Below are 135658 nucleotides of genomic sequence, written 5' to 3'. Positions count from 1 at the left end.
CCACCCTCACTGTCTACAGGGACCATGGCCCAAGGTTGAAGCACCTCCCTCTGGCCAAAAGCTTCAGGTCACCCTCTAGTGACGCCTTCTAATAATAATGATGACAATAGCAGCTACCACGCAGAAAAACTTCCTGGTACTCCGAGCTCCTGGGGTGCCTTTGTACACCATGTATGAATGGACAGTTTTCAAAAAGATGTCCCTTCCTCTAGCTCAGAGGATCCCAGCCTGGACCAGTTTCACGGAAGACAGGTTTTCCGTGGAAAGGATGGGGGTGGTGGGTAGAGATGGTTTCGGGGTGACTCAAGCACATTGCGTTTATTGTGCACAGTATTTCTATTATTATTATTACATCAGTTCCACATCAGATCATCAGGCATTAGATCCTGGGGAGTGAGGACTCCTGCTCCAGCCGACCGAAGCAGGGCTCAGGATGGATTTCAATGCCACCCACCCCATCCGTCCCTCAGCTGTGTGCTTTTGTTCAGGACACAACCTGCACAATTGTCTCCAACAGCCTCTGCTTCCTTCACACCAAACCACACCCTTCTCGTTGCTTTACCTGAACTTGTGTTTAATCATCACCACAATTTCATAAGGGAGACTCTGTTAGTAGCCCCATTGTGCTGTACTTAGTCGCTCAGTCGTGTCCGACTTTTTCCAACCCCATGGACTATAGCCTGCCAGGCTCCTCTGTCCATGGGGATTCTCAGGCAAGAATACGGCAATGGGTTGCCATGCCCTCCTCCAGGGGATCTTCCCAGCCCAGGGATTGAACCCAGGTCTCCCGCATTGCAGGTGGATTTTTAACCAACTGAGCCACCAGGGAAGCCCAAGAATACTGGAGTGAGTAGCCTATCCCTTCTCCAGGGGACCTTCCCAACCCAGGAATCCAACTGGGGTCTCCTGCATTGCAGGCAGATTCTTTACCAGCTGAGCTACCAGAAACCCAGGAGCCCCGTTGAGATTTCAGAAGATCAGTCACACAACAGAAGAGACTGGGAGCCAGGCCTCCGTGAATCCAGGGCCCAGGCCCCCTAAGACCAACCCAAGCACCATCCCTTACCGCCTGCAGCTCCCTGTCCTGGAAGAGCCGGGGCAGAAGGCAACGCCTCAGAGGCACTGTGAGCAGCAGCACGAAGGGAAAGGCGAGTGAGGCCGCCGTGGACTTGACCACCCAGAGCAGTGCGATGCAGCCCAGCTGAATGCACGTAAAGAGGTGCATCCGCCAGGTCTTCACCTGGGGAACAGGTGTCGGGTCTCATCACATCCTCAGGGACTCAGCTCCGCAGGTCCCAACTTATCCTCCAGAGTCATCAAGTCCATCTCCAGCACTGGGTCCCTCGGAGTCCCCCCATCACCCCGTCTCCCCATCTCCATGCTTCCCAGCCCTACCTTGGTCACGTAGGGCTGTTCGGGATGGTGTTTTGCCGGCATGAGGATGAGCAATAGACGCTGGGACAGCTGGATACCAGACAGCGATGTGACCCCCATGTACAAGAAAATCCCAAAGAGCACGGCCAGTGGGATCCGACGTAGCACAGCCCCCATGACAATGGACAGACCTGGAGAAGGAGATAAACACCCCCATGATGATGGACAAGCCTGGAGGAGGAGACAGACACCCACAGGACCCCTCCAACAGCCCCTGTGGGGACAGATGAGCCTGTGCAGTCACTGTGATCAAGAGAAGATGGAGCCGGAAAGAGAACCAAGGAAAAAGGCACGTGGAGTCAAGGAACAGGTCTGTGGTCAGAGCTGGGGCTATTCATGATGCGTTTGGAAACTCAGAAGAGATCTGGGTCAAGTCAGGGCTGGAGAAAGGATTTTAGGTTCCAGACGACAAGTCTGTGGGGTGGGGGCTGGAGCTTTACAAGGTGGGCGCTCTCACCTACAAGGCTGGCGATGAGCACTCCAGTGACCCGCTGCTCCCGAACTTCCTGGATCTGGGGCTTGTCGCCAGGCGCAATGGCAGTGCGCATAACGGTCAGCGCATTCACGTGGGTCACCGAGCGGACGGTGGCAGCCGTGAGCCAGGGCAACCCAAACAAGCCACAGAGCCCACCCAGGGAGCCGATCAGAAGCAGGTCCAGGTGGAAGCCAGAGCCTTTGAGCAGCCTCCGCGCCTTCTGGCTAACGATGAGCCTGGGGGAGAGCAGGAGTGAGGGGCAGGTGGGCACACCCAGCGGGGACCAGAAGTGGACGGAGGACATGCAGAGCAGAGGCTGTCCGCCAGGACCTGCCAGCTTTCTCTCCCAAGCTCTCAAACTGAAGTTCTCACATTTAAGCAAGTTTGAGGCAAATTCCCAATACTGTGGATATTCAAATACCACAAAAGCCAAATGCCAGCTCTCACCACGTCATTGTGGTTTAACCAAAATGAGACGCGTGTGAGGATCGCAGACTGAGAGAGCATGCTGCTGCCAGGGTGTTCTGAGGACTGTCAAGTGCCACCCTGCAAGCGGTGGTGGTGACAGACAGATATCCTCTCAGAGCACCTCGGGGACACCGTGCCCGGGTCCAGGGACCCCCCGGGGGCTGCCAGTCCCCCAACCCCACTCCTCCCCAACCTCCTCCGCCTGGGGCCCGCCCCGTCCCCTCACGCAGTGATCTGTGTCTCCATGAAGATCAGGATGAGGACCAGGAGTGCAGGCACAGCGGCCGCCACCATCATCCAGGGCGGGAAAGGACGCGCACTGCCCAGAGGTGGGATGAACCACGTGCGCTTGCTGGGGGAGGTCACTGAGAGCCCCGTGGGCACCGTCAGCTTCTGCACGGCCAGAAGGAAGACCGGGTTCGGGGATGCCAGCGACTCCACAGGGCAGCTGTTCCCGCCCGGCTCTGTGTCCCCAGCACCAGGGCTCCAGGGAATTGGGGTGTGAACAGCTTTGGGGAAAATTAGTTCTGTAACCCTCCAAAGTCATTGTCCCTCCAAGGGTCTGGCAGTGAATGAGGAAATGATCCACCTTCTCCGTGAGCCACAGAGGAGCTGTCAGTAGACCTGCTCTGGGGGCACCTGTCTTTCTGCCCCTAATCCCATACCAGTTCCTCCAAGAGTCTTGACTAGGGGTCCGCAGACAGCCCCAGACCCCCTGCTGGCCTCCACAGCTGGTCCACATGGCTGCTTCTGAAACCGCGCACCCGCCCACCCCTGTGTGGCACCAGCATGTAGCCACTCCACTAGGAAAGCTGGGTTCTAGCCCTGACTGGCTGCTGGGACAGTGGGGACCTGTTATGGCCAGCCTCTCAAGGCCTTGGGGTCTTGCCAGACAGCATCGGGGCTCACTCACCTGTGTGTAGGTGTCTGTGATGGAGTAATCCACCAGGACCATCACCAGAATGGAAATGGGGATGCCAAAGTCCCCGATGATGCGGCGAGCCTTGAGAAGGACCAGTCAGGGGAAGGGAGCCAGAGGGGGATAAGAGGAGGGTCAGGAGACTGACATGGGGGCTTATTGCCCAGACCCTTCTTGAGCCTGCAGTAGTAGCAGCATTATTCACTCTGTCATGTCTGACTCTTTGAGACCCCATGGACTGTAGCCCAGCAGGCTCCTCTGTCCATGGGATTCTCCAGGTAAGAATACTGGAGTGGGTTGCCATTCCCTTCTCCAGAGGATCCTCCCAACCCAGGGATCAAACTCAGGTCTCCTGCACTGGAGGCGGATTTTTTACCAGCTGAGCTATCAGGGAAGCCTGAACAGGAGCCAGAAGTCCACTGACCTGTCCCTTTAAACCCCACAGGTGCCCAGCCAGCCCAGGAGGGCATTCCTCTCCTGGTCACACTTTGAGGGCTTCAGACAGGGGCGGAGGGCTGCATGGACTTGGCTGGGTTCTCCCATGACCAGGAGAAGGGAGGAGCCCCTCCTCTCCAGAGCAGAGCCCGATGATGCCAGCAGGAATGGAGGGACGCCCACAGGGACCCTACAGGCCCTACTCCTGCCAACCACACACCTTGCCGCCCAGGAAGCGGCTGTTTCTGAACTTGCGCAGGAAGAAGGCGATGAGGAAGGTCCCCAGCATGAGGATGAGGGACAGCAGAGCCGTGTTGGGCTGGTTCCTGGGGCCTGGCGGCCCCTCGGTGGGGGGCAGGGCACTCGCGTTCAGGTCCAGCTCCGCCTCCAGGGCTCCCTCAGGGGGGTAGAATGGCAGCAGTGGGTGCTCCGTGAACACCTGGGTGGGTTACAAGGTTGCCCCAGTGCTCACCTGGGTAGGTGAGCCTGACTTCACAGCATCAGTACACACCTGTGAGAGAGAGGGCGGGCCCCTCCCCTCCCACACCTGACCAGGCAACATAACACAGGACATCCAGCTCCATCTCACACACATACCCATGCCGCTCCTCTACACACAGTGACCCAAGGACCCCCAGCCCAGAAGCACTACAGGGCCCCCCTTTCTTCCCATACCGGTGCAGGCAAATCCCAGACTTTAAACCTCTGGCTTTGACTCCCGCGCTTCAGCTCAAATCTTGCTGAGAGCATCCTCACCCTGCCAACGCCCACAGCCTTCCTCCTTGTCCCCTCCCCCTCTGGTACTCCACACCCCATCCAGGGCGCTGCCCAGCCCCCACATAAACCCACCCCCAAGACCTCCGGGGGCTGCCACCTTGTAGAGCTTGTGGAAGGTCTCATAGATGAAAATGAGCGAGATGAGGAAGGCGAAGATCTCCTGGGTGAAAGGTGAGATGTAGCGGACCAGGAAGCTGCCTTCCGCAGCCACTAGGGCGAGGACGAAGACCACCAGCCAGAGGCCAACCCACACACGGCCCGTGAGATACTCCAAGTCCTGGGCCCGGCAGAACTAGAGATCAGCAGAGAGAGGCACTTACCCACGGCCATCTGCCCTGGCCTTCAGGGCCCCACGGGACAGGGGGGACAGGTGAGCCCCGAGGGAGTGGAGGGAGCCACCCCGGAGGCCCATCACCTGGGCCAGGGGGACAAGGCAGAGCGGGTGACCCCTGGGGAGGGACTGGGTGGCAGTCACCTTGAAGAAGGCTTCTTCAAAGACGAGCAGTGGCCCCGAGAAGCCGACCACGAGCAGCGGCTGGGCCCCCAGCAGAGAAAAGAGGACGCCAAGCACAGCCGTGGACACGATCAGCTCAGACACACCCATCAGCCCCTCTGTCTTCTCCCCTGGAGAGAGCGAGGGTCAGTGGGATAGCTGTTGCCCGGCTCCTTCCACCTGGCCCCCCTTTCTCATCTAGTTTCCCCTAACCTGTCCTGTGTTATGCTGAGTCGCTCAGTCATGCCTGACTCTTTGCAACCGCATGAACTGTAGCCCGCCAGCCTCCTCTGTCCGTGGGGATTTTTCCAGGCAAGAATACTAAAGTGGGCTGCCATGCTCTCCTCCAGGGGAATCTTCCTAACCCAGGGATCGAACCCAGGTCTCCCCCACTGCAGGCGGATTCTTTACCATCTGAGCCACCAGGGAAGCCCGCCCCTAACCTGAGGACCCAGGAAATACAGAGCAGTGCCCCCTCACCACCATCAGCACCAGCCCCCCAGGTGGTCACCAGATGCCCCACTCCCTCTCACATTACAGGCATCCCGGAAGTGACCACGGGAACCCCTGGCCCAGGAACGCTGCAGGTGACACTGAGTCCCCTCACCTCTCCTCCTGCCCCTCACCTAGCAGCCCCCCGAAGGTGATGGCGGGGCTGAGGGCAGCGAAGTAGATGAAGAGCACGGCGGCCACACACTGGGAGTGCAGGGCGTCCCGCAGGTCACTGGGGTAGTGCGGGTACCGGCGCTTCACGTCCCGGACAAGCCCCCCAAACACCGAGCCAGTCCGTAGCAGGGGGTCATCATCAGGGGCGGCCTCAGAGCTCCCAAGTTCCATCGACAGTTCTGGGGGAACACAGGGGCTGCTGGAACCTTGTGCTGGGAGCAGGCCCTGGGCTGCATCCTTCCCAGCCCAGGTCCCAGGGCAGAGACGTGGGTCAGGGATTGGAAGCTGGAGTGCAGGACTCAGGAGTTAGACGGGGCCAGGGAGACATGCGTGCAGGGGGCCCCGGGCTCCATAGGGTCAGACCTTTCCCGGGGGCCACGTAGCCACCCTGGGTGGTCAGCTCGGCTTTGGTCTGCTCACGCTCCCGGCGCTTTCTGAGCAGCTCGCGCTGGAAGGCAGCCACGGAGCGCAGCAGGTCTCGGCCTTCCACCTCGGACGGGGGAATCACGATGCTGCCATCTAGGAACTCGCTGATGGCGCTCAGGAGGTCCTGCCGGTCGTCCGCCTGGTAGGCAGCCTCGTGGAACAGCTGGAGGCAGGAGAGGCAGGGGCTGAGCCCACGGCCCAGGGAGGGGGGCCTTCAGGGAGGAGGTGTTGGGCCATCACAGAGCCAGAGGCAAAGGGGATGTTCAGCCACACACACAGGTCCAGGATGCTGGTCAGAGCTCTGACCCAGGTCCCTTCTGGCAGGGAGCCACGGCCCTGAACACCACCCCTCACCCTGGGGAGCGTTCTCTATCCTCCTGGGAGAGTCTCCAGACTTTTCCACAATGCAACAGTGATGCCCAGCATGGTCTTAACAATCCAACCTCCATTTTGATTGGAGAGTGCCCACAGCCTGCTGGTCAGTAAGTATTTTGAACACCATCCCTGGCTAGAGGGCCCTCCTGTCCAAGCCCTGGAGAATCCTGCCTCCCTTTCAAGCCTCCTATCACATCCGAAGCTTCGGAGTCTGGGCTTCTCTCCTGCATCCACCTCCCTGTCCCCCCGCCCAAGGCTCCCTTTTCTGTCTTACCTCACAGCTGCCACCACCACTCCAGAGTACTGCCTCCATCCAGGGGACGCATAGCACCCCTGCATCCGTGGGTACCACTGGGGGGGCAGTGAAAGGGATGGGGAACAAACAGGGCTCCGGGGAACAAGACCCACCTTGTCAGACATGAGGGTGGCAATGGAGCGCCCAAGCTCATGATAGTCAGTGCTGGTGTGGCTTGGCCCCAGCATCACGAAGAGGAAGCGAACTGGCACGGGGACCTCAAGCACAGACTCCAAGAGTACGGCCTCATTCAGGCGCACAAAGGCGGCCGCTGGCTGCTCCAAGAAAGGCACACAGCCTGGAGGGAGAGCAAGGCGCAGGGTGCTGGGCAAAGGGGAACGGTCAAGGCAGGCCCTGCAGGGGATATCTGGGGCCATCATGTACCAGTTGAGCAGGTTGCATACTGCATAAAGGAACCCCAATCTAAAGAAGCCCTATGTTTGTATATTTATTATAATTTACCAACAGGTGGAAATCAAGGGTATTAAGGAAGAGGTGCCTTTGTCTGATTCTCACAAAGGTGCTAGATGGACTAGCAGCAGGCCAAGATAGCAGAAAACTGAACAGGAAGCAGACAGAGGATTAGGGAAGAAAAGGCTGGGGCAAGATGGGCTGAGAGGAAGAGAAGGGGCAGGTTGAGGGTCTGGCCAAAGTCAAGACAAGCAGACTGCAGTGGAGGCATCCACGCCCCATAACCCCTATCCCCAGTGCCCAGCCCTCCTTACCCACGAGCACAACAGTAGCCTCAGCATCTTCAGGGATCTTCTCCAGCAGCTTCAGGCTTTTCCCCCGGTGACCATCTCCCCCAGGCATGTGCAGGGGCTTCTGAGGACGCAGAACTGGAATAGGGCTGGGACCCAGACCGGAGGCCATGGCAGGCCCTCCCATCCCTTGCTCCAGGCCTGGACTCTGCCTCCAACCCCTGGATCTGGGCCTTGCTTTCTCCCCTCACTGCCCCCAACCCAGCCAAGGTGGGGGCTCCTGGTGATGTGCCCCACAGCAGGAGGGGACCAGCCCAGGATCTGGACCCCTCCTCCAAGCCCCACCACCACCGCAGCTTTATCTTATTTAACTGGCTCCCCTGGCCCTGCCCCATGATCCCACTTAAACCTCCTGTTACTCCATGCCTAGCTTGGCACCAAGCATCCAACCTTCCTGATCCACTCAATGAAAGCCTTGCTGTCCCCCAGCCCAGGTCAGAGCAAAGCAACTGACCTCCTTGGCCTCAGGGTCGTGAGGCCAGAGTGGGGCTGGCTCCCCCAGGTCATCAGCCATGGTGGGCACTGCACCGTCAGGGCCGTGGCTGGGGGTTGGGTGGTGATTCCCTAGGACCGAGTTCACACTGGAGCTGGACGCATTTCGGGGAAAGAAGCCACTGTCCTTGTCATCATTGGGATGGCTGGAGAGAGGACAGAGGGGGCAGGCAGGTGAGCAGGAGAGGTCCTTGGTGGCCTGAGGTCATGGGAAAATGACATATGGAGGGTCGGGGCTTCCATTCTCTCTACCTCAGTGTAAGAAGGAACTTTCTAATAGCTGATACTTTCTAATGGGTGAAGGAATGAGCTCTCCGTCGCTTAAGGTATTCAAGCAGACTGGAAACAGCCACTCGAGAGAGTCTGTGTTCCTGGAAGGCAGCTGAACCTGAAGGCCATCCCCCCTCCCGGGCGCTCCAGCCTGGCACCTGTGTTTCAGCAGCAGAGTGCGAAGGACACTGGCCCTGTCCTCCGGCCGGATCTGGTCAGACACAATCATAGTCTCCACCACGAGGTGCGCGATGCCTGGCAGAGTGGTCTGCTCCAGGTCGAGAAGGGCAGCCCCTGAGGGAACAGACGGGGAAGGGATCTCATTCCCATTAGACATAGAAACATAGCGGCAGGCAAGTATGCTGGGTGAGCATAGCATCCCATGTGCCCAGGCAGATACACAGTTCCACATGGCCACAGCCCAGCCCGAAAGGGATGGAAAAAGAGGGCACGGGGTGAGGGCACGGCCCCTCCTTGCCCAGAGAGAGGTCATCTGTCGGCTTACTGCCTGGACAGATACCTACCGTGCCGCAGGTATAGAGCCAGGTCCCCAGGCACAGCCCCGCCCCTCAGAGTACGGCTGTGCAGACCCCACATTCCCGAGGGGCAGCCAGGCCTTGCCTGGCCCCAGGGCATCATCCCAGGAACTGGGCAGCCTGGCACCGGACGAGCTCTGCAGCGCTCCTACCGTGGGCTATGGTCCTCCTGAGTTCCAGCAGGCTTCGGAAGGAGAGCGAGGCCACGTGGGGCTTCCCCCAGCGCTCCGTCTCTTCCTCCACATCCTCCTCAAACTTGATCCAGCGGGCCGTCTCCCGCCAGTGGGGCTCCTGGCTGCGATCCAGCATCAGCTCGTTCAGCTCCACAAACACCTGGGGTGAGGTGTCCGGGTGAGGTGCCCAGGGTGAGGGCCTGGGGGGCCGCAAGTGGGCCCGGCTGTCCTGGGGATGTGGGTGATGGGCCAGGCAGGCAGGGAGGGAGGGAGAAGGTGGGAAGAGAGGCGAGAGGAACCGAAAGGCCCATCCCTGCAGGGTCTGGTACCTCATGGGGCCGCCGGTCCAGCTGCTGCTGCTTCTTCTTCCTGCGCAGGACGGGGGCCAGGCCACTGGCGCTGCCCCTCCCACTCTGCGTCCGAGATGGCTTCTTGACCAGGTGCCGCCGCACGCCAGGGTTGTCCTCCAGCCGGTGACCTGCGGAGAAGGTGGGCTCAGCCGTCCCAGGGCACCAGCTCAGGGCCCCCCGGGGTCATGGCCAGTCTACTTTGGGGGGGAGCACCACAGTCACCCAGGGGCTACGCCAACAAAACCACATTTTCCGGGGTGGGGGGCCACATTTCATACATGAGGAGACTGAGGCCCAGAAAGGGGACAGGACTAGTCCAAAGTCACACAGGGGATGCTGCCTAAGCCACAGGGAAAAGGCGGACCCCCACCCAACCCAGGCCATGGCCACTGCCTCTCAATCTGTAGAACCAGGACCCACAGTACGTCCCCAGGCTCTGCACTCTCAGCCTTTGCCTGTGCCCCCTGGCACCCATGTCCCCCACGTGCGTACAAGCAAGCAGAGCTTCCATCCCTCTCTCCCCACGCACCCCTTCCAGGCCCAGAGCTGGGACAAGGCCAGCAGCCCAGTTACTCACAAGCTAGTCCCCCCGCCATGGGGCTCAGCTGGCCCCTGATGGATTCCCACAGGTCATAGTCCTCAAAGTCCAGCACAAACATCTCTAAGTCCTCTGAGGTCAGCGAGTCTCGAGGGCTGGGGGCTGGAGCCCTCCCAGGGACCTGGCCCTCAGCGCCCCCGGGCCCAGGGCTCGATGCCCCCTTGGGCTCTGTGATCTCCTCCAGTGGGCTCGTCATCCCCTAGATGGCCGAGACTGCAGCCCCTGCTCCTTCCCAGAGCCCTGGCTCTCCAGAGAGATAGGAGCTTGGACAGCGGTGGTCTTGGTCCAACCAGAGCTGCAAGTGGCCGGCCTCCCGACCCCGACTCCCCAGGTCCCCAAGCCTGCTTCCTGCTGCTTCCAGCCCCCACGCTGGGTCTGTAAACACGCGCTCCCCTGGCCCCCCCATCCCGCTGCCGCCGCTGCTCCTGCGCTGCCATCGGATTGTTCCCGTCCCTGTCCTCAGGCCCTGGCAACTTTCCATGACGTATTGAGCTCAAAGCCCTCCCTCCAACTCCTCCCCCCACCCCGACACACTGTGGTTCCAAGGGGGAGGAGGGTGGGGTCGGTGATGCCCCTGGCCTGGGCACAGCGCCCCATGGGTGATGACAGGTGGCACAGAAACCAGGGCACTGATAAGATGGAAGGAATGTGCCGAGATCACAGCCAGGCCCAGTCGAGGGTGGTATGGTGGGAGCAAGGGGGCCCGACACAGGGAGTGGTAGGGCCAAGATGAGTGGCCCAGCCTCAGGGGTCTGGTTCGGGGTGGGGGGGTTAACAAGAGTTTTCCCCAAGGAGAGGAGCCTCGGGAGAGGGGGTAAAGGGATGTCTCTAAATGTCATGTGGGGGCTGCCTCATTCCAGGGGTGACTCAGAGGACACAACCAGGACGGAAGGGTAGAGGTGTCGCCAGGGGAAATCTCAGCTCTGGCACCCGAGGCATAGTCTGGTGAGGTAGTGAGCTCCCTGTCACTGGCCACATTCCAGCAGGCAGGGATACCGCAGAGGGGGCTCAGCCCTGGGTAGGGGAGTGCACTGAGCTTCTCCAAGGTCTCTCACAGGCTGGGCACCCCTGGGAGTGGGTGTCACTCACTCTTCATATCATCCAGGTCTGCAGAGCCCAGCATCTGGGCCTCCGCCTCGTCAGTGGGCACCTGCTGCTCCGGGCCGCCCGGGCCGCCCAGGGCACTGCCTGGGCACAGCCGCTCCCTCAGGTCATAGCTGGCTGACGGGCTCCACGGTCGGCCCTTCTCTCCGGTGACTCGGGAGACGCGGGCCCGGGGACTAGGAGAGCTGAGGAGGCAACACGGCAGCCTTGAACTTGCCAGGGAAGCGCGACAGTGATGGGCCAGGTGAGGGGGTTCCTCTGCCCTCCCCCAGCTTGGGACTGGGCTGGATTCCCCCCCCCTGGGGACTAAACACAGGCTTCTCTTGGGCAGAGAAAAAGCTTATCTCCACCTTCCTGAGCCCATCATGCCGGTCCCCAGGTCCTCTTTGTCCCATTCTCCTCTCCACCTAGACACCCTCTCTCTCCTGGAAGACTGTCCCTGTCAACCCTCTCGTCCTCTCCTACTGGTCCTTCGTGCAGAGAAGGGGCACGCCCTGCCTGCTTCCTCTGCCCCCTTCTCTCGTCTCCTCCCAGCTTCTTCTCGGGGGTTCAGGAAGGAGCCTGGGACCTGCGCTGGACTAGGCCAGAGGCCAGTACCTGACGGAGTGCTGGGGGCTCTTGTCCGAGCTTGGGCCCACCGAGGGCAGGGGCTTGGTGAAGGCAGCCCTCCCGGAGAGGCCAGGACTGTCATCCTCGTCACTTCCAATGGAGAACTGTGGATAAACCGCGTGTGCCCTGGGTCCGTGCCCCAACTCAGCCCCAAGCCCCCACTGCCAAGCCTCCCCTCCTCTCTGCACCCCTCCCTGAGCAGCCAGCCCCATTTCAGGGGTCCCTACCTTTGCTTTCGGTGGGGACCCTGAGGGTGGGGGCTCCGCAGGTTCAGCCTCAGATTCCCCCTCTTCTTCCTCTTCCTCCTCCTCCTCATCCACTCCGGCTCCCCCCTCCTCCTGGATGGGAGGGGTCCCCTCAGAGGGGGGAGCAGAGGTTTTCTCTTTCTTCCTCTTCCTCCTGGTCTGCCGAGCAGAGGTGGGGGGCAGTCGCCGCAGCTTGTGGGGTGGAGGCAGGCGCGCCGAGAGCGGGTGGTGGGTGTGGTGGGATGTGTGTCGGTGAACTGGGGGTGCAGGAGAGCTGGTTGGGGCCCCCACAACAGAAGAGGGCCCCTCACCACCCTAGGGGCACACACCTTATTATTCTAGCTCAAGGCCGCAAAGAAGGGCACCCTGGTCCTTTCTCCAGAGTCAGGCTCCCCCCAGCACCTGTATCCACAGCCTATCATGGGTAAGGCCTGGTAGAGTGGGGGATGGAGTGATGGAGAGGGGAAGATGGGGGTATGAGAGGCCAGGATACAGCAAAGAAAGTAAAGGTGGAGTCAGCTGAGACAAGGAGGGGAGGAGAGGTGGCCTAGAGGAAAGGGCAGGGCCAGAGAAAGGACAGAGCCTTGAGGAAGATGAAGGTCACCAAGAGCGGCCTCGGGCCCATCTCCCTACATCTCCCCTCGGTCTGGGGCCCAGCTCCCCTGGCAGGCAGACAGGTGATGGGTGAGTGAGGCAGGATGACTTAACACGGCGTGGTGGCCCAGCACAGCGTCCAGCATAAGATGGCCCTGGGTGACCCAGCCAGTGGTGAGCACGGTGATGGTGGCAAATGAAGGTGATGGCGGTGAGGGCGGCCACACTAGGGGTCCCCGGGCTACCCACACTCAAAGTCCCGCTCGCTGTAGCTGCGGCTGGGCTTCTCGGGGTCCCAGGCCGGGGGCTTGCTGATGAGGTCCCCAAACCTGCTCACAGCCAAGGTCTTGCCCAAGTCATCGTCCTCCTCCATGTCTGGACTCAGAGGTGGCTCCTCCAAGGGCACCCGGACCTGCAGACCCAGCAGCCTCTCCTAAGGACCCTCGACCCATGAACTTGACACATCTACCCCAACTCCAAGCCCCAGGAGGAGGTGGGGGAGACCAGTAGACCCCATCTTCTACTCCCTGAGGCCCAGACTGGGGTCAACCTCCCAGGCTCTCAGGGCTTGGGACCAGAGGGGTCAACAGATCAGAAAAATACCAAAAGACCCTCCCTCCTTCTCCATATCCCTGCCCAGCTCCATCCCTGGATCTTGAGTGGGGTGGTCCCAGAATCGACCAGAGGACACCCCCACCTCCTCCTGCGGTCCCTCCCCCTCCTCTCCTCTTCTCCCACCCCCGCAAGCGTCAGTCACCTGGGGTAGGGGGGAGGCGCCCCCGGGTGGCGGGATCACTCCGTTGGCCATGTCCGGAGAAGCAGCTTGGGAGGCTCGGACTCACTGAGGGACCCGTGACCCAGGTGAGAAGAAGGGGGCGCTGCGCGAACCTAATGGGGAGCCCTGGGGAAGGAGGGCGGGGTCAGGAGTCTCACGCCGCCGCCCCCTCCCTCTCTCCGGAGCTGGATCCCCCCGGCCTCCCCAGCGCCCATCCAGGCCCCGCCGCACCCGGGACGCCCCCGGGCCGGGCGCGCCGCGCCCCGCCCCGCCCTGCGGTACCTCGGGGCTCCGGAGAGTGCGAGGCCTGGGCCGGCCGCCGCGCCCCATCTCCCTCTGGCGCGGGCTTCGGGGCCTGTCGCCACGCAGGGTTGGACGGCCGGGGGGCGCCCGCGGCCGCGGGGAGTCGGGCGGACGCAGGCGCCGGAGCCCGCAGCCCGCGGCTCCACCTCCTCCCGCTTGGCTCCGCAGCTCCGCCGCCGCCGCTGGGCCGCACAATGGGAGCGGGCGGGCGGTGACTCACCCCGCCCTGGCCAGCCCGGCTCCCACGCGCCGGCCCCCGCAGGACCCCACCTTTCCACCAGCCCCTTCTCCCGTGCCCCACGCGTTGCCCCGGGCGGGTGCGCCGCCCTCCACTCCCACAATCCCCAGATTCACGCCTCAACCTTGCTTTTAGCCTCCCCTCCCCGCAAGAGTTCTGGAGGCGACCCCTCCTCAGACGCCAGCCCCTCCGACCGTGAGAACTGGGCTCCCAGACCTGGGGGAGCTCCCACCACCTGTCCCTTCGGTCCGACATGGCCGCAGATGCCTGCCGGGCACCGCCCAACATTTGACCTTGGCAATTACCTCCCCTCCCTGGGCCTTGGTTTCTCCATCGTAGCCAGAGGGGCCTGGAATCAGGGTGTTCCAAAGTTCCTCCAGCTCTAAGATTCTCTGGCTCAGTTTCCTCAACCTCCCCCTCCACCACTCCCTGAAGTAGTCACTTCTTTCCCAAGGGCAAAGTCTCTGGAAGGCGACACTGGATCCCAATTTGACCCTCTGGGGTCTGGATGAAATGGCACTTAGCACATTGCCAAGTCCCTAACTGCCCCTCACTTTACAGCTGATGAAGACACATCCCTGAATCCTTAGGAGAACTTAGGTGGATGTGGCAAAGAGAACCCAGGATGGAGCTGATGGGCAGGGGAGAGTGGCACTGGCCAGACCCAGGAGAGGGAAACCAACATCGCAGGTGGGGTACAAGGTACTAGGCATGATGGGCTCAGGGTGGGAGAAGAGGTTTAACCCTGTGACCTTGGATTCATAATTTACCCTCTCCCAGCCCTGCCCTCTGACTCAGATGGTAAAGAATCTACCTGCAATGCAGGTGACCCGGGTTCAATCCCTGGTGGGGAAGATCCCCTGGAGAAGGGAATGACTATCCACTCCAGTATTCTTGCCTGGAGAATCCCATGGACAGAGGAGCCTGGTGGGCTACAGTCCATGGGGTCGCAAAAGAGTGGGACACAACTGAGCGACTGACACACCCACACAGCCCTGCCCTCAGCTGGGTCTCACTCAACCTGAAGGAAGATTTTCTACATTCAGAGGCGACAGCAAGGAGAGGGGAAGGCAGCTAGAATCAGCTGAGCACTTTGTCCAGTCTGGGCCCTCTCCATCCTCCTCTTGGCCTCATCACAGCTGAGAGTCAGGGAGGCTGTGACCCTGCCATGGTCGCAGCTGGGAAGTAGGCTGCTGACAGAGCATCTTCAGTGTATGTCCCGGCCACCGCCTGTTACTGCTCCCAACCTCTTTCAGCAAAGGAGAGGTGGTCAACCTTCCAGGCTCATAGGGTGTGGAGAGAGCGAACCAAGACGCCCATATTAGAGGCAGCTGGGTTTAAGTAGAGTGTGTGAACTGTGCCCCGAAACTCAGGGTGTGAGACCCATCTGTTACAGGTTGAATTGCGCACCCTCCCCCACCCATCACACACACACACACACACACACACACACACGCGCGCGCGCGCCACCAATTCATAGGTTGAAATCTTAATCCCCAGTACCTCCAGTTCAGTTCAGTTCAGTAGCTCAGTTGTGTCCAACTCTTTGTGACCCCATGAATCGCAGCACACCAGGCTTCCCTGTCCATCACCAACTCCCAGAGTTTACTCAAACTCATGTCCATCGAGTCGGTGATGGCATTCAACCATCTCATCCTCTGTCATCCCCTTCTCCTCTTGCCCCCAATCCCTCCCAGCATCAGAGTCTTCTCCAATGAGTCAACTCTTCGCATGAGGTGGCCAAAGTATTGGAGTTTCAGCCTCAGCATCAGTCCTTCCAATGAACACCCAAGACTGATCTCCTTTAGAATGGACTGGTTGGATCTCCTTGCAGTCCAAGGGATTCTCAAGAGTCTTCTCCAACACCACAGTTCAAAAGCATCAATTCTTCGGTGCTCAGCTTTCTTCACAGTCCAACCCTCACATCCATACATGACTACTGGAAAAACCATAGCCTTGACTAGACGGACCTTTGTTGGCAAAGTAATGTCTCTGCTTTTGAATATGCTATCTCGGTTGGTCATAACTTTCCTTCCAAGGAGTAAAAGATGACCTTATTTGGAAATGAAGTTATACTGGGAGAGGGTGGGCTCCTTTTCTAATACGAAAGTTGTTGTTCCGTTGCTGAGTCGTGTCTGACTCTGTGACCATGTGGACTGCAGCACGTCAGGCTTCCCTGTACTTCACCATCTCCCGGAGCCTGCTCAAACTCATGTCCATCGAGTCAGTGATGCTATTCAACCATCTCATCCTATACCACACCCTTCTCCTGCCTTCAATCTTTCCCAGCACCAGGTTTTTTTCCAATGCGTCAGCTCTGGGGATCAGGTGACCAGAGTATTGAATGGTGTCCTTATAAAAAGGTGAAATGTGGACACACACACACTCGGGAGAATGCCGTGTGAAGTTTGGAGCTGAGCTGCCACCAGCCCAGGAATGACCAGAAGCTGGGAACAGATCCTTCCCTTGGGCCTTCAGAGGGAACACAGCCCTGCTGGTGTCTTGATCTCAGACTTTCAGCCTCCAGAGCTGTGAGACAACAGACTTCTGTTGTTTAAGCCATTTTGTTCATGAAACTGTTGGGGCAGCCCCAGCATGCTAATACATGACCCAGTCCCTTATCGCTCTGAGTCAGGTAACTCGGTTCCAAGTCTCTACCTTGTGTGCTTTGGTGGAGCCTACCCTTGCTCAGAGGTACAAAGGAACCTGGGAGTCCCCCACCTTGGGAACATTTCCCAGGACCCTCTGACACCTGGTTCTGTCCGGGGCCTCAGGCTCCATTTTCTAGCCTGTAAAGTCAGATGGCAGTACTTTAATACTGAGACAGCTTGGGGAGGGTCTTGCCAACCTGGTCCCTGGATATTGATGCCTTAAGGGCACTGCACAACTCGTCCCTCTGAGGCTCCACCCTCCCAAGGGATTAGCATTGAGCACAGGTCTCGTTTTCCTAGGGCCCTCAGACTCCCATCCTCTTCCCAGTTGGGGAGTTCCCCACTCTGCCGCCAGTCAGAAGCTTTGGTCTCTTGCAAGCCCTTTCTTCTATCCCCTGGGGAGTGAGATGGAGTGAAATCTCTCCTTAGAGGGTCTTTGGACACCTATGCTCATCGCTCCTTCTGGGGTGGAGAGAGAAATGCCGATGGCCCCAGCTGTTTCAGACCAATTTTTTTTTAATAAAAAAAATTTTTTTAAGATAGTGGGAATTCCTGGTTGGCACAGTGGTTAAGATTCTGGGCTTTCATTGCTGTGGCCCAGCTTCAGTCCCTAGTCAGGGAAATGAGACCCTGCGGGCCCCACAGTGCAGCCAACAACAACCACCCAAAAAAAAGGTAAAGGTAGCAACCATGATCATTTCATCACCCTAAATTTAGGTACAAACCACTTTAATATTCATATTCTCATGCGCTCACAACAGCCCTCTAAGGTAGAGCATCTTAATCCATTTGACAGTTGAGAAAAGTGAGGCTCATGAAATGTGAGTGACTTGCCTAAGGTCAAAGGCTCCTAACCAGCATGGCCAGGAATTGAACCCGAGGGCTTGTGGCTCCATGTCTAATGTTTATCCCCATGCACTACAGTGCCCCCTGCCCTCACCACCACACCTTGGTGCTTTTCCATAGCTGTTAAAGACCCAGTGGAGACAAACAAATACATTTTTTATATTTATAAATAAATATATAAATAAATTTATATACAAATATACAGATTTATTTTGCATACAAAACAAATTTGTATACAATAATTTTGTATATAAAACATATTTTGTAAAAATATACAAATATACAAGTTTATATAGCAAAAATACACAAATAAATAAATAAACCTTCCATGCCCGGAGAACAGACTGAAATATACCACTCACTTCTGAGACGAGTTTTTTAAGGAGACCGCATCTTTGCTACCAGAAGCCATACAGGGGAAGGATCAAGCAGCGCCAGTTCGGAGACCAGTCACTGGTAATTGCATGACCTGGAGCAAGTTATTTACCCTCTATGGGCCTCAGATTTCTCATCTGCAAAACGGCAATTAGAACAGGATTGATGGGCTTCCCTGGTGGCTCAGTGGTAAAGAATCTGCCTGCCAGTGCAGGAGAGACAGGTTTGATCCCTGGCACAGGAAGATCCCACAGGCCATGGAGCAACTAAGCCCGTGCGCCACAACTCATGAGCCTGTGCTCTGGAGCCCAAGAGCCACAACTCCTGAGCCCACATGCTGCAGCTAGTGAAGCCTGAGCACCGTAGAGCCCGTGCTCTGCAACAAGAGAAGCCTGCACGCGGCAGCTAGAGAATGGCCCCCATGCACTGCAAACTAGAGAAAAGCCTGTGCACCAACAAAGACTCAGCACAGCCGAAGACAATTTTTTTTTTAAGTTAAAAAGAAAAAGAACAGGGTTGTTAAGAGGATGACATGAACTCCTCTGTGTGAAGCTCTTAGACCAGTACCTGACACATAGGGTTCGATAAACATTAAACTAGCCTCAACACTACTACAAACCAGAGACACAAAAGCCCTCAGGGAACTTGCAGTTTGAAAAATGATGAAATGTACACACATGAAATGAGTGAAAATTGGCTGACATCTCAAAGGGCAATGTGTCTTGCAGCCAAACTGAAGCTACCAACCACACCAGCTCAGAGAAGACAAAGATGTGATGCAAAATCCACCTCCACCAGGCAGGTTCTGACACTCCTTGGCCAGTGGACCAATCTTTGCATTTATAACCCTAACTTGGCAGGATGAAGTTTCTGGAAGACAGTGAAGTGTAGGTTCAGGTTGCTCCACGCTGTCACTGAGACTGGCCTGGAATTCCCTCTTGCCAATAGCATCTCCTCCTTGCTCCCCAGAACAGACCACCCAGTGCTGAATGCTGTTGACTGGCCTCAGAGTGTGTGTGTGTGTGTGTGTGTGTGTGTGTGTGTGCTGAACGCTGTTGACTGGCCTCAGAGTGTGTGTGTGTGTGTGTGTGTGTGTGTGTGTGCGTGCTGAACGCTGTTGACTGGCCTCAGAGTGTGTGTGTGTGTGTGTGTGTGTGCTGAACGCTGTTGACTGGCCTCCTAGTGTGTGTGTGTGTGTGTGTGTGTGTGTGTGTGTGTGCTGAACGCTGTTGACTGGCCTCTGTGTGTGTGTGTGCTGAACGCTGTTGACTGGCCTCGGTGTGTGTGTGTGTGTGTGTGTGTGTGACTCAGTCATGTCCGACTCTTTGGGACCCCATGGACTATAGCCTGCCAGGCTCCTCTGTCCATGGAATTCTCCAGGCAAGAATATTGAAGTGGGTAACCATTCCTTTCAGGGGATCTTCCCAACCCAGGGATCGAAACCAGCTCTCCTGCATTGCAGGCAGATTCTTTACCGCCTCAGCCACCAGGGAAACCCCAGCCTCATGGTGAACAAGACCTTTTTTTTACTAGAGAAGCAACATGGCTTTGATAAAAAGACCAGACTCTGGAGTTAAGAGATGCTATATATGCCAGTTCAATGCTTGGCACAGAATGGGTGCATGATAAATGTGTTCGGCAGGTGAGTTCTTAACTCCTGGATCACCAGGGAAGTCCCAATCAGATCAATTATGAGACAGAGACAGAGAGACAGAGAGAGAGAAGCCCTAGTCATTGCACAGAAATGCTGTAATGTAAAAGTAGTCTCTTGACCATTTGAGAAAAACCAAGATAAAAATTATGTTGCTTTTTATTCTTCAAAGGATATATATATTATTCTACCAAAGGTGGCACCTTTGTGATATCTCACATTTAAAATTCATTTGTAAATAAAATTTTTAGTACTGGCCCATGTTGACAAAGATCAGACATTTTATACTATAAGAGGCCTGGCGTGCTGCGATTCGTGGGGTTGCAAAGAGTTGGACACAACTGAGCGACTGAACTGAATTGAACTGATTGTTACTCTGCAGGGGTTTATCCTGTAGTAGTCCATGTGCCCCTCAGTAAACCTGACCCAGCTTTGAAACAAACCCCTCCCAGGGCTCTCACCCTACGGAGTCCACCTTTCAGCTCCAGAGGTGCGGAGGCATTTGCGCTGGGGTGCTGTTTTGACATGAGTCTAGGTCCTTTCGTTCTCCTTTCCCAGACAACCAGCCTGCTTTAGATTTCATTATTTGGGGGAAATGGGTGACACAGAAAGCCAGCGAGCCTTTCTGCCTTTTGTTCATTCAGAGCCAAAGTCTTGGGAAACCTAGGAAAGTTTGAAGAGGAAGAAAAAGAAAAGGTTGGCAAGACCTGAAGTGTCTAGGCCAGGAGCTGGGGGCGAGGAGGGAGGCAGAGGAGCTACTCTTTGCCTTCCCCCATCAGCAAAGAAGGAGGTTCCCCCACACCCCAAGGTGGGGGCCAGGAGGAGGCGGTCAGTGAGTCCTGCCAACCCCACGGGATGAGGACTTGAAATAAAAGCTTGTGTTGAAAATGTAATGTTTCCTGCACCCCAAGTGTGTAAACTGAGACCCCCACACTCACTCTACGCTCTACACCAGGTGCTGGGTACACATCAGTGAAGAAAACCTGACGTGGCCGCTGCCCTTAGGCACCTTACAGACAATAAACAAGCAAATGCATAAATTTATAATTATCAAATGGGACAAGCGCCATGGGGGGAAAAGCATATTTACAGGGAACATAGTTACAAACATGCTCTGTGAGGAGGAGACAGTTATGCAAAGACCTGAATGGTGAGAATCAGTCATGCAATGAGGGGTGGGGTGGGGAAGCAGGAGAAGCACTCACAGCAGAAGGAAGAGCTCTGGAAAAGCCCTGTGGTGGGAAAGAACAGCATCGCTGTGGGGCTTTGCGTGCTGAGGATCTGTCTGGTGGTGGGCTGTGGCAGCCCGGGAACCTGGTGCCACAAGGAGACAGATTTAAAAGGACTAGAGGGTGGGGTATCCTGGAAGGGCTATAAGCATATACGGTTTCATGGAAAGAGAAAGAGCATGGGTTTGGGATCCAGCATCCCCTTGGTGAGAATCACCTTTCTTAACCTGAGTCTCAGCTTTCTCCCCTGGAAACTAGAGATCATACGTTTCCTTCAGGAACTGTACCGAATGCAACAATGTTAATGAAATTATTTGAACAAAGTGCTGGTCTAGAGCTTAGTCACTTCAGTCTTGCCCAACTCTATGACCCCATGGACTCCTCTGTCCATTTGACTTCCCAGGCAAGAATACTGGAGTAGGTTGCCATTTCCTTCTCCAAGTAGAACAAAGTAGATGGCCATTACGATGACATTCTCCTATAATCTTTCCCATCCTCATGACCCAGCTGCAAGGTGCCCTTCCCCAGTCCCTTCCTGGGAGGTAAACCCCTTGAGAGCCAGAGCCTCATATCCCACCCTCTTCTCAGAGAACCTAGCACAATTCTAAGAGTTCAATGATGTCATGGCATTGAAGGCCAGTGCACAAGTAATTTATAGTAACTAATAAACTGAAGAATGTTTCTGTGGAGGGCATAGAAGTCACTAGTTTCAAGATGATCAAGTGACCAACTATGGGCCAAGAGAAATATGTCATGGCCTACTCATGTCTCGGGCTGTGTCTGAGGTTCCCTTTGAAGCACCCTGGAGAAATAGCCACTCATAAACACCCAGGCAGAAGATGCAGTCTTTCCTCTCTGCTTACGAAGGGCTTTTCAAGGCAACAAAGCACGTGTATTAACTAACAGGCAGGGTTTTTTAAAACCAGCACTATTTACTGCCTCATGGTTCACCTAGTGCTTCCAAGTGTATCCCACACTCGACAGTGTTGTGACCTGGGTAAGTTATTGATTAGTCTCATCCCCTCACTGTAGATGAAGGAGCCACAGAGCAGTAAGAGCAAGTTGCCTTACTATGGTTAAATAGTGAGATGCAAGACTAAGACATAACCCTGGATCTTTCGGATCTAAATCCCCTGTGCCTTTTCATACATGACCATCACACACGCTGACTCTTGAGTAGGTGGGTGCAAAGTACTGCACACACCCAGAGATGGGCAAAGTAACCACACAGAACAGCAGTTAAGGTTCCAGCCACGGCTAACCAATCTGGACAGGGTCGTCTTAGAAGCCACTGCAGCGTCTTGGCAAAGGAGGACACCACCCTTCACTCCACATGATGTGACCCGTCAGCAAAGACAATACCTCTCCCATTAAGAGGGAGAGGTTTTCAAGTTGACCTGCTCCTCTTCTTCCAAAGTCTTCACAATCGAAGTTTACATCACTCAGTCTGGCCATTGATCCCCATCCCAGAGCCTCATAAAAATGTTTAATATAATTTTTGAATCATAAGAGAGTTCTAAAATATTTTTCAATAAAAAAGTTAAAAAAAAACCCTCAATACCACTCCTCTCCTCCATCTACCTTGTCCCATCTTCACCCACCTTTTACTTAATAAAATATTTCATGTGTGTGTGTGCTAAGTCGCTTCAGTTGTGTCCAACTCTGTGTGACCCCATGGACTGCAGCCTGCCAGGCTCCTCTGTCCACGGGATTCTCCAGGCAAGAATGCTGGAGTGAGCTACTGTGCCCTCCTCCAGGGGATCTTCTGGACCCAGGGATCGAACCTGTGTCTCTTACATCTAACCTGCCTTGGCAGGTGGGTTCTTTACCATTAGCACCACCTGGGAAGCCCCCAAATCCTTTTATTCCCTCCATAATCTATTTAATACAAATAGAAGCAAACATGAATGTCTGTTTCACCCTCTCTCACCTTGTTTCTACAGAAAATGTGACATAGTGTCATTATGTACAATTTCAGGGACTGAATCCTTTCTCTCCACCACCTCAGGCCTCCTCTGCCGGCAAGCCCAAGGCCAAACAGGCAATCGACAAGCACTCGTTGAAAGGGAAAGGCCAGGCTGAGTGGCCAAATCGATCTCTGGGGTCAGTTCAGGGTGTAGAAGTTAAGTCCTGATGACTAACATCTATGCATGCGTGACAGGTGGCAAAGCTGTGGTCCATCAGAGGAGTAATGTCCCGGCGCCTCCTCCAGGTGAAGTGCAGGGCTAAAGGTCAGACACTCCCAGGAATGTGATGGCCTCGGGGGACACCACCAGCACCTCTGTCCTCTAACTCACCAAACAGCATCCACAGGACAAAGTGCAGAGGACTTGTTAAATTGTTACAGAAAACAAAGACAAGCCCAGAGATTTTAAGCAGGAGGAAATGGATGAAGCTTTTCTTTCAGGTCCCCCAGCCTCACACCGCTTTCCAGGTCACCCTGAGATGACTGGAGATTATTCTACCCCATCTGGACCATGACCCAGTGGGGCTTCTGGGAATGTGCTTGTCCACGGACCCGGCCTCCCTGACAGGCGGCTCTGGGCCAGCAGCTGGGGAAGGCCTTCGGCGGGACCAGCACGGACTCGTTTGCAGATGGTGCCAAATCACTAATGGGGAAAGGGGTGTGCTCACTGCCAAGAAAGTGGACTAATATTTTTGGGAAGTTTTAATTTGCATCAATTAAAAATTCAGGCCAGCTCTGAGCAAAACAGAAGTAGGTGAACTTATTTCCTGAACCTCTGCACTGTCTTCCCTGGGCCCCTCCAGCCTCTGCAGGCCTATCAGTGAGGGATCCTCCACTGGCCAGCATTTCCCAACCGGCCAGTTCTCAGATTCACACAGTTTTACCCCCACTCTCCTGCCAGACCACACTAGGGCCCTGCAGGGAAGGGGAGAGAAACCATCTGGCTCCAAGAAACAGGAAAAACCCGTCTCTGGAGCCTCAGCACCAGCCTTCAGGTCTGGGTAATGTCTATACACTGAAGGCTCTTTTCTTGAGCTTATCAGCTTTGTATCTTTTGACCAAGGAATATGAGAAACGCTTGGGAAGATTAGATGCTTTAAGTAATGCATGGAACACAGTAAGGGCTCACTAAGCCATGGCATCTTGTTACAGGTGAGAATTGTTTAGGGGTGTTCCTCTGTAAATCTCCGAACCTTAAGTCCTGGCCCCACCACGCCCACTCTGCCGTCCTGGCCCAGAGAGCAGTTGTTTCATGGGAGTCATTTATGAGTACTGGAGAACCTCTCTTGCCCTGAGTTATGCTCTAATGGGCTCTGCGGTAGAACCTGTGTCCTTTTAACCCCTGCTGAGTGAAGGGATGAATGAATGCATCCCATCAGTGGATTTATGAATGAGTATGTAATGCACTTGCTTCAGGAGACAGACAATGCTGACCCACACAGAGGTCAGGAAAGGCAGAGCTGCCAAGAGTGACCCTAACTACCCTAAATGCCTTCTCCCCGCTGGGGCCCAGCAGTTCTTCTCCCTCCTCAAAATCCAAGGATCTGGAGACAGGACCTTCAGCCATTCATGAGGGCCTGAGGCTGAGTGACCGTCCCTGGCAGTACTGATTCTTTCTCACACAGTTCCATTCTCCCAGGACCCAGAGTTTGCAGAGGGCTGGCTGGGGCAAGGATGGGTCCAGATCGTAGAAGAATTTGTCTGCTCCCTTCCCCAAGCCCTAGGAGCACCCGGGGGTGCTTTTTCCTCCATAACTCAACTTATCTGGGTAATGAGTCCCCACTTCTAACCAACAGAAAAGTTAGCCTAACATTCCAGTGAACTCAGTCCAGTGATTTAAACACAATCGGTTCGACTTAAACTTGGTCGCTTCCCCACATGGGGGCCAGGCCTATCCCGTTCTCCTGCAGTGGCCCCTGCACACTCTCCAGCACCCTCTCAGCTGGCCTCTGGGCCCCACTACGGGCCCACAGGATCTTCTGGGCCAGCTTCCTTCTCCAGTCGAGGAATATCTGAGCAACTGTCATCAGCCCTATTCTCTTTTCATTTTTATTGTTTAGTTGATTTACAGTATTGCATTAGCTCCAGGTGTAAAGTGCATCAGTTACATACATATACATCTCCATTATTTTTCAGATTCTTTTCCCATATAGGCCATTACAGTTTGAGTTCCCTCTGCTATACAGTAGATCCTTATTATCTATTTTGTATATAGGAGTGTGTGTATCCATCTCAATCTTCCAATTTATCCCTCCCACTGCTTTCCCCCAGTCACTGAACATTTGTTTTCTACATCTGTGACTCTATTTCTGTTTTGGAAGTAAGCTCATTTGTCACTTTTTTTAGATTCCACATAAAATATTATACAGTATTTATCTCTTCACGATGACAATCTCTAGGTCCATCCATGTTGTTGCAAGTATTGTTATTTCATCCTTTATATGGCTGAGTAATATCCCATTGGATATATGTACCATATCTTCTTTACCCATTCCTCTGTTAAAGGACATTCACGCTGCTTTGCTGACAGCCCAGGTTTGAAGTCATATGAGCCTGGACCTGATCAGGTGTCCTCTACTTACTGAAGGGATCACGGCCAGTCATTCACCTCCTCTCAGCCTCAGTTTCCTCACCTGTAACAAGATGCCACTGTCTCCCAGGACCTCTGCATGGAGCAGACTATCAGCACGGAACTCAGTGCCTGGCATGTACATGCTCCCGAAATGAAACCCATCTGTTAGTTCTCAAAACCACATACGCACTCAGCCCGAGCCGGGCTCAGGAGTTCAAAGGGAGTCCCCAACACTCCCTTCTCAAGTTCTCTCACAGGACTCGTGTACACAAATATATGGGCACCACTACTCCCCTTGGGTTATTCTTGCATGCAGGAAACAGATCCCTACTCAGGCTGCCTCAAGTCACAGTAGGGGTGTATGCAGTGAAGACCCTTTCAGTGCCTCATATCTGGCTCAAATTAGCTAAAGCCAAAAAGAAACGAACAGGTCTCCTTTGGCTCACATAACCTAAAATTCCAGGGGTATCTGCTTCGGGGCACAACTGGAGCCCAGGACTCCATGGACACCACCCATACTTGGCCTCATTCGCCCCACCTACCTCTCGGCTCTGACTCCCTCTCGGCTGGGTTACCCGCCTTTCCCAATCCGCAGCTGCGGGTTTATTCTCTCAGCAGCCCTCCTGGGAAAACCTGCCTCTTTCTTGGTTGGTCTGGCAAAAAGCCAGGCCTGAGGCTTGGTAGGCCAAACCATGGGCATTCCTGAACCACTCACCATGGCTGTGGAGACACAGATAAAGCAGTGGGGTCAACCCACCCAGGCCCTGAGCTGAACGAAGCAGTGTGGGAAAGAAGAAGGCAGGGACGAAAACCCCCAGATGCCTGCCCGCCTGCCCTCCCTCCACAGCCCAGCTCTACACACTCGCTCCCCAGTCACACTCCTTTCTAGCTCGCACCACCAGTGGCCTGAGATGCTCATTAGTCCCCAGCTGAAACTCGAGAGAGTGGGAACCTAACTGGCCCAGCTGTTGGTTGGGCAGGGATTTCCTCGCCAGGTCACATGACAGGAGCTGCTGGCTGAGGACAAGTGCCCGTGGGTAGGAGTCCAACTTGATCCCATCAGTGGCGCCAAAGCAGGGTTGGAAGATGGTTGGTATCGCAGTTCAAATGAGGTTGCCTGGCTGGTCCATTATGGGAAAGCCACAGGCAGAGCAGTTTCTATAAGAAGGGGGGGGGGGGGGCAGAAGGCCTCACGAGTGACACAGCCAGATGCCCCTATGGCATCTGAAATGCAAACAGCTTTATTGATACCTGAGGAAAGCGCAGGAGAAACACTCCTTCTGACCACTCGGCCCATTCCCTGGGGCCAGGTCAACGAGAAGCCAGACTAGTCCTCTCACCCTGCCCGCGCGCCGGGGGTCATCCAGGGCCTTGTTGGCCAGTGCCCAGAGGCCAGACAAGTCAGCAGCCAGAGTATGGAGAGAGGACATCTGTAGCCGTGGCTTCCATGGCAGGGGCGGGGCCAGCCCGGCAGCCTCACTGGTCAAGGTCCAGAGCCTCCTGGGTCACAGTTCGGAGTCCAATGGAAAACAGTTCCTCCCAGGGCTTCCGGATCCAGGCCAGCAGGGCCGTCAGCTGCTCTGGACACACAACTCGGAGTGCCCAGAAGCTCTCCAGCCGGGACACCTGGCATACAAGCAGCAGTGAGGTGAGACACACGAGGGCCGTGCCCAAGCATGGGGGCAGCGGAGCGGGTCTCAGGAGGACCCACTGCCCCTCCCGGTTCAAGGCCTCTTCTCGCCCCTAGGCCTGTCTCTCTCCAGAAAAGATCCTGACTCTGAGCTTTTAAAACAGAACCCAATTGGCACCGATGGATGACCCACCAAAAGGGCTTTCTCATTTACCACTTTGTGTCTTTAATCCTCCCTGCTTTCAGACTGTCAGTTCTGGGGTCCACTCCAAGGAGTTGCTGGGACTTAGTCCCTGGCTCTGTCATTTATGACCTGGGCCCACTGGTTAACACCCCCCGCCAGCCTCAGAGTCCTCAACTGTAAGTGAGCTAAAAACCATACTGCCTCCTCACATAGAGGCTGGCGCACAGGCCCAAAGAGACACGAACTCCAAGTGGCGCCTGCTTCATCAGGGCCTCCGAGCTCACACAAGGCTGGGCTTCAAGTCCACAGTGTCCCCACTGCCCGTAACTGCCTCCTCGCTACTGTTCACACCCCGCGACAGCCTCCCAGGTCCCAGCACCCTGTTCTCTGCGTCCCATCATCATGACTGCCTGTGGTTAGGTTCCCTAGAGCCCAGATCCTAGTCTTCCTAGACCCACTTGCCGCACTGCCCCCCACCGCCGCCTCCCCACCCCACCCCTCTCTCGTTGGCTCCACACCTCGTCATAGAAGACCAGCCGCAGGGCCTCCGGGGCCACTCGATACAGCAGCACAGAGCTCAGGCTGCTGAGGGGCTGCTGCTCCCTGACGCTCACTGAGGGGCCTGGCCCAGGGGGTGGGGCCTTCTCAGATGCTTCGCCAGATGCTGCTGGAGAAGGGGGCTCTGCCTGGGACCCTGCAGGGTCCTCATCTAACAGGTACAGGGTGGACAGAGTCAGCAACAGGGACACAGGGCAGGCAACGGGTCCTAGGGTATAAGAGACAGAGTGAGGCCCAGAGAAGAAAGCCGTGGAACAGCCCAGATCCCCAGGCTGGTGTCCCAGTGCTGCTTCGGAGAGGAGGAGTGACCACACTGAGGCGGCCACAGCACGGCCTGTGCCTCTGGGGCCACAGTCCTCCCTTCCCCAAACTCCAAGGATCTCTAGCCTCCAAAACCTCTGAGGCCAAGTCAGAGGGAACTTGACCCACTCCCACCCCTACATCAGAAAGATGCACCCGCTCTCCCCTTCACCAAAAGCGTAGGACGGGGCAGACTGAGATGATCTGCTCCACTTCCCACAAAGCCTGGGCCCCGAAGCAAAGGTCCCTGAGCAATAAGACACCCCATGTCACACCCTGGACCCTCCAGAGAGGCCGGGACACTGAGACTGTTACTGGGTGGAAGTCCACATCCCGGCACTGTGAATTACTACAAAGGCACGAAGAGGTGCCAGGGGGCTGGAGGGCTGGAAGGCCGGGGCCAAATCTTACCTTCAACCAGGAACGCTCGAAGGTAGAAGAACCCGGGAGGCTCTGAGGAAGAGTCTGTCTTCAGTAGTGGCCTAGGGAGAAGGCAGCAGGCCCAGGAAGGAGCAGTCAGCCACGGGATAGGAAGAGCCACAGTGGGGGTGGAGTGAGGAGAAGGCGGCAGGCCCAGGTCAGGAGGCTCGGGCGCTCAGGACTCCACCCGGGGCTTGTGAGGGGAGGGGCTGCGCTCCACGAGCAGCCATCTGGGCCTAGCCTGGCCTCAGCCCCCTCAACTCACCAGAGCCTGTGCTTCGGGGTCACCTCCTCCTCCGTGGCGCTGAAATTGCTCCTCCGCGTAGGGGGCAGGGACTGTAAGACATCTGGACAGAGCCAGCCGGGGACAGGGAGCCCTCAACGACTCCGGCTCTTCCATCCCAACCTCTCCACACCTTCCCATCCTCCGCGCTGTGGAACCTCCAAGAGGGATGGGTCCTGTTACCGCCTGTCTTCACTGCGGGCGCCACACCCAGAGCTGCAGTCCACAGCCCCCCCCCCCCCCACCCGGCCTCCCTCCTCCCCCTGCCCCTGCTCACCGGTGAGCTCCTCCAGGAAGGCCCGGCAGCACTTGGCTTCTCGGGGCAGCAGGACACAGGGCCCCGCCCCAGCTGCCCACTCCAGCCGCAGGCTCTGTCCCGCCAGGCCCAGCTCTATGTGCCGCAGGTCCTGCAGGGGAACGGCCAGGGCCAGCTGCAGCCAGCTAGCTGGGGGCCCGCTGTGGAGACGGAGAGGGCAGAGTAGCAAGAAAGAGTGAGAGCAGGGTCAGAGCGTGGGGGCCCGGGCCCTTCCCTGGCAGCGGCCCCACCCACTCACCAGATCTCCCCTGTCACCTTCAACACGTAGAACCTTTGGTCAGATACAACCACGAGACACAGAAATTCCCCGGGGTGGCCTGCCAACGCCAGCGGCACCTAAGGGGAAGAGGAGGTTGGCAAGAAACAGAGAGGGCTAGGGAGGCGGCCGGCAGACTGAGGGCTGAGCTCCTGGTGACACTGCTCACCCATCCGGCCTCTCCGTCGGCCTCGCTCTCTAGCCCACAGCCCCGCCTGCACTCGGACCCACATCAGGCTCTGAGCAGGTCTCCCTGACCACCATCTCGCCCCCTCCAGCCCACCCTCTGAGAGGACTGCCACCCCCAAATACAAAACCCACCGCCACTCCCCAGCTCCCCAGACTTCAGAGGCTCCACAGGCCTTGGGATCAAGTCCAAGCTACGGCAGCAGACACCAGATGATGCTTCCAGGCTCCTCTCAGGACACCTGCCTTGCCCACACCCTGGCTGCGCCGCTCAGTCACTTCTCCCCACCAGCTCCTCTCAGGCCTCAGAGCAGTTGCTGCCTCCTTTCCCTAAAACACTCTTTTTCTCCCTCCCGTCACTCATCCTGCAGGAAGGAGAGGCTTCCCAGGCCCACACAGGCTGGATCAGATGCCTGTCAAGGACCTGAGCCTGATTCTGGCACAGGCACACCTCATCGTGGCTGCCTGTTCCTCATCCCAGGATGGACGATGGAGAGCAAGACTGCGGACTCTAGGCCCTCGGTGTCCCGCAAGTGCTCACAGATCCAGACAGGGATCTGTGGCAACAATGGCCAGAGGCTGCGCCCGACAGCCCGCAGACACCAGCTACAGGGTGAGCAGCATCCTCCCCATGGGACAGGGGAGACTTCGAAGGCTCAAATACCAAGGAGCAGGTCCAGAGCCACACTGAGAGTCACTGCCGGCATTCAAACTGGAAGCCGGGCCTGGTGGCTCCAGAGTGACTGACCAGTTTGCTGTGCTGCAAACAGGCAGGGGGGCACAGGGCAGGGCCGGGCTGGCACAGACCTTGAGGCAACACTGGAACTCCTCCTGGGCATCAGTGAATACCTCGACGTCCAGGAAGAGCCGGAGTCGGTGGTCCACGGAGCGGAGGCCGCAGCGCTCAGGGGCTGGGGGTGAGTGGTGGGCCGTCAGCCCGCCCGGGCCACCCCAGCACCCCTCCCCCAACACCACCTGTCTCTGTTTGCCTAGACTCACGTGGGCTGAGGCTCCAACTGTGGTGGTCATGGGAGGCCAGGGCCTGGGATGGGGCACTGCCAGCCCCATTGCTGGGGTCACTGTGGCCACGAGGGTCGTGGACAGCACTCAGGGACTGCGAAAGGGCCGGGGATTGCTCTTCTTGTCTCCGCTCCCCACTGGGGGTTCCCGGGGACACAGCCAGAAGAACCACGTGATCACTACCACAGTACGGACACACAGCAGATGATTCTGAAGGGCAGATGTACACAGCTCATCAACCACACACACACACACACACACACACACACACACACACACACACAGATATACACACTCATAACATCCCTCCCCCCGACCCCACCCCCCTGTGCTCACAATACTCCCTCCCCACTCTGGGACTCGCCTGGGCCCCATCTCCAGCTTCACACGCTCCCCATGCTCCCACCTAACCTGATGCCCTCAGCAAGCCAAACTGCTGACCAATCACTCCCCATCCTAGTGACAGATGAGCAGGCCCCCAAGCTCCTCAATATACCTGCCTTCTCATTTTAGGAGGCCCTTTCAGAGAGGGCCACACCCACCCAGGCCCTGCTGTGGGCCCCTTCCACAGCCCTGGGCTGCGCATGTACTTGAAGTCTAAGAGCCCAGAAACAACAGATAAGGGTCCAATTCCAGGTTCTCTGTGCTTGGTTCCCCATCTGTGAGACGGGGATGATGACAATCCTAGAGGGTTGTCAGGACAACTGAATGGAATTGGGTAAAGAAACCAGGACACAGATCAGCGGTGAGACAAGAAACACTCTTTGAGCAGCTATGACGTGCTGGAACATGCTAGACCCTTTGACAGCTATATCCAAACTCTCTGCAGACACTGGAGTGAGGAAAGCAAGTGAGGAAAGCAAAGATGGAGTCACTGATGCGCCCTGCCAAGGCCACGTAGCTGGGGTCAAGGCAGCAGCTACTGTGTGTGGAAGACCTCGGTTCTAGCCAGGCATGGTTCCTGGTGCTGTTCTGTCACACTGAAATCTCCTCATGTCACGGGGCAAGTCCATCCTCTTCTTTGCTCAGACGAGGTGACTGAGGCTCAGATCAAAAGAGACCGGAGCACATAGGAATGTACAAGACTAACACCACCACCGAAGGGACGCCAGGACCACATGACCCTTAGAGTACAGACAGGGTCTGGGACAGGGCAGAGCTGTTTCTGTTATACACACTGTACTGCTGGGCTTGCAGCTGCCCAGGCAAGTTCAGGTTGGAGAATGAATGAAGAGGGCTCAATTTCTGAATAAAATTTAAACCCCAGTTCCACTACTGCCAGGGGAAAAAAAACAACGTGATTAATAAAAATCAAACATTTCAGTGCAGGTGTTACCAAAAATACTTTTTTCCTCTTCAATGTCTTCAAAGACACGGCTTTTTGACTGGTCTGCAATGGAAAAATCTGTCATCTTAACAAACAGGATGTGAAGAAATGCCATGAAGTGTTACTCAAGTGACTCACAGGGTCGGTCAGGGAAGGACAACCTAAGCCCCCTCACACAGCATCCCACTACAGCTGCCAGACAGCCCAGCGCTGCAGGGAGTGCTCGTATGTTTTACGTGGCTTCTGAAATAGTAGCCCAAAAAAAGGAGGGAAATGCTCCAAGTTATGGAAAAATAATGGGTACGTTTAAGCAGTTAGAGACTGTACTTCCTGACTTAAGAGAAAAAGAGGATGTAGTTTTTGTTTTTTTTTTGCAGGCAGACAATTTTAATTTTTCCTCCAGGCTGAAAAGTTGCCCCTCCACCACCCCCCCGCCCCCCGCCGCCCCGCTCCTTTCTTCCCTAGGGCTCCCCCTCCACACTCTCAGCTCAAAGCCATTTTCCCTGAAGCAGCAGGAGGCGCATGGACACTGAGGTCAAGGGCAGGGCTGGTACCTGTCTTTCGGAACAGCGGCCTCCAGCCTTCCTCACTGTCCAGCCCCAACCTGGGCTCCTCTGGCTTGAACTCACGGCCACAGCGCAGACACTGGAGTCTGTCCCCTGGCAGGGCCCCCACTTCCTCAAGCTGATGCTGAGAGGTGGCTGCTGGGGTCAGCACAGCTAGCAGCTCCTGAAACACGGTGACCGGACACAGCCGTGAGCAGGACCCGAGTCCTCAGGTTTCCAGCCTCCCCCAGCTGCCTGGGCCCTGCGCTAGGTTCCGTCACCTGGACAGCTGCCTGGGCATCCGGCTCCAGCACCACGTAGCGACGCAGCTGCCGGTCGGGGCAAATGTAGGAGAAGCGGAGAACAAGGATGGGGCCCTGGGGTCGTGGATCTGAGCCCTGCACAGGAAGAGGCGGTCAGCAAGATTAGGGTTATGCTGAGAGCATGACGGAAACGATAGCTCTGGACTCCGCAAAAATGCTTTTGCTGACAGCCACGCTGCAGCCCAGGAGCTCTGCCCCTCAGCCAAGCCTCCAATCCGCCTGGGGCCTGCCTCTGCCCACTTAGTGCCCCTTCCTGGCTCCAAGCGCAGTGACAGAGCATGGGAAACACCCGGCCCATTGCCTGACCAGGTTGTCAAGAGTCAGTTCCAGAAAAAAAAGCCTAGCACCCCCTCTAGAAGCCCTGCTCCTTACGACTCACCTCAGGCACCTGCTCACTCTGGGTCTGGGTCTCTGCCTCTATCTCAGCTGCCTCCAGACTCCGGAGCTCAAGCCGTTGCAGGGTTCGAGCTGCTTGTAGTTCCACCTCAAACAGGTGGCCTGTAGTGACCCAGAGAAAGCACTCCCTGCCCCGCACGCCCTCAGGCCCCTCCAGGGGACACACCAACATGGGCCGGCAGAGCTCCACTGAGGAGAGACAGAGAGTGGGACACCGTGAGGAGGGAGAGGCAGCCAAGACTTGGCCCCCGCTATGGGATGGCCGTCCATCCCCACACTTGGGCCTTCCTGACTTCTGGACACACGACCACCACCTGGCTCCGGGCTCCCTCACGGCCAGCGAGTGCTCACCCTCCACTTCACTTTGCTCCTCTCCTCCCTCCTCTTCTCCTTGCTTCTCCAGCTCCTCTTCTCCCTGCTTCTCCAGCTCCTCTTCCTCCTGAGGCTCTGGCTCCGGCCAGACCTCCTCTGCCACTTCCTGTGGAGACTCCTTCTCAGGGGGTGGAGGGCTGGGCACAGGCCCTGGGCTCAGGGCGTCCGGGGACAGCGTGTTGAGGGCAGAGGCCTCCAGGTGATTCCGATACTGCAGCCAGTCGCAGCCAAACCGCTCCCGAAAGCTGCTCATGAGTTCCAGCTCCCGATGCTGCTGCACAAACCACCCTGGGCAGGTGCGGGAGCACACGGCTTAGCAAGCCCGGCCCCACCACAACCCCCAGCCACCCCATCTTCTGGGCGTGCTCCTCAGGGTGAGGTAAAAAAGAGGGTATGGTGGCAGGGGACGGCCAGTTCAGAGGGAAGCCGAAGTCTGCCCTTTCAGCAGCAGGTGCCGAAGCGAGTTCTATGTGACACTGAGGTCACATGCAACTCAGAAGCACAAAATGCCTGCCGCTTAGAGAGATTCAAGAGACAGGGCAGCGCATTTAAGGTCCGGAAACGTCCTCTAGTTTAACCCAGCTTTTCCCAAATTGATGGGGCCACAGGATCCTCTCATTATCTGACCCGCTGACATCCAACAAAGATAACGTTCCCTGAAAAACCCTTTGGAAAGTGCTGCCCAGGAGCAGTCTCTTCTCCTTTCCCTAGACTGAAACAGGAAGGACAACGAGGTCCCCGCAATGCTCCACTCCACCAAAAAGAGAAGTCCTCTCGACTAGGAGAGGAGTGCGTGGGACTGAGGCCTGGGTGCTGGGGGTGGGCTGACTCACCAGCCGGGGAGGGGTCCAGCGTCCGGGGCTCTGGGTCGGTGTCACTGGGTTCCGAGATACTCGCCCGCCTCACGCGGACTCGGCTCTGAGGTTGGGAGAGGGATCCCAGGTTCTATGAAAGCCAGTGGCCTCCCACCCAACCCACCCGGAACACCCACCTGCAGGCAAAGACATGCCCTGACCACTCCCAGGACCTCTGTAGCCCAAAGCCCCCATAAACACACCCCGGCTCAGGCATGAGGCAGCCTAGGACCCCATTTACCTTCACCTTGCGGAGCCGGGGCTGGGCCACAACACCCCCCGACGAGGGGCTGTCACTCAAGTCAGGGCCACCAGAAGTTTCGATTGTACTCCCCACTGGCCAAGGCGGAGGTGGTACCAAGGTGCTGAGCCCAGAGGACGTGGAGGTCTGGTATGGGAGAACAGGAAGGAGACAGAGGTTGGAGCCAGGGCGCACCCCTCTTCCGCCCACGCTCACCAACGGGGGCCTACCTTCCAGCTGATCGGACAGACCCTTCCTGGACACCCCTCTGTTTCCCTCAGCTAGCACCCTCCCTTCACCTCCACCCCGTCACTCCCGCCACACGAACCTGTAAATCAGTCAGTGACAAGGCCTTTCCATCGAGAAGGAACTGAGCAGAGATAAAAGGGGAGGGCGGAGTCGGTGGGAGCACACACTCTGGGGAGCCCCTAGCCAGGGTTGGGAGCCCTCCTTGTCCTGTAAGGACCAGCAGCTTCAGTGAGGGGAAAAGGCATAACAAGGCAGCAGTGTGAGGCCTCGGTCCCTCACCAAGGGATGTGGGGAAAGGCAAGAGCACGCAGGGGTGAGGGAGGCCTAGGCAAGAAAGGGAACGCAGAGCGGACGTGGGCAGACCACTCACCCCAGCAGCAGTATCCCTGGCACGGGGCGACAAGTACCGGGCGGTGGCCACTCGGTGCTCAGGGTGGAACCACAAAGGGTTCCCCTCCAGGTAGAGCTGGGCACAGGAAGAGGAGACTGAGGTGGGCCTGGGGCCTCCTTATATGAGGAAGAGGGCTGACCCACTCAGCATGCGGGGAGGGGGGGCACGAAGCCGGCTTCCCGGTCCTCACCTTGCGCAGCTCCGTCAGCAGCCACAGTGGCGCCAGCTCCCTGTGTCTCTCCAGCAGGTTGTAGGCCACATCCAGGTGCCGCAGGTTCCGCAGCTGTTCCAGGCCTGGGGCAGAGATGAGAGGGGAGGTGTGAGCAAGGCTGTGGGTGAGCAAGGGTGGAGGGGCGTGGGGAGGGGTGGAGTGGAGTGGAGTGGAGGGGGCGTGCTGGGGGAAGGCATGGCAGAAAGGCCAGCCTGGGCACCCCACACCTGTCTGAGGGCCGCAGGAGGCTCTGGTAGGCACACGCATCCCAGGCCACCCTGAATCTCATACTGCCCCCATTCCCTTCCATGCTAGACTGCTCCCCTACCCTAGCACAGTCCCCCACTCACCATGCAGGCTCTGGAGCTCATTGCCCCGCAGAATCAGGGTTCCCAGAGCAGCCCCTGAGGGTCCCATTTTCGGCACCAAACGCAGGTGGTTATAAGAGATGTCCAGGTGACAGAGCTCAGACAAATCCTGGGAGGGGATGGAGGGGCAGTAACGAAGAGTCTCTCCTTGACCACTCTCTAGCCAGGCTTCTCTGAATCCTCTTCCTGACTAAGCCTCAAACTTGGCCTACAAAGACTACAGATTCTCAACACAAATGATTTCACCTGTCCCTCTATCAACCCCCACATTAAGGCGAATAAATCTACCAGTTTCTCACAGCTCTAGAATGATCACCCAGCCCCCTGACATCACTGCCCAGGAAAACTCAAGGTGGCAGAAGGATTTAGTTTGCTTCAGACAACAGCAGAAACATCGGGCCCGGCTCTCTGCCTCCGTGGGGCTTTGACAAGAGCCAATTAGCAAACCAGACAGGTCCACATGGACGAACACCCTTTCCTGTTTTTCGTACACATCCACTTTCCCAACTTCAGAGGAACCCAACTAGGGTTTGGTCAAAGAGAGAATCTGCCCAAGCCCCCACTGTCCCACTTCCCACTGCCTCATACTCCCTTGAAAATGCTCACCTCTGCACAAATCAAACTGGAGTTTAGTTCACACTGAAAAGCTTATGACGGATTAAAATAGTTTTACTACTAATTAAATATCACCAATAGTTTTTTGCCATTTTAACCAGAATCCAGCTTTATCTCTGACAGGGAGACATGGGAAAAAGGTTCTTCAAGTTCACCATGAAAGCCTTTACTGAGCTAGACCCTGAGCTAAGTAACATCAGATACTCTTCACAATCATTTTCATACTATAAAAGTACTCCTATGATATGTACTTTACAGATAAAAAAATTGAGAGATTAACTAATTTGTCCCACAGAGATTAGGAGTTGAGGTTTGAACACTGGTTTGTCTTATGCCAGAGTCTGTGCCTCCAAAGAGTACTGCCTCCCAGGATGCGACTCCATGGGGAGTAGGGGTGGGGAAGCAGGGGGGTGGCAGGTGGGAGGTAAGAGCAAGGTGGGAGCAAAAGGAGTCTGGAAGGGAAGGTCTCAGCAGAACAAGTGGAGGCCCAGGTGGCACCCACCCCGCCAGGCTGTTCATACTCACCATCAGGAAGCCCTTGCAGTCTTGGACTTGATTGTGGCTCAGGTTCAAGAAGCGAAGAGCTGACAAGAGACGCTTAGGGGAGATAGGGACAGGAAGCAGAAAATCAGACGTCCCCAGGCAGCCAACTGGCTCTCCACCCTAAGGGCCCATCCCTGTCATTCCCCAGTTTCCCAAAGCCCCTCCTGAGGCTCGCTCACCAGGGAGCTGTCTAAGGCAGTCAGGGAATTGTAGCTGAAGTCAGCAGACAGCAGAGCCAGCCAGGGCAGGGCAGAGCAGAAGTCACCGCCGCAGGCTGACAGCAGCTCCTGCACAGACAGGTGGGTGCTATTACCTCCACTCTCTGCCCCTTACCACGCCAAGGCCACGCTCTGTTACCTGGCCATGCATTCACGCTATATACCAGGCTCTGTCTGGAGATGCAGACTTAAAGAAAGCCCAAGACCCCCTTCCTAAGGAATGTGAGCAGACAGAGCAGTGGGGGAGGCAGACGTGAGAATGTCAAACACAATATGCTCGGTGTGACTGTAAACTAGACGGGCACAGAGTGCTGTGGGAACACAGCAGAGGGAGTGAAGACACTGTACAGCAGGAGGCAGGAGGCAGGGCAGGCTGCAGAGAAGCGGGAACATCAGAGCTTGGTCCTCCATGTCCCTCAGGACAAGGCTGCCGGGCTTGCCCCTGACCTTCCTTACCTCTAATGCCTGGAGGCTCCTGCTGCAGATCAGGGTCTCCAGCTGGGAATAGATGCCACGGAGGCCACAGAGGCAGTGGAGGGGGACACCTCGGAGCTGGAACAAGCGAAGGGAAGGAGGGAGGGAGGGAAGGAGACTGAGCTTCACAGAGGACAGATGTCTCATCCCCACCTCCCAATGGGGAGGAGGGGAATGATGACAAAGCCACCTATGGTTCAGGGCAGCCTTAAATGGAAGAGTAGGTGGTGCATCACTGCAGAGCAACAAGCCCACCTCGGTCTGCCCCCGACACCCCACCAAGAGGCCACCTCCCTATCCCTGCCCCAAATGTCTGCTCAAGCCAGGTTTTGTGCACCAACATCCCCCAGTGCCCCATACCTCCAGCTGCCGAAGGGACTTGAAGGGAAAAATTTTGATGGGCCCTGAGAGGCCAAGACCTGGGACATGGACCAGCTAAAAAAAAAAAAAAACTACTCAGGTCACTGAGGCCCACCACACGTCCCTTTCCTTGGCCTCCCTTCCCTAGCACTGCCAAGCACAGCTCTCTCCTCGCCTGGGTCTGGGCCCTACAGGTTTTGTGCACGCATGCCACACCCTCAGCCCCACCTCCACTCTTCTCTTGTGCTCTCAGTACCCCCAACCCCATCCCCATCCCAGAACCTTGAGTGAAAGCGTTTTCTGCAGCACGTCAAAGAGGAACTGAAGCTGGAGGATGATGGGCGAGTCAGCAGGGTGGGAGGGCAGAGCCACAAAGCCTGTCTGGCCAGGGCCCCATGGCCCCAGATGCAGCTCAAATACGTGGTTCAGGTGCTGCAATGTGGCAGTCAGCAGGGTCAGGGTGCTATGGCCAGACAGCACCACATCCCCTACAGGGAAAGGGGCAGACAAGAGGAGGACATAAGAAAAGGCTCTTTCCATTTATTCTAAGACTTACGACCCCAGGAAACAACCACTCCCATCCATAGACCCGATCGAATTCTCCACAACAGGATCAAACTTCCCCACTCTTCCTCGCTCAAGAATTCAGTGGCTCTCCGCTATCTTTCAAAACGTCCTAAGTTTTCCGCCTGATAGATTGCTTCACTACAAGACTCCAGCTTTTCTGAATTTCCCTTACGCCTTCTGCTCAAAGACCCTGGCATACTCACAGTACTGGCAACAGCGCTCGTTCCTAGCTTCCTCATTTTCTGACACACCCCCTTCCACTCTGCCCAGCTCAAGACCCACCTTCTCCAGGAAGCTTTCTCAGCAAGCACCGCTGCAGAACTTTTCACCATAATTACTAATTTTATGTGAGAGCCAACAAGAAGTTTTATCTGTATTTCTTTGTCTCGTTGTACAAGGAACATGTGCACTTCCAGAAACTTCCAAACAACACTAAAATGCATGCCAAAAAAGTAACCACTCATTTAAGCACTAAGGTATTGCTACTGCTCTCCACGTTAAAACTGCCTTCTCTCGTCCTTGAGGGCATCTTCTGGTATTCATTACTGCATCTAAAAAAATACAGCTGCAAGGCCCTACTGTATAGAGCAGGGAGCTATATTCAATACCTTGTGACAAACCACAGTGGAAAAGAATAGAACGTATATGTGTGTATAACTGAGTCACTTTGCTATACAGCAGAGCTTGGCATAACACTGTAAATAAATTATACTTCAATAAAAATAAATAAACTACAAGGTAGGTATTGAGATTTTTAAGTTTCTTGGAAAAAAATAAAGATTGACTAGAACGATTTTGCAGAAATAATACAGAGAGATCCCCATACCCTTATATGTAACCACCAATGGTTTTATTTTATATGGAGTACAATAACAAAATCAGGAAATTAGCATTGTGGACAAGGTGTACATATAGTTCTATGCCATTTTGTTACATATAGGTTCCTGTAACTACTACCACAATCAAGATATAAAACTATTCCATCACTGCAACACTCTCCCTCCTGCTACACCTCTAGTCACTTGTGTGCCTGTGCACATGGACTCACACACACACACCCCATCAGCCCTAACCTCTGGAACGAAGTCAGATTCTTGCTAAATAAGTTATCAAATCCTACAACCTTGTATGAAGGATTTTCTATGTACTAGACAGTAAGGATAGATACAGACAAGGTTCAAGGACTCTCCCTACCCTGAAAGAGCCTCCCAGTCTAGAAGAGGAGATAAGACATGTGCACAGTTAATACTACAAGCCAGAAAGTAAAAATGCTATATGGATACCATCAACAGGAGTGCAGAGAGATGGAAAGGGAGCTAACATTGAATACTATGTGCCAGACATACGTTATTCCATTTAAACTTCACCAAAATCTCCTAAAAAGCACTGTTAATACCTTCTTACAAATATGGAAACTGGAGCACAGAAAAGTTAAGAATCTCAATTGAGATCATAAATCTGATAGGAAGTTGTTATTTCCATCTGTTCTCAAAGCCAACCAGAATTTCTACAACTAAGGCCAACCATTACTGAACAACTCCAATGGCTCCACTGTGCCTAGGCTTGGAAGAAAGAAACTATAATAATTACTACCAATTTTGAGTGCTTACTATATACGCAATCACTGTTCTAAATGCTTTATATGAATTGAAATGAATCCCCACAGCAATCTTTCAGTTAAGTACAATCAGTATCCCATTTTGCTGATGAGGAAGAACTAAGGCTCAGAAAACTTGAACAATTTGGTCATGTTTGAAAGAGCTGGGATTCCAACCCAGGGGCTTTTAATTATCCTATACGTCATGCTTTGCCACTGTCAACTACAAATTGGCATTTGCCATTGGCACTTGTCATCCACCTCTACAAGGATTAAATCATGTGCTACTGCAGCTGCTGATTCTCAACATCCCCTGAAAAGAGTTTATGGTGGAGAGCAGAAATGAGGAGCTCAGTGCTCTGGAACAACAACAAAAAAAAACCTAGCATCACAGGTCTTCAGATAGTTAGATATTTTCAGGAGCCAATTTTATTATGAACCCAATTCTTGTATCTCTTCACATCTAGCACTCCTCATAAAAACAGTAAAATCCTTCGAGGTGACAACTGCTCCTCAACACTAGCAGAAACGGTCTGCAAAAAAATATGTGCTTGATAGCATTTACTCTCCCTCCACCAAAATCACATATATACTGACCTTACTCCCTACCTCTTTAGAGCAGCTTCTCAGAGCCATCTGAGATGCTAGTTCATGGGCTATAGTCCTCATTTTGCCCAAATAACACTTTTTTTAAGTTAGCACCACAGATCAACGATTATGACTAGTCCTTGGTCTAGAAGGACTTACGGCCAAGTAACGAGCACTCCCCTCTATGAGTATCAGAGAACGCATGAAGACAAGTGGCACCCAAAGTTTGGCCTAGAAGGATGGCTAAGGTTTAGACAGTCAAAGACAAAGAGCGACAGAGCTAACAAACTCTGGGAGGAGTAGAGAATTTAATTCTTTGACACCTAAACCCTCGTGACCCTAAACAGCTGTAACCTCATGACTCCTAACTAGCCAAGTCTGTAGAACGTAGGAAGTTGCCCCTCTCGCCCAGCCTCAGCCCAACCGGAAGTTCACTCACCGGACTCGCGCAGAAGCCCCGCGAGCCTCCACACCAGAGAGTCCCGCGGGGCGGTCGTCATGGCCACAGGACGCTGGGGGCGGAGCCAGAGAAAAGAGGAAGCGGAAGAGCTTCAGGTGGTAGCAGTGCCAAAACGCCAGGACGTCCGCGCAAACCGAAGCCTCGCGGAGAACAAAAAAAAGCAAACCAGAGGGCGAGAAAGAGCTCCTCTTTGGTTCCCTTTCAAAGAGCATAAGGCCTGACCAGCCAGGCTGACCTTCCTGTGTGATCCTCCCACCAGCTCTACCGCCGGGCGCCTATCAATAATAGACAGGAAGTCCCGCCCCGGAAGAGAGGCGCTCGGAAGGGACGGCCGAAAAGTAAGCCTTGCGCTTCCGGAAACCATGCCGTAAGTGGTGCGAACGTGTCGAATGGGGGCGGTGCCCGCTGGTTCGGGTGAAGGCGCTCCGTTCCGCGTCTCAGCTGCCTGAGCCCAGACTCCAATCCCAAGCTGGGCCTCCGCCGTCCCTGCCCCTCTGTGGGCCCCGCAAGGCCTGAGACAGCCACTGAGCTCGGCTGGGGCCGCTCTGGGTCAGTGAGGAAAATCTGACTCCTTGTTTGCAGACTGGGCGGGGAAGCAAAGTTGAGAGAAAAGGAGTTTTCTGTTACTGAGGAAAAGACTTATTCAAACACTCATCCGAACATTCCTTTTTCAGTTAAAGGAGAGCGTGTCCGCCATGGGAGGCAGTTTTTTCACATCTGTATGAAAGAGCTGGGGCTGGCGGAGGCGCCATTTCTGGGGTCCCTTCGACCGTTTTTCCTTCATCTTCACCCAGACTCGCTTTTCTTTTTCCTTCGTGAATATCATCCTCTCATATTAGCTTCGTAACGCTCCGCGTGCACCACGTCCTTTATTTTTCCTTTGTTTTCGACTCCTAACACTTGAATTTAAAAGTTATTGTTTCGAGTTTGAAAATGTGAAAGTAGATTCACAAAAGCCTATGTTACTTGGGAAGGTCATTCAATTAGTAACCGATAGCTCCGAGACTGCCGAGTTCCCATTGCTGCTTTCACCTGGTCCTGGTCAAATACAGACGTCGACTACAGAATTAACGAGTAATGCTTCTTAACAGAATTTCTTGTTTTTAGGGAGGGCTTTGTTTTTTGTTTTTTGTTTTTTGTTTTTTGATGTAATGCCCAATCTTCTGATTTAGTTTTAAAATTAGTGGTAGGCCAGTTGAGAGTAGGAATAAGGTCATAGTCATTTTTATTCCGAGTTACAAAATTTGAAAGATCTTTTCTGAAGACAAAATATTTGAAATGGCAACTTATGCCTCTAAAGCACACAACTTTGCGACTATGGCATACTATATGTGACTTGAACCCAGAGCCTAAAAGAAGTGAAACAGACTAAGAGGAAGCACATCATGAACAGCAAAGCAGTATACAAATATAAAGTAACAGTGGGACCTTAGTATATTTTTGTTGATTATTAATCCCATAAAGGTGATGATTGTCAGTCCCCGTTTATCAAGGGCCTGGAACTAGGGAGTGGCTGGAACTAGGGAGTGGGTTCTCCCATAGGGCTACTGCTAATTTTAACCTTTTCAGACAAGGAGAGACAGATTGTTTTGATGTTTCTGACATTGCAGTGCTTTGAAATCACTTTCAGTGGTGCCTCTCCAGCCCACAGAGTTTTTCACCATTCATATGGGTAGCCACCACCCTGCCCCCAAGTTCCCTAGCCCCCCACCCCACCCCCCACCAGATTTGTTTTCCATCCTTTTGAATGTAAAAGTGGGAGCAAAGAGCAGCAAAGAAAGCTTAACTGGAAGAAGAAAATAGCTCCTGAGAGAAGTAGCAACAAGAGACTATGCAGCTTTTTTTTTTTTCCCAGCCCTCTGTGAGGCCCATTCCCCTTTCTGCCCTTGCCTGGAGGGGAGGCCTTGGCCACCTTCCAATGAATTCTCCCCACCCCACCCGACTCCCTTTTTTCCCTCTAAGTTAGAGTGTAAAGTGCTGCCATAAGGACCTGGACTAAGACAAAACCTTTGCAAAACTTAAAAGTCTTAAAGGGAAAAAAACTACCCTTTTACCATAACAGAAAAAAAAAGACAGCATACACCTATATTTTGAGAAATATGCAATATCTATATGAAGAAAACCAAAGAATTTTAAGGACATTAGAAATGACCTAAGTAATTGAAAAGATAACATGTTCTAATGAAAAGATTCAATATTATACTGATGTCAATTTAATTGGAACTCGACAAGTTGATTCTAAAATTCCTCTGGAAGACTAAACAAATGAGCACTGCCAAGAAACTCTGAGGAGAAAATAGAACAAGAGGCACTTAGAGGGGCCATGCCCTACCAGATAGCAGAGTGACCTATGAAGCCACAGTAACCAAAGCAGCATGATACTGACAAAGAGATAGACAAATATCAACAGAAACAACTAAGATTACATGGCAATTTTTTTTTTTTTTACTCCCTTTTTAGTCACTAAGTCATTACCAACTTGCCACCCCATGGACTGTAGCCTGACAGGCTCCTCTGTCCATGGGATTCTCCAGGCATGAATCCTGGAGTGGGTTGCCATTTCCTCTCCAGTTGACTTTAACGGTATAAAAAAGTGAATTGTTCCATAGTTTTGGAACAACTAGCTTTCCATCTGAAAAAAACTTAAGTTCCTAACCTTATATCACACAAATTAAATTCCAGGAGGATCAAAAAGCTAAACATTGTTTTAAAAGTTAACTCTAAGGACTCTTTAAAGTTTGAAGTTCAAATTCACCTCTTAAAGAATTATCTTAATTTTAAAAACATGCAATGTCATTTCAAAAAAATTATCCTTAGAAAATAATATACAGGCCTTGCTACTGCATAATTGCATATTGTTCAGTTGATAAGTCATGTCTGACTCTTTGCACCCCCAAAAGCTGCAGCATACCAGGCTTCCCTGTACTTCATTACCTTCCTGAGTTTCCATTGAGTCAGTGATGCCTTCTAACCATCTCATCTTCTGTGGCCCCATTCTTTGCTCTCAATCTTTCCCAGCATCAGGGACTTTTCCATATTATCATGAATGAAATTATGTTTCTCAAAGAAGTGCTATGACATGCTCTTAATTTACAAACACCCTTCTGAGTTTTATGCCACAGGAATCACACTCCACCTAAAATCAGAAATGTGCATCAGGTTTCATCTCCATATTATTGTGTGAGGAGGAAAGTGAGCTATAAGCAGCTTTCACTGCTAGCCTCCCTGATACCTCAAGTTCCCTGGGGTAGCATCCGCAAAATGCTTGTTACTAAAGGGGTAAAGGAAGTTGTGCTGGTGACTAGCTTAGGCAGCAAGGAAGGAGAGAAGGAAGGAAAGGTATCTTCATACAAGAATGACAAAATCAGTCACCAGAGAATGTAAACCTCAGCATCCTGGTCCAGTGCTTGTTTGTTTCTGCAGCCTTGGAGCATGCAATCCCCTGGACTGTTGCCCATGGGGGAACAGAAGTAATAGTTCATCTTTAGGACGTGAGCCTCATCGTCTCTGACCTGGACCTCACCACTCTGATGCAACAGCCTCCTGCAGCAGATCAGATGACCGAAACCTAAGGATTCCTTCGTAATGAAAATTTCACACTTGAAATTGCATTGTGGGTAGAAAGGGTGAAATTGGATGCTTTCTTTTGTCAACTAGGTATCTTCGTGGAGTGGAAAGGCGAGGGTTGGGGGAATATGGAAGGGAATGAAGAGGTGCAAATATTAATCTCCAAAAGTAGATTTTGGTAAAAGAGTTTGTACTAGTTAGTCTGTGTGCCTGGCACCCACAGCCCCAGAATTCAGTGGTCAGAGGCAGTCTATGTTAGAACCACATATCATGTCTCTTGGCTCTGCTCCCAGACTGAGCCACAAAAGATTGGTCCAGAAACTGACCGAGTCACCACAGTCAAACATATGGGACAAATCAGCAGTATTGGAGGAGATCTGGCTTGAGAACTCTGTGTTGGACTGCAACTAAGCAAGCCCATCCTGCCTGGTTACAGGAGAGACTGAATGTTAGGTGCACAGAGGGAAAGCTGGAAAGGCAGAAGCCAAGTTCAATGCAAAATCAGCAAAAGCCTGAGAACGAACAGCTGGCTGAGAAGCTGCAAAATAATGTTTCAGTGACCCAGCAGCAGCCATGCTCACCCAGCCCAGGAGGAATTGCAGTTCTGCACAAAGTACACTGAGGGATTCCCTGAGTGGCTTTATAGTAAACCTGAGGTCACCTGATAGTGCCTTTAATTATTTTCATTATCTATACAGCAGCCCACGGAATCATCTGAAAAGAGGGCTAAGAAGGACTATAAAAAGATTGACCTTGGATTTTATTCAGAACACAAAAAGGAAAAGATGGTATGAGAACTACATTCACTGTTCAAGCTCATGGGAAAACAGCAAAAGCCTGATAGGAGATGAGAGTAGTGGCAGCTATGGAGAAGAGAAGAAAGCAGACAAAAAGTCACTGTTTCAGGCATAACCCATACAAGACCTGTTGACAAAGACAGGTACATATGTGACAAGTGTCTGCCATCTCAGTTCTGCCTACATGCAAGGCTGGAGAGAGGAAAGAAATGGTACACAGCAAGGAAAGAAGCTGCAAATAGAATAGCAATAAAAACCTGCAAAGTGAAACAAAGACAAGTGAGATCAGAGAGCTTAGGGTCTCCAGGACCGAGGGAAAGGGAAAGGCAGAGCCTGCTTTGGAATCTCAGAGCTTTTGTAGAACCTCAAGCTTAGAGCACTCTTTCATTCGTTCGATCAGTATTTACTGAGCCCTGACTATGTGCCAGATTTTGTGCTGCATTGCGGGTAGATATAGATGACAACAATGCGGCTCTTGTTCTCAAGAGCCGGCAGTGTCTTGGAAGACAGAATCCAGCAATCACATCTCAACATTGTATGTGCTTCCTATCATTTCTGTAATAAATGACACCAAACAGTTGCTTGAAGCAACACATGTTTATTAGCTTATAACTGTGAAGATCAGGAGTCCAAAATGGATCTCACTGGGCTAAAAATTAAAGTGTCCTCGGGGCTTTGTTACTTTCTGGAGGTTCCAGGGGAAAATCTGTTTTCTCATCTTTTCCAGTTGCCTGCATCCCTGGCAGGCAGCCCCCTTCCATCTTCGCAGCCAGCAATGACTGAGTCTTTTTCACATCACATCACTCTTGACACTGACCCTTCTGATTCCCTCTTCTCCATTTAAAAAGGATCATTGTGATTGCATTGGACTCACATGGGTGCTCCAAAATAATCTTATTCTGTGGTCAGTTGATTTACAACTTCAGTGCCATCTACAATCTTTTAATTCTCCCTTGCCATATAATGTAACATTTTTAATTTAATAAATTTGACATATAACATTGTGTAAATTTATTAGTGTGTACATGTAACATTTGCCCAGATTCTGGGAATTAAGACATAGACTTCTTTGGGGGGGGCGCATTATGTTGCCTATCACAGGCGTGATGCATGTTATAGTAGAGATAATGATATGGGAAATAGTGATATGGGAAACTGAATTCCTGCTGCAGTCTCTCCCTCTCATCCCAGATAGTTAGAAATAACAGAAAACATATACAAATAGGTAAATAAATTCATAATCACCCTGGATAACAAGGAGAGCCCTTAGTGGGCCAGAAACCATGAGGAGTCCCTGAAAGAAGGATGGCAAATGGAAACTGGACAGACAAGATCACAGTCCCAAATGTGCATAACAGTTGACTGCCGCAGGAGCTGAAAACAGCGGCAAGAGCATGCCATGCCCAGAGAGGGCAGATCCTGGGAGCTCCCGGCCTCAGGAGTCATCAACAGAGCACTGATTATTCAGCATGCTGCAGCCTGTCAGCCACTCCACACATGCTCTCCCTTCTTGTCTCCTGGAGCCATGAAATTCCAGCAGGAGTATATGCCTTCAGGCGGGAGCAGTGGATGGATATAAGATCATCAGATGGAGAAAAAGGACAATGTTCTTGGTGGCTGCTGACATAAAGGAGGAAAAGGGAGCACCTGATTGTGGAAGATGAGCTGCCAAAACATCCTCCTGCTGCTGCTGCTGCTAAGTCGCTTCGGTCGTGTCCGACTCTGTGCGACCCCAGAGACGGCAGCCCACTAGGCTCCCCCATCCCTGGGATTCTCCAGGCAAGAACACTGGAGTGGGTTACCATTTCCTTCTCCAATGCATGAAAGTGAAAAGTCAAAGTGAAGTCACTCAGTCGTGTCCGACTCTTAGCGACCCCATGGACTGCAGCCTACCAGGCTCCTCCATCCATGGGATTCTCCAGGCAAGAGTACTGGAGTGGGGTGCCATTGCCTTCTGCCCAAACAATCCTACCTCTGAGTATATCCCCCTGCCCACAGTAACTGACAAGATGATGATGTATACCATGACATTATCTCATACCCCTTTTGCTAAAGAGTGTACAGTCATACAGGAATCTGAGGTAAAGGAGGAGCCTCCAACTAATAATTACCAAACATTGGGAGAAAGCATCTTAAAAGAGACAGCAGTGCATAGAGGAACGTTCATGCAGTGAAATAAATCATAGAGCAAAAACAAGAGTTTTAGAAGAATTATAACATTCTTGGGTGGAAAAAGATATCACACTGACTTTTTCTTATCAACTGAAAAATTGAACATGATTATGAAGCAACAAAAATCCTCAAAAGAGTGATCAGAGTAAGCCCAGGTAAAGGATACATGTGTGACCAGAATTGAGCAAATATGTGTTTTTTCAGCACATAGCTCAAACCAAATATACAAAGTATTTTATTTTTTTTTTAAGTAAGATACCCAGAGGATTGATCTAACACTTTCAACATCAGCTAATAATAAGGCTCTGAAGGAGAAAATAGAATATGAAAACAAATTATACACAGAGGAACAAAATATCCTAGAAATGAAGAAAAAAAAAAAAACATGAATCTTCAGTTTGAAAGGTCCCATCAAATGCCAGTTAGGATCCCTTTTACAAATTCACATGAGATTTAGTGTGACACAATTTCAGATGCGTGGTAAGGAGGAAATCTTGAAAATTTCCGATGGGGGGAGGAAAATAAATGAAGTACAAAAGTATGAGAATCATATGAGCATTAAGTCTCATTGAAAACCAGGATACAAGAAGCAGAGAGAATTTTTCAAAATTCAGAGGAAAAAATCTTTGAGTCTAGAGTTATACCCACAGCCCAACCGTCACCATTCAAGTGCAAAAATAAAAAGAATTTTTCTGTTGCAAAGGACTCAGAAGGTTTATCACCTACAGACTTACTCTGAAATAAATAATAAAAGAAGGTAGGTCAATACTAAGAAAAATGAGCCCAAGAAAAGGCAAAAAGCAATGGTCAGCAAAGACTTCAGTAAATTTATTCAAACTAAAGAACTTCCCAACCCAGGAATCAAACCAGGGTCTCCTGCATTCCAGGTGGATTCTGTACCAACTGAGCTGTCAGGGAAGCCCTCTCAAACTAAAGAGTAGGACAAAATGGGGGTGGGGGGAAGGGTGTGGGGAGAAACATTAAAAGGATAAGAAGCCAGGAGCTGGTGGCAGATGGTGAAGGCAGCACCTTGCCAAAGAGTAGGAAAGGAAGTCTTCAGAGCTGTGGCCCGCACAAGCACAGGATTTGCAGAATTTAATAAAAGTATGAAGATCTTGCCAGGAAACCTGAAAACAACCAAAGCGATGATTTATCAAGAAATAAATTAGCAGAACAGTATAAAGACAAAGGGAAATGCAAATCTTCCAAACCTGATAGACCTAAAGTTAGTCTTTAAGAGCCCACAGACTTTTCCCCGCTACTGGGGAAAACATTCACTTAAGGAGCTGACGACCACGTCATTCCGTCACCACATCATTTCATCATTAAGGTTCTATTCAAGTGAACATGGATACAGGGGGTTACATATAATTCAACTTCCTACTGCGAAAATTGTGAATAAGCTAAAGAGGCAAGGGAACATGGGACTGCCCCGCTGAGTGAAGCCTCAGGAGCTTTGGGTCATGAGAAATCTAAGTCATCTATAGGTGGAGGATAGAGATTGGGTCATTCTTTTGTAAGTGATCTGAATACATCAATGGAGAAAATCAGCAGCCAGATGTTAGATTCTGCTTAAACTGTGAAGCAGCAGCTTCAGTTTATTTGATGGAGAATTGAGTCCTTACAATGACCCAACAAATGTTCGATTTCTGAAGTCAGTTACGAGAAGGTAACTGTCTTTGCATGTATGCCTGAAATTCAGCAACTAATATTATAAATCCTTTAAACTGGCATTATTTCATTCATTTATTTTTAATTGACTGATAATTGCTTTACAATATTGTGTTGGTTTCTGTTGTACATCAGCATATATCCCCTCCCTCTTGAACCTCCTTCCCGCCTCCAACCCCATCCCACCCCTCTAGATTGTCTCAGAGCACCAGATTTGAGCTCCTTGTGTCATACAGCAAATTTCCACTGGGTATATAATAATTTTTCATATGGTAATGTACATGTTTCGATGCTACTCTCTCTGTTCGTCCCACCCTCTCCTTCCCACAATGTGCCCTCAAGCCTGTTCTCTATGTCTGCATCTCCATTGCTGCCCTGCAAATAGGTTAATCATTACCATCTTTCTAGATTCCGTGTATATGCTTTAATATATGATATTTGTATTTTTCTTTCTGACTTGCTTCACTCTGAATAATGGGCTCTATGTTCATCCACCTCATTAGAACTGACTCAACTGTGTTCCTTTTTATGACTGAGTAATATTCCATTGTATATATGTACCACAACTTCTTATCCCTTCATCTGTTGTTGGGCATCTAGGCAGCTTACCCGTCCTCAGTTCAGTTCAGTCACTCAGTCGTGTCTGACTCTTTGCAACCCCATGAATCGCAGCACGCCAGGCCTCCCTGTCCATCACCAACTCCCGGAGTTCACTCAGACCCATCTCCATCGAGTCAGTGATTCCAGCCATCTCATCCTCTATCATTCCCTTTTCCTCCTGCCCCCAATCCCTCCCAGCATCAGAGTGTTTTCCAATGAGTCAACTCTTCGCATGAGGTGGCCAAACTACTGGAGTTTCAGCTTTAGCATCATTCCTTCCAATGAACACCCAGGACTGATCTCCTTTAGAATGGACTGGTTGGATGTCCTTGCAGTCCAAGGGACTCTCAAGAGTCTTCTCTAACACCACAGTTCAAAACATCAGTTCTTCAGCGGTCAGCTTTCTTCACAGTCCAACTCTCACATCCATACATGAATACTGGAAAAACCATAGCCTTGACTACAAAGTAATGTCTTTGCTTTTGAATATGCTATCTAGGTTGGTCATAACTTTTCTTCCAAGGAGTAAGTGTCTTTTAATTTCATGGCTGCAATCACCATCTGCAGTGATTTTGGAGCCCAAAAAAATTAAGTCTGACACTGTTTCCACTGTTTCTCCATCTATTTCCCATGAAGTGATGGGACCAGATGCCATGATCTTCATTTTCTGAATGTTGAGCTTTAAGCCAACTTTTTCACTCTCCTCTTTCACTTTCATCAAGAGGCTCTTTAGCTCCTCTTCAGTTTCTGCCATAAGGGCGGTGTCATCTGCATATCTGAGGTGATTGATATTTCTCCCGGCAATCTTGATTCCAGCTTGTGCTTCTTCAAGCCCAGCGTTTCTCATGATGTACTCTGCATATAAGTTAAATAAGCAGGGTGACAATATACAGCCTTGATGTTCTCCTTTTCCTATTTGGAACCAGTCTGATGTTCCATGTCCAGTTCTAACTGTTGCTTCCTGACTTGCATACAGATTTCTCAAGAGGCAGGTCAGGTGGTCTGGTATTCCCATCTCTTTCAGAATTTTCCACAGTGTATTGTGATCCACACAGTCAAAGGCTTTGGCATAGTCAATAAAGCCGAAATAGATGTTTTTCTAGAACTCTCTTGCTTTTTCCATGATCCAGCGGATGTTGGCAATTTGATCTCTGGTTCCTTTGCCTTTTCTAAAACCAGCTTGAACATCTGGAAGTTCACGGTTCACATATTGCTAGAGCTTGGCTTGGAGAATTGTGAGCATTATTTTACTAGCGTGTGAGATGAGTGCAATTGTGTGGTACCTGTCCTAGATGTTGTAAATAGTGCTGCGATGAACATTGGGATACCTGTGTCTTTTTCGATTATGGTTTTCTCATTGTATATGCCAAATAATGGGATTGCAGGGTCATCTGGTAGTTTTATTCCTAGTTTTTTTTAGAAATCTCCATATTATACTCCAAAGGGCTGTATCAATTTACATTCCCACCAACAGTACAGGAGGATTCCCTTTTCTCCATACCCTCTCCAGCGTTTATTGTTTGTAGATTTTTTGATGATGGCATTCTGACCCATGTAAGGGAGGGTGATACCTCATTGTGGTTTTGATTTGCATTTCTCTAATAATGAGTGATGTTTAACATCTTTTTGTGTGTTTATTAGCCATCTGTAAAAACTGGCATTGCTGCCAGAAGATTTCAAAAGAAATTCCTCTGGAACTTCTGCACCTGGTTCAGAGTGGCCCGGTGAACTTGGGTATAGAGGAGTATCAAGATCAGTAATACATATAATCTAGAATAAGATTCAAGGCTTTTAGGAGATAAAGCAAAAACTTGGAAGCCTTACTCCTGAAATCATTAATACCCCTTCCCCCCAGAAAAGAAGTCAATACTTAATGCAGTTGTTCCTCTTAAAAATTCAGTGCCAATGACAAAAATTCCAATCAAGTTAGCCAATGAGAGTCATTTGATACAAAGATTCAACATTACACCGGATGTTCCAGACTTTATTGTACACTCTGTCCTGAATTTGCAACTTTTTACTTATTCTTGGCCTTCATTTCCAGAGAGTCAACAAGAAACAGATAATTCTTCATGCCTTTGTACTCCAGCAACTAAAATAATATTATTCCTATCCAAGTAGTAGCAGATCAGAACGATGGTGTGCTGTATTAATAAGAAAAATACTTCCAGCATAAAAGCAATCAAATTATTTTTATTACTTTCCAGATGCATTCTGGTTTTATTGTTATTCTATCTTCCAGCCTTAGTATAGATACATTTGGACCAGGAAGAGGTCTTGAGATAAATATGTTCCAGTTTGCAGGGCTGGTTTATGTTGAAACTTTTAAACATCCAGGCAAACCAGTTTGTTACAAGCTCAGTGTTAATGTAACAATATTTGTTTGCAGGGGCAAAAACTGAACAAAACCCCTTTTGATAAATCATTTGGTAGAATTTGCATTGAAGTCTCTCTATAATGTTTTGACCAATAGCCATTAAGAAATCTTTTTGTCAAAACAAGTTTTTTGTGATATATACTAAAAAGTATTTATATTCTGATTTGAACTAGTTTGATCATTCAATAAGTATTTCTCCTATTAAGATATTATGCATCCTTTAACTTATTGATTTAACTATATATTACCAAGATCAAAAAAATACAGCTTGGCATTGTTACGTGTAAAGCCACGACCATCATAAACTAGAAACACAAAGATATTAAGGTCAGTAATCCTTGGAAAGATGTGTTAAGCAACATTCTATTTAGTTATTTATGGCTGTGCAGGGTTTTGTTGTGGCTCATGGGCTCTTCGTGGTGTGCGGGCTCTCTAGTTACAGCACACAGGCTTTGTTGCCCCGCACAATGTGGGATCTTAGTTCCCCAACTAAGGATCGAACCCACATCCCCTACATTAGAAGGCAATTCTTTACCACTGGACCACCAAGAAAGTCCCTAAACAGCCCTTGAAAAATGAGTAATTACAGTCCCTTTCAGAGCCTGTCTTGATCACACTCATTTATTCATTGAACACATTTTTCTAGGGGACACACATATATATTGGGCTTCCCTGGTGGCTGAGCAGGTAAAGAATCCACTTGCAATGTAAGAGACCTGGGTTCGATCCCTGGGTTGGGAAGATCCCTGAAGAAGGGAAAGGCTACCCACTCCAGTATTCTGACCTGGAGAACTCCACGGACTGTATAGTCCATGGGGTTGCAAAGAGTCGGACATGACTGAGCAACTTTAACTTCTTTACTTTCGTTCTAACTTTTCAACCCAGAATATATTCTACTCCAAGACAAAACTAGTGTAGAAATTCAGGAATGTATTATTCATCAAACATACTGAATCTAAAGAATGATCCACATAAATATTCAAAATTCTGCTGGAGCCAAGTATTTCCTGGATGAGACAGACTACATCAGGAAGCAGAGAAAAGCTTTTTCTTCTTCCCAGACGCCACTTCATCTTTGGTCACTATTTCTGGTTAGTCTTCTGTTAGCTGCCATAACAGAGCATCACAAGTTTGGTGCCTTAAAAGAACACAGATTAATCACCCTACAATTCCTTAGGTTAGAAGTCTGATATGGGTCTCCCTGAGCTAAAATCAAGGTGACAGCAGTGCTGCTTTCCTTTCAGGAGGCTTGAAGGAAAAAATCAGTTCCTGGCCTTTCCAGCTTCTTAGAAGCTATCTCTGCTCCTTGACGTTTGGCCCCCTTCTTCTACCTTAAAAGCTAGCAACGTTGCATATCTCTGACTCTATCCTGTCATCACATCTCTCTGACAACAGCCAGAAAAGAGTCTCTGTTTTTAAGGACTCATGTGATTAGATTGGGCTCACAGGATAATCCACAGTTATCTTCCCCATCTTAGGGTCTGTAGTAGCCTTAATCACATCTGCAAAGGCCACTTTGCTAGGTAAAGTAACACATCACAGGCTCTCTCGGAGGCTTCGGAAGAGAATCTATTCTCAGCTTCTCCCAACCTGTGGCACCTGCTGGCATCCCTTAGCTCATGGCTGTGTCACTCCAAGGCTGCAGTGACAGGTATAAGATCTATTGGAAAGGGCTATTACACCACACGAAGCAGGTTGAACTTTGTATAGACAAGTTTTTAAGTCACCTAAGGGATAAAATCATCAAAGAAGTTACCCCTGGGCACCAGGTGGGACATGGACTGGAAAGGTAGAGAGTGACTGCTTAGAGTAAGGAGGCTGCTGAGCTGCCCAATCAAGAATGGCCCTTTAGAATGTAAACTGGTGCAGCCACTGTGGAAAACGCTATGGGCAGTCCTTTTAAAACTAAAAATAGAGTTATCATATGGTCCAGCAATCTCACTCCTGTGCATATGTCCAGAAAAGACAAAAACTCTAATTCTAAAAGATTGCAGGCAGATGCTTTACCATCTGAGCCACCAGGGAAGCCCCTATTCTAAAAGATACATCTACCCAATGTTCATAGCAGCACTATTTACAATAGCCAAGACATGGAAACAACCCAAGTGCCCATCAACAGGTGATTGGTTTAAGATGTATTGTGTGCTAAGTTGCTTCATTCATGTCTGACTCTTTGTGATCACATGGACTGTAGCCTTCCAGGCTCCTCTGTCCATGGGATTTTCCAACAAGAATACTGGAGCAGGTTGCCATGCCCTCCTCCAGAAAATAAGGATTGAACCCAAGTCTCTTTCGTCTCCTGCATTAGCTGGCAGGTTCTTCTGCCACTGAACCACCTGGGAAGCCCTTAAGATGTAGTGTGTATATATAAATATATAAAATGGAATATTAGTGATAAAAAAGAATGAAATATGCCATTTGCTGCAGCATGGTTGGACTTAGAGAATATCATACTAAATAAAGTAAGTCAGAGAAAAATGAATATTATATCACTTATATGTGAAATCTAAAAAAAAAAACAGTGCAAATTAATCTACATACAAAGCAGACACAGACTCATAGACACAGAAAACAAACTTATGGTTACCAGAGGGAAAAGTAGGAGATAAATTAGGAGTATGGGATTAACAGATATAAACTACTATATACATAAATTAGATAAGCAATAAGGATTTACTACATAACACAGGGAGCTATATTTGATACCTTGAAATAACATATAATGAAAAATTATCTGAAAAAAATATAATACATACATAACTGAATCACTTTGCTATACGCCTGAAACTAACACAATACTGTAAATCACTTATACTTCAATTAAAAAAAAAGAACTGCCCCTTAAATGGCAAAATGGTGTTCATGTAGAGAGAGGAAAAGGGCTAGATTTGAGAATTGGAAAGGAAAACCAACAGTGCTTTCTCTCAGCATCTGCCCCCTCCGCCTTGTGTGGTAACTGCACCCTGCTGAGGGGAAGCAGGGAATAGCTTCACCTCATGCTTCAGGCTCTGGACTCCAGGGGTGGGCCTCATGCTCTGAATCTATAACTTGTTCTGTTCCTGCTTTTCTTGGAGGAGCACATGACCCTAATCAAGACAGTCAGGCCACCAAGACCCAACCCGGGACTTCGGTAAGCAGACTCGCTCCTGCAAGACCAAGTGGTGTCACTTGCACATCTGGGTCTGCCCCAGACTGCCATGGACCTGAGATGGAGCCCACCCAGGGTATTTGGAGCCTATAGCTGAATCCTGGGAGCATCTTTGAGCCCCAAATCGAGCTATAATTTAGTCAACTGTGCTTGTGGACTTGTCATAGGCTGCTAGGTTTTTAAAATTTTATTTCTTTGGTCTAAGCCAGTTTGAGTTGAATTTTCTGTTCAAATGGACTCTGAATGAAGATTATTCAGTGTCTCTAATGATTACCACTGGGAACAGGGAAAATCTCTGAAGTGTCCTGCTCTTGGTCTCATGGCCAGAAGTGGATACAGATTTTCTTAGTCACTGTTGGCCCCTCTTAGGTAGGGGTGGACATTTCTTCCTCACTTACTAAGCTAGTGGAATCAAAGGCCTTGGAGACTCTGGAAGGGGAGGCCTAGATCAGTGACTCCCAAACTTTAGGATTTCACAGATTTCAGCAGTAAAACTACAAAGAAAAATCTTAGGATACAAATTCAAATTGCAAAGTTTTAATTTTGTTAAGTAAAAATCTGAAAACAAACACATTAAAAAAAAAACACTGCTATCTATCGTCACCATAATATCATAAAAGATATGACACTTTGACACACACACCTGAAGGATAACATAGAATACAGGGCAGTCATTTAAAAAGAATACCCTTAGCTTTGTGAAAGTTACTCTGTGCCACTCACTTTTCTCTGTCTCAGATATGTGACACTTCCCTAGCAACACCGATCTGCTAACTGGCCTAGAAGAGAACCCTGTACCCCTCAGTAAAGTGTCCCCAGCATCCCTGGGGGATGTCACCCACATCCCTGGCACAGGAAACACCTGGACAGCTCTGAACATCTGTCTCAGTGGGGCCCCCAAAGCCGTGATCTCTGGCCATTCTGTAAATCACCTGACCTTGAGCTAGGTGTCCATCAGCTAGGGCAGAGTAGGGGTGGTTATGACACTTGGGCGTAGGCACTATGATGTGTGCATGGCAGACCACCCAGTCGACACATCAGGGCCAACTTGTACAAGGGCCAGTTCTGGCTCCTGAGCTGACAGCACCTATTTGTCCTCCCCAAGCATGGTAACTTCCCACCAGATACACATCCAATTACCACTGGCAAACCCCCATCTCCTATATCAAGTGAGGCTAAGTGACATGAGACCCCACAATCCCATGCTCCCAGGGCCTAGACCTCACCCTGACAAAAACACTTATCAGAGAAGCTTGAGAAGACACGCCAAGTCATATGCACTATGTCATTTATTGTCACGTTCCTCATGAAACAGGGGCAGGAATGGGGAGAGGGGAGCCTCTGGGCAGAGAGGAGGAAGGGAGCGGGCAGCCTGCCCTTCCTCCAGGCTGGTGACCATGGGGGCTCGGGCATCAGTGGGATTCCCTTAGATGCAAGCACAGTGCTGGGTGAGAAGGTTGGGCACCATCTCATACTTAAAAGAGTAACCTCCATCCGAGGTGGTGCGGACAGGTAGGGGCCTCATGGTCCCCGGGAGGGCAGCGCAACAGGCCTGGGCCCCTGGCACCAGAGAGAGGGGCTGGAAAGGGGTAGGGGGCACCCCGGGGACCGGCAGGGGCAGGTCCTGTAGGGTGGGCAGCCCACACCCCCCGTGACAGTAGTAGAAGATGAAACTAGGAGGGTGCACGATCCACCGGTCCCAGCCCAGCTCCTGGAAAGAGATATTGAGGGCGGCTCTGTGGCAGTCGGCATGGGCGGCGGGCTCCTCTGGAGGCCTCTGCAGCAGGCGCAGCGCAGCAGGAGACCAAGGCCAGGGCAGGGGGGGCGTGGAGCGCCGGGCCCTCTCCCCTCCACTGGGCGGCTTGGCCCGTGTGTGGGCCACCAGGAAGGGGGTGGCTTCGGGCCGGGCGGAGCAGGAACAGAGAGGACAACGCAGCAGGAGCGCCAGGACAGGATGGGTCAGCAGAGGGAAGGCGGAGGTGGCCAGGTGCAGGACAGCCCAGCGAGGGGGTGCCTGGCCCAGCGACATGGGCACAGGCGTGGGACCCCTGGATGTCAGTACCAGCAGGCCGAGCAGGGGCTCAGAGCTATTGGTGGCAGTGGTCTCCTGTCTGTCCAGTCCTGTATGGAACCACAGCTGGGCCGAAGTCACCTGGCGGCTGCGTGTGTGCTGGGATGGCCGGAACACATACGTGAAGAGGCCCTCCTCAGCCTCTCCAGCATCTGGCTCATCCCCACAGCTGGCACCTGCAGAGGGCAGAGGGAAGGGAAAGGGCAGCCCCCACCGGCAAAACCTGGAACCCCTCTCCCTCAGCAGGAGGGATCTGGCTGCCACTCATGAGCCTGCTAGGTGCCACACGAAGTCTTCAGGGAACTGACGGAGGCCCCCCATGTGTTCAGTTCCATTCAGTTCAGTCGTTCAGTCGCTCATTTGTGTCCGACTGTTTACGACCCCATGGACTGCAGCACACCAGGCCTCCCTGTCCATCACCAACTTCTGGAGTTTACTCAAACTCATGTCCATTGGATCAGTGATGCCCTCCAACCATCTCATCCTCTGTCGTCCCCTTCTCCTCCCACCTTCAGTCTTTCCCAGCATCAGGGTCTTTTCAAATGAGTCAGCTCTTCACATCAGGTAGCCAAAGTATTGGAGTTTCAGCTTCAGCATCAGTCCTTCCAATGAATATTCAGGACTGATTTCCTTTAGGAAAATCCCCATGTGTTACTTCAGTATTAAAAGACTTCAAAAATGCCAGCCACTGCCAACTTCTCTCTGAAGTGGTTTTACCAATTAATATTCCCATCAGTGATGTGTAAGATGCCGTGCACTCTCTCCCTTCACCATTGCTTAGAATTGTTTGTTTCTACTTAAATTTTTATCTGATACTATGAAATGGTACCTTGAACGCTGTGTACACAGGCATTTGTTATATTACTCATGTCAGAAATACTGCATGAGAAATTCTTTAATTCACTTTAAAAAGGTTAACACCAAGAAGGAAGAGGAAGGGGGTGGGGAGGAGGAGAAAGGATTCAGCTCAGAATCAAGGACAGTGCTTTCTAAGAAAATGCAGTTGGCATCCTTACCCTGACAAGTATATAAACTGCATCAAACAGTCACAAACAGCACAAGTTAAAGAACTAGCAATTGGGGCTGTACTGTTATGTGGAACATCTCATTATAAACCTCACAACAACTGATCCATTTTGCAGATGAGAAGTGTTAGTCGCTCAGTCATGTCTGACTCTTTGTGACCCCATCTACCAGGCTCTTCTGTCCATGGGATTCTCCAGGCAAGAATACTGGAGTGGGTTGCTATTCCCTTCTGCAGGGGATCTTCCCGACCCAAGGATCAAACCTGGGTCTCCCACACTGCAGACAAATGTTTAACCATCTGAGCCACCAGGGCAAACTGAACGTTAGAAAGATGAAAAGACATTAAACTAAGTGTCCAGGCTGGGATTCTGCCTGATCCTAAAGCCACACTCACTGTGCTGCCTGGGGCCTGAAGCACAGGGAGCCAGAGCATCCTCTCTGAGAGAAAAGTAAGCCAGGTTACAAAAAGGTCCAGCCAGAGGAGGGCTTTACTCACTGAGTGAGTGCAACTGACTCGGGAGATGAGAAGAGAATTCAAGAGAAGGTAGGTTAGTTTCCCAACTAACTGTTCTCCCGCATCCCTGATATCTTCTCAAGTCTCAGCTGTCTGAGGCTAAAGAAACAATGTTTGGAGCAGGGAGCAAAAAAGCAAAGGGAGGAGGAAAAATGGCAGGAAGGGGTACCCCAGATATCTCTGTCCCTAAACACCGCTGGCCTCCCAGATGACTATCTCACAAATGGCTCCTATGAACCGGGCACTCTGGATACACCATCTCACTCAATCCTGAAAGGTAGGCATTATGGCGCTTTTCACAGATGAGGAGACAAGAGGCTCAGGAAGGTTTAGTAACTGGTCCACTGTTGCAAAGTCAGTTGAGTGTCAGGTCTGGGATTCAACCCCAGACCTGCCTAGCTCCCGAATCCAGGCTACACCACACTCTTTGTCAGAGTCAAGGCGCCAGTACCCCACCCTCATTACCTGCAGCTGGAAAAAGGATGGCCTGGGAGACATCTTGGTCCTCGGGCTCAGAGCCCATGCGCATGAAGCCCCCCACGGCATGCCTTCGAGGCAGACGCCTGACTCCAGGATCTCCACCTTCCCCAGTCACCGGCGGGGGCCCCAAGGCATCCAGGAACAGGGCCCTCACCTTGGCCAGGACAAGTTCCCGGTCCAGCTCCGGCCCATGACAGCCACGCCCGCCCTGAGGGGCCAGCAGGAAGAGGAGCAGCTGAAGCCACATAGCTCACCTGGCCCTGCCCACCAGGAACCCACACCCTGCCCTGTGCCCCTTCTGCCAGGGTCTGCCCAGGGCCTCCCCGCTCCACCCTCCCCATCCCACCACCGCCCTCTTCTACCCTTCTCACCCCAGTCTTCCCCAGCCCTTCCCACGCCCCGCAGTCGAGTTGCCCCTGCCCATGGCATTGAGACCTCCTATCTCTGACGCAGATGTCTGTGGCCCTGAGCCTTATCTCCCACTCCCGCCAGGAATGTGGGGGAGGGGCTGGAGAGGGCTTTCACCCCAAGTGACCTAAACCACACATACAACCCCTCGCCCTCCACACACACAGAATCACACAGAGTCACAACCCAGCACCCAGCACAGAGGTGACACCAGATGGTACAGGAGCCTGTTAACTGGGGGTCTGCCAGGTCTAAAAAGCGTTATTTGTCAGGGAGACAGAGCAAGCCAGCCCCTCGCAGCTTCTGGGGCCCTTTTCAACCCAGCAGCTGCTGGGCCAGTCCTCTCGGGGGAAGCGCCGGGGCGGGGGCTAAAACTGGGGTTAAGGCGGGGGGCAGGGGTCCCGCCTGCTCTAAACTTAGACTGGAGGAGCCGGTCTGGCCTCTTGTCCTCCAGCTGTGTCATCAGAGAATATTTTTGGGATTGGCAGCTGCAGGCTTCTCTGTCACTCAGGCCCGATTTTGGCGGACTGCTGGGGACCTGGCGGCTGGAGGTGGGAGGGAGGAGGGGAGAGAGGCCCTGGCTGTGGGAGGGGGCTGGGAAGGCCGGCTCTCGGGAGCAGGAAGCCAGGCCGCAGGCAGGGGAGGCTGCGGGGCCCCTCGCTGGAGAGGCAAACAGGAAGGACTCCCCCCCTGAGCCCCGGGAATCGCCGCCGCTGCCGCCGCCTCAGAGCCGCAACTCCCGGCGGAGGGTAAGGAGGCGAGCCGGGAGCGGGCGGCCAGCAGAGAGCCCCGCGGGTCCCGGCGCCTAGTCCCCGGCCGCGCCCCGCCTCCCGGGCTCCCGCCGCCGCTCCCGACCTGCCCTTGCGCCGCCGCGATGAAGGCGGGCTCGGGGGATCAGGGGAGCCCCCCGTGCTTCCTGCGCTTCCCGCGGCCCGTGCGGGTGGTAAGTGGCGCGGAGGCCGAGCTCAAGTGCGTGGTGCTGGGCGAGCCGCCGCCCATTGTCGTGTGGGAGAAGGGCGGGCAGCAGCTGGCGGCCTCCGATCGCCTGAGCTTCCCGGTGGACGGCGCCGAGCACTGCCTGCTGCTGAGCGGCGCGCTGCCCACCGACGCTGGGGTCTACGTGTGCCGCGCCCGCAACTCGGCCGGAGAGGCCTACGCGGCGGCCGCCGTCACCGTGCTGGAGCCGCCGGCCCCCGAGCCTGAGCCCCAGCTCGCCGAGCGCCCGCTGCCGCCGCCCGGAGCCGGGGAGGGCGCCCCGGTGTTCCTGACGGGGCCCCGGTCCCAGTGGGTGCTGCGGGGGGCGGAGGTGGTGCTGGAGTGCCAGGTGGGGGGCCTCCCCGCGCCCACGCTCTACTGGGAGAAGGATGGGATGGCGCTGGACGAAGTGTGGGACAGCAGCCACTTCTCCCTCGAGCCGGGCCGCGCGGGCGCGGGCGCGAGCCTGGCGCTTCGCATCCTGGCGGCTCGGCTGCCCGACTCGGGCGTCTACGTGTGCCACGCCCGCAACGCGCACGGCCACGCGCGGGCCGGGGCGCTGCTGCAAGTGCAGCAGCCCCCCGAGAGCCCGCCCGAGGACCCCGACGAGGCCCCCACGCCCGTGGTGGAGCCGCTCAAGTGCGCGCCCAAGACCTTCTGGGTGAACGAGGGCAAGCACGCAAAGTTCCGCTGCTACGTGATGGGCAAGCCGGAGCCTGAGATCGAATGGCACTGGGAGGGCCGCCCGCTGCTCCCCGATCGCCGCCGCCTCATGTACCGCGACCGAGACGGCGGCTTTGTGCTCAAGGTGCTGTACTGCCAGGCCAAGGACCGCGGGCTCTACGTGTGCGCCGCGCGCAACTCGGCGGGCCAGACGCTCAGTGCCGTGCAGTTGCACGTGAAAGGTACCACGGCGCCCCCGGGCGGCCAGGGCCTGGGGAGGGGCCTCCAGCGCCCTCTCTGACCCCCCTTACTCCAGCCCCACTCAGTGCCTAGAAGACAGCAAGGAGTAAGGGAGGCTGAATATTAAAATGCCATTTCCCACCTCCCTCCCTCCCATCCCCCAGGGATTCGGGTTTAGTACGTCTCCAAGGTACCTGCTCCAGGAACTTCTTAGCAAGCTCTCCAAATGATTCTGAGGCAGATGGCGGAAAACCACTCTTCCATAAAGGGCTTTAGGGAAGGATTGAATGATTGACCCAGAGGGACCTACAACTCTTGTAGTTCAGTGTTTCTCAGCCTCTTTGTTATTTCACCACCCATTCCCCAGTGGAAACCCCATCGGGGCCCCAGTGTATTATATAAAAGGATCATTTTATGGGTGTAAATTTTTAAATCCAAATTTGTAACATATATTTATAAAGTCAGTCAATGAGAACAAGGGAGCTGTCTTATTAAGCACACACATTTTAACCATTCATAACTGGGTCTAGCTTTTGAGCCCCATGGGGAAATCGTAGCTTCAGGTGTTACCCTGACAAACTCCCGATTCACACCAAAGAGAGAAAACTTGAGGGCAAAAAAATGCCCCCCAATTTTTGACTATTCTGTCATTAGACTGCTTTCCAGGTTTGCAAGAAGAAGGTGAAGGAGAGGAAATTTATATTTCAAAGTTGAGCCCCCAGCGGTGTTTAATAAATGCTTAAATTGCTCATAACTAGAAAAGTCAGGGGTGAAAAACAGGCCAAATTCACATTGGAAGTTAAAGCTTCCCATAATAGGAGTTCATTGCAACTCACGGCATACCTTCACTAGTTATTACCCAACTCTTTCCCTCAGAGAAAAATAGTTGGCAAATCTCCCGAGTCCATCCTGGCACGCAGTCAAGCATGTGGCACCTGTACCACGGGTGGTGGCCTCTTGGGTACAGTTTGATGTGCAGAAACCGGCCAGGCAGAGCTGAACTCTCACCCCCTAAGGACAGAAAAGCCCAGGATGAAGGCCAAGATTCCCAGAGCCAAGTGATAAGACAGACGTGTTCCCCTAGCAGTCCAAGTGACCCCACTGGCCGTTTCTGTTATCATGCTTTCTTTTTGTAAAATGCAGTTTTAAAAGTGGTTGAAGTACTTTCAAAATGAAGTTCAACTCAAACCCTTGCAGAATTGTGTGTGGTGCCCATGAGGGTCCCCGCCAAACATTTTGAAAATCCCTGATAATGGCCCAAGCCCCTCCATCCCTTTCTCTGCTTTACAAATAAACTGCGGCCCAGCATCATGAAAATGGCCTCGGTCAAGGTGATGTGTTAGGCTCAACGAGAATTCGGGTCATCTGACTTCCCTTCTGAGGGTTTCTCTGAGTATACAACGACACTAGCTCTGGGAGAAGAGCAAATGGCCCGAGCTACCCTGGGTTTAGGCAGTGGGTGACAGAGGAGGGTCTTTCTCCCGGTCGGTCGGGGCCTTCTCCAGAGCCGTCTCTGGTCTCGCCCTTCTCCACAGAGCCCCGCCTCCGCTTCTCCAGGCCGCTGCAGGACGTGGAGGGCCGGGAGCATGGAATTGCGGTGCTGGAGTGTAAAGTGCCCAACTCACGCATTCCCACCGCCTGGTTCCGCGAGGACCAGCGGCTGCTGCCCTGCCGCAAGTACGAGCAGATCGAGGAGGGCACGGTCCGCCGCCTCATCATCCACAGGCTGAAGGCGGACGACGACGGCGTCTACCTGTGCGAGATGCGCGGCCGTGTGCGCACCGTGGCCAACGTGACGGTCAAAGGTCGGCTGGCCAGTGGCGGGGGCTGGGGGAGACCGAGACAGAGGCCCGCCGGTGCCCAGTCCACGGGCTCATAATCTCCCACCCGTGTCTCAGGGCCCATCCTGAAGCGGCTGCCTCGGAAGCTCGACGTTTTTGAGGGCGAAAACGCGGTGCTGCTGGTGGAGACTCGCGAGGCTGGGATGGAGGGACGCTGGAGTCGCGACGGAGAGGACCTGCCGGCCACCTGCCAGAGCAGCTCAGGCCACATGCACGCCCTGGTCCTTCCAGGGGTCACCCGAGAAGATGCCGGGGAGGTCACCTTCAGTCTGGGCAACTCCCGGACCACCACTCTGCTTAGAGTCAAATGTGAGGGCCCCAAAGCCTCTAGGCAGCCTCCTCAAGGGCTGGACAGAACGGTCAGGACAGAAGGGTGACCAGATGACAGAGTCTGGGTTGGCAAAGTTGACTTTAGGTTGCAGGGCTGTGGGAGGCTGGAACAGGGCTCAGATGCAAACCCTGCCTCTGTCTCAGGCATCAAGCACAGTCCCCCGGGACCCCCAGTGTTGGCCGAGATGTTCAAGGGCCACAGGAACACGGTCCTGCTCACCTGGAAGCCTCCGGACCCCACCCCCGAGACCCCCTTCATCTACCGGCTGGAGCGGCAGGAGGTGGGCTCGGAAGACTGGGTACAGTGCTTCAGCATTGAGAAAGCCGGGGCCGTGGAGGTTCCCGGGGACTGCGTGCCTACCGAAGGCGACTACCGCTTCCGAGTCTGCACTGTCAGCGAACACGGCCGCAGCCCCCACGTGGTGTTCCACGGGTCTGCTCACCTGGGTGAGTCAGTCCTGTCAGCCCAGGCTATCAGTGGCTATACCTGAAGTCGTGCCCTCCCCATCACCCTTCCTCCCTTCCCCTGGGCTCCCCGCTCTCTCTTGCTATATGCCATCTAGCTGCCAGTCTCTGCCCTCTGCCAGCCGCCTGGTTCTGATGGCCATGCTCTGTCCCCCTCTCAGTGCCCACAGCTCGCCTGGTGGCTGGTCTGGAGGAGGTACAGGTGTATGATGGGGAAGACGCCGTCTTCTCCCTGGATCTCTCCACCGTCATCCAGGGCACCTGGTTCCTTAACGGGGAGGAGCTCAAGAGTAACGAGCCAGAGGGCCAGGTGGGGCCCGGGCCCCTGCGGTACCGGGTGGAACAGCGTGGCCTGCAGCACAGGCTCATCCTGCAGGCCGTCCGGCATCAGGACAGCGGGGCCCTGATCGGCTTCAGCTGCCCAGGTGTGCAGGACTCAGCCGCACTCACCATCCAAGGTTAGTACTGGTGGGGACCACGGTGGGCAGATAGGGTCAAGACGTAGAAATCCCATTAGCAAAATGAGGCACACGCTGTTCATGCTTCTCACATCTGAGCCAGGAGTCAGGAGCATCCTAGGTGAGCTCAGATAGAGCACTCAGGGATCCAGAAGTCCAATTTCAACCCGTGCTTAGTCGCTCAGTCATGTCCGACTCTGCAACCCTGCCAGGCTTCTCTGTCCATGGGATTCTCCAGGCAAGAATACTGGAGTGGGCTGCCATGCCTTCCTCCAGGAGATCTTCCCAACCCAGGGATCAAACCCAGGTCTCCTGCATTGCAGGCGGCTTCTTTACCGTCTGAGCCACCAGAGAAGCCCGTATAGGGGACTCCTTGTTATTTTCACCAGCATCATATCCAAATTCTCTAGGGGTACTTTGTGGTTTGCAGAATTCTGTCATGTTTGTCATCTTAAAGACACAGACCGTGGCCCCTAGTCCCTGACCACTTCCTGCCCTACTGTGTGATGGCTAACACTATCTGAGTCACTTCCTGTGTGCCAGGCACAATCCTAATTGCTTTACATATATTAATTAGCACAGACCTCTCAACAGCCCTAAATCTTCCCTAGTGGCTCAGATGGTAAAGCGTCTGCCTGCAATGAGGGAGACCCGGGTTCAATCCCTGGGTCGGGAAGATCTCCTGGAGAAGGAAATGGCAACCCACTCCAGTATTCTTGCCTGGAAAATCCCATGGACAAAGGAGCCTGGTGGACTACAGCCCATGGGGTCGCAAAGAGTTGGACATGACTAAGCGACTTCACTTTCACTTCTTTCACTTTCTCAACAGCTCTACAGGATGTGTTCTTTTGTCATCCCATTTTACAGATGGGGAAACAGACACAGGTTCAGTGACTTGCCCAAAGTCACAAAACTGATAAGTGCTAGTGCTGGATTGTGAACGCAGGTGGTCTGGCTGCAGTATCGCACTCTGCCGCTCTGAAGAAAGAGGAGAAGAGAGGGAATGAGGCCTCCCTGAGGATGACAGTTCTTGGCAGGAGTCTGAAAGTTCAGGGAACGCACTGGCATTTGCTATTGCACCATTGCTGGAATTTGTAAGGCCAGTCACAGAATTCCTCAGTGTCCACGCACAGGGCCTGGAGGCAGTTAGCCAGCGGCAGCCCAGGAGGAGGACAAAGTAAGAAATAACCACAAAGAGAGCAGCATTTCTAAAATACAACCCAGGTTCAGACGGTAAAGAATCTATCTGCAATGCAGGAGCCCTGGGTTCAATCCCTAGGTTGGGAAGAACCCCTGGAGAAAGAAATGGCAACCCACTCCTTCTTGCCTGGAGAATTCCATGGACAGATTAGCCTGGCAAGCTACAGTCCATGGGGGTCTCAAAGAGTCAGACACACAACTGAGCGACTAATACTTTCACTTTCTTTCACTAACATTGGGCTTCCCTGGTGATTTAGGCTGTAAAGAATCTGCCCCCAATGCTGGAGACCTGGATTCCATCAGGTCAGGAAGAGTCAGGAAGCTCCCTTGGAGAAGGGGATGGCAACCCACTCCAGCATTCTTTCCTGGAGAAGTCCATGGGGTTGCAAAGAATCAGACAAAGCTGAGTGACTAACACTTTCACCAACGTCAGAGTCATGCTGAGGGCTAGTTTATAATGCAGATTCTTTGACCCTTGCATGCTGGGGCGGGGGGAGGGGCAAAGCCTAGGAATCTGCATTTTCGGTAGGCTCTCTGGGAATTCTTATGCACACTAAAACCACTGGTCTTGAGAGTTGGTGTGTAAGTGCAAAATGAATTTTTAAAACCAACAAATGCATCACGACAGTCGTCTGGCCTGATGTGCCCAGCCCCCTCCCCCAGCACATGCCCTGCAGTGGGGTGCTCACTGGGTAAGTAGAGCACAACCAGGGCACTACCCATGACCACACCTCTCCCCACACAGAGAGTCCTGTGCACATCCTGAGCCCCCAGGACAAGGTGTCGCTGACCTTCACGACCTCCGATCGGGTAGTACTGACCTGTGAGCTCTCCCGGGTGGACTTCCCAGCGAGCTGGTACAAGGATGGGCAGCAGGTGGACGAGAGCGAGTCACTGGTGGTGAAGATGGACGGGCGCAAACACCGCCTGATCCTGCCCGAGGCCCAGGTCCAGGACAGTGGCGAGTTCGAGTGCAGGACAGAAGGTGTCTCAGCCTTCTTCAGCGTCACCGTCCAAGGTCAGGGAACGAGGCAGCCTAGGCTCCCCCAGCCGAGGCTGACCCAGGGAGCTGTACCCAACCTACCCCACCCCCTGCTCTGCCCGCTTTGACGAGCCCTTCCAGGGAGGGCCTCACGGGCCAGGGGACATGTTGCGGATCACGCTGCCCCCACACCACCCTCCAGCACATTGGCCCTCATGTACCCTCTGCCGGGAGGGATGTGAGGGGGCCTCAAATCAGTGAAGGGCAGGGGAGGTGGGAGCTAACATTTGTTAGGCACCTGCTAGCCAAGGCCTGTGCTGGATACTTGAAATGTACCCTTTCATTCAACATTCAAGGCTACACAAGAGCCAGTATATCTCCACTCATGGATGAAGTAGCAGAGACTCAGAGAGGTTATGCAAGTTCCTCATAATCACACAGCCAGCAACTACGCTAGCTGGGTTCACACCCAGGACTGTTTATCCCATGCCGCAGGAGGTCAGAGTCAAAGGAAATCTTTAGGTGCAGTGGTACAGAGGTTCTTGGAAACCAGTCCATGTTCTGGCTGCTTCAGAGACTAATAACAGGAAACCTGTTATTAGTGCATAGCCCCTCCTCACCCCCCACCCCCGCCCCAGGCCTCCAGAGCCCGAATACCCAGGACAGAGCTTTGAGGTCCTCTCTAGGAGGACAACTCTGGAACCATTGAACCAGCTCAGTTTTCTCACTTTGAGTGGAAATCCTGTTACAGCCCCATTGCCAAAAGGTCCTCTGCCCCTGCATGAATGTACCCTGTGATAGGGAACTCACTACCTGTAGGGGGTGTTGCCCCAGGGTGACAGCACTGAGTAGTTCCCACCTCCCACCTCCTCCCTGTCCTGGGGCCAACCCACTGGGGGCTTCCTGGTAAAAGCAGCAGCAAGCAATGACCTCCTCTCAGCCTAGACAAAGGCCCTCTGTGTCCCCACCCAGCACCCTCGGATCCTCTGGGGACTAACAGGCCTGTGCACAGGATCGGCGATACTGATCTGTGACACCTCACCCACCACACCCTTAGTACTTAGTTCTGGGTCATTGCCCCAGAACGCCACCATGGACTCGGGTGTTCTGTGTGAGTGTCGGTGTGACCCCATCTCTGCTCCCCCAGACCCCCCAGTGCACATCGTGGCCCCCCGGGAGCATGTGTTTGTGCACGCCATAACCTCTGAGTGTGTCATGCTGACCTGTGAGGTGGACCGGGAGGACGCCCCCGTGCACTGGTTCAAGGACGGGCAGGAGGTGGAGGAGAGCGACTTTGTGCTGCTGGAGAGTGAAGGGCCCCACCACCGCCTCGTGCTGCCTTCCGCCCAACCTTCCATCGGGGGCGAGTTCCAGTGCGTCGCTGGCGATGAGCGCGCCTACTTCACTGTGACCATCACAGGTGGGGCTCCAGGCAGGCCATGGGATGGGGCAGCTGTGCCTTGCTTGGACAGCCGGCACACTCCTGGGCCACCATTCCCAGCCCCCTCAGCCGATCACACCCCACCCCTTCCCCCCAACCCATGGTCTGCACACTGAGGTTCAGCCACTGCAGAACATGCATTGTCCTTAGTGCACTAGTCACAGCTACATGGCAGAGGGAAGCCCACCTTCTCTGTTCTCCTGAAGGCCCTCCGAGAGGAGCCTTAGGGATGGTAGTGTGGGGTGAGGAGACCCAAGCACTAGAGGGGTTAAAGGTCTCCTGTGGGAGACCTCAGCTCCATCTGGGCACCAAACCCTCCTCTCCCCAACCTCACCCTTTGTATAGCCCTGCCCCCATCCGGAGAATAGGGAGAGTTTCCACAGGCGAGGCTGACACCATGGTCCCACCCCTGCTGTGCTTTGTGGTCATGTCACAAGTTAGCTGTGAGTAACCATCTGAGCCGCTGTGAGCCCTGGTCCAAGGGAAGACCCTCTTCTTCAACATGCAGCCCACTTTCTGGGAGTAGGGAACAGGCGTGAACCGGGCAAGGTGGCTGGGCACCTCAGCCCCAGCCCCAGATGCCCAGCCATGGCTGTCGTGTCCTGCAGACGTCTCCTCGTGGATCGTGTACCCCAGTGGCAAGGTGTACGTGGCGGCCGTGCGCCTGGAGCGCGTGGTGCTGACCTGCGAGCTGTGCCGGCCCTGGGCCGAGGTACGCTGGACCAAGGACGGTGAGGAGGTGGTGGAGAGTCCCACGCTGCTCCTACAGAAGGAGGACGCGGTGCGCCGCCTGGTGCTGCCCGCTGTTCAGCTGGAGGACTCGGGCGAGTACTTGTGTGAGATCGATGACGAATCCGCCTCATTCACAGTCACCGTCACAGGTGTGGGCCCATCCCCCGTCCCCGGGGTCACCAGAGGACTGCCCTGAGCCCTTGGGGAGCTGGCCACATAGCCCCTAGCTAGCACATGGGGGAGGGAGGCTGTAGGTGCATGAACTGGTGGTGAGGGGGGTGGTCCCTGCCCAGAAGACCCCGGGGTCACTGTTGGAGGAAGCAGGCTCCTCCCCAGCACCCAAGCCAGGAATAGCTGTGCTCCACCAGCTCACTTACTGAGCAGTTTATATGTGTCAGGCGCTGGGCCAGGTGCTGTGGGTCACTGATGCTTATTGCATATAAGGTCCCTGCTCTCAGACAGCTGCCGGTCTAGCTGGGGGCGAGGTGGGTGCAGCCGTTAACCAGGGGTCGCAAACCGGCAGTCCCTCAGGCCCCATACAGCCCACAGGTGTGTTGTGTTTGGCCTGCAGAGTCATACCAAAGTCAGGACAGTTCCAATAACAACCCGGAGTTATGCATCCTCTTGAAAAAGCCGAAGACCCGGCGCCTCTGGTCCCGCTTCCCCCCTTGGCGACGAACAGCTGGCGCTGAGTAGCAGCTGCCCCCATAATTTGGGGCCCACATTCCTCTGTCTCACACCCACCCCATCCCCCACTGTTCTTTTTTGCTCCCCTTCCTAAACTGCTTCAGCCTGGCCCCCACGGGCACTTGAGTTTGCGACCCCTGTGTTTAACCAATAAACACGCAAATAAATGTACGGTGACACTTCGTGACAAGTGCTGTGAAGGAAAGAGGGCTCAAGAGAGCCGGACAGGAGGTCAGGGAGGGCCTTGGGGAGAGTCACCATGCCAAGCCAGTCCTGGTCCAGGCTCTGGACACTCAGCAGTTCACAGACACATGTGCGTCCCTGCAGGAGTGGATGGCCTGGCAGGAAAGCCAGACACCTGAAGTCTTAGAGGGAGTGTTGCAGTAAGGCGCAGTGAGAGCTCAGGGCTGGGGCTGCTGACCTGGTTGGCTAGCAGGCAGGAAGTGGCTTCAGAACGGATATTTGGAGCAAGGGCTGAGTTAGCTGAGTGGGGGTCTGGGTTTGGACTGAAGGTCAGGGTTGAAGGTTAAAAGCGGGAAGGCACAGGATGATTACGGAAGTGATGGTTCATTGCTGGAAACTTTGGGGCTGCAGCTCATAGCGCCAATCTCAGTGTGTACCTGAGCAGGGCGGGGAGTGTAAAACCCAGGTGGCTCTGGGTGGCACTGAAGAACCCACTGGCTGCACTGGAGCGACCATCCCGATGCCAGCACCTTCTGGTTGCCCTCCCCACTGACCTGCTCCAGAAACAAGGCTTCAGCCTAGATTTGAGCTACTTAGGGCCCCCCAACTCCCTGCACCCCAGATAGGACAGCTTGAAACACACAAGCCACTACATATTCTGTCCTGTAGTGGCTCCCTTCAACCTCTCCTGCCTCAAGCCCTGGCCAGACATCATGGCTGCAGACACACACATTCCAGCCCATAATTGGCCTCCCCACAAAACACCAGATTCTTCCTAGGAAGTTCGCACAACACACCACCTTGGCTGTGGACCAGGAGAATCAGGTCCGATGCCAAGCTGAGGTCCCATAGCCTTGCAGGCTCCCCAGTCTCATGGCTGCACGCCATCTACACTCCACTGCCTCTATCACCTCCCCCACCACTCAGGGAGCCACACTCCAACATCTCATGGCGCTGCTAGGCCCAGAGAACCAACCTGCATCCCATAGACTGTTAGAACAAGCCCGGTTAGGGAGGCAGAGGCAAGAGCTGGATGTGCACTGGTGGGCATGTCTGTCCATACTCCCCAGTGCAAAGACCTAGACTGGGAAGCTAGCAGTTCCCCAGCCAGCCACAAGGGGGCCGAATGCTGAAGGAGCACTTCCGCGTCTGGGAGACGATTACGGGAGACCTCCAAGGTGCGTAGATGCCTGGGCAGGCCAGCGCTCAGAGCCCTGGTCACCTCCCACATTGACATCGCTCCTTTCTGTGAAAGGCTGACCACTCCAGAGCAGTTAGAGATGAACTTGAATCAGCATTTAACATCCCCAGGGAACTCAGGCTCAGATGCAAATTCATTACTGAGTTTCCTACAAGCCTTAGCTTGGAATCCCTACCACTGCTGGCAGAGTCTGTCAGTTCAGTTCAGTAGCTCAGTTGTGTCCGACTCTTTGTGACCCCATGGACTGCAGCACGCCAGGCTTCCTGGTCCATCACCAACGGCCGGAGCTTGCTCAAACTCATGTCCATCCAGTCGGTGATGCCATCCAACCATCTCATCGTCTGTCATCCCCTTCTCCTCCTGCCTTCAATCTTGCCCAGCATCAGGGTCTTTTCAAATGAGTCCGTTCTTCTTATCAGGTGGCCAAAGTATTAGAGTTTCAGCTTCAACATCAGTCCTTCCAATGAATATTCAGGACTGATTTCCTTTAGGACTGACTGGTTGGGTCTCCTTGCTGTCCAAGGGATTCTCAAAAGTCTTCTCCAACAACACAATTCAAAAGCATCGATTCTTTGGCGCTCAGCTTTCTTTATAGACCAACTCTCACATCCATACATGACTACTGGAAAAACCATAGCCTTGACTAGACGGACCTTTGTTGACAAAGTAATGTCTCTGCCTTAATATGCTGTCTAGGTTGGTCATAACTTTTCTTCCAAGGAGCAACGTCTTTTAATTTCATGGCTGCAGTCACCATCTGCGGTGATTTTGGAGCCCAAGAAAATAAAATCTCTCACTGTTTCCCCTGTTTCCCCATCTATTTCCCATGAAGTGACGGAACTGGATGCCATTACCTTACTTTTCTGAATGTTGAGCTTTAAGCCAACTGTTTCACTCTCCACTTTCACTTTCATCAAGAGGCTCTTTAGTTCTTCGGTTCCTGCCATAAGGGTGGTGTCATCTGCATATATAAGGTTATTAATATTTCTCCCAGCAATCTTGATTCCAGCTTGTGCTTTATCCAGCCTGGAATTTCGCATAATGTATTCTGCATATAAGTTAAATAAGCAGGGTGACAATATACAGCCTTGACGTACTCCTTTCCCAATATGGAACCAGTCTGTTGTTTCATGTCCATTTTTAACTATTGCTGCTTGACCTGCATACAGATTTCTCAGGAAGCAGGTAAGGTGGTCTGGTATTCCCATCTCTTTAAGAATTTTCCACAGTTTGTTGTGATCCACACAGTCAAAGGCTTTGGTGTAGTCAATAAAGCAGAAGTATATGTTTTCTGGAACTCTCTTGCTTTTTCCATGATCCAACAGATTTTGGCAATTTGATCTCTAGTTCCTCTGTCTTTGCAAAATCCAGCTTGAACATCTGGAAGTTCATATTTCATGTACTGTTGAAGCCTGGCTTAGAGAATTTTGAGCATTACTTTACTGGCATGTGAGATGAGTGCAATTGTGCAGTAGTTTGAGCATTCTTTGGCATTGCCTTTCTTTGGGATTGGAATGAAAACTGACCTTTTCCAGTCCTGTGGCCACTGCTGAGTTTTCCAAATTTACTGGCATATGGAGTGCAGCACTTTCATAGCATCATCTTTTAGAATTTGAAATAGCTCAACTGGAATTCCATCACCTTCGCTAGCTTTGTTCATAGTGGTGCTTCCTAAGGCCCACTTGACTTCGCATTCCAGAATGTCTAGCTCTAGGTAAGTGATCACACCATCATGGTTATCTGAGTCATGAATAGTTTTCTTCTGTGTATTCTTGCCACCTCTTCTTATTATCTGCTGCTGCTGTTAGGTCCATACAATTTCTGTCCTTTATCGAGCCCATCTTTGCATGAAAAGTTCCCTTGGCATCTTTAATTTTCTTGAAGAGATTTCTAGTCTTTCCCATTCTATTGTTTTCCTCTATTTGTTTGCACTGATCACTGAGGAAGGTTTTCTTATCTCTCCTTGCTATTCTTTGGAACTCTGTATTCAAATGGGTATATCTTTCCTTTTTCCTTTGCCCTTATTGTTTTCTCAGCTATTTGTAAGGCCTCCTTAGACAACCATTTTGCCTTTTTGCATTTCTTTTTCTTGGGGATGGTCTTGATCACTGCCTTCTGTTCAGTGTTGCAAACCTCCATCCATAGTTCTTCAGGCACTCTGTCTATCAGATCCCATCCCTTGAATCTATTTCTCACTACCACTGTATAGTCATAAGGGATTTGGTTTAGGTCATATCTGAATGGTCTAGTGGTTTTCCCAACTTTCTTCAATTTAAGTCTGAATTTTGCAATAAGGAGCTTCCCTTTATCAAATGGTGGGTTTTCCTCCTGCTCTAGGTAGGTGTAGCCAGCTGTGACCATAAGGAAGTTGCTTAACCACTCTGTGCCTCAGTTTCTTCATCTGGGAAATGAGTTTAAAACAGTACCTACACCCTAGGGTTGCTATCAGGGGGTAAGGTGCTTACAGCTGTCCTGGAACTTTAGCAAGCAATATATAAGTACTTACCAATACTGTTACAGATCTGCCATCCTTATCCACAATCCTAAAACCAAAAAAAAAGAAAGAAAACACTTAAAATCCAAAGGCTTTTTGTATGTTTGGTATTAAAAGTTACTTCTGTAAAACCTGAGCTTAACTCTGGGAAGCTATTTGCACTTTTAAATTACCCTGCTTAGGGTGTATCTCCATATGTTACACTGCAGAGACGTTAATGTGATTGATTATGGGGGGGGTCCACAGTAGGGGCTGAGGAGGAGTATATGCTATATGATAAATGTACCATTTCTAGAATTGGAAGCATTTCTGGATTCTGTAACACCTGTGGCCCCAGGGATTTCAGAGAACAGATTTTGGACCTATTACTATCCTTATCACTCTTAACAATTTGGGGAACCAGGATTTCATGCTGCCGGACAGCTCCAGAGAGGCTGACAGTGAGTCTGACAGCCTGTGGTTGTCCCTACTCTGCAGAACCCCCAGTGCGCATCCTATACCCCCGGGACGAGGTGACCTTGGTGGCCGTGAGCTTGGAGTGTGTGGTGCTGATGTGCGAGCTGTCTTGGGAGGATGCCCCGGTGCGCTGGTACAAGGATGGGCTGGAGGTGGAGGAAAGCGAGGCCCTGGTGCTGGAGAGCGACGGGCCCCGCCGTCGCCTGGTGCTGCCCGCCGCCCAGCCCCAGGATGGGGGCGAGTTCGTATGCGACGCTGGAGACGACTCAGCCTTCTTCACTGTCACGGTCACAGGTGGGCAGTCTCCGAGACCCCCCCAGGGAGGAAGAGAGGCAGGAGGCTGAGGGACAGACACCCACCCCTCCCACTTCCTGCACCTTCAGGGCCCCCACGTGCCACACACAACTTTCCCCCTGTCCAGCCTTCCCTCCTCTCCCAGCCTCCTCATTCTCAGCCATCAGAGAGCCCTGGGTTGCGCAAACCAGGTTGGGACAGTGGCCAGAGGCCTGGTGAAGAGAGCCCAGCAATCGGGAGTGCTCATTCATTCGTGTATTCAACAAACACTGATCTGCTCAGCATGTTCTGATGCTGAGGGATTCGGTAATGAATGAAGGAGAGAAAACCTGTCTTTACCTTCTTGTGAGAGCAGACAGACAGCAAATAAGGGAAACAGGTGGTTTTTCAGGTGGTGATCGGTTCTTCAGAGGCAAAGCAGGGAAAAGGGACAGGAAATGGAGGGGTAGGGAGGGCTGTGCATTGGGGTTAGATAGATCTGTGAGTGTGGGTCTAGCTCTTTCCGTCCGTGCAACCCTGGGCAAGTCAGTTCCCTATAAAGAGGCTTCAGGTCCTCATCTATAAAGTGAAGGCAGCAATAGGGAGTGTCAGGAGTAGCTGAGAAAAGAACTGTAGTGTCCTCAGCATGACACCTGGCACACAGTAAGTGCCCACGATTGTAGGTGGTACCATTTCCCAAGAGCTGCTCTGCAAAGGGAGAGGACTGAGAAGCCAGTGGTCAGTCAGGTGGAAGCCGAGCCCACCCACTTCTCTCTCTGTTCGCCCACCAGCTCCTCCAGAGAGGATTGTGCACCCAGCAGCCCGCTCCCTGGACCTGCAGTTCAGGGCTCCGGGGCGCGTGGAGCTGCGTTGCGAGGTGGCCCCGGCTGGGTCCCAGGTGCGCTGGTACAAGGATGGGCTGGAGGTGGAAGCATCAGAAGCCCTGCAGCTGGGTGCTGAGGGGCCCACCCGCACCCTGACCCTGCCCCATGCCCAGCCCGAGGATGCCGGGGAGTATGTGTGTGAGACTCGCGATGAAGCCGTCACCTTCAACGTCAGCCTGGCTGGTGGGTGCTCCTGGCCAGCCCGGGTCTGGGAGGCGGGAGCAGGGGGCATCACTGAGCTGACACACCCACTCTCTGTCCAGAGCCCCCTGTCCAGTTCCTTGCCCCAGAGGCAGCCCCTGGCCCGCTCTGCGTGGCTCCCGGGGAGCCGGTGGTGCTGAGCTGTGAACTGTCCAGGGCTGGTGCCCTGGTCTTCTGGAGCCATAATGGGAAGCCGGTGCAGACAGGCGAGGGCCTGGAGCTCCGAGCCGAAGGACCCCGCCGCGTCCTCTGCATCCGGGCTGCAGACCTGGCTCACGCGGGCCTCTACACCTGCCAGTGTGGGGCAGCACCGGGGGCCCCCAGCCTCAGCTTCACCGTCCAAGTGGCTGGTGAGTATAGCCCCGGGCAGGAAACCTGAGAGTCTCGCCCCTAAACCCTTGAGTCTTCCCCCTCTCTAGTGCACCCAGCCCCCAGCCCCTGCCCCACGGCTCTCAGTCCCTCTCCCCATCTGGCCTCCCACCCCCCTCCTCCCCAGCCCTTGACCCATTCCCTCCCAATGACCCCCAGCCCTGACCCCACAGAGCCCCCCGTGCGGGTGGTGGCCCCCGAGGCAGCCCAGACGAGGGTTCGCAGCACCCCAGGCGGGGACCTAGAGCTGGCGGTGCGCCTCTCCGGGCCAGGGGGCCCTGTGCGCTGGTACAAAGACGGGGAGCGCCTGGCCAGCCAGGGGCGGGTGCAGCTGGAACAGGACGGGGCAAGGCAGGTGCTGCGGGTGCGGGGGGCACGGAGCAGGGACGCTGGGGAGTACCTGTGCGACACGCCCCAGGACAGCCGCATCTTCCTCGTCAGCGTGGAAGGTAACAGTGTCGTCCTCACTCCCCTGGGGCCCCGGCCCCCCCACCAAGGGCCTCATGCCCCCCCCACCATTCACCCCCACCCACCTCTCTGCCCACCAATGCATGCACAGCTATCACATGGATGAGGGCTCAGGGCTCCCCTTTCCAGGAATCCTCAAAAAGGAGGGGCAGAGGGCTCTGGAGTCTACCCTCCAGGTTCCAGTCTCGAATCTCCTTCCCAGTAGTTGTGTGACACACTGGCAAGTTGCTTAAACTGTCTGAGCCCCGGGTCCCAAGGAGGAGGATAGCGTTTGTCCTATAGGGCTGTTGTGACAGTTAAATGAGATTGACAGGGTCTGTCCTAAATGATCTATCTTTATTAGGGAGTCAGAGAGGTGGGTGCCCAGCCAGCATGGAGATGAGGTGGTGAGGAGTGACAGGCAGGGAGTTGACATCTTGTCCTTCAAAACAGCTCATGACTGACACACAGCTGGTCCTCGGGAAGATTCTGTTTAATAACTGGGGGATGAAGGCCTGTTTCTGGGGATGAGGAGGGGCTGAGGAGGGCAACGGTGGAAAGACCCAGCCCCCCTCACTGTCTGATCCTGCCCTCCGCCCCCAGAACCCCCACTGGTGAAGCTGGTCTCGGAGCTGACGCCTCTCACTGTCCACGAGGGGGATGATGCCACGTTCCGATGTGAAGTTTCCCCACCAGACGCCGACATCACTTGGCTGCGCAATGGGGTCGTTATCACTCCAGGGCCCCAGCTAGAGACGACCCAGAATGGGTCAAGCCGCACGTTGACCGTGCGAAGCTGCCGGCTTGAGGATGCAGGGACCGTGACTGCCCGAGCCGGGGGCACGTCCACGAGTGCCCGGCTGCACGTTCGAGGTTCGGTCCTGATGGAGACGAAACAAGTCCTGTTCCTGAACCTGTTCTCCCAGCCCTGGCCCTGGCAGGAGACCAGTCCCTGAGAAGAGGGAGCTGGGGTTCGGCCCACCAGGCTCCATGGTCCGCTCTCTCTTCCTGCCCAGAAACGGAGCTGCTGTTCTTGCGGCGGCTGCAGGATGTGCGAGCGGAGGAAGGCCAGGACGTGTGCCTCGAAGTGGAGACCGGCCGCGTGGGGGCAGCAGGGGCTGTGCGCTGGGTGCGAGGTGGGGCGCCCCTGCCCCCTGACTCCCGCCTGTCCACAGCCCAGGATGGCCACGTCTTCCGCCTCTTCATCCACAGCGTCGTGCTGGCCGACCAGGGCACCTACGGCTGCGAGAGCCACCACGACCGCACCCTGGCCCGGCTCAGCGTGAGGCGTGAGTGCCCCATCCTCTCCTAACGCCTCCCTTTCCCCACAGTGCAGCCTCTCCTGGCTGGCCCAGGGCCCCTCAGACCTCCCACACACACACCAAAGTGCCCCTTGCCAAAAAGGCAAGGTCAGCCCTGGCTGACCCCCAGGAGCGTGACCCGAAGCAGCCTGCCCAAAACAATACTTTTCTTTCTCTACTGTTTTCTATTTACCGTAGAAGTACCTGTGGATTTTGGTTTCCATTTCATATGTCCAAGTTGGCTTTGCTATAAACATAAATATTATACTCCAGAAAGACTTGCCATATTCATCCTTCAGTTACCTGCCCCAGGATATACAAGCCCATCTGAGAAGCAGGGATGGTTGGCAATAGCACCCTTACCCCCAAGATGGAGCCCTCTATCAACTGTATGACCTCAGGCAAATTACTTAACCTCTCTGAGCCAAGTTTTCTTTTAAAAAGGGTCTTTGAGAACCTTAATCAGGATAATATGAGAAATACCCACACAGAACTTGGTAAATGGTTGTTGGTGGGGATGTGTATTCTCTTCTGATTTATTTCATTCATTCAATCACAATAAACCCATGCCTCAAGGCTATTAACCTCATACAGTTGGGGAAACTGAGGCCCAGGGAGTTAAAGCAGTTTGCCAAAGGTTCCATAGCAAACTATGTGGCAGAATTGGAGTCTAGTCCTGATGTGTCTGACTTTAAATTCTGGGCTCCTTCCAGTGTCACAGCACCCTTCACCCCAACTCCTCACCCCTCCAACCACACATCATCCCCTTCATGTGTCCCCTTCTCCTAACCCCAGTAAGCCCCTCTCTCCACCCACATCTGGCTGGTTTCACTCCCTTCTTCCTGCTCCCTGGTTCTGAACTTTGTTCATAGGGCCTTACTAGATTAGGGGTTAGAGGCAGACAGAGCCAAGGGGTGTGTGGGGCTCCCAAAAGCCCTGCCCAGATGTGGAGGGCCTCATTTCCCCCTCTTTCCCCATCTCCCCCGACTAGCAAAGCAGCTAAGGGTGCTTCGACCTCTGGAGGATGTGACCATCATCGAGGGGGGCAATGCCACCTTCCAGCTGGAGCTGTCCCAGGAGGGGGTGACTGGGGAATGGGCCCGGGGTGGAGTCCGGCTGCAGCCGGGGCCCAAGTGCCAAATTCAGGCCGAGGGCCCCACTCACCACCTGGTCCTCAGCGGCCTGGGCCTGGCCGACTCGGGCTGCATCTCCTTCACTGCGGATACACTGCGCTGTGCAGCCAGACTCACCGTGAGAGGTGTGGCTTCTAGGACTGCTGCCTGCTTGCTGACTGCTCCGATGTGATTCCACTGACCCCACTACCCGTGTGGCTCCCACTGACCTCCCTACAGAGTGTGACGCCCTGACTTGCCACATGTGGCCCTGGTGACTGCCCTGCCTGTGTGAGCCCACTGGCTACCACTGGCTGCTACAGCTCTCTCTGCCTGCCTGAGTGTGGTCCTTTAACCACTAACCCCCAACAGTGCCAAAGAGTGATTCCATGGGCAACTCCGCTTCAGTGACCCCTTGCTTGCAGCCCTGGTGTGTTCCCCAGAGATCTACTCTGGGGTCCCCCCATTGCTCCTCTGAACCCGTGGTGTCCCTCACTGGCCAGTGTCTCCTGTCCATTCCAGCCATTGTGACCATGCCTGCCTATGGGTGACTCTAGTGGCATCTCTGGCTCCAGCTTCTCCCATGCCCCTCTGGCCCCACCATGTTCCCCACTGACCACCTTAAATGTGACCCATTCCCAGCTGGCCATTCCTGCCCTGTTGACCCCTCTGATTTCACTGTGTCCCCCACTGATCAGCATCCCCTTTGGACCCCTTGTTCCAGCATGCCCCCCACTCACCGGTGGCCTCTGTTGATCACCTTGTCTCAATGTGCCCATCAGTGACCCCTGTGTCCAAGTGTGCCCTCCTTCTCCCACTCCCAGAGGCCCCAGTGACCATTGTGCGGGGGCTCCAGGACCTTGAAGTGACCGAGGGCGACACAGCTACATTTGAGTGCACACTTTCGCAGGCCCTGGCTGATGTCACCTGGGAGAAGGTCAGAGCCCAGTCCCAGCCCAGCCCACCTCAGCATCATGAGAACAGTTAACAATGCCCCAACAGAAAGAACTGCTACTCAGTAAGCCATGTGCCTGGCATGTGCTAAGGTTTACTTTACATTTAAGCCTCTAACCTTACAGCAGCCGGATGAGGCAGGTCTTCTGATCTCCTTGTTATCGCTAAGGAGACTGATGTTCAGTGGGGTGAAGTACTGCCCCAGGGCAGACAGAGTTCATATTTGAATCCAGGTTTCCTGATTCCAGAATCCACACACATGGCTGACATGATTGGTACATGACTCTCGGCTTCCCGCGACCGTGGCGCCCGTTCTCAGACCAAATGTCCCCAAAGGGTGACACCGTCACAATGAGACTCCTGGCGCGGCCCGGAAGGCGCGGGTGGGCCCTACCCCGCAGCATAAGCGTGCCTCGAAAGTGTTTGGTATCAACAGAGGGCCCCGCCGCCTACCAGGGCCGGGGCAGCTTGTGCCTGGCAGAGTTTTCACCCCGACCCTTTGCAACCCCCGCCCCTAGGACGGGCAGCCGCTCACCCCCAGCGCTCGGCTCAGGCTCCAGGCCCTCGGCACGCGCCGCCTTCTCCAGCTGCGGCGCTGCAGCCCCTTGGACGCAGGGACCTACAGCTGCGTGGTGGGGATGGCCCGAACTGGGCCCGTTCACCTGGTGGTGCGCGGTGGGTACCAGGTGCTGCCCGGGCCGGGCGCTCCTGTGGGTGCTATGGCTGCGGACCGGACCTGCCCGGGGAACTCGCTACGCTGCCTCTAAGGAGGGGGCGTGGCGTGGGCGGGACCTGGTACCGCCCCCTCCGCCCCGCCCTCCTCACGCCCCCTGGCTCCGCCCCAGAGCGCAAGGTGTCTGTCCTCTCTGAGTTGCGGTCCGTGAGCGCCCGGGAAGGCGACGGAGCCACGTTCGAGTGCACCGTGTCGGAGGTCGAGACAGCTGGGAGCTGGGAGCTCGGAGGCCGCCCGCTGAGACCCGGAGGCCGCGTCCGCATCCGACAGGAAGGTCTGCCGACTCTGGCCCCCTCGCTGCCCCATCCCTCCGGCTCAGACAGACCCCGCCCTAAGGCCCACCTCCAGCTCCGACGAATCCCGCCCCGCGGCCCCAGGAGCTGTCTCTCCGCCTCTCCCTGACCTCCAGCTCTTGAGTCCTGGGTCCTGGGCCGCCCCTCTTCCCCCTCGGCATCCCCCTTCTTCCCCGGGACCTACTCTGGCCCCACCCTCATCCCCCCACCCTCTCCAGAGGCGGCTCTGGCCTCGCTAGCGCCTCCTATACCCCCAGGGAAGAAACACATTTTGGTGCTGAGCGAACTGCGCGCCGAGGACGCTGGTGAGGTCCGCTTCCAGGCGGGACCCGCCCAGTCCGTGGCTCAACTGGAGGTGGAGGGTAAGACCTGGGGCAGGGAAGACCAGGAGTGAACACGGTTTCCCCCGGAACTGCCAGGCTGGCGATCGGTCCGACGAAACCTGCCTCCCCAGCACTTCCTCGAGAGACTCTCTGGGGGCGGGTCACAGAGGGCAGTGCGTTTCCTGGGGAAGAGGAGACTTTGGGTTGAAGATAGAGAGAAATGGGCTGGTAGCATAGAGATCTAAGATCAGGAATGGAGGCTAGAGCGGGAAGGAAGATGCGTCTCTCCTGGGGTCCTGCGTGTCCCTATTAACTTAATAAGCCCTCGTTCTCCACCCCCAGCACTGCCTCTGCAGATGCGCCGCCGGCCCCCTCGCGAGAAGACGGTTCTGGTCGGTCGCCGGGCGGTGCTGGAGGTGACAGTGTCCCGGCCGGGGGGTCAAGTGTGCTGGTTGCGGGAAGGGGCCGAGCTGTGCCCGGGAGACAAGTATCAGCTGCGCAGCCACGGCCCCACCCACAGCCTGGTCATCCATGACGTTCGACCTGAGGATCAGGGCACCTACTGCTGCCGGGCCGGCCAAGACAGCGCCTACACACGGCTGCTGGTAGAGGGTGAGTAAAGCTGACTGGGCACAGGTCAATGAGGCGAGCCGGCTGGCCAGGGGTCTCCTAGGAGCTGGTGGGCTGAGACACACCTCCTGCAGGTTTTCCAGGACTTGGGATGGCAAGCTGGTTCTGAGATGTGTTGGAGGTGGGCAGTGGGGAGGCAGGAGATCACACAGCCAGGGCTGAGAAGAGGAAGGAGCCCTGTGGTGTCAACAGGAACCACTTGGTTCAGGGCAGCTGTTCCTCCCTTGCTACATCCCTGCCTGTCTGAGCTTCTCCCTCCCTCCCTCCCGCCTCTGGACCACATTCATCTCTCCTGAACACCCCCATTTGTACCCAAGTTCCTTTCCCTCCAACCTGCTGGCCCTGGGTCTGTGCCCCCACCTGTCCCTCATCCTCTCCTGCTCTCGCCCATGTCAGCAAGCTCCACCTTGGCCTGTGCAGCGGGCTTCTGAGCTAGTCCCATCTCTTTCCTCTTCCACATAGGAGATGCCCCACTCTCCACCTGAATTCCTGCGTTCCCTTCAGATGCCTGCCTTGCCCCACTTCTGACTGACCACCCCTACTCTCCTGCTCCAGCCCTGACAGGCCTAGAAGGGGTGGGTCAGAGGGTGAGGGCTCAGTTCTTCCTGTGTGGGCACCAAGGCTCTGCCAGGGGAGAGGAATGTGGTACCCACTGTCTCCCCAGCCCCACTCATAGTCATTCCTCTGCAGGTAGCTAGGAGGCCAGAACCAGGCCAGGCAGGTGCCCTCAGATAGCCTGGAGGGCACATGCCCTTACCCTGGGAGGGGGTAGGGAGGGAGGGGACCCGAGGTGTTGGGAGACAATAAAAAAGGTACAGCTCCTTTCCTGGCTCTCTGTGTGACATGGGAGGGCAGAACTCGTCTGGAGCTCCCACAGAGTGAGTGACGCAGGGAACCAAAGCCTGCAGTGCTTCCATCTTGGCCCCTGGAAGCGCCAGCCACCAAAGACCACCACTACTGGCAGAAGCCTCACAGTTTGGCACATTTATAAAAGATGTAAAACAGGGAGGGGTGGGAGGAGACAGAAGCATGAGGTGTCCAGAGTGGCATGACAGACACCAAACACACACCGTGCACTTAAGCCCCCTCCTCCCATCCCCCTTGCCAGACCCAGCCCAGAGCAGCACCCTCCACCCCATCCCCTGCCACTACCCTTGGGCTGGTGACTTGCAGAGGACAGGGGACCAGAGAGAAGACCACTGCAGTCTGCCCCATGGACAAGGACAAGAAGCCTTAGATGAGTCTGGCTGAGAGGTGGAGGCGATGGGGGAGGAAGGCAGACCTCCTCCACTTAGACATGCAGGAGAGTGGCCCATGGGACCCCCAGCAGTGGGCGAGGAGGTGGGGCCACCCTTGGAGAAGCCCTACCAATCAGAAATCTAAGGCAAGGGTCCCAAGGTCCCCTCCAAGCCCACCCCTCCACACGCACACACACACAGGCAACACACTCACAACCCTGAGCACAGCCCAGTGGGGCTCACACTCGCGTCCCTCAGGAACTCCTGGGGAGCTTGGGAGGGGGCTCTCCCCTCAGGCCAGGCCAAGCCTGAGCCAGGTCGTTCCATCTGGTGGCCAAGCCATCCCTCTCCAGGGTGGGGAAAGGAACAGCCAAAGGGCACAAGGCCAGGTGGGCTGAGCCTCGGCCCAGCAGGCCTCCCCAAACTGGCAGAGCTGGTGACCAATAAGTGTAGGCGGGCAGGAGCAGCTGGATTGCTATACCCGCACTGGAGGCCCAGAGCAGGCCGTCAGTGGGCCCCGGGACCCGTACTCATAGTCCGCATCTGTGGGCGAGGCCATGAAGGAGCTCAGAGAGCTCCCGGTCTGCCGATCCCGGAAACTCTGGATGTAACTCTGTGGGAGAGGAAACACAGGTGTGAGAGTGCCACTGCGGAGCCCTGCCCTGAAAGCCACCCAAGCAGATGGCCTCAGCCTGCACCATCACAAGCCTGAGATCCATCCCGGTCTGCTGCCAGCCTGGGACCTCACCACCCCCAGAGTCCACCGCCCTGAGACTCTTCCCTGTACCATGCCTCATTAAAACCCACACCCAGGACACCTCTCCCCCACCCATCAGGCCCCTAACTATGGGGGTTATGGTGGTGAACAAGCCCTAGGCCTTCTAGACAGTGACCAGCCCTGGGGAAGGCCCAGTCCTGCTTGGACAGAGAGTCCAACACCCCCTTCTCCCCACTTGGGCTGGAGGGAAGGGCTCGGGGTGCTCACCGGGGAGAGGATGTCTCCATTGAAGCGCTTGATGGGCACTGGCCTACGCCGATAGGCAGGGTCAGGGGGCCCAGGCCTTGGAGGAGCCCGAGAGCCTCTGGGGAGAGCCCTTGGGGGTCTCTTTTTGCGCCGCTTCTCCTTGCGTTCTTCTTGCTGCCGAATCCGCATCAGCTGCACACGTCGGCGCTGCCTGCTGATGACCACTGCAAAGGGTGGGGAAGAGCAGGCTCTCAGAGGCCCACGTATCCCATCTTGCCCAAGCATCCCCGCCCCTTCCTACCTGGGGACTCCGGGCTCCTAGATTCCCCTGGTCTGAAACCTCTCCTCCTTTACTTTCCTGGTCTCCCACTTGCCAGGTAGGGCTTCCCACAGGTCTTTTCTTCCAAAGCTCTTTAGGGAAGATTCCTAGGCTCTAGGTACCTCTTCCAGGCTGCTACCCTACCCCTCTCCCAGTCTGGAGCCATAGGTGACTCACCTAGATTGGCCAATATCATCTCGAAACTGGACAACTAAGCCTCCCCACTGGCTCCCCTTCTACACTTGCCTTCCCTGATGCTTTCTACACTCAGCAGCCAGAAGATACTTAATTAGTTTATATACTTCCTGCTAAACTTCCAGTAGCATCTCACCAGCCTTCTAATAAAACCTGGAGTCCTCATTATGTGGCCCACTGTGGCCACATAGTCGCCCCCCTCACCCCCGACTCCCGCCCCACCTCCTCACCAGGCCAAGCTCATTCCCTCTCAGGCTCTCGCCCTTGCTCTTCCCTCTTCTCTAGCTCTTTGCATGGCTGGTCGCTTGTCCTTCAGGTCTCTGCTTAAATGTCAGCTCTTCCATGTGACACCCCTCCTTGGCCACCCTGTCCATATGTCACATTATCCTGCACACCTCTTTCGTATCAGTCCACACAATGGGAATTATCTTGTTAGTCTGCCTATTGTCTGTCTCCCTCACCCTGAATGTAACCCTGGAAGGATGGGGGCCTTTTCCGTTTTTGTCTCTGTTGCATCCCCAGATGCCTGGAAGGGGCTTGGCACAGAGCCGCTGTTCCATCTGTTGTTGTGGCACGGGTGGTGGCACCGAGGTCCTGCTTTCCCAGACTCTGAGCTAGTCAGCTCTTTGTAACTCAACTGAGGTCTTCTGCTGCTGGTACCTACAGCTCCGTCCCCATCCACAACAGCTCAGATCCCCCCACCCAACCACCCATCTCTGTCATGCCCACCCTGGCATGTACCCTCTCACCTTCAGTGTGGGAATCCCGCTCGGCCGTCACCCGCCACTGCACCAGAACGCCCATGAGGCTAAGCAGGGGCCACAGTGCCAGCAGGGCCCAGCTCCGCCAGCAGAGTGGGGGTACAGGGGCAGCCCGCAGACGCTCCACCGCGTAGCGTGCCAGCAGCAGCAGCTCGGCAAAGTAGTCAGCAGCCGTGGCGATGAGCGCGGCACCGGTCACTGCGGTGGCCAGGGTGGTGAGCGGGCGGGGCCAGCGCAGAGTGAGCAGGGCGCAGAGCAGGCCGCCCCCCAGCAGCAGCCCCAGGGGGCCCCAGACAGAGCCCGGCTGGTAGTAGGGTGCGGAGCCCAGCAGGGTGGCAGCGGCGAGCAGAAGCCCAAGCAGCAGGCCCACCAGGAAGAGGCCCACACTGCGCACCAGCATGGCCACCAGCCCGCAGAGCAGCCCGATGCCCAGTGCGATGCCTGCGCTTGCCCCAGCACTCAGCTGCGTCTCCAGCACCCGCTCTCGGTAGCACAGCAGGAAGATGACCACCGAGCCAAACAGCAACCCGGTGAGAAAGAGTACTGCCTTGAAGCAACGGTAACCTGGAGGGAAACAGGGGCTAGTGAGAGGCCAAAACAAGGTCACAGGGCTGGAGGTAGGAGGTCAGAGGGGTCAGGAACAAGGAATCACAGGGGAACCAGAAGCAGGACACTAAGCTCAGAGAATTGGGGGTCCCTGGGGTCCTGAGGGCAGCAGTGAAGGGACCACTGGGGTCAAGGAATGTCAGAGAGATAGGTCATTGGGAGTCTCTGGGAAACAGTCATTGAAAGGAATGTTGGGTTTTTGAAATAGAGATAGTTCATTGTATCAGTTACAGGGTCACTGGCGTCTTTGGGATCATAGAGGTCAGAGAGAGAGGTCACTGGGGTCACAGATAGATGACCAATAAAATCCCTGGAGTCCTTAGGGTGGGACTGTTCAGAGGGATGAGGTATTTGGAAGTCAGAAAGAACTTGAGAGATGAGGTCACACAGGTTCAGAAAGATGAAGTCTTTTCAGGTCAGGGGAATTGACAGATGTGGGATCATTGAGCGTATTAAAGGGTTTTTGAGAGAGGGTAATAATATTGAAGCCAAAAAAATGGAATCATTGAGATCACGGTGGGGGCAAACAGACAACGGGGTCATAGGGATTCCCCTGTGTTAGGAGTAATAGAGAGTCAGAGGGATGGAAAGTAATGAGATAGCTTGGTGGGGGGTGTCAATAGGGTTCACAAGGAGCCATAGGGAGTCAAAGAGGGCAAATAGTGGTGTGGAGTTTCAGAAAAATGGAGGTTATAGGGCCATTAGGCCCAGTAAGGGTACCTGGAAGTGTGAGGGACCCTGAAAAGCGGAGAAGATGGAAGTCAGAGATGGGGGTCAAATGATCAGGGAGAGCCAAAGAGAAAGGTTATAAAAAGGAGAATCAGTGCTAGGAATGAGAGGAAGCACTGGAGTCTAGGAGGTTCTAGGATCAGGAAAAGGAGTAGGGCATGCACAATGTCTCAAAGGGTCCAAGAGCCTGAGAGTGGGAGCCTCCAAGAGCCACAGGGCAGGGAAGCCCAGGAGGATTGGCAGGCTGCACTGAGCAACTGTAGAGGGATTGGGTATAAATAGTGGAGGGGGTGAGGTGACACAGACTCCTTGGAGACCCAGAATGTGTCCTGAACCTATAGAAGGGCTCTTCCTCCTGCCCACTCTTCAATTGTTCAGCCCAGAGTTTGGAGGTGGAAGGAGAGGGACCATCTGGCTTCCATGCCTGCCTACTACCCAGCCATTCTAGGGGGAGGTGTAAAGTCTGCAGAGCATAAGTCCTGCCCTATTTCTGCCCAACCTGGAACTCAGATTTCCAAGCTTCCTTTGCACTTCATCCAGCCACCTGTAATGCTCTGCCTGGAGGCTTTCCCTGGATGCTCAGCCAATAAACCTCACTTCCCTATCTGAAGTTCTGTACTTCTTTCAGTAGAGTCACCGGGCACCTACTCCACTAGACCATCTGGCACTTTGGTGCAAATTAGAAAAAGTTGTGCCTTCCTCTAGGCAAAGCAGCCTTGCACCAAGCTCTAGAGTTTGGCAAGTGGAGCATGGACTGGATTTCAGCCCCCACTTGCCTATCCAACCAACTCCCTTGTGTCCTGGACAACCATCTGCAGCAGCACTGATTACTGGAGCCTGCCTTGTATATATATCTCCATGTATGTGATCACCATTTAGCTCCCTCTAATATGTATCGCAGGTATGAATGTGCCAGAAGTCTCTCCCTCATTAGACATTATGCCCTGTGGTAAGGGACCATGTTAACTCACCCTTCTAAATGTTTTTGGTGCCTACCTAGCATAGTGACCCAAACACATCTTCACCACAATAACTATTATTTATTGAGTGCTTATTATTTTCACAACAACCTCGTGTGAGACAAATATCATTGTTTCCACTGTTCCTATGAGAAAACTGAGACTTAGAACAGTTAATGTGCCCAAGGCATTGTAATTAGTAAAGTGCAGAACCACGTTCAAATCCAAGCATGCCTAATTCAAAACCTGTGTTCTCTAGGATCTCGAGTCTAAATTATCTACAAACATGTACGGGATGAAAAAAGAGAAAAGACAGATGGTTCATGGTAAAGTTCCAAAGAAGGTTTGGGGTGCCTCAGAAAAATAACTTGGGGAAACAGCGGGGGGCCCAAGTAAGGAATGATGGGGTCTTACCGAAGAAGCAGTAGACGACTCCAAACAGACAGCACATGACGCAGACGAGCGCCGGCAGTGCCTCGTACCTGCGCTCCAGGGGCTGTTCACAGGGCGCTCCCCAGAAGGCATCATCTGGCTCCGGGGGCAGCAGCTGGAACCGAAGTGTTGCCACAGTGCCCGGCATAGTGCTGGGAACAGAAGGGAGTCACCCTCCCACGTCAGCCTGACAGAGAGGAAGTTGGGGGTCAAGGAGGAGTCCTGGGTCTCCACCAGGATGAGGGTGGGATGGGAGTGGAGAACTAGGCAAAGATACAGTGGACAAAGGAGTGGTGCCCACATTATACAGCTCTGGAAGCATCCCTGAAGTAAGGGACAAAAGACAAAAGAGGGGGAAAGTGTCTGGCTAGAGGGAGCTGGGATGAAGAAGTTAAAAGGTGGATTGAGTTGGGGGGAGATGAGGGCAGCGTGCTGCCGGAGAGAAGACAGCCAGGAGACTGGTCTGTGGGCGGCTAAATCTGGGATTATCCAAGATCTACCTGGGCTGGAGGCGACCTGAGCTTCTGAGCGAAAGAGGCTGTGCAGGGGCCGGAGGGGCCGCGGTCGCCGGGTGCCAGAGCCTCCAGCTGACTGGGGTCCGGTAAAAGTCCGCGGTGAGGGGAAGGGGGCTGCTGGGCCGGAGGGACCGGTCCCTGCGCGGCGGCGACGCCGCTCCGCCTCCAACACCGGCTGGCACTCCAGTCCCGCGACGTCCGGGGACTTAAGCTGGGCCTGGGGAAGGGAAAGAAGCAGGAGCAGGGGCTCGGGCTGCCCCAGAGCCGCGGCCCCATGCCCTGAGCCCGCCCGCGGCCTTTGGTGCTGATGGACAGCTCCGGCCTCTGCTCCTTACGTCACTCAGGGCGCACCATCCAGGCAGGGGCGGGCTGCTTCTGACGTCACACGGGATGCACCAACCACGCCGGGGGGTAGGTAGGGGACTCCGCCCCCGACGTCTGCCTCTCCCGCACTGAGGAGGGGGCACTTCCGGGGGTCCTTCCCCTTTAACCTCCCCCTTCTCCTCCCTCTCCGGTAGCTGGAGCCCGAGACCCCACCCCGGGGGCGGGGCCCTTCCAGTGACACGTCGGACAGCGGCGGCCTCGGCGGAGGCTCCCGCGCTCAGCGCCGGGACCCTACGCGGTACGGAGCGGCAGCTGAAGGGGCACAGGAACGCGGCGCAGGGGATTCCGCTCCGGCGGCTGGCCCTGCTCGGCGGGGAGGGAGGGGGCCCGCCCGCTTGGCCCGGGACCTCCGGATCCGCCCCCTCCCCGGTCCCGCCCCCTCGAAGCCTCCTCTTGCTGCTCTGGGGCTGCTCCAGGGCCGGGGGCCCGCGGTCCGGGCGCCATGCGGGCATCGCTGCTGTTGTCGGTACTGAGGCCCGCGGGGCCCGTGGCCGTGGGTATCTCTCTGGGCTTCACTCTGAGCCTGCTCAGCGTCACCTGGGTGGAGGAGCCTTGCGGCCCAGGGCCGCCCCAGCCCGGAGATTCTGAGCTGCCTCCGCGCGGCAACACCAATGCGGCGCGCCGGCCCAACTCGGTGCAGCCCGGAGCGGAGCGCGAGAGGCCCGGGGCCGGTGCAGGCGCCGGGGAGAACTGGGAGCCGCGTGTCTTGCCCTACCACCCTGCACAGCCTGGCCAGGTCGCCAAAAAGGCCGTCAGGTAGGGATTGGACCCGCCAGCCCCACCCCCTGGGAACCGGCTGGGATGTGTGCGCAGCGGAGGCCGCCTGGGGCTGGGTCAGGCCCCGGAAGGAAGGGTCTGACAAGCCAGGAAGTCTTTGGGCCCCGATCGTTTCCGATGGCCCTGCTCCCTGGGAAGGTTTGGAGGCCCCATCCAGACCTGGGCAGAACTCACTCGCCTCTGACCTAAATCTGCTTGACCCCCTGGACCCTCAAAGGTCTTCAGAGCTCACTGACTGGGTGTTAGGTTTAGAGAAATGACTAGTATATAGAGTGGGTGCATTGAGAGAGGGAAAGAGAAAAGAGAGAACTAGGATTTACCTGTGGGGGCTTCCCTGGTGGCTCAGCAGTAAGAGAATTCGCGTGCCAATGCAGGAGACCTGGATTTGATCCCTGGATCAGGAAGATCCCCTAAAGAAGGCACTGGCAACCCACTCCAGTATTGTTGCCTGGGAAATCCCATGGACAGAAGAGCCTGGTGGGCTACAGTCCATGGGGTCATAAAGAGTCAGATATGACTTACTGACTAAACAACAACAAGGATTTACCTCTGTCTCCTGTTCCTGGGTGGGCACCTGGGAAAGAGGGCAGTTTGTGGGGAAAAGATGATGTACCCATCCCATTAATGCCTCTGCCTATGAGTTGAAATAATTTCTCCTAAGTAACACTGAGTTCAAATTTCAATTCTTCAACTTACCTTCCATATTATGGAAGATAAGTTTCTGGAACCTCTGAGCCGCCGCCCCCCCCCCCAAACACATTCACTATGGTGAATGTCAATGTCATCTGTCCCTTTACATTATTTCTGTGATGTATTTGTGGCATAATGGCATATTCTTTAGAAATAAGTATGTTCATGATGTGTGTAGTATCTGTGTGCCAAGAATTTGGCTAAGTACTTTAAAGAGATACAATCATCCCATTTTACAGATGAGACTACCCAGGGTTTAAAAGTGAAAGTGAAGTCACTCAGTTGTGTCCAACTCTTTGGGACCCCACGGACTATAGCCTACCACACTTCTCTGTCCATGGGATTTTCCAGGCAAGAGTACAGCAGTGGGTTGCCATTTCCTTCCCCAGAGGATCTTCCCAACCCAGGGATTGAACCTGGGTCTCCCGCATTGTGGGCAGACGCTTCACCATCTGAGCCACCAGGGAAATCAAGGTTTAGGTGGGTTAAATAACTCACTCAAAGACTCAACTACTAAATAACAAAACAGAGAATCAGACCCATAATATATCTCTCATATCTGCATGAATAATACTATCTCCGTTTTAAAAGCACTTGGGTAGGTAAGGACAACAATTCCCTTAAATCCTCACGACCCCTAGAACAGTTATTCTATCATAAACGAGGAAACAGGCCCAACGAGGACATGACCTGCTGAAGCCTATGTATGCTACCCTCTGCCTGCCCTACTTGTCTTTTTGATAACCTTGTGCCATCTTTCCCCCACCCCCAGGACCCGCTACATCAGCACGGAGCTGGGCATCAGGCAGAAGTTGCTCGTGGCGGTGCTGACCTCACAGGCCACGTTGCCTACGCTGGGCGTGGCCGTGAACCGCACGCTGGGGCACAGGCTAGAGCGTGTGGTGTTCCTGACAGGCTCGAGGGGCCGCCGGGCACCACCAGGTATGTCCGTGGTGACACTAGGCGAGGAGCGGCCCATTGGGCACCTGCACCTGGCACTGCGCCACCTGCTGGAGCAGCACGGCGACGACTTCGACTGGTTCTTCCTCGTACCCGATGCCACCTACACCGAGGCGCACGGAGTGGCGCGCCTAGTCGGGCGCCTCAGCCTGGCAGCCGCTGCCCACCTCTATCTGGGCCGGCCCCAGGACTTCATCGGTGGAGAGCCTGCCCCAGGCCGCTACTGCCACGGGGGTTTTGGGGTGCTGCTGTCGCGCACACTGCTGCAGCAGCTGCGCCCCCACCTGGAAGCCTGCCGCAATGACATTGTCAGTGCGCGCCCGGATGAGTGGCTGGGCCGCTGCATCCTTGATGCTACCGGGGTGGGCTGCACTGGCGACCACGAGGTAGGAAGAGAAGCCACCACCCTGGTGCCTCCCATCTGAGCGTGGGCACTTCCCCCTGAGAGGCAGAGGGGGTGGTTGGAGATATAGGCCTGGGTTTCTATGCAGTTCTGTCACTTTCTATCCCTGTGACCTTGGGTAAGTACTGAATGTCCTGAGCTTCCTCATCCATACCAATGGAAATAATTGTTTCTCAGGCTTGTTATAAGGATTAGAAAAAATAAGGAAGGCTTGCACATAGTAGGTGTTTGGTATTGGCCATGATTATTTTACTTGAGCCCCTGGACAGCTCTGAGATAGGACACATGCCTGTTTCACAGATGAGCTGGCAGAGGCTTACCCAAGGTCACACAAGCTCACAACTGGTCAAAGTAGGCAGACACCCACAGAATTCTGACCCCCAAGTCCACAACAGGTCATAGGATGGACAGATGAGACACACACTATTGCGGGGGAGGCACTATCCTTTCATATTTCCCAATTCCCTTCCTCTCCCCAGGGGGTCCACTATAGCTATCTGGAGCTGAGCCCTGGGGAGCCCGTGCAGGAGGGGGACCCTCGTTTCCGTAGTGCCCTGACTGCTCACCCTGTCCATGACCCTGTGCACATGTACCAGCTGCACAAGGCTTTTGCTCGAGCTGAACTGGAACGCACATACCAGGAGATCCAGGAGTTACAGGTATGGTCTGGTCTGGGGGTGAGGGGTAGGGAGTCTGGGGGGTGGGGAGGGTAGGAGGTGGAGGATAGGGGATAGGGGGTGAGGAGTGGAGAGTGGGGTTTCCTAAGAGGTCTCAGAGATCCAGGAAAATAAAAAAAATTAGCACAGGAATCAGAGCATCCCTGCTTTCTGGTGCCTGTCTGCTTCTACCTTTTCTCAGGAGCCTCTCCAATTTAATTCTTAGGCTGCCTCCCATCTGGGGAAAGGACAGGTGGGAGCACTGAGTGGGCCGAGGTTGGCAAGGGACTGGGGACCTGTGCTGAGTGCCACATGCTGCCTGCCCAGCCTCCCGGCTGCGTGCTGGCTCGCGTGGTCCGCACCTGGCTCACGGCCTCTTTCTCCAACCCAGTGGGAGATCCAGAACACCAGCCGCCTGGCAGCGGATGGGGAGCGGGCGGCCGCCTGGCCAGTGGGCATTCCAGCACCGTCTCGCCCCGCCTCCCGCTTTGAGGTACTGCGCTGGGACTATTTCACAGAGCAACATGCTTTCTCCTGCGCTGATGGCTCCCCGCGCTGCCCGCTGCGTGGGGCTGACCGGGCTGATGTGGCGGACGTTCTGGGGGCAGCTCTGGAGGAGCTCAACCGCCGATACCACCCGGCCCTGCGGCTCCAGAAACAGCAGCTGGTTAATGGCTACCGACGCTTCGATCCTGCCCGGGGGATGGAGTACACACTGGACTTGCAGCTGGAGGCACTGACCCCCCAGGGGGGCCGCCGGCCCCTCACCCGCCGGGTGCAGCTGCTACGGCCACTGAGTCGCGTGGAGATCTTGCCCGTGCCCTACGTCACCGAGGCCTCACGTCTCACTGTGTTACTCCCACTGGCTGCAGCCGAGCGTGACCTGGCCCCTGCCTTCCTGGAGGCCTTCGCCACGGCGGCGCTGGAGCCTGGCGATGCTGCCGCAGCCCTGACCCTGCTGCTGCTGTATGAGCCCCGACAAGCCCAGCGGGCGGCCCATGCTGATGTATTTGCCCCCGTCAAGGCCCATGTGGCAGAGCTGGAGCGGCGTTTCCCCGGTGCCCGGGTGCCCTGGCTCAGCGTGCAGACAGCTGCACCCTCACCACTGCGCCTCATGGATCTCCTCTCCAAGAAGCACCCGCTGGACACGCTGTTCCTGCTGGCCGGGCCAGACACGGTGCTCACGCCTGACTTCCTGAACCGCTGCCGCATGCATGCCATCTCTGGCTGGCAGGCCTTCTTTCCCATGCACTTCCAGGCCTTCCACCCGGCCGTGGCCCCACCCCAAGGCCCGGGACCCCCTGAACTGGGCCGCGACACAGGCCGTTTCGATCGCCAGGCGGCCACCGAGGCCTGCTTCTACAACTCCGACTACGTGGCGGCCCGAGCACGGCTGGCAGCGTCCTCAGACCAGGAGGAGGAGCTGATGGAGAGCCTGGATGTGTACGAGCTGTTCCTGCGTTTCTCCAGCCTGCACGTGCTGCGGGCGGTGGAGCCAGCGTTGCTGCAGCGCTATCGGGCGCAGACGTGCAGCGCGCGGCTCAGCGAGGACCTATACCACCGCTGCCGCCAGAGTGCGCTCGAGAGCCTCGGCTCCCGCACGCAGCTGGCCATGCTGCTCTTCGAGCAGGAGCAGGGCAACAGCACCTGACGCCGCCCTGCGCCCCCCCGGAACCCGGCAAGGCGGCGCCCCTCCCCGCTCCTCCCTCAGCCACCCGGAGCCACCTGCCAGACTCGCAGGATAGGGCTGGCCGCAGCCCCGGACCCCAGGGGCCCCCCTCTCTCTGGCTTGGGGTCGCCCTCGGGCTCAGAGCAAGCCTGGGAAGAGGTACCCTTGGAGCCACCTCTTTCTGCCCCAAATTCCGTCTCCCTGGCCCCTTGACGCTGCTGATTCAGGCTGTGGCCTCCGAGTATTTATGCAGTGCAGTCTGCCTGACGCCAGCCCCACCTCCTAGGGTCAGCCCAGGGGGTCTGGGCTGCAGATGAGTTGTTGGAGAAGGATAGCTGAGAGAGGAGGGTGGGGCATCTCCCATCTTCTCCCCTCTGCATTCCTGATGAAGCTCCCTGACTTTAATAAACTGGCTGAGTGTGGACTAGTGGTGCTTGAGTCTTTGAAAGGTGGGCGTGGGGGCAGGGAGGACTGAGGATGGAGGCTCCCTGGTGCTGGCTGGGGCCAGGATTTCCTCTTCCAAGGGACCAAGTCATGAGTGTGCCCTGCCACGCGCCAGCTCCCAGCTTAGTCACATATACACACAGAGAATTCTTAATACCTCTTTATTCCCAATTTTGTCAGCACTTTATAAAACCAGATCAGAAGCAGAGAGGCCTGAGGAAGCCCCCTTTCCCACCCCCAAGCTCAGCCAAGGTCTGCAAGAGCTACTGCTCCCTGTGGCGCAGGCTTCGGGGAGTGCAGCTGGGGCAGGGGAAACTGGGAGCTGGGCCAGGCCGGCTGGATCACCCACTCTTCTGCCGAAAGGGGAGCCGGGTCTGGAGCAGGGCAGGAAGCAGGACCAGCCCAGCTGTCCTGAGTCCTGAGGGGCTTGGCCTCTCCTGCTGACACTGCAGGGCTGGGACCCTGGCTGTCCCTAAACCACCCACCCCTATCACCATTGCCCCACCCACCTTCTACATCAGCACCCTATCCCCACCCTGTCCTCCCTGAATATATACAAATGTACAGAGGGTTCCACGCCTGCTAGGGTGGGCCTCGTCCTCCTCCTCCCTCCTTCTTCCCCTACCCCTTCTCTCCTCCACAGGGGCCCAAGTCCTAGTCTCCAGTTCTCCCTGGTCACCAGCCTGGGGGTGGAGGGTGTGCACAAGAGGAAGCCTTGTGCAAAGCAGCTGGCACCAGGGTGAGTGAGAGGCCCCACTCTTCCAGTGGGCACCACCCTCGCTCCCTAAGCCTCAGGCCCCCACTCCCCCGGCCTCCTGTCCCGGGAGCTGGAGTCCACAGTGGGGATCCAGGAAGGAGTCCCAGACTCCTGGGTCCTTTAGGACACAGCACCATCCTAGCAAGCGAAGTCTTCAAAGAGGCTTCCTGGGGGTCCGTGGGGGTGGTGGTGGTTGGGGAGCAGGCTGCTGGCACCCCCGCCTTCAGCACGGCCCCGGCTTGGGCAGGGACTCTGCAAGGTGAAGAGGGAGGGGGACAGGGAGAGATCGAGTGAAGCCCCCAGGCCTCTCACAGCCAGCCTTCCCTTGTCCGTGGGGGGCAGAGGCTCCAGGAACCCCACCCTTGGAGGGCTAGTTCAGAGGTTATTGGGGGATTCAGTCCTGGGAGAGAGCACTGACTACATACTCATCCTCACCTGCTCCTTCAGCTCCTGAAGCCCCAAAGTGGAGATGCCCCCAGTAGAGGTCCGGAGGGGGGTCTTGGGGCGACGCCACGCCCGCTTCAGTCGGTCCCAGGACACCTTGGGGTTCAGGGTGGGGGGACAGCAGTGGATTCAGGAAACTTGCTAGAGAAGGATGAGCCTCACCAGCCCCACCACATAGGACTTGCTGCCCCAGCAAACCCTCACCGGGACACCCCAGCCCTCCTCCCCCATCCCCCTTCTCTTTGCCCCTCCTTGCCCTCAGACCTTCTGGCCAGTCAAGGGAGGAGGGAGGGCTAGTAAAGAACCCTGAGCTTGACTTCCTGCCAGTCCAAGTCTACCAGAAAGCCTGCTGGGCCTCTCTGCTTTCCCCCAGCCCCTCCTCCTACCCACCAGGCCCCTCCCTATCCCTTGCCTCATAGATGTAGTCGAGGATCTCCAGCAACGTGAGGATGCTGGCCCCGATGAACAGTCCCATCTGTCCCCCGAGGTCTCCTGGGGAGCGCGAGAACAGGGTCAGAGGGAGGAGGCTGGGCTGCTCCATCCCCGTGCAGTCGGGGCCCAGGCTCACCCAGCAGGGCTGACAGGCCGTAGGCTGCTCGCTGCTCCATGGCCTCAGAGGTCAGGGCTTCAAAAAAGACATCGAGAACCAGGAAGTTCTCTCTGCAGAGACAGGAAGCAGGGTATTCCTGAGGGGCCATGGTCTCAAGGAGACAGCTGGCGGGACATCCCAGACCCAGCAGACCCAGATCTGAGGCCCCTGCACAGAGAAGCTGGTGATCACCCTCAGGCTCCCAAAGGCTGTGAGGAGAAGCAGGCCCAGATTCCTGTTAGCTTCGTGTTCTGAGGGCTAGCAAAAGGCCTGGGAGAACAAAACAAAACTCTCAGGCGTGCCTTCCCTCCAGCCTTCTCTAAAGCAGCAAATAACATTCACTTTGCCTCATCCCCGTACCTCTGTAGAACCTTCGTGTGTGTGGGCACGCGTGCATGCTAATTTGCTTCAGTTATGTCTGACTCTTTGCAACCCTATGGACTATAGCCTGCCAGGCTCCTCTGTCCAAGGGATTCTCCAGGCAAGAACACTGGAATGGGTTGCCGTGGCCTCCTCCAGGAGATCTTCCTGACCCAGGGATCAAACCTGAGTCTCTTGTGTCTCCTGCATTGGCAGGCAGGTTCTTTACCCCTAGCACCACCTGAGAAGCCCCATAGAACCTTCAGTGGCTCCCTATTACCCTGCAGTCCACTCCATAATTCCTCTTCCAGACTTTCAAGACTGCCCATGATCCGCTGCACTGTACGTTCTTGTCCAAACTGCACTCTTATCTGCTTCTCTCCACACAGCCTTCCTGACGCTCAGGCTGGTCTCTGCAGCATCCCACACATCTCTAACTGGGATTCCCCCCTCCCTCCTCTTCTCATGGACCCAAACCCGGGGTCCACAGAGGCCCAGCTCATGCCTCCCCTGCTCCCTTTACCCCACCCGCAGTCGTCTCTCCTGGGGGCCTAAGAACACTCTCAAACAAGGCCTCATCCACAAACTGTGGCAGGAGTTATGCACAACTCTATCCCCACAGGGCCCAGCACTGGGCCTGGCACCCAGAGGATGCTCAGCATTTGTAGATTGGCTGCAGGGAACCAGATCCAGGGCTCAGTGGGGCCACCTGTGGGCCACCTGGCTCCTCCCCCATCCCTTCCAGCTCCTCTCGCTCTGCACAGAACTGGACGTGCACTGAACAGTTCCCAGGTTGCTGGGGCAGAAAGACACACAAACAGAGGGTTCTAAAACAGCAGGCTTACGCAACGATAGAGATACAGACAGCATGCTGTGGGAGCTCAAATGAAAGGCATCTGGGCTCTGAAGGGCTTCCCTGGAGGCAGAGACAATGGATGTGACTTGGGGTGGGCAGGGGTTAGTTAGAAAAAAAACAGATCAAGATCCTAAAAGGTATTCCTGGCAGAACACTCATTATTAACAAAGCTGCAATCCATTCCTAGTCTCCATCATATACTAGACCTATTGAGGGTGGTCTCCATTACACACATACACACACACACATACACACACACACACATACCGTATGTAGGTCTCGTTGCGATTGTATTTTCTTGCCAGGTACCGGGCCGAGCCCCTGTTGGGGATCCTAACCATGGAGATCTCTTTCCCGTAGCGGGTCAGGTTGCAGGGGGTAGGACAGAAACACGGGCCTCCGGAGCCCCCACCCAGGGAGTCTGCAACACAGAGGCACCAAGTGCAGTGGGGGAGGGCAGGATCCCCAGAGGCCCACCAGCTGTTGGAAGGAAGCCTGAGGCAGGCACGCCCACACTGAGGGCTGGTTCTGACCAGCTCTGGTACTGCCTGGAGGAGACCGGCTTCCTGGTCCAGTTTCAGACCATCCAAGAAAGTGTACAGAGGCAGAACCCCCAGCACATTTCTTCTCTCTCTGCTGCTCAGCCCCCTGGGGCGGAGAGGTCCTTGTGGCTTAGAGGCAGGGCTCAGCCCACCAACCAGAGCTAATCAATCATGTGAGGCCACAGACACATGAGGGGCTTGGAGAGGATGCTGGGATGAATGGAGTTAATGCCATATGTTTTTACATATGCCTACGGGTGAGTGGATGGATGGATGAGTAGATGACTGAACGGACAGAACAGTGGGCAAGATCCCTGTGCTCAGTGTGCTGGGGTTTCTCTGTTCGCCCCTTCAGATCCACTCTCCCCACCTTGCTCTGTCCCAGGAAGCTGATCTCTGTCAAATGCATCACTTGGACTCCCTGCCCTCTGGTTTGGGGCAGTTTGCATCTCTCCTCTCGTGGCCCCAGCTCCCAGCTCCTGTCCATCTCAGACAGCCACAGGTCCCTCTCTGGGTGCCCCTGGTTCCATGGAGTCTCACCCCTCCTGTGATCCGCTTATCCCCATTCACATCTGTTTCTTCCTGAAACACTCTTCAGTCACCCCTTCGACAGATGAAGTTGTAGGACAGAGAAGGTGTGACTCTGCCCCCAGATCTCAAGCCCGCCCCTGTGGCCAGCATCTGGATTCCTCAGTGAGCTCCTGACCAGTCATTCTGAGTCTAGTCTACCTCCTCTCTTCCTCCTCACCTTTCCATCCTTGCATCTCATCAGAGTCCCCTTTGTAAAAGCAGAAGGCATTCTTGCCTGGCCTTAAGCCATTGTTGGCTTCCCAGAGCCTCCTCTGCGCACACTGACCCTTCACGGCCCCAGGTTCATGTGTGCCCTCTCTGGCCGCAAGTCTTAGCAAGAGCTGCTCCCACTGCCTAGAAGTGTCCCCCTCTTCACCAGCCTGATTCCTCCACATCCTTCAAGCCTCAGCTCTATATACGTCACTTCCTCTGGAAATCCTCCCTGCCTGCCCAGGTGGGGCTGCCTGCCTTTGCTGGGGCCCCATAGCATCGCTGAGGTTCCCCTACCCAAGGACTAACACGCTGCATTGTGATGCCCGTCCACACCCCTGCTGGGTAGTAAGCACCACAGAGCAGGGCTCTTATTCCCATTCTTACCTCTGGCACCAGCGCAGGCTGTAAACATCTGTAGAATGAATAAATGAATGAATGAATGAAGTGTGGATCAGGCGAGATCTATGGACAGAAGGGGTTGCCTTACCCACACTGATAGCCAGCAATGCACCTTTCCTCACACCAAGGAAGAAGTCATTTCCCCTTCCCAGAGAGGCAAGTTCATTTGCTGGACCAAGATGAGAAGCCCCGCCCCTCACGCTCAGTTCCGGTTCTCGGCAACCTCCCACCTCGCTGCTTCCACTTACCCAAGTACCACACCTGCAAAGGTCCTCAGACCCCTGGAGGTATGGGATAAGGCTCAGCCCCCGGGAAAAACCCCAGGAAGAGACTGGGAGGGGAGGAGCCAAGGCAGTGAGGAGAAAGGTGGACAGAGAGATGAAGAGGAGTGGGGCGGAGAGGCAGGGCGAGAAGGCAGCACGGACCCAGTGTGTGGTCGGCACACTCGATGTAGATATTTGGCGGGCAGATGGTCTCATTGCCTGAAAGGAGAGAAGATTATTCCTGGAGTCTATGGTTCCATCCACTCTCCACCGCGCACATTCCCAAATATGGGCACACATGTTCATGTGCATACATGTGGGTATTTGCACATATATGTGCATGCATGAATGTGTACGTGTTTTGCGTAGAAGCATGGAGATGTATGCGTGTATACATGCATCCAAGCTGTGCTCGCTTGCATGGACACGACTATGCACCTGCATTTACATGCATGTGATGAAGCACATGCACACAACCCACATACACAAGTACATGTATGCAGAGATACATAGTATCAGGCAGAGATACATGTGCATATACGAAAACATGCACAAAATCCCAAATACATACCAGGTACCCTCACGTGGGTAGACGCATGCACACCTGTGGTCATACACATGTACCTGCCCTCATGCACATGAGCAGTGTTCTGCCCTCGGAGGTTCTGGAGCCTGCCAGGGTGGCATGGAGGGCTGGTGGGGGTGGGGTGCCCACCTGGCATGTGCACCATCCGGCAGTGGCAGCGCTGAAGCACGGCCTCCTTTTCACAGCGCAGCCGGCAGGCAGACACGCTGTAGGCTGAGTAGCCCTGAAGCTCAGGCTCCCTGAGCCCACTCTCTGCTCGGCAGTTGCCCCAGGGCTGGGGCAGGTAAGTCAGCTGAAGAGGCAGGGCACGATGGAGTCACACACAGAAGTCTCACCCGGCCCCCAGCATCCACAGCCCCAGCATCCACAGCCCCAGCAAAGGCTGTGGAAGGGCTGGTGGGATGTGAGCTTCTGGAGGGCAGATCCAGTCAGCCTCCACTCTGGGCCCAAAGGCCCCACCCATGGCCAACCCAGGACCCAGTTGGGCATGCTCACCCGCTGTTCCTGGCAGGACACAAAGGTCTGGAAGCCTGGGGACACGCCAAAACCCAGCTGGTGGATGTAGGGTGGCTCCTCCTGGCTGTGGATCTGTACTCGGATGCCCGCTTCAAACGATGTCTCGTCTGCACAGTGGAGATGGGGTCCTTAGGAAACCTTCATCACAGGCAGAGGACCCCGGCTGGAGCCCCTGTCCCTTTCCCACCCGCGTACTTGTCTCTCTCCAGATGGGCAGGTACTCCTCCTGCTGAATGTCCAACATGATCTCCAGGCCGCTGCCCATGCCCCCCGCCCGGCTGGGCAGCGAGCTCTGCGGATCCGCGTTGAAGGTATAACACTTTCCGTAGCGAGTATAGACCTGGGGTGAGAGAGAGGAGGGGCAGGGTGCAGGATGAAAGACAATCCCTTAAGCTTTGGCAGTCTATAAGGGCCACCAGACCTGCCTGGTCACCCCTGTCCTATATCCCAGCAACCAACCTATGACCCAGCTGCTCCCTCAAGTTCCATCTTTTCTACTGACATCCTCTCTTCAATGATTAAAAGGCACCTTCAGCTTAATGGAGCTTCCCTGGTGGCTCAGCCAGTAAAGAATCTACCCTGGGTCAGGAAGATCTTCTGGAGAAGGAAATTGCAACCCACTCCAGTATACTTGTCTGGTAAATTCTATGCACATAGGAGCCTGGTGGGCTACAGTCCATGGGGTTGCACGACAGAGTGACCAACACTTTCACTTTTCTTTTCCAGCTTCACATATCAATAGCAGAACTCTAGATGTTTTCCAAATCCTGTCCCTGACTCCTTCTCCTCCTCTGAGTAAACGGCCCCGCTCTCAATTCTAGAGTCAGAATCCCTGAAATCTCCCTCTTCCGATAAGTTGGTTGCTCAGATGCGGAACAGGGGTGACCAGGCATCTAATCCAGCAGCCATCTTGGGCAATTCTACTTCCGAAATCTGTTTAGAATCCATCCAGTTTCCTTCCATCTCATCTCCCACTTTCACTATCATCTGCCTCTTGCCATGGCGGCAGGCTCCTAACTAGTGTCCCTGCATCTGCCTTTGCCTCTCCCTTCCAAGTCAGACATGATTGAGCGTCGGCGTGTTTAAGGTTTTTTTTTTGCCAAGCCATTCACAACACGGTAGCCAGAGTGCTCATTCTAAACTGCAGAGATCCAATCAAGTCACTTGCCATCTTAAAGCCCAACAACCGCTTCCCATTCCCCAGAGAATAAAGCCAAGTTCCCTCCTTGCCTGAAAGTCTCCATGAGAGGTAACATTTGCCTCTCTCCTGCAAAGAGATCTCCACGACAAATTCAAACTTATGGAGCCACATCTCTCCCAGGGCCTTTGTTCATGCAGTTCCCTCTCCTGGAATGCTCCCTTCCACCCAGCTGGCATGGCCCAGCTGCTCATCTTTTAAACCTAGGCTTAATTGTCCCTTCTTCAGATGCACACTCACAGGCCACACCCATGTTCACAATGTCACCCTTTCCTGATCAGTGTGTTTGTGGGTTTGCTCAAAATACTCATCAAGACCTAAGATAACCTTGCTTATCTGTTTGTCTCCCTGAGCAGCGGTCATCATCCCTCACTCAACTTCATGCTACACAAGAGATGCTTTCAGAAAGGACGACCCGCGCTGAACGAAGCCCATCCCTGGTTTTCTCTGAGGAAAGTTCTCCCATATGGACACCAGATGGCGCTGGCGCCCCGGAGATGGAAGCCGAGGCTCCGGCGGGGACAGAGCTGCGGTTGGCAGTTAGTTGTAAGCGGCTGGGGGTGAGGAGGAGGTTGAGGGAGAGGCAGATGGAAGTTACCCCCTGCCGGTCTCACCCTACAGAGACCAGCCCCCGGGTCAAACCCATCACAGGCAGCACCTTCCCTGGGGGTAAGGAGGTCAGCGCACTCAATCTCTCTCTTTCCCCCCCTCCGCGGGAACATTTTCACTCTGGTGAAAGCTGGGAGGAGAGGCATGAAGAGGCCGTGTAAGGGAAAAGATTCCTAAACGCCTTGCTCCAGGGAAAGGGGAGGGCTGGGTTGAGGGCAGCGCGAATGAGGAGTTCTAGGAAACGGGGGACTGGGGTGCCCCTGTCTGTGGGGCAAGGCTGTCTCACCCTCCCATCTCTACTAAGTTAATGATCCTGCTAATTCTTCCCTCTCAGACAGTTCTTCTATCACCCAAGCATCCTGCCTCAGATTCTCAAAACAAAAGGACTGCTGCCCCATTGCATCTCCTCGGCCACCGTGGTATCAGGTAGGTTTAATTAGCCTGATGATTACAGCAGCTCAGAGAGGTGATGTGAGTTGCCCAAGGTCACACAACTAGTCAGTGGGAGAGGTGGAGCTGTCTGAGCTAGATGCAGAACTCAGGGGTTCCCACCATCCAGTGCTGGCAACTCCCCCACCTACCCTGCCCCAAGTCCCAGCCCCTGCCCCGGCCCCATCCAGCCGAAATGAGACTGGAGTCTCAACACTCAACCCCTTTTCTTCCATCCCACCTCCCCATTCGCTCCACTCCTCTACACCTTCCTTACTCGCTTTTCCATATCTGCTGCCTCTCCTTCAGTCCCTCACCTGTCCCTCCCCTCCGCCTTCTGCACCCACACTAGCTGCTGGGTTCCAGTCTCCAGTCGTCACTGACCCTTTCTGTCACACCCCTGCCCCAGCTCCCTGCTGTGTGTCCATCAGTGGGGCAGGAGTGGGCATGGCTGACAGTCCCAGAGCATTTGCTCTGCCCCAGGCACTGCGCTCAGTGCTTCACACGCTCTCTCCAATTCCAATCGAATCTCACAGCCACCTGACATCCTACAGATGAGGAAACTGAGGTCCCAAGGTTGGCTGATTTGCCAAGGTCTCCAAGATCAGTGCTTTTTAAACTCTAATGTGCACACTGAGCACCTAAAGGTCTTGTTAAAAGGCAGGTTCTGAGTCAGCAAATGTGCGTTGGGGAGCAGGACTGAGATTCTGCATTTCTAACAACCTGCTGGTCTGCAGACCACACTGTGGGTCAAAAGTCCCTAGACAAAAGGGCCAGAGTCCAGCAAGACAGCCCAACTCTAGATCTGTGTTTTCACAACATGTCCCCAGAGGGAAGAGAGCTTTGAACAGGGCTAGGGGCAAGATTGCTGGATCCTCAGTGGTGTGGGAAAGGGAGAGGGGGGAGAATATGTAAGCATTTGCCCCAATTCTCAAGGCACTCACCCTCTTCCTATTCTGAGCCAAGCAGATGCTGGAATCAGCTTTTGCTGCTGCAGCCATTTTTCAGTGTGGGCTCCAGCGGGGCAGCGAAACAAGGTACCGGGCTGCATGGGGGACCCTGGTAGGGAGCTGCTCGCACGTGCCCCCCAGCGTGCAGCGACTGACCCTGACCCCTGGGCACTGTCATGATCTCTCCCTTGGGACCATGGACTCCTTGAGGCTGGGAGCCCCCATTTCACCATCTGGGTATCCCCAGTGCCTGCTAAGTCGCTTCAGTTGTGTCTGACTCTTTGTGACCCCATGGATTGTAGCCTGCCAGCCTCCTCCTCCGTTCAGACAAGAACACTGGAGTGGGTTGGCATGCCCTCCTCCAGGGGATCTTCCTGACCCAGGGATCAAACCTGTGTCTCTTGAGTCTGAACCTGGGTGGGGCCAGGGCCGCCTCCCTACCTAATCCTTCCACCCCCCACACACAGACACAGACTACATGACACTGAGACTACTCTTGTGCAGAATAGAGCCAACTGGGAAGGCTTTGGCTCCAATGGCTTCAGATGGGGGTGGCTACCTGGTACCTCTGCCCTCGAGGCGATTGTGCAGAGAGAAGGTGACAAAGGAAGATGGGTGGAAGGACTCTGGGTCTGATGGACAATGCTCTGCAGGGAGTGGACAGGCCAGACTGGCAGGGCCAGGCCACCTGCACCGCCTGGGTCAGGCCCCACTGCTGGGCAGAGCAGAGCGTTGCCCTGGAGACGGTCCCTGGGCCAGGCAGGCAGCAGCAGGTGGAGCTGCCGGCTCCTAAGTGGCAGAACTCTGGTGGCAGCACAGTCCACAGACTCTTCCATGGAGACGGCACGGCCGCTCAGCCACAAGGTCCCACTGGCTGTCCACTGCACTCTCCCCAAGGACTGGCCCCAGAGGAGGGTGTGTGCACAGGAGTTGAGGTTTCAGAGTCCGGCCATGGAAAGAGGCATGTCCTGGGCCAGGAGGTGCCCTGAGGGACTGAGGGGCTATTTCCAGATCTGCCACCACTGGCCTCAGCCTCTCAGCCTGTTCCCATCCCAGCAACACCTCCATCTCCCGCCTGGTTCTCCCTCTTCTCGGCCCTCCCTTGCTCTGACAGCTTCTCAACAGCACTGCGTCTGCACTGCAGGCAGACCCCGGGACCCCTCCCCCAGCTTACTTCCTGCCAGCCTTCTACCTGTCCCTCCCGGACCACCCCCCTTTCAGCGTTGGCCTGGGTCTGTCTGCCTCTCCAGCCTCCCCGTCCCCTGATCTCAGTTTGTCTCTCAAGCCTCTCTGCATCCTCTTGAGTCTTTCTCTGTCCTCAGCACCTAATCAGTTATTCATCTGGCCTGTGTCTCTGCTCTGTGCACTCTGCCCGCCTGTCCATCCCCCTGGCCTGGCCTTTTTCCCATTGGCCTGGCTACACCCCCCATCCCCCCGCCACCTCTGTTCTTTTGCCCACTGCATCTCTACCTGTTTGCTTTTCTCCCTGTCTATCCCCTAGACTAGGTATCCAGTGTCTGACTCTTGTCTTCCTCCTCTTGATTTTTCCCTGGGCCTGAAACCACCTCCCTGACCAAGAGTCCCTGCCCAGGCACACCTCCATCCTTCTCCCTGCCTTCTTCTCCGGGTCTGCCCCAGATGACGACCAACAACCAGAGACTGGGAGAGACCCGTCCAGAGTGTGCTCCTCTGAGCAATGGCTTCTCTCTCAGCTCCTTGAGTTCCATCTGTCCACAGCTCCGGTTGCCTTGAAAAGCTCTCCCTGGCTGGCTGGCTGGTATCCGCCCTCACCCCTTCCCACCCCCTCATCCTCCCTGCAGTCATGGAGCCCACCAGGTTAACAGGCAATTAGCAAGGCCAGGGCTCAGAGTGGTGGGGGAGAGGGCTCCGGGCCTCCAGGAGATAAGCAGCAGCCAGGAGCAGCTGAGGCTGGGCTAATCCCAGCACTAATCTGCGGCCTGGGCTTTATCTCCAGTGCCTTCTGGGCACCCTGCCTCTGCCAAGGCCTTGGCACCTCCCCCCACCCCTCTTTTCCACGGCAGCTTTATCCCTCCAAATTCCATCAGCCCTCCCCTGATCTGGTCCAGCCCCATGCCTCTCACTTCAGCCCCTGGAACGAACTCCCCTTAATCCTACAGTGCCCAGGGGTCCAGGGTAGCCAGTGGAAGGGGTTATGTTTTCATCTGCCATGGATCGTGACTAGCATCCCAGGTCAGATGGCTCTTCGGCCCCAGCTTCACTCAGGGGTAGCCCAAGCATCCAGGTTCAAAGCCTCCTCCTTCTCTGTCCTCACCAGGGAAGACAGTGCCAACTCAAAATGCCTGGGGTGTCTGTACTGGTCAGAACTGGGAGGTCACTCAGTCCAAAGCCTCATTGTACAAATGCCAAATCTGAAGCCTAGAAATGGCAAGGGACATACTGAGGGGCATATAGAAAAAAGAAGGCACATTCAGAACTAGTACCCAGCCCCCAGCCCCCACTGGGCCCCAGCATTGTCCACTAACCTCCATTATGCACCCTGGAGGTCACTAGATCCTGGTCCCAGCCTTTGCTCCACCAGTGACAGCTGTGTAACTTGGTTAGTAAAGTGATTTACTGACTTCTTTGGTCCTCAATTTCCTCATCAGTCGAGTGGGGACAGAAATTTCTGCTCGCCTTATCTCATAGGTTGGTTATAAGTCTCAAAAGAGATGAAGTAGGTGACAGGCATTTGCAAGGTAAAATCACATACATGAGGCCTCAATATTAGTTATAAGGGTGTTGTGGAGACCAATAAGATCCAAACTGGGGCAGAGATCGGCCAGTGGATGTGGTGCTGGGAAAGGATCCACATAAGATTCTTAAGGTGGAAAAATGGGTGCACATTTTGAAGTCTAACAGAACAGGGTTCAAATTCTGGCTCTGCCACCAGCCTTGGACAACCTTGGGTGGTGATTTAACCTCTCTGAGCTTCAGATTACTCTTCTGTAAAAGGGGCAATGGTAATTCCTCCTCCTGAGGTTCACAGTGAGGATCAGAGGTAAGTCCAGAGAGATGCATGCAAGGTGCTCAAGAAAGTGGGGGAGCCCAACTGGGGCAGCCATTTGACCTTGGATCCCTCCAGGGCCCATTCTCACTGGGCACAATGCCCCTTGGTAAAGGCTCTCTCAGCAGTTGTGGGCGAGGATGAAATGCTGTCAAAGCAAAACCCCCAGGCTCTGAGATCTGGCTGTCCTACCAGAGGAGGGTGCAGGCCAGCAGCCCTGAACTGTCTGTGAGATTCGGGTTCAGTCATTTAACCTCTCTGACCCTCCATTTTTCTTCTGTAAAATGGGAATAATAATAGGCATCGTCGGAGTAATGAAAAAGGGAAAATGTATTGAATACATAAATAATAGCGACAGTTAACATTTATTCAGTGCTTACTCTGTGGCAAGCACAGTCCTAAGCCTTTTATATAAATTAACTCCTTGTGTGCATGCATGCTAAGGCATTTCAGTCATGTCTGACTCTGTGCGACCCCATGGACTATAGCAGCAGTCCATGGGGTGGCATAGAGTGAGACACAACTGAACGACTGAACTGATGGACTATAGGACTGCTGGGCTCCTCTATCCATGGGATTCTCCAGGCAAGAATACTGGAGTCGGTTGCCATGCCCTCCTCCAGGGAATCTTTCCAACCCAGGGACCTTAATTCTTACAAAAACCCTCTACTGGAGATGTCTTAACATCTCCATTTTACAGACAAGACAATGGAAGACCAGACAGGGTAAGGAGCAAGCCAGAGTCACGTGAGGTAGCAGAGGAGGGGACTGGGTCAGGGGCATGGGACTCTGCTCAAGGCCACTGTGTACTGATACACACCTGGCACAGCCCCAAAGACTAGGAGGAGCTCATGAAGTGGTGGGCATTCACATCGGGCTTACTTGTCCTACACTGTTCCTTGAGCCTGTACAGTATGCCTGGCCCTGTGCTTGCTGTTGGGGATAATTCAGAGAACAAAATCGCTGGCTTCTGCCCTGAAGGAGTTGGCTGTTTGGCCCCAGAGGCATTTATTCATTCCAAAAGTGTTTGCTGAGCACCAATGCTGGGAGCCAGGTGTACAACAGTGGAGAACAAAGCACACAAAACCAACAATCCCCGGGACAAGCAAATGTTAGTAGCTGGGATGTGGGCTGTGATGGGGGACGGATCCAAGCCCTATGACTGTGGAACAGGAATTTAACTTGGGTTGGAGAGTCAGCCTTCCCAGAGCAAGAGCACTCACCCACCCAGGAAGGGCATCTGATCACAGAACAGTCAGACCCAGGGAACATACCCCCCTGCCCCCCCGCCCCCTAAAGGGATTCCTAAGGTTCTCTACTAGTAGTAAAGAACCCACCTGCCAATGGAGATCTCTGGGTAGGGAAGGTCCCCTGGAGGAGGACATGGCAACCCACTCCAGTATTCTTGCTTGAAGAATCCCAAGGACAGAGGAGCCTGGCAGGCTACGGTCCATAGCGTCGCAAAATGTCGGGGACACGACTGAAGCGACTTAGTATGCATGACCCCCACCCCATAAACCTGCACCCCCACCCCATAAACCTGCCCCCCCTCCCCTACCGCAGGGACCATGACGCTGCACACCCCAGCCCCCAGCCGCCCGGGTACTTTTCAAGGCTACTTCTCCAAGGTAGAGGTGATTGTGAGTCTAGTAGGAAATGGGCACGATGTTTGTTCAAATGTAAATGCATGAGCAGCGGTGGAGAAGTACGAGAGATAGTCAAGGCCTTGCGACTCCAGGCTGAGGCCGAGCTGCAGCCGGTAGCAGAAGCACGTGAGGCTGTGAGAGAACACGGCGATTTCAGGGAAGAGAGAGGGCGATTTCAGGGAAGAGAGAGGGCGGCCCCCGGGACCCAGGTAAACAGCCGGACCTGTTTCCAGTAGCGACCGCATAGGCCTTAAATCCTAGAAAGTCAGTCTTGCATAAGTAAAAGTCGCTCAGTCCCATCAACTGTGGCCCGCCAGGCTCCTCTGTCCCTGGAATTCTCCAGGCAAGAATACTGGAGTGGGTAGCCTTTCGCTTCTCCAGGGGATCGAACCCAGGTCTCCCTCATTGCAGGAGGATTTTTTTTTTTTTTTTTCAGAGTCTGAGCTACCAGGGAAGCCCCAGTCTTGCAGGCAGGAATATTTTTAATTTGTAACGAAGTCCTTCCCTGATGTTCCAGCAAAGTTAGTAGTTAAAAGAGTTTGCTTGCACAGTGAATCGCACCCGTAGCCCGGCGGGAGTTCCGGAGCCGGGAAGGAGAAGGTGGCAGCGGCGGTGAGACGGTGGGTGTGCCATCGCTCCCATCCCGCAGGTGCACCGGAGCATCCAGGCCGGGCCCACGCGCACCCAGAGGGCCGCACCCAACGCCTGGCGCTCCTCGCCGCCTCCCTCGTCCCTCCCGCGGGGTAGGCATCCATCACGGAGCCCGGGCTCCCTCCCTCCCGTCTCCTCCGCTCTCCTCCCTGGGTTTGCCTCATTTGCATTCCCCCGGCTCCCGGCTCCTCGGCAAAGTGACCTCCGCACACAGCCGCGCCAAAGGCTTCCACCGCGGAGGGAGACCCCGCCTCCCGCCGCCCTCCTCGGCCGGGGACGGGCGGGGGCCCCAGCCGAGGGCTGCAGAGGGGAAGGCGGGGTGCCCAGGGCCGCGGAGGGACTCCGAAGGGATTTGAACCCGCGGCCTCAGATCCTCAGCGGGGCGAGAGTGGGACGTGGAGGTAGCACAGGCCGGCGAAGCCGTGCCCCCGAAATGGAATCCCTGCTGGGAACCCTGGCTCCCCGAACCTCCGTTCGCGCTGCACCCCCACTGGAGAGGAGCCAGCCCTCTACGGGGCCATCGCCCGAGGGTCCCCTGCCCTTCCGGGGGCCTCCCCAGCCCCCCAGCCCCGCTCCCCTGGCCGCCGAGCCGCCTCCCCTCCCCCCGTTTGGTATTTACACCTTTCACACATTTGTAAGCTATTATCCTGTCCACGCTTAGTCACCGCTGAGCCAAGCGCCACGGATTTAGCTCCTTTAATCTTTCCTCCTAAATCAATCCTCCATTTCCCCTTAATCATCCCGTGGCTCCTTTCTGAACTCTCTCACTGCTGCCTCGGCGGCTGCAGCCTCTGCCTGTCTTTCTGGAACTGTTCTCCCTCTGACTCAAAATGGGTGTCCCAAGGGCATAGTGAACATTTGGGGGGTGGGTTGGATTTTCAGTACTGCCAGCCCCGGCCTGGTGGCTGGGGACCTGGAGGCTGGGAGCCGGGGAAGAACTGCAGGCACCCCTCCCTTTTCTGGGAAACTGCACTCTGAAGCCTCTGAGCTCCTGCCCTGGGGGGTCTCTGTCCTCCCACTCCCATTCATGTGGGATGGCTCCAAGACCCTAAGCTTCCGGCGGGATTTACCCCCCCCCCCAAAAAAAAACCCCTCATGCCTCCTGTCCACTGTTCTGACTGTCCCCACCCTCTCTGCCCACTGCTCCAAGGAGGTGGCATTACTGGGAGAGCCTGGAAGGGCAGGGAAACACTGATAACTCAGCTTGAAGCTGACCTCTCACCCCCCTCCTCCAGGGAAGCTATCCATCTCTTGAGACCACCCTGAGTCTTCACTCCCCCTCCTCCTCCCGTGGGACTCACTAACTCGGGGGCCCCAAACTGAGTATCCCGGAAGCTCTGCACTCCGAGTGGTCTTCCTGCCTCCCTGCAGTCCCACCCCCTAAAATCCCGGATTTCTTCTGCCCCTAGCCTGGGCTTGGCGGCAGAGCGGGCCCTGCCACCAGCCAGGAGAGGGAACATAAGGGCAGGGGTGGGGGTTCCGGAAGGAACACAGGTAGGGGAGACAGAAGGAAGACAAGAATGCGGGGGCCATTTCTTCAAATGCTAATCAGCATCTTCCGGCAGTGCCACAAGAAGCTGAGCTGATAATGAGCCCAGCTCGGGGCTGATTCCTGATTAATAAAGAGGCCACCGGGCTGCTGAGTGGGGCCGGGTGGGGCACGGCCCTCCCCTTTGCCCTTGCAAACCAGCCCTGGGTAACAGTAACAGTGCCTGCCCGCGGTGTCTGGGCCACGCCACTCAAATCCCCCCCAGCAACGCTACTAGCCAATGGGAGGTACCCAGGCTGAGAGCGCCCCCTTCAGGTGGGCCAGAGGGGCAGCAGCCAGTGATGGGGCCCGCCGTGGGGAGGGCAGGCTCACTGAGTTCTGCAGTCCAAGTTGTAGGTAGCTCTTGGGATTATTTTTTTAATCAAGAAATTTTTAATTAAAGTAATCAAGACTCTCGGCTTCTCTGGAGAAACTGGAAGACCACCCCCCCACGCCACCCAACACTGGGCATCCTGGCCCGAGGGCAATAATCAGGTGAGGCTGAGAAGCTGCTGCTCCCTTCAAGGGTAAGTGACCTTCCTGTCTCATCCCCCACCCTTCCCTACTGAGTGAAAGGTAGGACCAACCCTGAACTAGATGTTGAGTTAAATGTTCTCCCAGTTCTTGCCTCAGGAGAAGGTGGGGCTGGAGGGCACAGAGGGCTGGACTGGCAGTGAGGGTCAGAGGCAGCTCATATGAAGATGAGTGGCCTGGACCAAGCTCAGCTGGAACCCTCTCCCCTCCTGAGTCAAGGGGGCGAGGAGGGGCGGCCTTCAGGCAAAGTCATGGAGCTGGGATGTCTGCAGGGGAGCCCCTGCCACAATTGAGGAGCGGGTGTGGAGACTGTCAGCACTGGCCTGACCATACCAGGGAAGGGGGTAGTGGCTAGACCTTACCGAGGAAGGGGCGGGTTCAGGTGGAAGCTTGGATTGAAGGCAGGAGATGGCGGAGGAGCCTCCAACTGGGGGCTGGGGCAGCCAAAGAGTGATGAGGGCGACTTGCTGCTCCCTCTGCCTCAGAGCCATCCTGATGGCAGCTGGGGCGGGGCTGGGAGAGGAGGGAAGAGGGCAGGGAGGGGGACTGCCCAGCTGGAAGAGGCCTTGTCTAATTGTGCCTGATTAGTAGAGAGGAAGAGAACAGGGCGAGTGATTAATAGTCAGGGCAGTCACCGGCGCAAGGGGGAGGAGGGTTGGGAGGGGGAGGGAAGTCTGAGAGGGGATAGAGACAGGGAAGCGCACACAGGTCCCTGGTCACCTGCCCCGCCGGGGGGCTGCCCAGACCCCAAAGGACAAACTGAGATGAGCTGGCCTCCCTCTACCTCCTCACGGATTCTCCACCTTCCCCGTGCCTCAGTTTTCCAGACAACAGAATGGAAAACACCAGGGTCACATCCTACACCTGGGAAGTAAGGTGTACCTGCTCACATGGTGAGCAGACACCTCGATGTCCCCAGGCACAGGCCCCATCCTTGGCTCAACCTGGGACCTTAGTAGACGGCTAGACTTCTGATCACAGCCCACCGCCACCACTTCATATCCTTTTATGCCAGTTGGAAAGCCTATCCTCCCCAACCTGGCAGCTTGAACCCCATCCCACGGTCTGATACCGCAGTCACTGGCCACGCTCGGCTGTTTGAATGGAATGTTGGTCCTCTGTCATGCTAATCACACCACAGATGCTCCCTGGCCAGTGTGGCTAGTGACGACCATCGTGGACAGCACAGATTCAGGACATTTCCATCATCACAGAGTGTTCTGTGGGTCAGCATGGATCGCGAGTGTGTGCACTCCTTTGCATGCACACACGTGCCTGAATCTTGGGGAGGGGTGGGGAGCATGAGGATGCTCTGACAGAGTGGGGGTGTGGGCTCGAGGGTCAGGAGAGGAGCAAGGCTAGGTGATGGAGAGCAGCAAAGATGCCAGCACACGAGTTGGAAAAGTGGTGCTGGGAACAGTCATGTTAAGGAGGGCCAGGAGCTGGCGTTTCTAACAGCTGACACTCTGAGTGCACACTATGTGTGTGTGTGTGTGCCAGGCAGTGGGCTAAGCCCTTTACAGCCATCTCTTTTGATTATCACAACCACCCAATTTTTTTTTAGGTTCTACTATTGTATTTAACGAATACAGAAGCGGATGCTCACAGCAGCTTTCTGACTTCTCCAAGGCCACACAGCCAAGGTTCGAATCCAGGTGGTCTGGCTCCAGAACCCACACACTTGATTGCTTCACTGTACAATCCCCAGATGAGAGGAGATGCTGAGTTTTAGAGCTCCGTTTTACAGCTTAAGAAACGAAGCCTAGGGAGAAAGAGTGATTTCTGCCTTCTAGTAAGGGGGCAGGCTCAGAGCAAGCCGCAGCCAGGGAAAGTATGGATGGGGCTTGGCACACTGGGGTGGGGGAGCCGATGGTGGTAGGAATCGAGGAGGAAGAGAGAGTATATAGGTGGTGATGGAAGGAAGAGGTGGAGGTGAGAGTGGGTTGGTATGAGACTGGGTGAGGCGGGGGGCGGGGGGTGGGAAAGAGAAGAGATGGGGTGAGCTAGGTGGAGGGGCATATGGGTGGAGAGGTGGGAGCATCCCCCATCACCCAGGAGCCCTCTCCTCTCTCTCACCCCTCTCCCCTCCTCCCCAGACCTCGCCCAGCCTGCCTCATCCCTTTTAAGCCTTCCAAGCCCTCTTCAGCAGAGTGGCTCTCCGAACCTTGGCTCTCACTATCCATGTACCTCGTTTGGCAATTAATCCTGGCGCCTCCTGACACTGCTTGCATGGCTGGTTAACTCTTGCATGGTTGGTTAAGCTCTGAAGTCTCCCTGTCCCCGCCCCACCACGAGACTGGAGGCTGCCTGAGGACAGGAACTGGGGACCAGGGCTCCCCGTTATTTCTTCTTTGCCTCCATAGCACCTGGCAGGGAGCCTGGCACATAGCAGGCGCTCAGAACTCCATGTTGATTGAGTGACTGATTGGGAGTCGGTGAGGGGACATTAGGGAGCAGGGGGTGAGAGCGACGGCAGTGGTAACAGAAGCAAGAGCTGCGGCTGAGGGGGCTGGGGGAGGGCGCATTACCCAGAGTAAAAATAGGCTGGAAAATGTGACATTTATTAACTTGGATTCGGAGGAAAGGTCACAGCGGAGTGGGGAGTGGGAAGGAGAAAACGGGGGAAGCAGCAGAAAACACACAGCAGCCCCTTACCCACACCCCATCTATCGCTGTCACTGACTGTCTCAGCACCCATGGGCTGGAGGTTCCCACCACTGATCCCTGTACCCATCTCCCCTCCATGGGTCCCAAATCCCCATCGTGGGCTCCATATTCTCACCATAGAGTCTACTGTGACCTCACGTCCCCATCAGAGAGCCTGATGTCTTTGTCTTTCCATACCCCTTCTCCAGTCTTGCCCACACAGCACACCCCCAGTTTCCCCATTGCCATGGATCCTCCTGTCCCAACCATAATGCCAGACCATGGTTAACTGGCAATAAGGACTCAGCCTAGAATGCCAGGTCCAGGGAAGAGTTCCACCTGGCACACGGGGGTTGGGGTTTGGGAGAAGGGTACGGGACCTAGGCTGGATGAGGGGACAGGTGGGTCCAAGGGACATTCCTCTCCCCCAATGCTGGCTCTGCTCCTCTGCCCCTCACTGTCCTGCTGCATCCAGAGCAGAGAACCACAATCTTCTGTCCTTTTCTCTCCATCACAAAGGGCCTGTGGGAGATCCACGCTCACCCGTGCCTGGCCATCCCCACATTCAAAGGGACTCACCAGCTTTGATCCCGGGACTCCCTGCTCCCATATCCTCCAGGCATGTCCTCCTTCCCTGGAGGCCAGGGAGGAATCTCTGGCCTCCCTCACCTTGCTCCCTCAACCCCTATCTCTCCCTCCCCACTGAGGTTTCATCACTCTTCCCCTTTTCCTTCCACCCCCGCACTGGGGCCTGGGACACAAACTCCCACTTAGGGACACAAAGCCCCCATTGATTTCTGCCCCAACAACACCTGCTGACACTGGGCTCTGTCCCCCCACCAACCCGGAGGGGTGGGGATGTCACAGGAGGAGCCCCTCGGACCCAAGAGGCCACATTCACACACTCCTTAGGGACAATTGCTTTGAGAGCAGTGATTTTTCCTGGAAGAAGGGGTGTGTGGTTGGACCACAGGGCTAGCACCCACCCCCCCATTCCTCTCTCAGCACAATCCTCCTTCTCGTCCCTTCCTCCATTTCTACTCAACTGCCCCTACCCCACAGCAGGAGGACCCCCAGGCTGCAGGCTTGGTGGGGGCAGGAACATGGCTGGAGCATATTTCCTGTTGCTACTGAGGCAGTGAGTGAAGGAGACCCTGGGTGGGGGGCCCCGAGTCATGACAAGGAAGAGTCCCCCATTTGGGGCTGGCTTTAAAGCCTGGGCTGGATGGGCACCATGTTGATGCCATGTATTTGCATATGTGCTGGGCACGGTCACAAGAATGAAAACACACACCCCGCACTCCACACACACATAATGCCGGGAGTAAACTGGACCAGGGACAGCATCTCAAGCCCCGGGAATACCAGACAGCCTGTGACTATGGGTGAATGGAGCACCAACAGACAGTCAGCGTACAAGACACACACCCCCACCCCACACACATACCTCACACACCTGGATTATGGGAGATGTGCATGGGAGGGCAGTTCCACGCCTCCACGTGAGAGTGTGTGTGTGTCTGTGTGCATTCACACATATGTGAGACAGGAAGCAGGGGCTGAGGTAGCTGGGGTCATGAAAGGGGTCGGCATCCAGGGGGTGACCCTGTCCTGAGAAACTGGGTAAGGGCTGAGCTGTGGGCACGTGGATGAGTAGCTCTCTGGATGCGTGCGTGGGTGTGCAGGTGTGCACGGGAGCGTAGCGACAGGGACGCTGAGTGTGTGTGAGTGTGCAGGAACTATGTCCCCATGCAGTAGGTGTGTGTGTGTGTGTGTTGCACGCACGTGTGTGCCGGGGGCAGCAGTGAGGGTGAGCCACGCTCATGAGAGTGAATGAGTGATTCTCAGTGTAAGAGCTAGAGCCAGGCAAGGGAGCAGCAAGAACCAGGAAAAGGAGGGAGGGCCTGGGCCGAGGGAGACGCTGGAGGGGAGCATGAAAGAGGGATGTGTGAGGGAGTCCGTGAAAGGGGGGGTGTGTGAGACACAGAGACAGCGGGAGACACTGGCGCCCAGTGTCCGCGAAGATTGGCTCCCCAGACGCGGCCCCGAGTCCCTCCCTTGCTGGAGCCCCCAGACATGCTCTCCCCATCGCCCTTGTTTGGTGGCGGGGTGGGGGGAGTGGAAAAATCCAGCGGCCACAGAAGAAAAGGGGAGTAAGAGAAAAGCAGGGGTCAGCTGGTCTGTCTATGGCCTGGTGCATCCCTTCCCAGCAAGCTGACTGGCTTCCCGGACCCCCGGGCCCATCCCAGGAACCCCGGCCCCCCAGATCCAGGCGCTGCGGCAGCAGGAGAGCCCGTGGAGGAGCAGCAGCAGCCACTGGGTAAGCCACCAGGAGTGTCCACCGCTCCCCGCCGGGGAGCCCCGAGGGAAACACCAGGCTGGGGGGTGACATGAGGCCAGCCTCTGGCGGTGGAAGGAGGGGAAGCCCTGTCGAGGAGGATGCCCTGAGCGCCACCCCCATCCCCACTGCCAGCCTCTGGCCACCCCAGGCTGGCTGGGCCGCCTGGGAGGACTCACCACGGAGAAGTTGCTGGCAGAGCAGTGGTGCCCGCTGAAGTTGCAGCTCTTGAGCATGTCGGCAAGCTGGTGGCCAGTGCGGTTGAGGATGTCTACCATGTCGGGCTCCGGGTAGCGCAGGCCGGCGGCACGGTGCCCATCCCGGTCTTTGGGGGGCAGCCCGGTCAGGTTGGCCAGGTGGAAGATGTCGGCGTCGCTGAGGGCCGAATGCCGGAAGCGGTTGATGTTGCAGAGGGTGACGGCGGGGAAGCCGGCCACCGGGGCTGGGGCTGCGGGGTCCATCACCACCAGGTGAGGCCGGGTCAGGTAGCCCCGGGCCAGGCCGGCTGCCTGGTACAGGAAGGCAGCCAGAGAGGTGAGGAGGGCCAGTGCCCAGAGGGTTCTCCGCAGTCCATGGGGGCCTGGGCCACAGGCCCGGCCCAGCCCATGCAGAGTGCTGGTGCTGGCGAAGGTGGCCAGGTCCCGGGGGGCTGCTGCCCCCTGAGCAGCCCCCAGGAGGCTCTGCTCATCCCCTGCCTCCTTCTCCTTGGGTTTCGCATCCTCCTCTGCAAATTTGATTTTGCACACAATCTCGATCGGCATCTGTCCCCAGCTGCTGGGACCAGCCGGAGCCTTCCTGCCCCTGTCCCTCCCTGGCCAGCAGCCCCTGGTGCCCTCCGGAGTGGCGGCAGTGGCAGCAGCGGCTCTTCTAAACTCAGGGCAAACGGGGAAGAGGATGGGGACAGGGTGGGGGCCCGAGGTGGGGGAGTCACTCCCACTCCCAGCAGCTCCGCAGCCCTGATGATGCCTCTGCCTCTGCTGCCTCTGCTGCCGCTTGTCTCTCTCCTCGATCGTCTCCTTGTGGCTTCCCTTATCAGCACCAGCACAGCTGTCAGCCCCTGCGTGTGTCCCTGCGAGCGAGCGAGTGAGCGAGGGAGCGAGCGCTGCTCCGCCACGCCGCCCGTGCAGCCCCAGCCGCTCCGCTCAGCATGTGCTCCGGAGCCCACCCCATGCTTAATAATTCAGGACATGTCAACAGCGTTTCACCGGCGGCACGGGCAGCAGGAGCCAGGCCAGGGGAGGGGGGCAGCCCCCAGCCCAGGACAGGGATCTCCGGCCCCTGCCTGGAACCTCATCGGGAGGCCCCCAAACTCTTGCTACACCCTCGTCACGCGTGGGGTCCCCACCTGGCCCCATTCCCAGGCCACCGGGGAAGAGGCTTGCACTCAGAGTCCTTAGCTTATTCTGCCACTTTTCTGGACCACACCCCGAGAAGGGTCAGCCAACTCCATCCCCCACCTCCTGGCCTCCCTGACTCCTAACACCAGCACCCAACCACCACCTGACCTCGCTACCCCACTCACAGCACCTTCCAGAGAACTCCTTGGGAAAGCCACTTGTTTGAATGAGGGAGGGGAGGGGAGGGCAGAGAATGTCAGGCAAGACAGACAAGGGGTCAGTGATGGCTCCATCAAGATACTTGACTTCCCTAGAGCTTTGCTCTGGACTTAACATCCACCATGCCCCTGCCCGCTCTCTGATTCTGGCCGCCCTCTCCCCTACTTCATCTCCATCCCCAAACTCAGTCTCTCCTGTGTCTGGGATAGAGGGCACCCTGGCTGGCATAAGCATCTGTGGCCACTTTGCCTCCCCAAATATTTCCCAAATCCCTTGCCACAGCCAGGCCTGTGGTGGGGGCAGGGAACGTGTTGGGTGGCCAGGCCAGGGAGCAGAGAACTATGATGTGGGGGAGAGGGTATGGCATGGAGGTCAGGAAGAGCCCAAATAAGGGGTTTGGAGGGAGCCCAGATGTGCTGGGTTTGAATCGGAGGGAATGCAATCCTAAAGAAGCAAGCACAGGGGGTGCCAGGCAGAAGGGCAGGGGAGCACTGGGGTGGCCGTGCCTTGCTGAGGAGAGTCAGGATGGGGCCCATGGTGGCTGGCCCAGAAGGGATGATGCCAGGGTACCCCCAGGGTGGGGTGGTCACAGTGAGCTGCCTGTGCCCTGGTGGGGAGGCTTGCGTGAAAGTAAGAGCCCTCATGGGAGAAGAAGCACTTGTCCCCTAGAGGAAAAGGGGGGCTGATTAATCGGGGCGCTAATGAGCAGCAGGGAGAGGAAGCACAGAGGGGCGGGGAAGGCGGCTCCATCGATCCCAGCCGTGGAACCAGCAGCTGAAAAAAAAAAGTGAGAAGGGAATCGATCTGAGGGAAACGGCTGCTGCCGGGGATTAGAGCCTGAGGTCCACCCGCTGCCCAGCGGCCACCCCTCCCCTGCGGCAGGCCTGCCCTGCCCTGGAAAGGGGCCCGGGGTGGCTCCCCGGGGGTGGGGCAGGGGACGGCTCTGCACACCCTTGGCTGCAAGCCCAGGTCAGGCCGTGTCCATTGCAGGTCACCCAAGCGTGGAGCCCCCCCCCCAACCCGACCCCAGCCCTCTGTGGCACCCTGCAGGGGTTGGCCCCAGCCTCTCATCAAAGTAGCTTCCTCAGGGACCCCTTGGCTGGGCCAGCTCCTTTACTCTGAGGAGCCCAGACTCCTGGGGCCAGGGGCTTTGTCTGGCCAAGTCCCAGAGGGGACAGGGATTGGTACTGAAAGCAGCTGCTGAGTTAGCACTCAGAGTCGCCAAGTGACCACCGACAGCCCCATCGGCGCTGCCTCTGCCATGCTCACCCCTCCCTGTAGACCGCCAGACCCTTCCAGCCTTCCTCCCCCACCTCCTTGTCCTCCCCAGCCTCTCTTCCCCCTTTCTCCTGGTATTGATTTTTCTTTACTGTTTTTTTTTTCTTTTTAAAAAGGTGATTTAATTGCTTTTTTAAGGTTACTTCAGTCTGGGGCTCTGCCAAGAAACGGGGAGCTACCCCCAAGCTCTCCCCCAGCACTGGTTGCTGCCCAAGACTCCATGCGTGTTACTAAATCATCCTGTGAACACAGGTTGTGTTCCCCAACATAACTGGCTTCCATCGTGAGCCCAAAGCACACCCTTTTCCTCCTGAGGGTGCGGCAGGAAGCCTTCAGCCTCTAGCAGGAGTGAAGTCGGGTGGTAACTTGGTGTGGGGATAAGGGGGGCAGGGGCGGAGGGTGGTGAGGGGAGCTCCAGGCCACTGCAAAGTGGAGCAGCAGTGAGCCACAAGCGCACCGCCCCCCCACTGCCCCACAGCCAGCTGTCTCCAATTGTTCCCAAGTCCCCACCATCCAGTCTCCCAGATCCTGGGAATATGGCTGTGCTCAGTGGGAGCCCCTCCATGTCCTTCCAGCCCATCCCTTGGCCTTACCCCCCATCCCTCTAGCCTCCCGTCACCCCCACCCCCATCCCCTGTACACCCGCTTCCCCTCTGGCCCCCGTCCCTTCTCCCCTCCCTCTCCCCGCTTCCCTGCTTGCCTCCCTCTCTGCCCGGCTGCAGTTGGGTGATAATCTCCCTCATTTAGCCTCCCGGCTGCTTCCCCGGCTCATTGCCCAGCTGGTCCCTGGGGCCCGGCCCAGCTTCTTCCCCACCCCCACCCCCAGCCCTGCGCCCAAGCTCCCCCTTCCCTTTCCCCTCTGCTTCTCCCATCCACTCCCAGGGGACCAGCTGCCCCCTGCAGTGAGCATCAGGGCCAAGTGTGGCTAGCTGGGATTCGGCCGGGTGTGAGCAAGGGGGGAGGGGCTGCCCAGGACTCTGGGGGTGGGAATGTGGGTGCAGGTTTGGGGGGGAGGAGTTGGGGGGATGGGGGAGGGCAGGGTCAGGATGTGAAGCCTCAGCCAGTTGTCCTCCGCCCTCCCGTTGGCCCCACTGCCCACACTTGTTCCCCAGTCCAGTTCTCCACCCACCCCCACCCAGCTGAAGCAGGCTTCCGGACAGAGACAGCTCAGTGGATGGACTGAGGCAGTGATTATTAGATTGGCATCTGTTCGGCATGACCAGGCAGGGCGTGGGAATGGGGGGCTGATAGGTGAGGGAGGGCCAGAGGGTTCTGACTCAGAGCCCCTGGTAGGGGGCATGGAGGTTTTATTTGGGCAAAGTGCTCCAGAAGGTAGACCTGGAGGCCTCTCAGGATCCAGCTTGGGGATCTAGCTATCTTGCCCCCTGCCCCCAGGCCTTGGGTTGCCTCTTCTCCCAGCCGGGACCCCCAGGCTAAGCTGCACTTGCTCCTTACCCCCCTCTTCGTGGGTCTCACGCTCCCAGCCTGGGTGACATGACCCCCAAACTCCACAGAATGGTCCTAGAGCAAGGCCCCAGCTACCCTCAGCTCCCAGAGTACACCCCCCTGCCCCCCTAGCTGATGCCTGTCCCAGGCCTGGCTCTGCTGGGGACCCAGGGCACCAGCCAGTGTGGGACAGACGTGGGTGGGAGAGGGACACGGATCAGGGGGCGGAGGCCAGGACTGGGCCAGTCCTGGCTGGTGAGCGAGCAGCGGTGACAAACGGGCTGTGCGGGGGCCGAGGGGCGGGGGACGGACGGCGGCTGATTTATCTGGGTTATTTATGCCGCGGACGAGGCAGGAGAAGCGGTTAATGAGAGTCCCAGCGAAGGGGGTGGGGAGGCCCGGACGTGATCTGAGGCAACTGAAGAGGGTTAGCGTCCCGCCACTGGGCCCTGCCCCCACTGGCCACCGCACTAGGCATCCCCTCCTCTGTCCGAGGGCCGGGTCAGCCCGGCCTTGACCCCTCTCCTGTGGCTGGCACCGACAGCCCCGCATCCGGTTTGGGGGCCCGCCCAGGCCGAGGCAGTGGGTGACGGGAGGTTGAAGGGGACCACGTCTGAGATCGAGGGGGCGGCTGGAGGAACAAGGGGTGGGGGACAGAGAAGGGAGGGAAGAAAGATGCAAAATCTCGGCTGGTCAGAAGCTGACCAAGTCTGCGGAGTCTGTCGGGGGAGGGCTGGGGTGGGGAGAGGCCAGTGTGGGCCCGGGTAGGCAGCTGGCGGCCTCGGAGCTGAGGCTGGAGAGAGGGCCAAGGGCACTGGCGTTCTGTCTGGTGGCAGCCAGGAGTCATCGTAGGGGCCTGAGAAGCAGAGGCAGGCCGGGGGTGGGGGGGATGGTGGTGGTGGTCAGAGAGAAGAGAGGACGCGGAAAAAGGAGGAAGAAGATCCAGGGAAGGAGGGGGGAGAGGGCTTTGCAGCAGTGAAAGCTGCTGGGAGCAGATAAGGCGGTACGGCAGCGGGAGGGATTAAAGCTCCGAGGGGCCGGGGCCGGGGCGGGGGCGGGGTGGGGGTAGGCGAGGAGGAGAGGGCTGAGGGCCAGACCCCGGGGCCCAGAATATGAGTGCGGGAAACGAGGGCTGCGAGGGGGCAGGATTTAACCAGAGACCAGACGTGGTCGTCGCCTGGTTGAGGAGTGGGGAGAGGACGGAGTCTTCCTGCTCAACTGTGCTGAAGTGGGGGACTTTTCCGCCACTGATGGAGCCCCCATAAGCTGCTCTCGGGGTAGCAGAGCTGAGCGGAGAGGGGCATTCCTTGGGAGTGGGACGCTACTGGAGACTGCTGGGGAGGCGGGTGGCAGGGGCCGGCCCTGGGAGCCTCCGAGCTCTGATTAGAACTTGGACAGGACAGGCAGCGCCTCCTTGAGGCGGCCAGTGGACACCGTGTCACAGGGACCTTGACCACAATTAAGGGTGCCCCGCCGGCCCACTGGGGGATGGAGACCCCCACTTACGTCCAGGGTGGCAAGGACCAGTGTTTCGGAGGGGGGATTCCTCTGTGGGTAAGGGCGTGGGCACGGAGAGGGGCAGTGGCTTCCCCCAGCTCAAGCCTCAGACCCGACGCCCCTTACTACCCGCCACCCACCTGTTCTGCAAACCTTCCTGAAGGGTGTCTGGGGAGGGAGAAATCCCTCATCCCTACGGACGAGGGCCGAGGTTGGTTCAGAGGTGGCCCGGGCGGCGGAGGGGAGCCTGGAGGGAAGGAAGGGGAGGAGGCGGCGGAAGGGGCGAGGGCGGCGGGCGGGGCAGAGTAATTGCGTGTTTGTCAGTTCTCCCGTCTCCGCGCACGATGGAGCCTGTGTGGCGGTGGGTGTAGCTTCGCCTCCAGGAGTCTGTGTCTGTTGGCAGAGGTGTCAGTGTGTCTGTCTCAGGGGGTCTGGGCTCTCCCTGGCCCCCCCCCGCGCCCCCACGTCGTGCTTTGGGGAGCGCGGCTCTGGGCACACCCAGCTGTGCTCCGTGCTGAAGCGGCAGATGTGGCGGGGCCCCAGCTGTGCTGGCTTCCCGGAGAGGGGGAGGGGCTGCAATCTGCTCCCCCGATAATGGCTGCTAAGTGCCAGGGGGAGGGGATGGAGACGGGGGTGGGAAGGAGGCCCGGTCCCCGCCACACCCCACCCTTGCCGGCCTCCCCCAAATCTGTGTTCTTGGCTCGGCCTCCTCCCCCTGGCTGGCTCCTGAAGCCCGTCCAAATTTCTCTCCACGCTCAGTCCCCTCAGTCCCCGTCCCCAGCTCTCCTCTGTCACCCCATCCAGCTTGGTGCCAGGGACCCGCCTCCCCGCCCCCCCACCCCCTCGGCCCCCAGCTAGCTCCCCCTCGCTGATTTTACAGAATAATCTTTTTATGGAAACTGAATTTTTTTTTAAAAAAAAGCGCTAATGGCAGGAGCGCACCCCTCCCCCGCATCCCTCTCCCCCATCCCATACTTCCCACCCCAGTTCCCTCCGTTCTCCCCACGGGCCAGCACCCTCCTACCCCTACAAGGCCAATGAGGTCCAGGAGGCAGTGAAGGGGGACCCAGCGCTCTCCCCTCAGGAGGCCGGACACTCCCACGTTCTGGGTCATGGGATGTTCTTTTTGGGGTGGAGGGGGACTAGGCCCCTGCCAGACAGACTAGGCTTGAAGAGAGTGAAGAGCAATGGAACTTCTCTCCTTAGAAGCCCCCTCTCCACCTAAGCACACAGACAACAGTGACCTGCTCTGCCTGGGGTGGGGGGCACACCACAGAGACCTCAGCTTCACTAGCCCCCTCCACTTTTAACACTGACCCTGCCCCTGCCCCCACCCTCACTGGGCCCAGGAGGGGGTTCCTGGGGGCCAGGGCCTGACACAGACTTATTGGATTTCACGGTGTTTTGCTGAGAAAATAATTAAATTATCATATTTATGATGAAGCTGCCATGGCCTCCGCCAACCACTCGGAACAGAAGGGTCAGGACTGGGGGGAGGAGAGGAAGGGACCGGGCCCCTGGCCCCATGGCCCCCCGCCCCCAGGCCTTCCCTCAGGGGCTGACCCCAGCCTAGAGGAGCCATCTGCAGCCCCCTGCGGACCCCACGCAGAGGCGACAGAAGGTCCGGGCTGGAGGCAAGGGACTGGAAGGACCAGGAGTGGGAACGAGGAAAGAGGCTGAGTCAAGGCAGACTGTATTGTAGATCAGGAGTGCTGAAACCCCCGGGTTGTTTCACAGGTGCTCTGACTCAGCCTGCAGGGGCCTCCAGGGGCTGGGAGGTCACACCTAGCCTAATCCCCAGGTCAGCCTCAGCCCAGCCCCTGAGAAAGCACATCTTTCTAAGTGCCCAGCTCCGAAGCTCTGAAACCCTGGGCTTTGATAAAGGCCCTGGCACCCTGCTGTCTGCCACCCCTGCCGGCTGCCAGGACCCCCTCCTCCCTCCCACCCACGCCCTGCCCCCCACCCAAGTCTCTTCGGGTAATTAGATTCCTCTCAATTAGCAGATTACGATCATTACCAGCTCATCTGGCAACTAAGCTCTGCACCCACAGCTGGGGAAGGGGGGGGCACCAGGAGGGGCACACGGGGGTCACGGGTGAACACCAGAGAGAGCTGGGTTTCTCTGGGGCTTCAGGAATGTGGAAGGAAGACTGAGGACCCTCCACCTACCCATCCACCGGCCTGAAGAGGGCAGAGCCAGGGTGTGGGAGGTGGCCAGGGCTCCTCCCCTCCCAGAATGGAGTAGCTCCCACTGTGCTTCTGGAGAGAAAGGCAGCAGCTCAGGCCCATCCTGCCTGCCAGGGACTAGAAGACAAGAGATCCGACCTCGGGCGGGGGAGAATCCCCCCATCCCGCCAAAAGCCAAGCTGGGAGCAGATGGAGCTGGCAAAGTGGAAAGCGGGCCGGGACTGGGCAGGAACCAAAGAGACCGGACACCAGGTGATCCAACCTTGGGCCCTGGGTTCCCAGGCCCAATTCCCATGCCTGCCGCCTGCACCCTACTGGCCAAACGAAATCCCTCCCCCTTTCCCCTGGAACTCTTACACTCCAGAGCTTGAGCCAGGCCCAGTGAAGGGGAACAGGGAGGCAGCATCGGGGTGAAGGCAGGTTCTGTGGGCTAGGAGCCTGGAGGGCCTTCCTCCAGAGCGGCAGAGAGGCTGAGGCTGTAGGAGGGGGAAATTTACCAGGGCTCCAGATTCATTATTCATGAGCCCGCAGCAACAACTCCAATTTAAATGCTAATGTGGGGGGGCCTGACTCAGCTGCCCCCCTTCCACCATCACCCCCAGCCCAGGCACAAGCGGAGTCAGTGCTGGCTCCAGGGTTCACCCGGGTTTATTAGGGAGTGGAGAGGGAGGCCGGGAGTCCTCCGACCACCCACGTTGCTCCCCGTAAGTGCATCTGTGGAGAGCCTGCCTGGACAGAGGCTGGCCATGCAGGCAGGCAGGAGCCTCACGGGAGCAGATGGGAGTTCAGGGGGGCCTTCTGGCAGGCCCCCTCAGAGGATGATCTGGTTGGTGAAGCTGCGGCTCAGCTCCTTGTGTGGCAGAACAATCGAGTTCAGGATGAGCACCTCGGCAGGGATCCGGACGCGGCAGCCTGCAGTGTGGACCAGGGCACCAGGGGGAAGCCGTGGGGAGGGGAGGTGAGGGGCAATGAGCTGGGGGCCACCACCCTCTGGGGGTGGGGGGGACCCCTCCCTGCCCATCTGTGCCCCCTGTGACTCACACAGGACCTGACACACAGCAGACACTGGGTAAATGTTTGCTCAAGGAATACACACACACAGGCACACATACACACAGGCACACAAATGCTCCCACAGGGCACGGCCATCACCTGCAGAAGTTTCTCGAAGCCAAGCACCCCGGAAAGCATACCTAGGATAGTGATGGCAGGCAGCAGCTTCCCGTCCTTGAACAGGCTCTCACTGTCCATGTGGGCTCGGGGATCGTTGGGATTGGGGTCATTGGGGGTACCCTCCACGCGGGCCCAGCGCCCCACGGTGCTCCCCCAGCCCACGATGCTGTGCAGAACACACGTGTGCTCCTGACAAACAGCAAGCAGGGAGTGAGGGGCCAGATGCAGAGCCCATGGGGCGCACCCCTCCGCTTGGCCTCTGGGGGCGCCACGTGGGTGGCATGGGCCTGGGTGCCTACCTGCAGTGTGGCTCCGTGGAGGATGATGCTCTCTCGGAGCCGCACGCCCTCGCCTATGGTCACGCCCTCCCCAATGGAGACGTTGGGGCCCAGCTGTGGAGAAGAGCACAACCATAGGCCTTGGAGGGCCCCAAATCCAGTCCCCTCACAGAACAGATAAAGGGGAAGGGACCTGCTTGAGGCCACCCTACAAGCCGTGCACGAAGGAGACACCCCACCCTGAGCTCGGGAGAATCTGTACCGCCCCACCCATCCTGATGGCCACCTCCCTCCCTCCCTTCCTCTGGGTTGGGCCACTGCTTACCACCGCCGACGGGGCCACCTTAGCCGTTGGGTGGATGTAAACATTTCCTAGAAGCAGAAGAAAGGACTGGGGGCACCTGCCCCTAAACCACACCTGGTTCAGGGAGTGTGGGGCTAAGACTTCACCTCTGGATCTGTGACCGGGAGTCACAGCTCAGAGGGGAGGGGGGCTGGGCTGAGGGGCAAAGGTTAGGGATTGGGGCAGGATGGGTACCTCGAATCCGTGGACCCCCTGGCGTGTGCTTGGCCAGGCGTTCTGGGTGAGTGAGCTGGTACTGGCTCAGATAGAGGCGGGAGGCATAGAGGGCTGAGCTGGGGGCCAGAAAGTGGAACAGGGGCTCAGGGGCCAGCAGGGCCTGCGCCCATTGCTCCAAAGTCTCAGATGACCCAACCACTCCATCAGAGGCTGCTCCCATACCCTGCAGACTTGATCTGGCTCCAGATCCCATCAGTGAGGTGCACGTAGATCTGGCCCTGCCCGGCCAGGGCAGAGAACACGTCCTGCTCCAGGCGGATGGTACCTGCCCCGGGCCATAGGCCTGAAGAGTCCTCCCTGGCACAGAGGGAGAGATGTTGACATCTGTTCCCCAGCTGAGCCCGACTGGGGGCCAACACAATCTCCTGGGGACAGGAATCAGAGTGAATCCCACCACCTCTCCAGGTCTGGTCAGATCTGCTCCAGAGGGATGCTCACATCTCAGGAAGCTCTCCATCACCCTTGCACACATCACTGGCCTCTCCCCACTGCCACCCCCCGAGTTGCTGCGTCCCCAGGCACAGACCTGCTGCCCATCCTGCCCTACATCCAGAGGGAGTTCGACCAGACCTAGGTTCTCCCCCCTTTTCCCATTCTCCCCGCCATCCGCCCTCCCTCTCAACTGGATGGAATGAAACACAGACAGACTCACCCCAGAGGAAGGCAGCTGGTGAGGGCAGAGACAGTCACAGAAAGAGAGGGAGAGAGAGAGATGGTGGAGATACCAGCTCAGCAGAAACAGAGAGGCCAGGAGAGATGGAAAGAAAAGCAGAGAGATGGGTGGGAGTGAGAAGATGGTGATGCGTGAATGAGGCATGAGATGGGAGATGGGCAGGGGAGGAGGGAGTGAAGACGGGGATCCACAGAAGGAGCAGGTCCCAGCCTAGGATGACGACCCTAGGCTGTGGTTGATGGTGAGCAGGGCTCTAGGGCACTGTGCTCCAGGGGGAGCCTGGGCCTGCGAGTACGGGTGTACACACGTGCACATGTGCGCGCGCACACACAAGCCTGTGTGCACCCGTGTGTGTGTGTTGCCGTCTGTTCAGAAAGGCATCTCTGGGACACTCAGGGCTTGAGAGAAATGGACCAGAAGGGGAGTGGGCAGGCAGTGACAGAAGAGGAACTGAGATGGATAAGGAAGAGGGACAGAATGAGGTTAGGAAGGGAGGGATGGGGAGGTTCGGCTGGAGATGACAAATGGAGACAAAAAGGACAAGGAAGGTGAGCAGGTGGATGTGGAGCCTGCAGAGACTGGGGGGGAGGTGGCGCAGGGGGTCAGTGACCAGGGGCACTTGGGGTCACAGGGTCATGGGGCCTGCCTCACAGTTGCCCATCCTGCTGATTTCGCTGGAAGACATCCCGGAGAGGTTTCAGGGCTTCCGGGGAAAAGAGGTAGATGCCGCAGTTGATGATGTCACTGACAAACGTGCTGGGCTTCTCCACATAGTGCAGGACCTGAGGACAGAGTAGGCTGGGGTTAGGGGAGGAGAGGCCACTGTCACCACCTCTAAGACCCCCTTAGCTCCAGGTCCTCCCTGCTGCCAGAGTGGTCTTCCTGCAACGCAGACTGCCCCTGGCTGCTGGCCTTCACCTTCAAGGTAAGTCTGAACTACATGCCTTTCTCCTCTCCACTTCCCAGTGTTTCCGGAATACAACTCCATGCTATCGCATACCTCCTCCGGGAATCCCCCTTCCCATCTCTTTATCTGAAAAACTAGGCCTTCAAAACCCAGTGTGAGTCCACTCTGCCCCAGAGCTGGCTTCTCAGATCCGGGCACCCCTGACCTCTGGCCACACCTCACATAGCATTTGTATCATTTGTGATGGCTGGATTTCCCACTAGTCTGAGATCCTTAGAAACAGGAACTGTCCTTCAGCTCTACTTCTCTTACACCTAGCTGGTGCCTAGCTCAAAACTTCAAAATAAAATTTATGCATGCGCGTGTGTGTGTGTACATGTATTTTTAATACTAAAGCTGGAACAAATAAAAGGGGTATGTGAAAGGCTCAGGGAGCTTCACAAACAAGGACAGAGACTCTCTGCCTTGCTGATTGTGCTCTGACTTCCGTAATTCTGGAGACGCTATGTGGCTTCCTGCCTCCGGGCCTTTGCACATGCCGGTCCCTCCATATGCAATGCCTTCCCGTCTCCTTCATCTAAACAGATCTTCTCCAGGTAGCCCTCCCCTCTCCCAGCCAGGCAAGGCTGGGTTGGGCCTCTTTTTGTGCTCTCACAACACCCCAATCATTTATCTACTGTGACGCCTTCACTCTCGCAATCCCTCTAGAAGGGGTACAAGATGAACGACCGAGGACATGCCCTACTTGTTTGACAAGAGTGGGGCCACCCCAAAGTGGTGCAGCATTTCCAGAGGTGGAGTGGTTGGAGAATGATGACACACACAGGCCCTTCACTCCCTCCTCCCACGCCCATCTCCTATCTCATGCCTCATTCACTCATCACCATGTTCTCATTCCCAGAGCAAGCACCGGCCAGCCCCCTCTCTGCTCTCACCTCATGCGTCTGTGGATTCTCCACAATGCAGCCATAGTTGAGGGACTGTGTCCTGTTAGCCTGAAAGACAGACACACAGAGACAGTGACCTGCTAGCTCCAGAGCAGCAGGGTCTCTTTCCTCTGTCTTTCTTTCCCTCTCCTATAGCACCTGGCACACACCTCCACGGCAGACAGGGCTTCAGCAACGGTGAGAACTGACAGCTGCTGCCACCCCCTCACCCGCTCCCTGCGGCTGAGCAGCCAAAGGGCTTGGGATCTCCACCGCCACCTCAACTGCTCCTGGGGTTTCTGGCACAACTCCCTCCTGATGCCCGTTCCCAGTCCAAGCCCCTGGGCTGCCTCCCCGACACCCTGCATTCCAGAAACATTTCTGGATCACACCCCCTTGGCACCTTCCAGCACCCCCCGGGGTCCCCTCACCGTGGTGCCAAGGAGCAAGAAAGGGTGTGGCTGGTGTCTGTGGACATCCAACATAGCGCTCAAGGGGAAGTCGGAGCAGACGTCAGCGTTGAGCACGAAGAAGGCTTCAGGGCCTCCAGCCAGGATCTGGTCCCGGAAATGGTAGAGACCACCCCCTGTACCCAGGGGGGCAAATTCCTGCAGGTACCTGTCCCCAAGGACCCCAGGGCCAACTCAGTGAGATCAGAAGAGACAGATATGAGGAGCCTGGGTACCTGACTCCTCCTGCTCTGAGGTACACCTGCCCGCGGTTCACAGAGAAAATAAACTCAGGGATTCACAGATGCCCCAGTAAGAATCCTCCTAGTGTGCGAGGGTGAAGTCCAGTGGATGGACCCCACTCCCGATAACCAGAAGTTTAGGGCACTGCCCCCCAACCCCCACACCACCCATGGGCACAAACACCTGATGGGAAGGTTAAACTCCTGCTGGGCAGCTTCCAGGAACCGGGTAAGGGGCTCATCAGGCTGGTAGAAGCCAATGAGCAGAATCTCCTGCATCCCAGGGACCTGGGCACAAAGGAAGAGGTTGGAAGAAAAAAATATCTGATAGGAAAGAATGAAAACGGGGAGTAATCCCTGGTGCTGGCCACGAAGTCTGGAGACCACAGTTTCCTTCTCAGCTGTGAGGCCCCTGGGCACTCACTTTACCACTCTGGCCTGTTTCCTCCTCTGGACGATGAGGAAGTTTGGAGAAACTCTCAGTCCCTGATGTTTTAATCTTTTATTATTCTATTATCTCCTGCCCTCTCACATCTGAATTGGGGCTCACCCTAGGGAAGATTTTGCCTACCAAGCTGTATTAAATAACCCATTCATTCCCCCACCCCAATATTTATCATCTGTCAATCTGAGCTTGAGATGAGGATATAATTTATCAAGCGCCTATACTATACTAGCAGAGAAGGCGATGGCACCCCACTCCAGTACTCTTGCCTGGCAAATCCCATGGACAGAGGAGCCTGGTAGGCTGCAGTCTATGGGGTCGCTAGGAGTTGACACAACTAAGCAACTTCATTTTCACTTTTCACTTTCATGCGTTGGAGAAGGAAATGGCAACCCACTCCAGTGTTCTTGCCTGGAGAATCCCAGGGATGGCGAAGCCTGGTGGGCTGCAGTCTATGGGGTCACACAGAGTCGGACTCGGACGCAACTGTAGCAACTTAGCAGCAGCAGCAGCAGCATACTAGGCACTTTACAAACACAACTGCAAGCTTTGCCACCTCACAATGCAGGTTTAATCATCTCTGTTTTTACAAATAAGGAAACTAAGGCTCAGAAAGACTGGGAAATTTGCTCATGTCCTTATAGCAGGTAGAAACTAGATTCAAATAAAACCCTGCCTGCTTCAATACCAAAAGCAATAAAGAAATTAGCTCCTCAGTGAGCAAAGGTATGAGTTCTGTGCTTTGCTATCATTAAGGTTCCCCCAGCTACAGCGTTAAATTGTCTCTAAGATTTTTGCCTGATCTCACATTCCATGCTTTAAAAATAGGAGTGGAATCTGAGCATGAGGCCAGATGAGAGACTAGGTTAGGGCAGGAGGGCAGCTGTACAGAACAACTCCAGGGGGCAACATCCACGTTTTCATTTGTAAATGGTGGTCCCTGAAGTTATGCCTTGTGGGAAAGTCATGGTTGGAAAAGGGGGAAATATGGCATGAAGGAGATGAGCAGGAAGTGAAGTGGGAGAGGGGAGCCTATGGGGTTACCTGGGCACAAGCCTCAATATGGTGCTGGATCATAGGCACCCCCGCCACAGGAAACAGGGGTTTGGGCACCTCAAATGACAAAGGCCTGAAGCGAGTCCCTGGGAGAAGAGAAAGAAGCACATTTCAGCTTCCTGCTTTCCTCTGCACCCACCCAGTCAACCACTTCAGCCCAACCTCCTCCCCTCATTCCCCTGGCTCCTCACCCTTTTGAGGGCCTCCAATCAGGATCACAGCTTTGAGCATGATGGCGATTGCTACCTAAACCTCAAATCCCAACAGAGAAGTCAGGCTCAGATCTCACAACTCAACCCAGGAACCTGATTCATACCCTAATTAGGCCCCAAACCCCAAATAGTAACACTTAGCCCTCTCTAAGGATGTAAATCCAAAGTTCAATATGCATCTGCCCAGGACACAACACCTCATATATTTCACACAACTCAAATCCCAGCCCAGACTCCAGCTGGCCTTCAAACCCCACAATGAATCCACCCAAATTCTGGAATTCACACCCCACAATTTGACCCCTAACAGTCTTCCCTCTGGCCACAGATTCAGCAAACTCAGAAACTCAGCAAGAGACACCCTTCTCAGATCTCAAACCTCAAGAAACCTAAACTCCAAACCCATCAATTCCCAATTGTTGCATCCTGTCTCTAGATCTTAAGTCCTGTACCCCAACAGTGAACCCTGAATATTGAACCTCAGACCCTGAATCCCAAATATCTAACTACAATCCTAAGAATGGCTCCCAAGTACTGAACTAACACTGATGCGTATATAATGCATCCCAAATTCAATTTAAAATAAACCTGAGCGACTGAACTTAACTGATATACAGGCTGAAACTGAATCCTAAAACTAACCTCTAGGTGATGAACCCTGAATCAAAAGACAGATTTCCTTAGCGTCCCAAACACCGAACCTACCAAGCCCTGAGCACGGATACCGAAGACAAGTACTGAATCTCTGGATTCGCAGAACTGATTGTTGACCCTCTGAACCCCACACCTGACTAATAAATCCTAGCCTCACGCAGCCAGAGATTTTGGGACCAACACAAGAGCGTTAGGGCGGAGAGCCAGTCAAGAGCTCCGAGCCGCTCTCGGTCTACCGTCCTCTGCCCTCTAACCCTTTCGCCACCCCTCCATCAGCTCCCTTTACCACTAGTCCCCTTTCGCCAGATCTGTCGCCCGCTACTGCTTGCTCCTTCCGCGCACGTGTCTTCTCGCAACTCGCGAGAACTCCTTCGCAGAGTCTGCCGGGAATTGTAGTTCTCAACTAGCCTCTTGCTTTCTAACCAAGAGCGAGGAGGTGAGATTTATGGGAGAGCACGGGGACGGGGCCAAGGAATCGAGTGGGCCGGATCCAAATTAGAAGAATGGAGCCTGAGAAACTGAGATTGGAATTTAAGATTAGGACCTGAGCTGTCTGGGAAAAGGCCCAGGGGTATCAGCCACAGCAGAGAGCCAGGTCCCAGGGAAGAGCGAGGCTAGAGACCTGAGGGAGTGTGGCCAGCCTTGAGATGGACGGGGCCAGAGTGCAAATCCCCCAGGAGAAGGTGGGGGGATTTTTTTGCTTGAGCTATGCAAAAGAACACAAGACGAGTGATAGACTTCGTAGTGCAGGAACTTTTTGACAGTGAGAAGAAGTCATATCTCAGAGTCACTGTCTGCAAAATGAACCACTGGACTAGGCACCCTCCAAACATTCTGATCCCAACTTTCTGTGACCTTGGTGTGTTGATCTGGAATAAGTGTGGGTGCAAGTGCAGGGGAAATGGCGTCTCAAAAGAACAGAATAGACGCCGCGGGTCAGAGAGCAGCTTTATTAAGCAAGATGAAGGAGGGTTGTCTGACCCACCCACCCGGGGCTCCGGCCAGGGCAACGGGTCTGAGGATTCCTTTCAGGTCGCATCCACGCGAGCGATGGATGGTCCGTGCCCAGGCTGTTCTCTACTTACACCTCGTACTTGCCGCTGTACTCTGGCGTGGCCTGGCGGATAGTCAGCGTCGTGGTCGTACTGCCGATCTCAAAGAACACTCTAGGTGGGAAGAAGGGGAGGGCAGGGCCTGGGGTCAGTTTACGCGGGTTCCGCCGGGGGTACAGAACTCCGTTCTTCGCCGCCCAGGTCCCCGCCCCCTTCCCACTCCCGCCGGTTTCTGGACCCCCGCCCCGCCCAAGCTCCCGCCCCAAGTGCTGTCCTTGTGCACGTCCCCGCCCTCACCTGTCGTCTTCTTGTCTTCCCCGTTCTTGGCCCAGCCCACGTTGGGCGCAGGCTCACCCAGGATCTCGGCAATCAGTGTTACCTTGGCGCCTTTGCGCGCCTTAGTGTTATCCGGTCCCTTCTGAATCTTCGCTGGAACTAGAGGAAGGGAGAGGGACTGCCACTCAGTAAAGGACCTAGAGATGTGGCAGGCAGGTCATCACCTCCCCAGCTAATACCCGTCTCTAAATACTAGATGGTTTTAAGCTCGCTGTGTGATGTTGGTCAGGTCTTTAACCTCGCTGGGGCATCATCTCCTCAACTGTCAAGCGGGACTAATCCCGCCTTTCGCAGAGGTTAATGAAGAAGGATCAATAAAGATTCTAGGGCTGAAAATCTGGAAATGTTCGCACATCTAGCGGTGCCTCAGAAATTGCCTTGGGCTCAGAGCCAGAAGACTAGGGCTCTAACCCTGCCTCTGCTTCTGGCTCTCAGTGACCTTGGGGCCCTGGAATAGCGTGACTGAAGCCCTTAGCGGACTTCTTAGGCCGGATAGGATGGAATTCTGAGGGTAGGAAAGGAGTACGCGCACGGCCGGCGCTGCGCCCTGGTCTGCGGCTCAGGCTGTGCGGGGGCTGGGCCACATCCCCAGGCGGACTCGGGGAGGCCCAGCGGTAAGCGCAGCAAGACCAGGCTGTGGGCGCCCGCCAGCTGGTACTCCGTGCGGTGACACTGCCCCCAAGGGCGCGTAGTACCTTCCACAAGGATGCGCGCCGAGCCGGAGCACTGGCCGAAGGGGTTGGTTACGTTGATGCTGTACTGGTTCAGATCTGCCAGCTCGCCATCGTGCACCACCAGTGCCACTATGTCAGGGTCCTTGAAGACATAACGACACTTGGGCCCGTCGCGCAGCTCCTTGCGGTCCTTGCCCCAGTGGGTGAATAGGTCCGAGAAAGCCGAAACGCAGCAAATCAGCTTTGCCGCGCTGCCCTCCATCAGCAGCACCAGGTCCTTCAGCGGCTCCAACACTCTCGGTGGCCCCTTCTCGCGCAGCTCCTTCCGGGACCTACCCACACCGTCCAGGTCAGGGCCCCAAGCTCTCATGACACTGCCCGGGCCCACCTGCAGCCCTGTCCATCCGTACAGCATCCCTTTCTCCCCACCACCACCCAGTCCACTAGACCCTTAAACATGTGGGGGTGGGTAGGGAAGGCAGCTGCTCCTAAATTGTTAGTAAAATTGTCTACTCTGGCAGCCACCCCTCCACCCCTCAGAAACCGCTCTACTCTAAGTCCAGTGACCATACAGGTACATGACAGTGTTCTCAGTATCAGTTCAGTCGCTCAGACGTGTCCGACTCTTTGCAGCCCCATGGACTGCAGCAGCGCCAGACTTCCCTGTCCATCACCAACTCCTGGAGCTTACTCAAACTCGTGTCCATCTAGTTGGTGATACCATCCAACCACCCTTCCATTCTCCTCCCACCTTCAATGTTTCCCAGGATCAGGGTCTTTTCCAATGAATCAGGTCTTCGCATCAGGTGGCCAAAGTATTGGAGTTTCAGCTTCAGCATCAGTTTCCCCTCACCCCCCAAATACAGTATTCAGTCTACGCCATCCCCCAAATGCAGTTGTGAGTGTTCTGCAGCTCCAGCTCCCTTCCTCCAGTGGTTCGCCAGAGCTCCCCCTTACTTGTGGGCCTGGTAAGAGGCCTGGATGCGAATGGCTGCTTTCTGAACCTGGAGGTCGTTGATACCCAGCGAACGTCCATAGGGAGGGGCTGCAGCGGAGCAGAACACAGCTGCTGGTTTTCTGGCAGGAGCCGCTTTGGACATCTGGGGAGCAGGAAACAAACAAAGAGTTCTAGGCTGACACAGATATTCTGAACTTCAGCCTTTTCCCTGTGTGAGAGTGTCTAGGCTGACCTGAAGATCTAGACTCGCTGTGAGGGCTCAACTTCACCCTGCTGGGTGACAGGCGGCATGCCCTTCCAAACGGCAGGGCCAGGGTGCCGGTAGGTGTTCAGCCCCAGGCCCAGGTTTTATACATGGCTCCCCTCCTTGCCTTCTTTGGCGTGGTTGACCCAAGCCCCCGGGGACCCCAGCCCCCATTCCCTGACCCACACAGTCTCCTTATTTAGCCTGAGGATGCCTGGGATGCTAGCTCAGCCACTGGGGCAGCCCCCAGGGGAAACCTGAGCAGCTCTGGGATGCACCACACGTCAGCACCTGGAGAGCTGGGCAGCTGGGCATGGCCCCATCCCCTTCCCAGAGCAGGCGCTATCAATCTCACTCCCAGGAGAACTAGGCACGCTTCAGGTCGACAGGAGACTCAGCTCCCTGCTGGGGCAGTTTACACTCAGGTCAGTCCCTGGAGAGAGAGACAACACATCTTCCTGGACACAGTCAGTTAAGGGGTGTGAGTGTTTGTGGAGGTGCCCTTGAATAAAGCCAGAGTGGTGATGGACTTCACTGTCCAGCTAGCCAATTATGAGAGGCCCACGTGGCAGTCAGGACCAATCTGGAAACACCATACTCCCCCCAACCCCAGGAGTCTAGGGTTGTCATTTCTACGCTGTGCCTCCTGGTGGTAAACAGATAAACCTAGAAGGGACCTTAAGGATTTTTGAGAACAGCAGCCCCTCCTGCCGCCCCATTCCCACACTCCCCTCCATGTGACATCGTAGGGTCTGGCTGGGCTACACTGTCCCTGGAGATTGGCACTGACTCTGACATTCTAGGTCTGCCCAAGCTCCCTCCCTGGGCATAAG

General features: G+C 55.3%; 9 protein-coding genes, 1 long non-coding RNA gene and 1 pseudogene across 22 annotated transcripts in view; 4 read left to right on the top strand and 7 right to left on the bottom strand.

The window, feature by feature from the left end:
* SLC4A3 (solute carrier family 4 member 3) overlaps positions 1-13745 on the bottom strand; it is a 14188-nt gene extending 443 nt beyond the window's left edge. Inside the window, exons 1-22 of one of the 3 annotated variants that reach the window (XM_069574644.1) lie at positions 13553-13745; positions 13253-13396; positions 12745-12907; positions 11884-12158; positions 11645-11760; positions 11033-11232; positions 9325-9473; positions 8975-9155; positions 8445-8580; positions 7979-8162; positions 7489-7588; positions 6877-7061; positions 6031-6256; positions 5628-5846; positions 4984-5132; positions 4606-4800; positions 3952-4170; positions 3291-3380; positions 2604-2770; positions 1892-2145; positions 1396-1565; positions 1067-1240 (exon numbers count right to left, since the gene is read on the bottom strand). In XM_069574644.1, coding sequence (XP_069430745.1) covers positions 1067-1240; positions 1396-1565; positions 1892-2145; positions 2604-2770; positions 3291-3380; positions 3952-4170; positions 4606-4800; positions 4984-5132; positions 5628-5846; positions 6031-6256; positions 6877-7061; positions 7489-7588; positions 7979-8162; positions 8445-8580; positions 8975-9155; positions 9325-9473; positions 11033-11232; positions 11645-11760; positions 11884-12158; positions 12745-12907; positions 13253-13303 — 3603 coding nt within the window. In that variant the 5' untranslated portion in view covers positions 13304-13396; positions 13553-13745. Of the gene's footprint in view, positions 1-1066; positions 1241-1395; positions 1566-1891; positions 2146-2603; positions 2771-3290; positions 3381-3951; positions 4171-4605; positions 4801-4983; positions 5133-5627; positions 5847-6030; positions 6257-6876; positions 7062-7488; positions 7589-7978; positions 8163-8444; positions 8581-8974; positions 9156-9324; positions 9474-9922; positions 10205-11032; positions 11233-11644; positions 11761-11883; positions 12159-12744; positions 12908-13252; positions 13397-13552 lie in introns of those variants that run through there. The other 2 variants (XM_069574647.1, XM_069574646.1) reach the window with 2 other exon arrangements.
* Positions 13271-16432, top strand: LOC138432915 (uncharacterized). The gene is made up of 3 exons (XR_011254049.1): positions 13271-13356; positions 14373-14513; positions 15509-16432. It is a non-coding gene; the product is annotated as an uncharacterized lncRNA (long non-coding RNA).
* Positions 16433-26319: 9887 nt separating this feature from the next.
* STK11IP (serine/threonine kinase 11 interacting protein) lies at positions 26320-41263 on the bottom strand. 5 transcript variants are annotated; one of them, XR_011254048.1, is made up of 24 exons: positions 40933-41259; positions 38024-38229; positions 37742-37816; positions 37364-37459; positions 36869-36976; positions 36672-36743; positions 35514-35640; positions 35143-35246; positions 34932-35027; positions 34641-34682; positions 34313-34459; positions 34051-34135; positions 33197-33505; positions 32829-33034; positions 32408-32524; positions 32136-32310; positions 30234-30464; positions 30042-30145; positions 29031-29128; positions 28754-28932; positions 28459-28634; positions 28185-28255; positions 27434-27681; positions 26320-26727 (listed from the first exon to the last, which is right to left on the bottom strand). XR_011254048.1 is itself a non-coding variant. In XM_069574648.1 (24 exons), the coding sequence occupies exons 1-24, from the start codon at positions 40991-40993 to the stop codon at positions 26578-26580; spliced, it is 3189 nt and encodes a 1062-aa protein (XP_069430749.1). In that variant the 5' UTR covers positions 40994-41263; the 3' UTR covers positions 26320-26577. The 5 variants fall into 5 exon arrangements, 4 of the variants coding, with proteins under 4 accessions (XP_069430749.1, XP_069430750.1, XP_069430751.1 ...); XM_069574648.1 differs by having other exon boundaries at positions 28459-28540; positions 40933-41263; XM_069574649.1 differs by having other exon boundaries at positions 28459-28540; positions 34319-34459; positions 40933-41258.
* Positions 41264-41315: 52 nt separating this feature from the next.
* LOC138432459 (UBX domain-containing protein 2B pseudogene) lies at positions 41316-49206 on the top strand (annotated as a pseudogene).
* Positions 49207-56556: 7350 nt separating this feature from the next.
* Positions 56557-60781, bottom strand: INHA (inhibin subunit alpha). The gene is made up of 2 exons (XM_069574641.1): positions 59362-60781; positions 56557-57532 (listed from the first exon to the last, which is right to left on the bottom strand). The coding sequence occupies exons 1-2, from the start codon at positions 59621-59623 to the stop codon at positions 56712-56714; spliced, it is 1083 nt and encodes a 360-aa protein (XP_069430742.1). The 5' UTR covers positions 59624-60781; the 3' UTR covers positions 56557-56711.
* On the top strand, positions 60230-82479 carry OBSL1 (obscurin like cytoskeletal adaptor 1). 3 transcript variants are annotated; one of them, XM_069574637.1, is made up of 21 exons: positions 60390-61664; positions 63198-63467; positions 63561-63812; positions 63978-64280; positions 64460-64756; positions 66702-66974; positions 68086-68358; positions 68988-69260; positions 74154-74426; positions 75197-75472; positions 75553-75840; positions 76033-76308; positions 76910-77179; positions 77323-77595; positions 78599-78865; positions 79544-79656; positions 80192-80348; positions 80519-80680; positions 80957-81061; positions 81365-81634; positions 82115-82479. In XM_069574637.1, exons 1-21 carry the CDS (start codon positions 60659-60661, stop codon positions 82135-82137), a joined length of 5700 nt encoding a protein of 1899 aa, XP_069430738.1. In that variant the 5' UTR covers positions 60390-60658; the 3' UTR covers positions 82138-82479. The 3 variants fall into 3 exon arrangements, with proteins under 3 accessions (XP_069430740.1, XP_069430738.1, XP_069430739.1); XM_069574638.1 differs by lacking the exon at positions 76033-76308; XM_069574639.1 differs by lacking the exons at positions 74154-74426; positions 75197-75472; positions 75553-75840; ... (8 more) ...; positions 81365-81634; positions 82115-82479 and adding an exon at positions 69683-69969 and having other exon boundaries at positions 60230-61664.
* A 142-nt stretch (positions 82480-82621) lies between these two features.
* On the bottom strand, positions 82622-89575 carry TMEM198 (transmembrane protein 198). 2 transcript variants are annotated; one of them, XM_069574643.1, is made up of 6 exons: positions 88706-89046; positions 88356-88587; positions 87838-88042; positions 85118-85693; positions 83876-84078; positions 82622-83503 (listed from the first exon to the last, which is right to left on the bottom strand). In XM_069574643.1, exons 3-6 carry the CDS (start codon positions 88001-88003, stop codon positions 83366-83368), a joined length of 1083 nt encoding a protein of 360 aa, XP_069430744.1. In that variant the 5' UTR covers positions 88004-88042; positions 88356-88587; positions 88706-89046; the 3' UTR covers positions 82622-83365. The 2 variants fall into 2 exon arrangements, with proteins under 2 accessions (XP_069430744.1, XP_069430743.1); XM_069574642.1 differs by having other exon boundaries at positions 88356-89575.
* CHPF (chondroitin polymerizing factor) lies at positions 88889-94333 on the top strand. The gene is made up of 4 exons (XM_069574640.1): positions 88889-89510; positions 90994-91567; positions 92064-92243; positions 92632-94333. Exons 1-4 carry the CDS (start codon positions 89197-89199, stop codon positions 93889-93891), a joined length of 2328 nt encoding a protein of 775 aa, XP_069430741.1. The 5' UTR covers positions 88889-89196; the 3' UTR covers positions 93892-94333.
* Positions 94334-94500: 167 nt separating this feature from the next.
* On the bottom strand, positions 94501-116864 carry ASIC4 (acid sensing ion channel subunit family member 4). The gene is made up of 10 exons (XM_069574635.1): positions 116182-116864; positions 100644-100788; positions 100428-100555; positions 100062-100224; positions 99509-99565; positions 97627-97780; positions 96123-96214; positions 95967-96046; positions 95546-95650; positions 94501-95362 (listed from the first exon to the last, which is right to left on the bottom strand). Exons 1-10 carry the CDS (start codon positions 116761-116763, stop codon positions 95249-95251), a joined length of 1620 nt encoding a protein of 539 aa, XP_069430736.1. The 5' UTR covers positions 116764-116864; the 3' UTR covers positions 94501-95248.
* A 7728-nt stretch (positions 116865-124592) lies between these two features.
* GMPPA (GDP-mannose pyrophosphorylase A) lies at positions 124593-131934 on the bottom strand. Of its 4 annotated transcripts, none has more exons than XM_069574630.1 (13): positions 131848-131934; positions 130887-130947; positions 130684-130781; positions 129379-129482; positions 128935-129121; positions 128513-128572; positions 127322-127452; positions 126160-126294; positions 125956-126053; positions 125743-125789; positions 125439-125531; positions 125160-125328; positions 124593-124878 (listed from the first exon to the last, which is right to left on the bottom strand). In XM_069574630.1, the coding sequence occupies exons 2-13, from the start codon at positions 130924-130926 to the stop codon at positions 124778-124780; spliced, it is 1263 nt and encodes a 420-aa protein (XP_069430731.1). In that variant the 5' UTR covers positions 130927-130947; positions 131848-131934; the 3' UTR covers positions 124593-124777. The 4 variants fall into 4 exon arrangements, with proteins under 4 accessions (XP_069430731.1, XP_069430734.1, XP_069430733.1 ...); XM_069574633.1 differs by having other exon boundaries at positions 130887-130941; positions 131613-131913; XM_069574632.1 differs by having other exon boundaries at positions 131613-131911.
* Positions 131834-134723, bottom strand: SPEGNB (SPEG neighbor). Its single transcript, XM_069573768.1, is given in 6 exon segments — positions 131834-131979; positions 132627-132727; positions 132911-132923; positions 132926-133048; positions 133645-133955; positions 134581-134723. Coding segments are annotated over 6 exon segments (837 nt in total).
* Positions 134724-135658: the final 935 nt, after the last annotated feature.

This window comes from Ovis canadensis, chromosome 2 (assembly GCF_042477335.2).
Source record: "Ovis canadensis isolate MfBH-ARS-UI-01 breed Bighorn chromosome 2, ARS-UI_OviCan_v2, whole genome shotgun sequence".
Taxonomy (NCBI): domain Eukaryota; kingdom Metazoa; phylum Chordata; class Mammalia; order Artiodactyla; family Bovidae; genus Ovis; species Ovis canadensis.
The sequence above is the reverse complement of the archived record's forward strand: the minus strand, read 5'-3'. Positions and strand labels throughout refer to the sequence as shown.

Coding starts and splice junctions, on each gene's coding strand:
- STK11IP (XM_069574648.1), bottom strand. CDS start 40,993: ATGACGACCGCCCCGCGGGACTCTCTGGTGTGGAGGCTCGCGGGGCTT. Junction 37,460..37,741: donor AGTCCCTTCGGCAGCTGGAG/GTATGGGGCACT, acceptor CGCTTGTTCCAG/CTCCGAGGTGTCCCCCTCCA. Junction 30,146..30,233: donor CAGTTGGAGCCTCAGCCCAC/GTGAGTCTAGGC, acceptor ACTCACCCCCAG/CCCCTGAGCGCTGCGGCCTC.
- INHA (XM_069574641.1), bottom strand. CDS start 59,623: ATGTGGCTTCAGCTGCTCCTCTTCCTGCTGGCCCCTCAGGGCGGGCGT. Junction 57,533..59,361: donor CATCCTTTTTCCAGCTGCAG/GTAATGAGGGTG, acceptor TGCCCTCTGCAG/GTGCCAGCTGTGGGGATGAG.
- OBSL1 (XM_069574637.1), top strand. CDS start 60,659: ATGAAGGCGGGCTCGGGGGATCAGGGGAGCCCCCCGTGCTTCCTGCGC. Junction 63,468..63,560: donor GGCCAACGTGACGGTCAAAG/GTCGGCTGGCCA, acceptor CCCGTGTCTCAG/GGCCCATCCTGAAGCGGCTG. Junction 80,349..80,518: donor CGTTCACCTGGTGGTGCGCG/GTGGGTACCAGG, acceptor GCTCCGCCCCAG/AGCGCAAGGTGTCTGTCCTC.
- TMEM198 (XM_069574642.1), bottom strand. CDS start 88,003: ATGCCGGGCACTGTGGCAACACTTCGGTTCCAGCTGCTGCCCCCGGAG. Junction 85,694..87,837: donor AGTCGTCTACTGCTTCTTCG/GTAAGACCCCAT, acceptor GTTTCCCTCCAG/GTTACCGTTGCTTCAAGGCA. Junction 84,079..85,117: donor GCGGGATTCCCACACTGAAG/GTGAGAGGGTAC, acceptor CACCCTTTGCAG/TGGTCATCAGCAGGCAGCGC.
- CHPF (XM_069574640.1), top strand. CDS start 89,197: ATGCGGGCATCGCTGCTGTTGTCGGTACTGAGGCCCGCGGGGCCCGTG. Junction 89,511..90,993: donor GTCGCCAAAAAGGCCGTCAG/GTAGGGATTGGA, acceptor CCCCACCCCCAG/GACCCGCTACATCAGCACGG. Junction 92,244..92,631: donor AGGAGATCCAGGAGTTACAG/GTATGGTCTGGT, acceptor TCTCCAACCCAG/TGGGAGATCCAGAACACCAG.
- ASIC4 (XM_069574635.1), bottom strand. CDS start 116,763: ATGCCGATCGAGATTGTGTGCAAAATCAAATTTGCAGAGGAGGATGCG. Junction 100,556..100,643: donor GCCCATCTGGAGAGAGACAA/GTACGCGGGTGG, acceptor TCCACTGTGCAG/ACGAGACATCGTTTGAAGCG. Junction 100,225..100,427: donor TGTCCTGCCAGGAACAGCGG/GTGAGCATGCCC, acceptor CTGCCTCTTCAG/CTGACTTACCTGCCCCAGCC.
- GMPPA (XM_069574630.1), bottom strand. CDS start 130,926: ATGCTCAAAGCTGTGATCCTGATTGGAGGCCCTCAAAAGG. Junction 130,782..130,886: donor GATTGGAGGCCCTCAAAAGG/GTGAGGAGCCAG, acceptor CTCTTCTCCCAG/GGACTCGCTTCAGGCCTTTG. Junction 125,790..125,955: donor AGGGGGTCCACGGATTCGAG/GTACCCATCCTG, acceptor TTCTGCTTCTAG/GAAATGTTTACATCCACCCA.